The sequence below is a fragment of the Equus asinus genome, chromosome 9 (assembly GCF_041296235.1).
Source record: "Equus asinus isolate D_3611 breed Donkey chromosome 9, EquAss-T2T_v2, whole genome shotgun sequence".
Taxonomy (NCBI): domain Eukaryota; kingdom Metazoa; phylum Chordata; class Mammalia; order Perissodactyla; family Equidae; genus Equus; species Equus asinus.
The window spans coordinates 94,651,439-94,794,897 of NC_091798.1; the positions used below are offsets into that span (position 1 = coordinate 94,651,439).

The following is a 143,459-nucleotide window of genomic DNA, read 5'->3' on the forward strand; positions in this document are numbered from 1 at the left end:
ATTGATTCCCTCCTTCTGCTCCTTTCTTACCACTGTAATGGACAGTCAGAATGGTGAACAGACGGGGAAACTGAAGAGACGTGTTGGGTCAGGGATGGGCAATAAACACCCTGGTACACGCACAGCTGTCAATATTGTGATCTCAATCACTTTGTCATCAGATGACTCACACGGCTGAATGAACCAAAAGTTTGGGACATATCGAGTTTAGAATCCACCATTCCTGACTGATCGTAAAGAGACTGGACAACCAGGCATTGTGTCACATGCCTTAAAGACCCCTTCCTCCCCTTGAACGTTTCTATGTAAATTCAATATTAATAGGTGCATAATACCCTCGGAGGTATTCATGTGACTTTCACACCCAGAAGCTGAAATGGCCCAAAAAGGCTAATACATCACCCCTACTTGCAAAATTCACTCCAAAGTCAGCATCTGCAGTCAGTTTTCAGGTTTTGGGGTGTAGCACCCTCTTCCACTCTTTTTGGATATTATGCTTTCAGTTTTTAGACCTTGCTTCAACCTTTCGCTGTTGTAGGCAAAACAGTGATGGGATTTCAGAAGACAGTTCCTGAGAAAATAAACTAGGGAGCTGTTAAAAAGGCCCACCCTGGGCTCACCAAGACCAGTTAAATCTGGCTCTCCACGGCCCAGCCCAGCGGGAGGGTTCTAACGCGCAGCCGGGCTGAGAACGCTGGTCTAGGCCTCAAACCAGACGTGGGGACGCGCTGGGTGGTCTAAGGACGGCATCGGCTTTAAGACAGGGCGGGAGAAGGACGAACTTGGGGCAGTGAGGAGCGAAGGGGTGAGGTTTCAGGAAGAACCGATGCTTCCTGCGAGGTCACGCTGTTCCGTTCCCAAAGAAGAGTTACAAAGCTGAATTTCACCCCGGGTGGGATCGGCCTTAGAAACAGACGACTCTCAAATGAAGTCAAACAAGATGGAGAGAATGGGCCGGAGAGGGGGTCCTTGCCAGGGCCAGAGAGACCTTCAGGAATGATAACAGAGGGAACTGGCAGGTGGAGCAGGACTCGGGTCTGGAAGGCAATGGGGCGGCGACGGCGGTGTCCCAAGGAGTCTAGCTCTCAGAGGCGGCCGTGCGGCAGCCTTCAGGAGGCACTGCTCCGCCCGGGAGCATCTGATGGTATAATTTGGGAAGCCTTCTTGGCTTTGTTGCCTCCAAGCCTGAGCCCCCGCCTTCCAAAGGGATTGTGGTCCCTCAGCATCTCTTAATAAACTGCTGTTGTGCTTAAGCCAACAGGGGAAGTCTGGGTTTACAGGGAAAAACTCTGAATTCTTATTGAATATTCTTGTTTAATATTCATTCAACCCAACAGGATAGAAGATATGATTCCTACTTAATGGAAAAGAAAGTGAGAATCAGAGAAGAAGTTTGCCCAAGGCCAGACAGCCAAAAGAGCAGGGAAGTCCAATTCCCCTGTGAATGACCCTAAGCCACGCCCTTTCCCCAGTGCAGACCCCGGAAAGGGGCCGCCGCGCTGCCTGGGGGAAGTTTGAAAATCTTCCTCTTGGCGTTCTGCTTCCCGGTTCAGCTGAGGGAAATGACCTGGGGCTCAAGGTTGCCTAACACTTGCTAATTAACATCTGCCTTTTATTGAAGTTATTCAAAGGATGTGGGGTCTGACTGGACGCTTCTGTGTTTTTGTTTTTGTACTTTATAATTTCCCAATAAAAAGTCTTTCTGAAAAATTCCTTCCTTTTCAGAGTTGAACAAGTAGGAGAAAGGATTTTTCTACCCCTCAGCCGGGATCAGACGTCACTGGTGTTCCGCCTGGGAACCCAGTTTTAGAAGAGCTGGGGCAGGCAGTGAATGTCCAGGAAGGAAGAAACCAGGGGTCTCTGCTGGCTCCTCAGTCACCGCCCAGCCATGACCCCCAGGAACGATGCATTTAGAGCCCAAACCACTGCAGCCGGAAGAACTCCATCCAGTAAACCAACGCTGGTTCTCCGTGGAAAGCCCCTGAATTTAAAAGCTCGAAGGGACCTTAGAAATCTCATTTTGCACACGAGAAAACTAGTTCAGACAGGACTTTCCTGCAGTCATGTGATTACTGGCCGGTCAGGGTCATTGTTTTGGGTTAAGTACAGCAGGAACCACAGAAGCACTTTATAATCAGAAAAAAGAAAGCTTAAGAAAAAAGAGCATACGTTCTTCTTGTGTTTTACAATTTCGCTGGGGAGACGTATAACGCACTGAGAGCTGAGAGACCGTGCGGACTGCAAAAGCACTGCAGAAATTCCGGGGCCGGGAGTCACGATGGGCGGGCGGGGCGGTCAGAACAGGACCCAGGGGAAGTGGATGGGCTCAAGCAATCCTGGGAGCCTGGCTGGGGAGAGGGGGAGGAGGGGGAGGAGGGGGAGGAGGGGGAGAAGGCGGCACCCCTCTCCCGTACCCCATCCAGCTCTAAAACCGTGAGTCCTGGGGCAAAAATGGGAAAACCCATGAAGGGAGCTCTGACGGGTGACCCCTCCTCTGGGTGCCCCGGGCTCCTCCGCAGGGAGCAGGAGAGAAGCGCTGGGGCCCACCCGCCTTCACTTTCCTGTTCACATGAAAAGTATTCTCGGTCAGTCGTCCAGGGTTTGGTTGGTTTTGCCTTTTGGAGCCTGCACTAAGGGCCCTGCCTTCTGGGCTTTTTCTGTGAAATTTTATTCCACAGACGTTTACTGAGTGCCTAATATGTGCCAGGCATCCTTCCAATGAGCGAAGCTGACATCCTCACCCTCGGAAGAACTTACCTTCCCATGCGGGAAGGAGAAAATAAAGAACAAATCTGATACATAAGCGAATTGTGTGTTAGAAGGTGATTTAAAAACAGATCAGGCTAAGGAGGATCAAAGTGTGGTGGGTTCTAATTTTAAATAGGGTGGCCTGGGTCCAGTGACCACACAACGGGAATCCCTCAGGCAGGAGTTAGGCAGCCCTTTGTGGGGACCCTTTGTGTTCACAGATTTGCATGGAGCTGGAGACCCTTCAAGAGGGTGCCTGTCTTTCAATTCTAGAATAGGCTGTGTGGTGGAGCATCACTTATTCATATTTAATAGAGCATTATAGCTGCCGTCCCAGCTCCCATTGCTGGCCACTGGAGAGCTGGGAAAGGGTCCGTGATCTCTGAAAACAGGGTGGAAAGTGGGGGAGGGGGCAGATCATAAACCACAAGAAGTTCTGTGCTCAGTGGACACAGGCGTCCTGAGGATGGCTTCTGTTACCGAACCAGGTTCATTTTTGCCCACCGCCCAGAAAGCCAAACACTGAGACGATGATATTGCAGCAGAGAGACGGTTTAATTGCAAGGCAGCCAAGTGAGGAAGCGAGAACATGAGTCTCAAACTCACTTCCTCGAAAACGGGGACTCAGGGATATTTATAGGCTAGGGGGGCGAGGTGGTCTGAAATGTGGAGAGAGGTGACTGGAGGTGAGGAGAGGTGAGGTCAGTGATGATCTGCACAAGCGTAGTCAGACTTCATGCCTCTTCATAGGACCCATGTTCACAAAATGGCGGCGTTAACATGATCTGAGGGTGGAGTTTTTAGCCTCTTGATGTCAAAAGGTCACCTATTGGACATCTGTGCAGGCCTGGTTGGTGAGTTGGTGGTCTCAACTGGACTGAAGTGGACAAAGGGGTTCTAATTCCTGAAGAACAGCTCACACACCCATTACCGTGGTGACCTGGGTTCCACGGAGATGCTATCTACAGGAGCCTAGTGGGGGTCAGATAGCATATTGCCTAAGCAGCAGTTAACAATGGGTGGGTTAAACAGCTAAAAGCTATAATCAGTAATTGCAAGAAGGAAAAAAACTTTAGTTCCTAGATACGTAATCATCAATGGCTAACTTTGCCCATTTCACTTCTGAGAAAGCTAATGTGAGGTGGGTCCAGCTTTAGGGCGGGAAACAGCTGTAGATGGAATGAAGTCAAGAAACATTTTCTAATAATCCTGAATTAGATTATTCAATTGGGTTAATAATAATAACGATAATTCAAATTGCTGGTGTTTATTGAGTGCTTGCTATGTTTTGACGCAAAATAACCAATAACCATTCTATAGAGATAAATGAGTTTTACTCGAGCCAAACTGAGGATTATAACCCCAGAAGGCCCTTTCCAGAAGGGAAGAACGCATGCCTGAGAAGCATGGGTTTCAGTACGGCCTTATATCTTCTTAGAACAAAGAACATACACGCCCAAGATACATATTCATCAAAGTTTCGAAGAGGTATTCGGTTACAAAATGGGAGGTCAACATGACCCTAATGTGGAGAAAGAGACTAATACTAGGGGGCCTTACCAATAGGGTGCAGGAGGGGAAGTCTGCATTCTTATCTTAAGACAGCACATTCTTCACTTTCATGGTTAAAGCCGGTGTACAGTGTGTGTTTGATAGGCCACAAGTCAGGCTTCTTTAGTTGAAGCCGAGTCAGTTTTGAACCTGAATAGTTACCCCATAGAAGTTGATACGTGAAAATCTGTTGTCATACGCGACCGGCATTATGCACAGGTTCCACGTGTGACCTCTTAGTCTGGCTTTTCTTCAACCGGAATGTCTTGCAAGCTCCGGGAGAGAGAGAGAGACAGCTTGTTTCATTCACTGCTGTGCCTGAAACAAGGCCTGGCTCGTGGCCGGTGGTGAATGAATGAATGGTCGCTCGGCGCTCCTGCTGTGGGCCTCACAGGGAGAGGCTGAGGTGGAGTTAGGCCCTTCGTTTCTTCAGAGTACAGCAAACGTACTAACCTATCCTTTCTTCTCATGTTAACCGCTCTGCCTATGAGCCCGGGCTTCATCCGAGTAATGTCTCTTCTCTGTACTGTGTTTACCACCTTCCCCCTTTGATGGATGAGTGCATGGAGGAAGAAAAGGGATGAGGGGAAAAGAAAGCCTTATCTTGCCATTCGTCCATTATCGCATTTAGTTCTTACAACAACCCATTTTACAGAAGAGGAAACTGAGACCTAGAAAGGATAAGCAGCTGCCAAGGCCTTAAGGCAAGTTAAGCCAAGGAGCCTTGGGCTCCAGAGCTGGGCTCTCACCCATTACACCAGCTGGGGGCGAAGAACCCACATCCCTCTTTTGCAGGGTCCTGGCTATCCTGCCTACCCCACCTCTAGGGGGTGGGCAGTGCTTAAGGCAGATTCCTTGCTGCGTAGGGAGATATTTAAAAGGTGCCAAATCCTTTAAGGATGAATTCAAAGCAAGAGACCATATTATTCTATTTCTTGGAAGGAATAGTGAACTGGATTGAGTTAACTCTACTTACAGTTGGCTCAGTGCCTGAGGAGAATTGCACTGTGAAGATAATTTAGGGGGCTGGCCCCATGGCTGAGTGGTTAAGTTCGCATGCTTCCACTCCAGTGGCCTGGGGTGTGCTGGTTCAGATCCTGGGCACAGACCTACATACTGCTCATCAAGCCATGCTGTGGTGGCATCCCATATGGAAGAACTAGAATGACCTACAGCTAGGTTATACAACTATGTGCTGGGGCTTTGGGGAGAAAAAAAAGAAGATTGGCAACAGATGTTAGCTCAGGGCCAATCTTCCTCACCAAAAAGCATTAAGAAAAAAAGATAATTTGGGAGCAGGGTTTAGCTTACCTGTTTGGCCTGTTCACTTGCTCTGAGGTTGTCAGGGAATAGGGCCTTATTAGTGCTGGTTCGTGCTCAGTGCCAGCCAAGTCTTGAGTGGGGAGCAGCAGGAAGGATAAAAATTGCAGCAGAAGCCTGCTACCCCATCTGGCTGCACTGAGGGCTGGCAGTCTCCGAGGGGAATAATAGAAATGATACTACCTAAGAGCTTTGTTTTAATTGCATACATAATGCAAATTTACATGTAAACACATGAATTCACATAAATATGGATGAATGTAAATTCACTTGCCATCTTTTCAAGTAACGCCAAGACCTTTGCTTGGGTTGTGGATTGGCTGACGGGAGTTCAGTGTCATCTTTCTGGGATGTCACACCCACAGTGAATCGTCGACCGTTTCCAGTTTTAGTTTCTTTCAAGTGAATCAACAACTTCAAGACAATTTTCAAGCAAGCTGAGTGCAAGATGCTTCTAGATTTCCCAGATATTTCTCCTTAGTCTTTTAGAATTGTCTTTGTCACACCTAATTTGATAGCAAGGATTTTGTGTGTGTGAGATTCACCTTTATGTGTCTTTTTGAAGATTCAAATTCGTTTTTGTAGAAACATTTCTTTTTTTCTACTCACAAGCTTTGAGTTTACCTCTGAGTTAATTATGTAATTATAATAAAAGCTCCTGGGATAAACAGATATGGGAACAGACATATCCTCGGCAGGCTGATCCTTGACAAGTTGGCGCTGAAGACGCCATGATGGTCTGGGAGGAAGCAGAGCTGGGAGGCGGCGGTAACTGCGACAGAGCAAGTAGGCGACTGAGGGAAGAGCCGTGTGCAGAGAGAGGCAGGGTCTCCGGGGAGCCTCTGATCCCGGAGGAGGAGGAGTGGCGGATGGCTTGAGCCATCTTACCTCCTGAGAGAATCCCAGTTCTCAGTTGGGCTCCGATACACATGGGTTCTTTCAGGAACTTCCTTTTTTTCTGGGGTATGGAGTGGGTCTCTCTTCCTTAAAGCCCAAAGGCTGGAAACAGAATAAGGACCCTTGTTGAATACTGTGTGTGGGTCCCCAGAGGTCTGGGGTGTCCAGGGCAGGGGGCCAACCCGGAAGGTCTCCAGTCTGCCCTGCTCTTTGGGCTGTTACTTCCTTCCCTTAGGCGTCTTCTGGGTTTCCTTAGGTCCCTTCTCCTCACTCTCAGAAAGTCTATTTCGTCCTGAAGCATCAATATTTCTAGACTTTGCTCTGGCTTCTCTTTCTTGCCACTTGCCTCTCATTTTTCATCACTTTTTAGTGCTCTGTCTGTTTCTCTCCCACTTAATTCTCCTGGGCTCCTGGGTCTTGACATTCTCCACGGCTGGCTTTTATAACCTTCTGAGGTCCTGCTCACCAAGGGATGCAGTGCTGTCTGCAGAAAGAGCTGGGTGCCTTGCGCCTTCTGTAACCTTCAAGGTTTGAATCGTCCCCGAGTGCTGGTTTCCATATCTGGGGGTATTTCCAGGTTTGCAGCTGTTGTGGAGAATAGGGAGTGCCAGATGTCAGTGTAATATCAATTGACTCATAATGTATTATTATTATTATTTATTTTTGGCAACAAAATCTTGCCTTTGGAGTCCTTTGCATATTTTAAAATTAGTTTGCATTCCATGAGCTCAAAATAGTTGAGCTGTGGGGGGCAAATGAACCAAGATGTTTGTTGTGCTAAATTTAGGGAAAAAGTCAACCTGAATTAAAAATTGACCTCGTAAGGAACAGAATGAATATTGTTGGATAATTAAGAACTGATGATAGTGCTGATTTGAACACTATCTAGAAAACACCTGGACACAGTATAAACATCAAAATAGGCTAATTCAGAAGGAGAATTTTAACCTTTCCAAATACTAGGTAAGCAAATATCCTATCAGGAAATCTCTTATAGTCCATTTTCGAGAGGGATTGAAAAAGCTATCCTTTGTCTAGTTTCTGGATTCCTGTGGGTCTTTTACATCTGACATAAAGGTGGAACTGAGGATCACAGGTTGGCCTAATAGCAGGAGAAAATACCGTGGCCCAACCTCTCTAAAACACCGCTTTCTCCGTTTGGTTTTAGTGAGAAAGTGTGGAGCACACTGGTTCAGGGCACAGTTTTCTATCTGCCTTTTCCCTTCTCCACTTTAAAAAAGTAGAAAAACAGACCTCTCACCCATTCTGGATCTTACTGTGGAACATTGTCACCCTGAAGTGTAAAGGACTTCTGGGCACCAAACAAATAAACAATTCGGGAAGGCATCCCTTCTGAGAGTCACATGAGAGCAAACCAAAGGAAGCGTTGGGAGGAAATAGCAAAGATGTGGCACTCTCTTTCATTCAGAAGAAAAGGTCATGGTGAGTTTCCACACCTCTATCCTTGCCTCCATCCAACCACGCCTCCACCTGGGCCTCCACCCATGCCTCCATCCATACCTCCACCCATCCATCTGTGCCTCCATCCATCCATCCATACCTCCATCCATCCATCCATCCATCCATCCATGTAGCTGAGAATTATAATTTAGATATAATATTTGCCATGGGGTAGGTAATAAAATGTTTATTTGAAGTGATAAAAATAAAAGACAGAGCCATGTCTGAATGAAGTCTGATTTTGCTATTTAATTTTCAAAGAGGAAAGCTTTGCCAACAGTGTAACGTGGTAGATATTTTCTATAGATTGTATGAGCTAAGCTTGTAATTTCAAAGTTTTAAAAAAAATATTTAAAGTATTAAACAACTTAAAATATGGCAGAAATTCCACTCTTTGCATTTATTTAAATTAATAATAAAAAAATTTTAGATGTCAGCTTAAAAATGTGTGAATGGGTATAGAGTTTTCCAAAATTATTTTACCCTGAGGATATCAGAGTCCAAGAATAGAGTACAGTTGCTGTAAAGAATGGTCAAGGGGGGAAAATGATACTTTATTTAGAGAAGATGAAGCAAGATGGGAAATGTGGAGGGCGAATGGGAGGGGTTGTTCTCACGCAATTCAGTACAAGTGAATAAATGCCACAGTCACTCGCTTATGTAGGACGAGGTGCTGTGGGCACACGGAGGTGAGTGGATGCTGATGACATTGCCATGTCCTTAAACCAGGTTAGTTTTTATTAAAAAACAAACCTGTGCCATACATCCCTTAGGGAGGAAGTAGTTGCCCCAGTGGGATAAACACAGGGGATCGTAACTCCAAAAGTGTTGTGAGTCTTGGGAGAGGACCATCTTCCTGGTGGAGAGGGTCAGACCAACAATGGACAGTCCTGCCTCTGACTTTTAAAATACAATCTGACGTGTGGGAGAATGGTCATGGCAACGGTGTGCATGTGGTCACAAACGAGACTGACTCAAATGTCCTCCTCAGGAGAATGGATATACAAATCCTGTATATTTAAGTGTCAACGCAAAATAGCCAATAACCATCCTACAGATAGGAGAAATAAGGTGAGTTTACCTGAGCCAGAGTGAGGATTATAAGCCGGGCAGGCCCTAGAAGCATGGGTTTCAGTACAGCCATATCTTTTTAGAACAAAGAATATACATTAAACACACCCAGGATACGTTTTCATCAAAGTTTCAAAGAGGTATTCAGTTGCAAATTTGCAGGTCAACGTGACCCTGCTGTCAGGAAAGGGGCTAATCCAGGCGTGACCAACAGTACCGTAGGAGGGGAAGTCTGCATTCTTATCCAGAGAGACTGCATTCTTCACTTTCATGGTTAAGCAGATGTACAGTGTACGTTTGATAGGCCATAAGTCAGGCTTTCTAATTCAAGCTGAATCAGTTTTGAACCCGAATAGTTACCCCATATACCTCAATGTGTGAAAAATCTCTTGTCATAAGTGACGGGGTTCAGGGCAGGCCGCCCCAAGATGCACCACTCTGGTATGTGAATTATTTCAAGCTGAAAACAATAAAGGCTCAGACTCAGGAAGAACATTCGACCTTTCCCCTAACTGCCTAAAAGAAATTTAAAATAAAGGCCTGTCCCCAGGACAGGCCATCAGCATAGATAACTGGGTATCTGGTAGACTGAGAGGATCCTGGCTAAGCCCACTCTTATCAAAGGTCTATTTACCAAACATCTGCTTTTCTACTTCCATGTGAGCTGCCTTCCTCCTCTTTGAAGCCCCAAGTCACTACCCCAAACGTCCTCCTTGTCTGTAGCTGAAGATACTTAAACAGGCAGCCTCGGCCATTTGGCTGAGTTACTCACTTTCTCCTGGGTTCCTCCATGTACACATGCTATTAAACTTTGTTTGATTTTCTCCTGCTAAGCTGCCTTTTGAATTGTTTAACCAGCCGTAAGAACCTTAAGGAAAAGGCGGTGGGATGCTCCCACTTCCGACATAAGCAGCAGAATACTTTACAACAATGAGCCTAAGAGCCACAAACTACGACTACACACAATGTGGTCGAATGTCACAAACATCAGGGTGAGTAACAAAAATGGCATAAAAGAGTATGCACTGTACAATTCTACTTTCTCTACAAGTTCAGAAATAGGCGAACGAATCGTCCTGGTTAGAAGTCAGGGTCATGGTCACACCTGAGGGGCAGGGGCAGGAGGAACCTGAGGGGGTCCTTCTCAGGTTCCGTCTCTGGATCCGGCTGTGTGTAAAGATGACTATTTCTGATGTGTGCGTTTTTAGGTATATGTGTTACACTTCAAAAAAAAATATTAAAAATAAAAAAGCAAATGAAAAACAGCAGGAATCTGGTGTTAAATTAGTCCTGGGTTGAGTGGACAGCCCTGCAGTTCTGGATAATTGGACCCTGTCGACGAAAATAATCCATAACCAATCTATAAATGAAAATTTGGGTGAGTTTATTCTGAGCTTAAATCTTAGGATTATAACCCGGGAGAGTCTTCCTACAAAGGAAGAGAGCACTCCAAAGAAGTGGGGGTACACAGCGTGGTTATATACCCTCAAAGAGGGTGTTTCGCATATGATTGAAATGTCCCTCCCACGATAGTCACAAGATTGCCCTGTCGGCACAGCGCTTGATGGACACAGCAGGTAGTGGGTCTGCTATCTTCGTGGGCGTAGCAGGAGGCAAGTCTATTGTCTCAAGCTGGGCGGCCACAGGTGAGCGCAGCAATCAGTTTCTAGCCTAAGGAAAGATACTTAATCCTTAAGGAGACGTCAACGTTGGGAGGGGGAGGGAAGTTGCACCTTCATCTTAAGGGCCTTTTGCTCTTGCCATAGGGAATCTCTAAAGCAGATATACAATGCATGCTCAACGGCCTTGGTCAGGCCCTTTTGGAAAGACAAGGTCAGGCCGAATTAGGTTTATACCAAATGGCTTCCTCATATATTCCAATATATCCTATTACTTGCCATTTTTATTTGTCAACCCGAAGTAGAAATAGGAAGAAAGATGCTCACATAGGGGAGAGCCATTCTGCACAGAGTTTAAGATTTCGGGGTACATGTTCAGAGTGCTGCCGTTACTGTGTCCACCCCATCGATTGCAAGCCACAGTCCTCCCCGCCTCCTCTCCATGCCAGCACCAGGGCCTTCAGAGGGCCGGCTCTTCCTCAGCCTGTGAGTTGCACACGATGGGAGCCCACCTGAAGGGGTCAGAGGTGTGGCCCTACTCCACTTCAACGCACGCGCTTCCTCAGGTGTCCGCAGCACAGGCATCCATTCCATCACCTCCAGTCAGACCCAGATCAGCCAGGGGACAGCTGGAGAGCCAGCTTCACCGCCTGAGCGGCCTGTCTGGAAACCGCTCCCGGGAACCTAATGGAGGACTCAGGAGTGTCAGCTTCTAGATGCCCGGGCGGGGGGGGGGGATTCTACAAGTTGTAGAGGAGACTTTTCGTATGATTGGCGGAGCGAAGAGAGGCCGCTGCCTGCGCTTTGAGTCTCACAGGCAGGTCACAACGAGGCCTGTGACAGGCACACAGGCCGGCCGTGAATCCCCTGTGAAAACTGGGCTGACACCACTAAGACCTGCTGATGAGGATCAAGGCTGCCCCAGGGAGGAACCCAAGGCGTCCTGCCCTACATGCCCATCTATACCAACCTCCGGGAAGCATAGGATGCCTGACCTGATCCGATCTGATTCTTATCTAAAGATATAGGACCACCCAATAACCAGACCCCACCTGCACTGATACCATTTTAATGATTTTTACATAATCTTTCCTTTGTCTTGCAAAGAGATAACTCACATATCTATGCTTTAAATTTAGCCCTACCCTCAACCCATGTTTGCAGCTCTTCACTGTCCCTGTGTCCTGTCTCTATGCTGGTAGCTCTTCACTGCCCGTGGGTCCTGTCGCCATGCTACTGTTCTCTGAATAAAGGAGTGTTACTACCAGACCTTGAGAGCCCAGGAAACCTTTCTTTCGTCTTCTCGGCTCGCAGAGCTCATGTCACTGCGCTGCTTCCCAGTATTTTGAAAACATTAGAAATTGCCTTCTAGTTTTTCCAGAGATGATGTGGGCAGGTCCCCAGTGGATGCCACTCCATCACATCAAAGCCAGCAGCTCGGATGGCACATGTCCCCGTGCAGGCTGCCTGTGGGCGGGTCCACCGCCCGGAGAAAACAAAGGGGCTCAACGTGACAGTCCCCACATTCTGCGGACTTAAAAGGGAAATCCTTTGGATTCTGCCTGGGCTCCTGGGGCTCAGCCCTGGCCTGGCCCTGAGGCTGTAGGAGGAAGTGAAAACATGGAAAGGCCTGCATGTGGCTGCCACTGGTTCTTCGAGTGAGCGGGGACCCTTGCAGTCCTGCCAGGACTCTGCAGCCTGAGCTGCTCTGTCCCTTCGCCTCCCCTGTTGCCCTTGCCCACTCATGCCACAGAAGCCCAGCCCAGCCGTTCCTTTCCCCTCCTCCCTCCCACCTGCTTCCACTCCTCATTGTGCATTTCGGCAGGGTGCTTCCTCAACCTCACAGTCACTCAAAGGGGCGCCCCCAAATTGCTGCCCCTTTAAAAGAGTTGCTATTCCTCCCCCATTCCATTCTCTCAGGCTCCTCTCTTGCTTTCTTAGATTTTCGTCTTCATTTTCCTCCCCATTTCTACAAAGGCAGGATATGGAGGAGGCCAGCAGAGGGCAAAGAGCCCTGGAGCTGAATCTGGGGACAGAGGAGCACTTGGGTTTTGCCACTGAGATGTGTGACTTTGGGCAAACCACTCAGACTCTTCATGAGCATCAGTTGTCTCACCTGTAGACGGGGTGAGGTCTCCCACGCCAGGAGCCTGCGTGCTGTGCTGGTGTTGGTGTCAATGGGAGCGCCAAGAATAAGACTCTGCCCTGGCTCTTGCAAACCTACTGGATGACGACGTCATTATGCTCCCTCTGAGCACACACACACACATACTCACACACACCCTAGAGGCTGGATCAGAATGTTTCTTAGCCCTGACTCACTGTAGTGGCTCCTTGCTGTCAGATGTAACTCACACCTCATTTTATTTTTCAAAATTTGATGAAATGAAGACATTAACTCAAGGCTGACTTTCTTTTGCTGCCATAAATGTCCATGTAATTGCTGGATGCTCTTAGTGGTGAAAATGGACTGTTGTCCCTACCTTAAGGCACACAGAGGACATGACAGCCAGATCCAGAGATGGAATAGACAAAGCAAGTCAGAGATTTATAGAGCTGAGCCTGGCAGAACTGGAGGTGGAATTGCATTAGGGGAGAGCAGTGGATTGAATTTGAATTTTCGCAGAATCCGCTTAACCTGCCTCCTACTTGGTTCCTTGTAGCTGCCACTAACTTCTGTGCTCAAAGGGACAGTCTTCTGGTTAACGAGACCCAGACTCCTCCTGTATTTGCACCCAGACCCTGGTATGATGGGAGCATGTTTTGATTACTCTCAAACATCAAGGGCTAATTAGGATAAATATTTCTCACTTTCTGAACAATTTACATGGAGCTGGGGTTTTCTTTGGGCGTGTGGGACGAATGTCAATGGGGATATGTGTATGAATAGTCAAAACCCAAGCCAAAGAGAATCACGAGTTTATTCTGGACTCAAGACTGCAATGTGACTTTCTTGCTTATTCAAATGATTTTGCAACTGTTTAGGGCTGTGTGTTTACAAAGCACTTTCCAATGTGCTGTTTCGTCCTCACAGTAGACTCTGGCGATAGAGAAGACAGGGATTAGACCTCCATTCCCAGCTGAGGAAACCAAGAGTAAGGCGTTTCCGCACGGTTACGAGGCTGGTGCGTCGTGCAGCTAGAGCCTAAGCCCTTTCAAACCAACTTAATTCCGTAAAGATCTTACTACCTGCAGTGCTGTGTATAAGACTGGAGCTAGGCTCAAAGGAAATTTCGTACGTTTTCTTTCTGTTCACCCAGTTTTATGAGCAGCCTTAAAGACGCCTGCAAGGTGGCAACTCAGCTTCTTTTGCTCACTGCCTGGGAGTTTAGCTGCGGTCATCAGCCTGCCTACCTTCCCCACCGAATCCCGAGAAGCTTCAGTTTGCCCAGCTCTAACATGGGGACAGTAATTATACCTGCCTCACAGGCTCTTTGTCAAGACTGAATAAGGAGATACATATAGCAAAGATTTAGCATACTGCCTCTATAAACATTAGCAGTTACTCCTTACTAATCTTTGGGGCTTTTTTTTTTTTCCACTGTTCTTGTAAATCATTTCCCACTGTTTTGAAAATTCATTGGCTTAACTCTTTTTTTAAAGCTTTATTGAGGTCAAATTTGCATATAATAAAATGCACCCACCCACAGTATATCAGAGGGTTAGTTGTTCCAGGTCCTTACCGACACACGATATTTTCAGTCTTCTTTATTTGAGCCCTTCTAGAGGGTTATTGTATCTCATTGTAGTTTTATTTGCATTTCCCTGATGATCAGTGGTGTTGAGCATCTTTTCATGTGCTCATTTGCCATTCATATGTCTTCTTTTGTGAAGTGACTACTCAGATCTGCCCATTTTAACTGATTGTCTTTTCATTGTTGAGTTGTCGTAGTTATTTATAAATTCTGCTTCTTCACCAGGTATGTGTATCATGAATGTTTTCTCCCAGTCTGTGACTTGTCTTTCTACTTTCTTACGGTATTTCCCAAAGAACATACAGTTTTAACTTTGATGAAGTCCAGTTTAATACATTTTTCTCTTATGCTTTGTTTTTTGTGTCCTATCTAAGAAGTCTTTGCTTACTCAAGGTTGCAAAGACTTACTCCTGTGTTTTATAGGTTTAGCTCTTAAATTTACATCTATGATCCGTTTTGAGTTAATTTTTGTGTATCACGTGAGGTTAGAGTCAAGGTTCATTTTTTGTCTAGAGACATCCAATTTTTTCAGCACCATTTGTTAAAAAGATTACCCTTTTCCCATCAAATTGCCACAGTACCTTTTTAAAAAAATCTGTGTGCCATCGATGTGAGGCCTCTGTCTGGACTCTCACTGATCCATATGCCTGTGGTTCCGGTGACGGCCTTGATCACTGAGGCTTTATAGTGAGTCTGGAAATAAGGCAGTGCGAATCCTCCAGCTGAGTTATTTTTCAAAATCGTTTTGACTCACCTAGATTTTTTGTATTCCTAAATAAATTACAGAATCAGCTTGTCAATTTCTAGTAAAAAAAAAAAAAGCCCCAAGAAACTCCTGCTGGGAGTTTGATAGGAATTGCATTGAATGTATATATCAATTTCGGGAGAATCCACGTCTTAACCATGTAGAGTCTTGCAGTATTGAGTGTGGCATATCATTCCGTTTATTTAGGACTTTAATTTCTCCTAGCAATGTTTTCTAGGTTTCAGTGTAGAGGCACTTTACATATGTTGTCAAATTTATCCCAACATATTGCATGTTTTTAGATGCTCTTTTAAATTGAATTTTAAAAGGTTCATTATCCAATTCTTCATTGTAATATATATAAGCACTGATGTGTTTTTGTACCTTATATTGTGTAGCCTTACTAAATTCACTTATTATTAGTTTGCAGATTTCTTAGGATTTTCTATGTATACAACTATGTTTTCTACAAAAGAAGACAGATTTACTCCTTCCTTTCCAATCTATTTGCCTTTGATTTATTTTTATTCCGTGTATTAGTAGCTCCTTTTATTATCGAGTATTATCCTACTGTATGGATGTACCCCCATTTTTTCATCCATTTACCTGTGGGTGGACATTTGGGTTGTTTTCAGTTTCGAGGTGTTACGTGTAAAGCTACGATGAACGTTGTTCACAGTTCTTTGTGTGCAGAAGCGCCTCAGCTTCTCTTTGGGAAACGCCGAGGAGCAGAGCGGCTGGCTCACGCCGCAGGTGCACGTTTCCCTTGGCGAGAAAGCGTCCAACAGTTTTCCGAGCAGTGGTGCCGTTTTACATTCCCACCGCAGAAACTCGAGGGATCCCTCCACTGGTGCGTGTCTCCTGCGTGGCAGGCAAGGAGACTCAGCTCTCATCTTCTCACTGTAATGGTCATTTTCCTCGTTTTAACGCATTCCATCTTCTACATGGCGGTCCACGTGCAGCCCCACGGTCCCCTCTCAGGGGCTTGAACACAGGGAACGGCTTCCTGCCTGACGACCTCCGTGCAAGTTGCTGCCTCCACCTTGGAGGCTCTGCCTTTGGCTCCTCATGTGCTGTGTCTTCCTCGTTCAGGTCCCAGGCTGTAGATCAGACCCCTAGAGACCTTTCCCGACAGCCTTGTCGATGAGCCCACCATCCTGCACTTCCTTCTCTACAGGTTCTTTTCTTCGTCACGCTACTTGTAATTATATTATTTGTTTATTATTACTTGTTTATGTACTTGGTTGTGTTTGTTTCTCCAGCTAACTGGTAATTTCTCTGATAGAAATCTTATCTACCCCATGGTTATAAGTGACTAGGTTAGCACGTAGCAGCTGCATGGTTAATGATTGTTGACTGAATGCTCGAGCTTCTGCCTCTGGATGAACCTCAGAGTCCTTACCCCATCCACAGCCCCCTGGTCCACAGGTGATTGACAGGCTTTGTGCCACCTGACCCTGTCACCCTCACAATGCACATTCCCACATTGAAGGCTCTGAAAGGCCTTGCAGAAAAAAGAAAAAATCTGTTTAACTCAGTATTTCTCCAAAGTATTTGATCATTGAACCCTTTCGTTGTGACTTATGCTTTACCTCTTACAAAGCAGTGTTCTGCAGGACCCTTATTTGAGAAGTGCTAGCTAAATTCATAGCTAGATCCCGACTCAGTTAAGTGAATGAACTGACCACACGGAATAATGGCCGTCACAACTGACTAAAAAGACACCCTCAAAAGATAGCTCCAGAAAACACCACGAAATCTGCCATAATGTCTGAGGCTTACCAGTGTTAATTGGGGAGATAGTTTTTTTTGTTTTTTTCTTTTGGGAAAGATTCGCGCTGAGCTAACATCTGTTGCCAATCCTCCTCTCTCTCTCTTTGTTTTTTTCCTCCTCAAAGCCACAGACCGTAGTTGTATTTTCTAGATGTAAGTCCTTCTAGTTCTTCTACGTGGGATGCTGCCACAGCATGGCTACTGACAGACGAGTGTTGTGATTCTGCACTCGGGAACCGAACCCAGGCCGCTGAAGTGGAGCATGCTGAACTTTTAACCACTAGGCCATCGGGGCTGGCTCAAGGGGAGATAGTTTAAAGACGGAATTCTCTCACTATTCCCACTCCAAGAAGCTGTTTTCCTTTCTAGTAATTAGTGGCATATAGTTTTATCAAGAAAAATTGGAACTGCACATATCGCAAATAGGGCTCAGTAGTGGTTAATGTTGGGATGCACACCTGACATTTGGACATGACCTAAAGAAAATGATTACACTTTCAACTTTAAAAATAATTCAGGTAACGTGTACAATAGACCGTCTCACAGCATTTGTCTCTGGTTCTATTCCTGAGTTAATAGTTACGACGTCTATGCCTTCGTTGTTGACAATTATAATAACCAGGGGGGTGGAGGTGAAACCCTGTCCTTGCTGTTCTTACTGTTTTTATCTTCCTTCTCCATTTCTTTCCTTCCCTTCCTCCGCCTCCCCCTCCTCTTCCTCTTTCAGAAGGATGGAGTGAAGAATATGGTGAAGATTGGGGTTATCTGTCCTACGCTCTTGATCAATAAAAACAAGTCCTTGCACATTGCTGCAGTTCAGCTGTTCTATATTTTGATGTCTCCCTCAAAACGGACTCATCAGATCAGCTGATCTAACGTCTTCCCTTGATTGGAACAAGATTTTTCAATACAAGCGAAAGTTGATACACAAGAGCTAAATAGGATTATAACAAGAAATTGTGAGATTCCCTTTAACTCTTGTGTGCTTTAAACATCTTCAGAATTTTCTGGGTCCATCAATGTGTGGTGCACGTAGGACTGCTGAGGTTGGCTGCTTCTCCTGGTGGGAGCACAGCTCTCTTTAGGCCTTCGAGCGTAGTTACGGGATCTACTGAAAAGCCCGTGTCTGCTCTATTCTGCTGCCTTATCTCAGGGTTCGTCTTCCTCGATTGCCTTTTTCTCTTGAATGTGGGTCATATTTTCTTGTTTCTTTGTATGTGAGGTAATTTTTTATTGTATCCTTGACGTTATGAGCAATATGTTATAGATATTCTTGATTTTGTCATGTTCCTCCAAAGAATATCGATTTTTTTTTAAAGCAGAAGACCCAAAGTCTGAAACAGCAGTTCGGCGGTTCAGCCTCCGCTGGGCTGCGTGGAGCTTGCCCTGCGTGTGAACAGCTCGGGATCAGCCAGAAGCCTGAGTAGAGCTTATAAGCAGATCTGGGGGCTCCTTTTCCCTGACTCTGTTCTTTTTGGAATTTCTCCCCTCCTTTTCCAGCTCCTGTGACGGCCCTGAACTCAGCCCCCAGGATCTTCAAGCAATAAGAGTATGGCTTTCTATGACCTACAGAGTGTGGCCTGGGTCAGCCCTCAGGCTAAAAGAGGTAAAACAAAAGGAAAACAGGACCCTCACCCAGTGCCATGCCCAGCTTCTAGATTTCACACCCTCTCAGTATCTGCCTGCTTTTACTTGCCCTTCAGTGCTTGCAGGGTTTTTAGTTTTCTGTCTAGCTTGTAGTTGTTATGTGCAGGAGGGCTCCTCAGACATTGCTGGAAGTGGAACCTGTCCTGGTGGGAGATGTCTGGTTCCTACAGCAATCCAGAGAGGAGCTGAGAAAAGACCCCATCATAGGCTCTCTTACAGATCACATGATAACTCGGCATAACTCATGTGTACGTGTCTCTAGGATGGCTTTCCCTGTTATCTTTTAAAGACTGCCTTACGTTTAAACAACTTGTCCCTTGCCAGGACTCTTTGCCTGCTTGCGGAAGAATGCCCACAGAAGCCTCCCGCAGGCCAGGCTGGGCAGGGAAGGCCAGCCTTCCAGAGCTGCGGTCCTTTAGAAATGCATCCCAGAGGCAAACGCAGACCCCGGGAGCTGCCTGTCCTACGTGCTGGGCTGGGCTTTCAGTGCCTTCTCCTCAGGAAGCTGCCCCTCTGGGCACGTTTTCGCTGCCTGGTAATTGGTTCACCCTGCGGGCAGAAGCAGCCAGCCTCACTCTAAGAGGCAGGAATTTCAAGCAGCTCTCCTGTTGAAGGAATGTTACTAGCCACCCCAGACAGCAGACTAGGGGAGGAGAGGACAAAGCTAACAGAGTAACAAGTCACTCTCTGGGAGCACATGCCCTTCTCAGAACCATGTGTGCAACGTCATGACTGGTTCTTACGTCCATTATCATCACACTGGACAGAACACACTCGTTACTGGCATCTTTCCACCCGCATTGAACAAGGAGGCACTTCCTTCTCTCAACCTTCTCTGCTTCCGCTGCGAGAGTATTACTGGCTTTTTCCGAACGTCAGGCTTCAGCAAGTACACTGAGGGATACCATCCTCATTCACGACGTGTAGCCCCCAAACCTTCCACCTTGACCACAAAGGAAAGGCCAATCGTGATTTATTCTTTGAAGCACACGGCCACTCAGAGGACACTGAGCACAACGAGGGCTCTGTTGGAAAAGAAGACGGGAGAAGGATTGTTGAGCACAGTCAACATCAACTTCACCCGGACAGCCTTCATTAAACTACTTAGGTATTAACATGTTTTAAAGTATTTGTTAACAACGAACATCATTAATTTCACAACCCACTTGTTCTCAAACCTGGCTGCATGTAGCGATCATCTGGGGACCTTTGGAAATGCTGGTGCCGGGGTCCCTTCTGCAGAGATGCTGGTTGAGTTGGTCTGGACCACAGCCTGGGCAGTGGGATTTTTAAAAGCTTGCAGGTGATTCTAAAAACTGGAAAATTTGAGAACCATTGTCATAGTCCGTCCTAGTTGTGCACATTCCACGTAGAAGGAGACCTAAAATTGTGGTTGCCATTAAAGCCAGTGTCAGCACTTCCAGACCGCCGATAACTGGTGTGTTTATTCTGCTGTACCTGCTATGGTCTACCACGTTCACAAACGAGGTTAAGACTCAGTTTTAGTGTTCAGAATAATCATTTGAGCCCGCCTCACCCCTCCCCAACCTAACCAGCGCTAATTCAGAGAACACCCGACATCCCTCTCTAGACCGCCCCTCATTCTGACCTTGGAACTGTCCAAAAATACCCCTGGAGCCTACTCAGCCCAAAGGGCCAGGCTTGCTTCTAAACATCTCATGGAGAAAGAACTGTGGAACTTGTTCACTCCTCCAGCAGGCCTCATCTTTCCCTGCCCTTGCCTCTGTTACTGCCATGACAGGGGTGCCTTTCTGGAAGCAATCAGCAATAGCTTTTCAGCTATTATAAAAACAATAAAGTTACACTTCACCAGGCACCCACTACGTCTACTTACTCACTCTTTCAAATCCCTAACTGAGAGAAAATATGAAAGTTTTTGTTTGTTTGTTTTTGTGGGGTCTTTTGGTTTTGTTTTTTTAGCTGGTTAGATGGAACTTGAGCCAGAAAAGCTTCCTTTTAAAAGTAGCTACTGACTTCTTTCCCTGCCTGGGTCTTAAGTGTCCCCTCTCAACGATCAAACAAGAGGTGAGTAGCCACCTGACATCTTGGGAGGTAAATGGCATTTATGGTCTTAAAAAAAATGTTTACTGCTCATCTCACTGGCCCTTGTTATGCAGAGGTGATCCATAAAGAGTTAAAAATTTGTAGGGATGGAGGTGAAGATGACTTCTGGGAAGAGAGAGATAAGATCTCTTCTATTTTCAAGTTCAATGTGGATCTGATTGAAGTACACCAGCGGGAAGAGACATGGAGGACTCTCTCAGGATAATCCCCAAGGAGGGGTGAGGGCCTGGCTGGTGACCTGGGCTGCAAACCAGGCCTGGATGTCCCTGCGCAGAGAGCTGGTCCAGTGCAGCATGTGGCCAACGCTTGAGTGCACCCCCAACTCTCCAGGCATAAGGGGCTCAACCAAAATGCTTGTCTTGGGAGCCCCAGCAGAGGGCCCCACCTGGCCCACGTCCAACCCTGAAAGCCCCAGGGAGACGGGCAACCCAGGCCCCAAAGCAGCCCGCCAGAGAACCGTCTAGATCAGCAGCCACTAACCACACACGGCTTTGAGCTCTTGAAATGTGGCTGGTCTGAATAGAGATATGCACTGCAGGTGCAAAATGCACACTGGATTTTGAAGACATATTAAAAAAAGATTATAAAATATCTCAGCAATTTTTACATTGATTACATGTCAAAATGATAATATTTTGCATGTATTAGGTTAAATATATATTATTGAAATTAATTTCATCTTAATGTGGCTACTAAGAAACAATTAAATGACACATGTGGCCCATACTTGTGGCTTGCATTGTATTCCCATGTCCGGCACTGGCCTAGATGTCCCATCCTCGCTGCTGGGCCGTTTGGAAGCAGGTGTTCCCAGCTAGGACGCTTCAGTGTTCAAGTAACAGGAAACTCAACTCAAAGTGGTGTAAAGAATAAAGAAATGTGTCATCTCACAGAGCAACCAGTTCACGGCTGGGAGGCAGGGGTGTTGATACACTGGCTGGGTGGTGGCCTGAGGATCTGGTGCTTCTCCCTTCCCACTCTGCTCTCAAGGTGAATGGATGTACACCTCTGGAAGCCCCAGAGTCACATGCAGACATCTTCAGCATCCAAGGAAACACAAGGGGGCTTTTATTAAAGTGAGGAAATCCTTCCCAGAAGTCTCCCCGTCGGCCCCGATCCCATGTCTAATTGGCCAGAACTGGGTCACGTAGCCCATGCTCACCACTCATTGGCTGCGTAACCGGACACTGGATGGCTGGAGCGATCTGGAGGGACACATCTGTTGGGGAGAGAAGAACCAGGACCATGCAGGGAGGCATGGCTATTTTGCACCAAACAACCCCTGAGGTTCTTGGATGGTCCACGGAGAGCGCATGGGTCTTGAAGGCACCACGACACGCCGATATTGCAGCTGAGCTGACTTCGTTTGAAACACAGAAGAGATGGTATTATATTTGTATCCCCAGGTGACTTAATAAATAAATAAGCTTAATAAATACACAAGCAACTTTACACACATAGACAAACAAAGCAAATAAAATCCCAGAGCTCGATGTGGAGAAGCGGAGTGAGCCCCGCGTCCTCCGCAGGGGACCTGGCGCAGCAGCACCTTGCTGTGGTGCCCGTGAAGCTCAGTGAGCCCGTGGAGGCTTCGGCTGGTTGACTTTTCCCACGAAGGTCCAGAGATTTTGAGTGGAGATAGCAGAGCAATCACAGGAATATTTCTCCCTGCTCTACTGCAAAGACAGAAATGGTGATGCAAAAGGGACATAAAACATTAAAAAATCCATGTCATACTAAAGGGTTTAGCCCCCAACTCCAATCTGTGTGGAGGGTTTCTACATGTCACCAAGCAATTCTCTGGACAGCAGCTGGGTGTCCTACAATTCAACTCAGTTCTGACACTGTTTACCTGGAGATGGCGTCACATCCCACAGGGCAAGGGCTCAGTCCTACAAGACTGCGCTCTGTCTGTCCTTTTCAGGCACCAAGTGCAAGTCCAGGTTGTCACCTGTGCTTCTGACCAAACTGCCATAGATCAGAGGTGCCCACCACCCCTCTTCGGGGTTGGCTAATTTGCTAGAGCAGCTCACAGAACTCAGGAAACCAGTGTACTCACCAGATTACTAGTTTACTGTAACAGGGTTTAACTCTGGAATAGCCGGATGGGAGAGCTACAGGACAAGGTCTGGGCAAAGGGCCCTCCCCAGGCGCCCCTCTCCCGGGAGCTCTCTGAAGCCAGGCCGTCAGGGTTTTTACGGAGGCTCCATTACCTAGGCATGATTAACTAAAGCCTTTACCATTGGCTATTGATTCAACCTCCAGCCCCTCTCCCCTCCTGGGGGTGACAATCAGGTCCAGTCCTTAGGTGCCATCCAAAAGTCATCTCATTAACATAACAAAAGAACCTTGTGCTCTCCTCACTTAAGAGATTCCAAGAGTTTTAGGAGCTCTGTCAGAAACAGTGAATGAAGCCGAAAATATATGTATTTCTTGTTATAAATCACAGTATCACACATACTCATAAATTAAAGAAAAAGTCTCCTTTTAAAGTTAAAAATAGCAAAGGTTCGGAAAGGTAGAGTCACGGGATGTGGAAGATGGGCTCTGTCAAGTTCCTTTGGAAATGGGGGCCGAGCGATCTCCATGCATGGCGGCAGACCAGCTTCCCTGAGTGACATGGGTGCTGGGACAGTAGCTCCAGCCAGAGAAGTGGGACTGAAATAGCTCTACCTGACCACCCAGCGACGGCTAGATGTGTTCCACTTGCCTGGAGAGGCACCGACTAGAACTGGAGTCTGTCTGACTTCAGTCACGACAGCACAGTGCTCACCCTTTCCGGTCCAAGGACTTGCAGCTGCTCAGTTCCTGGGGAGCTCCAGGATTCATGTCACCTCAAGGTCACCTGAGGGATCTGGTTTTTAACTAGGCCTGGGGTCTCCAGATTTATTTGTTTGCTTGTTTGTCTATTTGATGGTTTGTTTACTAATTATTCACACAAGCTGTGTTAGTTCGTTATAAAACACATACAAAAGACATTTTAAAAGGATGGAAAAAAATGTAATAAACCTTTTTTAAAATAAACATTTTAAGGTTCCTGCAAATTATGATGGCCCCATTCTATCATGAACTGATATCAGCTATCAGCTGAGGTTTGCGTTGATGACCCAGAGTACAAATCTATACTTCAAAAAGCTTGATAGTGTTTAGTATTTCCGGCAGCTTCTTTGCAGATGTGATTAGACTATCGTTTTTACTTTGTGATATGGCTGAAGGAGTAGGGAAATGTCAGTACTGCCATTTTCTTGTTCTTTGCTTGAGCTTGCACTATTAATATTCTATTCAGTTTGTAATTTTCTTGGCAGGGATCTTTTTAAGCCAAGTGTCCAAATTGTCAGCTGGCAACATACAAGCTGTATTATGCCACAAGACACTGAAAGCCAGTGAAGGAATGAGGGTCAACCGTTTCCCGGTGTGAAATTCCCAGTTTTCCCTCAGGTTCCCGCCAGCTCTGTTTGTGACCTGTGACTATCCTACGTATGGACTAAGTGAGGGCACCAGTGTCATGAGGTATATTAAATGTTGATAAATCTAAATAGCTTTGGAAGTTCTGCCCATCCTTCTTTAGAGACCAATGAGTTGCATTTTTCATTTGCCAACTCAAGTCAATCGTTGTTGGAGATCCTGCAAGAAGATGAGCAGTCGTTTAATGGGGTGTCTACTCTACCCTTAACTGTGGCGGCCGCCTGTTAACACACACCATTTCCCTATGCCATCTCACGTGTCTTGCCCTGTAGCCGACAGAGGCTAAGAGAATTCAATTTAAATCTCAGCAGAGGGCGCCCCTTCCTTCTGGGAACATGACAGCCCTTAGCAACAAGAGGCTATCTTAAGACCTGGACCTCTGAGAAGGGGTCATGAGAGCAGTTTCTGTGTCTATAAGGGCTGAATGAGGCTCACTCATTATCCAACCTAATGTCTTCATTTCCTGGGGGAACTTCTGAGAAGTCCGTGGTTAGCTGACCACTACTACAGCACGTGTACTCAGGCCTCGCACCCTCGGCCCAGTACCCTCTAAAATTCCTTGCAGCCCCCCGATGTGCACTTGGCCACTCATAGTCAGGCTGGTCCTTTTCTATTTAATGTAATTACCGATACATTTGAGTTCAAATCTGTCATCTTATTTCATGATTTCGACGTGTCCTACCTCTTGCATGATTCTTTTTCTTTTGTTTCCTGACTTCTTCTGGATTGACTAAGATTTGCTTATCATTATTTTTTCCCCTTTACTATTTTGGAAGATTTACACTAATTATCTCTTCTTCTAGTGGTTAGCTTAAAAACTATGTTTTTGCTATTTATTATTTTATTTTTAACCTTACATTGTTAACATATCCAGATCTAATATAAATGCTAATCTTTATCATTGGCCTACACAATTCGGAAAGATAAGAACACTTTAACCCATTCAGCCACATTCTAACTCATTTGCTGTAGTTGTCAAAATTTTAAATTCTATCTAATTTTTAAGTTCCACAAGACATTGTTTTTTTGCTCTTCATTTTTCCTGCATTTCAGACTTTCTATTTGGATCATTTTAGTTCATCCTGAAACACATCTTTTAGAATTTCCCAAGCTCTCTCATTTTAAAAAAGTCTTTATTCATTTTCATTATTGATACATATATATATATAATATATTTATTTTTAATATATGGCATAGACGCAGTTCAGTTTCCTTGGCTTCCTATGGTTTTACTATGATGTGTGTGGGCGTGCTATATGGATATACTGCATAGAATCTATTAGGCTTCTTGAATCAATGGGTTGATGTCTTTCATTTGTTCTGAATAATCTCAGCTGTTATATCTTAAAACATTGCCTTTGGTTCTCTCCTCTTCAAACACAGAGTCTCCGTCTCTCTTCTTCACACCAAGTGAAGAAGCAAGGTGGTTTTTTGGTCTGTGGCTAATAATGCCAACAGACACTATCTCCAGTGCCCATGGGCCTATTCAAATTATCTATTGTCTCTCCTGGTTCTTGCTCTATGTGTTTGTTTCCCTGTATGACTGGCAATTTTTGACGGTGTGTTGGACATTGTATTTTAAAAATTATCTCTAAAGAATAATTTGAGGTTTAGCATGAGAGTGTCTTCTTCCAGAGAAGATTTTCTTTTGCCTCTGCCAGACACCTGAGGGGCTCCTGTCTGGATCCATCTCAAACCAAGTAAAGGCTGGAGGTTCCCCGGAGCACCTGGACGACACAGAATTAGAAGGACATCCTTTCCAGGCATTGATCTACTCATCAGTCACCTTCCGTGAAGCTGCAAGTCTTTAGGGTCCCAGTTAAAGTGGGGGGTCCATTAGAATCCTCACCTCTGTTGGGTTGTAGGTCTTGCCTGTTACCTCCCATCCAGCCCCAGGCATTTGTCAAGAGAACAGCCCAGTTTTGCAGCTGTTTCTTTAGGATTGGCAAATGGCCTTGGGGCAAAATCAAATTTGAATATCAGTCTTTTTCTCTGGGTCTCCTCTTCTATATTTTGTCTTTGAAACTCCTCATGACCTTGTTAACATTTTGGTGCTTTTAAGAAGGTATTTTTAATATTTTATCCAGTTCTTTAGGTTTCCTTGGCGGGAAAGTTGGTGCAAATTTCCTAGTCATCACTTACTGGGAGTAGACATTACAATTTGTGTATTCATCAGAGGAAAGGAAGTTTTTCATAGTCTTCTATTTCTACTTCATGTTTATGAATTTCTTAGTCTCTGTAAAGCACTTTACATATGACAAGGATGGACTATATCCTACAGAACCAAACTTATTATGTAGCACTTATCAAATCCTTTCAAAGGACCCAATCTGATATGACATGCAATAGTTCATAAGATAATTTTAAGTCATGACTACTTTTGACCTTTGGGATTCAGTATGATAAACTTGTGCCCCACCAACTCATAAAAATATAATGGCAGATCCAGTGATCCATAGATAACATGCATACATAACATCACATCCTACTAGGGGCACTTGCTCTTCCCACTGAATGAAAGCCTCTCCCCTTCTCTTGCGTTTTTCAATGTTTTCTCCACGCTTACCTTCTCAATGAGGCTTTCCCTAAACACACTATTTGAAACTGCAAACTCCCCCTCCTTCCCATGCTTCTTAATCTCCTCCTGTCCTTCTCTTTTCTCCATCATCCTCCACCATCTTACATGCTATATATTATATATCTTGGCTCTATTTATTACTGCCTCTCTGGTCTTGACAAATCTGCTTACCCCCTCAACTCCTTGGTTCCTCTAGATATAAAATAGGACTAAGAAAAGCATCCCACCCTTCTTCATATGGATATTTCATAGATGAGGTGTAGTGATAGATCAGAAAGTGATTCTAAAAAACTGTTTTTTAAAAAATGAACCAATGAAAATTATGATATCTAAAAAAACTTACGGATTGAGCTTGACAAGAGAATAGAGGGAACAGGAGAAAAAAATCAGTGAACTTCAAAATAGTTCAATAGAAATGACCCAATATGAAGAACAGAGAAGAGAGATTGAAAAAAATGAGCAGACCCTCAGGGAACTGTGGACAATATCCAAAGGTCTAATATATGTGCAATTGGAGTTGCTGAAGGAGAAGAGAGAAAAATGGGGCAGTAAAGAATATTTGAAAAAAAGAATAGATGAAAATTTTACAAATTTGGAGAAAGGGATAAATATACACATTTAGGAAGCAGAGTAAACTTCACACAGAACAGATTTAAACACACACACACACACATGCACACCTAGGCATGTCAGAGTCAAACTGCTAACAACCAAAGTTAAGGAGAAAAATCTTGAAAGAACCCAAAGGTTGTGCCACAGATTTGTTCCACACCAAGTAAAATACTGCAGCCAAAATTTGCTGAACTTCAAGTTCTGGGGGGAAATTTTCACTGGAGAAGAAATCACAGCTTTTCACCACGTGGCACATCCCGTGTCAAGGAGCTCACGGACGGCGAGTGTCAGGTAAGATGGCCCCGGTGGCTGGAGAGGAGATTAGCGGCTCCCCATTTCCATTTTGGTTGGGCAAGAGTCTGGAGGAGGCAGGATGCTCTGGCCTCTCTGGAAGACAGAAAGATTTTGACACAAATAACCCTAGAATCAGGGAAAGAGAGAAGTGAGATGCTCATGGTAAACTTGAGAACAGCCGGAGCAGAGAGCGGAGCGCTGCTTGAAGCCAGGGGAATTTCTGAAGTGGAATTAGAGGAAAGGAATTGGGGGGATGGGGAAGACCCAGAAGATGCTGGTTGTTTGACAGCATTTGTTTCCCGGGCATGATTTTCTTCCTTTCTCTCCCGGTTCAGCCAGCGTCTTCTCAGGGCAGGCAGGTCTCCTGAGCGAGTGCTTTGAAAAGCAAGAAGACGATTCTTCCCTTCCCTCTCACAAATACCCCGTGCTGGAGGGAGCTGTAGAAAAAGCAGCTTTCCAGAGCAGAGTTGTGGCCTCCTTTTGGCAAATGTGGCCTCTGTAGTTCACGGAGGCTGCTTTTAATGATTGGAAACAAATAAGAACCCTCCCCACTCAGCCCCACATATAAACCCAAAGTTTGCGGCTTGTTGTAATTATATTTTCCACACTAGACTGGAAATAAGGTTCTGGTGTTTTTGTTTGTGAGGTAAGCCCCTTTTCCTCTTTTTGTTCCCCTTCCCTGCCCACCCACCCCAGCCCTCCCCACCTTTGTGCTTCAGGATCAGTGGCCTGAGGGATGGAGCAGAGGCACGGTCCAAGAAGCGGCTGGAGGCTGGAGGCGAGGGCCGCACCACGTCGTAGGCCAGGGCTGCACACCGGGAAGGGACGGTGCCACCCCAGCAGCATCGCAGCAAGTCTCCCGGCCGTCTGCAGCTCTTCCTGTAACCAGAGGCCTTTTCCTGTGTTTGAACTCGCCACCAATGGCTGTCCTACCAAAGGTAAACAGTGGCAGTCTAAGCAAACTAGTCTTTCCAAAAGAAAGCTTTTAACTTTTCTTTTGGAGGAGGCAGGAGAGGGTTGTTTGAGGACTGGGTGGAGGAGGAGTGGGAGGAGGTGAGACCAGAGGAAACCCAAGTGACCCTGGCCCTGCCCTGCCTGGTTTTTCTTTCTTTTCTTTTCTTCTCTTTGTTCTTTCCCCTCCCTCATTATTTTTGGCTGGCCCCTCTGTGCAGGCCGCCTTCTCGGCACTGACAGCTGCTTCGAACGCCGGTCACTCAGCTCATCTGCCCAGCTGAGCGCCTCTGCTCACATCACTCTGAGGCCTCTGGTTTGTCGGCTTCAAAGCACCTCACAAGTGGGGCCTTGCCTCCCTCAGGGTGCGTGTTAAAGGAAGGCAAAGCCTGGCGAGACTCGTGACACCTCTGGAATTCAGGCTGTATCTCATTTCGCAGAAGAAATCAGGACAAAGAGGAGCCTACTGTCTACCCCAGGGCCGTGTGAGCAGGAAGTGGAAGGACAGGGGCCAGGTCTGCCCGTGTGTCGTCTGAAGAGGGTCTCCCTCATCCTTGCATTTAAAACTGTTTTTCTCAAGGAGTCAGCCTCCTCAAAGGTGCCTCGGCGATGGTGACAGTTGAGAGGGCAAAGGGAAGGGAAGGGGAAAGAGGATGTCCCGTGGATGGAACTCCACCCCCCAGATGGGGCCTCTTCTTTTCCGTCTCATTTGTTCACCTGTTCATCCAACAACGTGTGTTGAGTAACTTGCAAGGTGACCTCCAGACACTGGCGAGACCACCACAAACAGGCGAAGTCGGGGTTCCCCTGAAAATTATGTTCTGTGCTCCGTATTAGTTCCCAAGTAAGACTATTTTTTGGTAAAAGGGTTCTGGTAACACCTTTTCATTTTTAAAAAAATAAAATCTTTCCAATACCTAGCTTTTGAAGCATTAACTGGTACTCCTCAAGCACACACACCAAGTGGAGACTTTGCCACTACACAAAGCCACTTGGCTGCTGATCTTCCAACGCCTGGTCATTGAAAATCTGTCAAGAAAAGACACCCACCAAGAGAACTTTTCCGGACAGCATCACCTCCACTCGCTGACAAAGGTGGGAAAGAAACAAACCGATGGTATAGATGGCGAGCTGAACTCTTACAGTGTTACAACCACACCGGGGGCACCAGCACATTCTCCTTGTGGGTGTCCTGTAGAGGCTGGGACAGGTGTGTGAACACTCTAAAGCTGACCCTCTTGCTTGGCGGAGGGTGGGGGTGGGTGGAGCAGTTAGCAGCCTTGCTGAGTTTCAGAGTCGAACTTTGCCACCTACAAGTATTCCCACCTGGGATTTTTGGTTTGGAAAGTTAAAGCCAAAAGTCATAATTTAGCAGCTTCCCCAGTGCTACGTGCATTAATTATCTTTTGGGGTATAACAAATTACCCCAAAACTTAGTGGCTTAAAAAAATGGTATTTATTATTTCCCAGTTTCTGTAGGTCAACAGGTCAGGAACAGCTTAGCTGAGGGGTTTGGCTCAGGCTCTCTCATGAGGTTGCCTCTGAGGGGACCATGAACCAGCCACCACAGATCAAGGCTCAGTGCTGTTTGCCCAGGATTGTGTTAGTCCTGGGTCTGGTATAACCTAAGAATGGATGTGAGAGCCATGAAAAAAAAAATGATATGGAACTATTAGCCAACTTTGCCAAGGACGAGAGACTCTAATCACATTTAATTTAATGTATTAAAATAAAAGTTGTTTCTTGTCCCTTGTGCTACAGACACACATGATGTTAGGATGCACGGAGAGAGCCTGTAAGCAGAAGAGAAGAGCTTTATGCCACTCTGGAGGAAGACCATGAAGAGATGAGCTCTACTGAATTACACAAGTGAACCTGGAGGAGAATGCCCACTCACCTCTGGTCTGATCATAAATCTGCAGTTGCTTTTTAATATAACTTTTGACATCCCTCACCTCAAAAATGCCCACCTGCTTATATCAGATATTTGGAGCTCAGAATGTATTTTCCTGTAGAAACAACAAGTTCCTAAGTCATTATGTCCACAGGCCTGTCCTTAAGACCCACGATATGCTGTAACTAAATGATACCACCACCAATCCACCAAGTCTAGCTTATTTGCCTTAGCAAACTGTCAGCCTGGGTTCTCAGGTGATGCCTGGAGTACATTCCCCAGTGCTAGGAGTTCAAATGCTGAGTCCTGCTCCATCCCTTATCTACCCCTGAGCCAGCTTTGAGGATGTTGCCAGCCTTTCAGTAACAGCCCTGGGAGTGTGCTGGAGGAAGGGGAACTCTGTAGGGTGAATGTTAAGAGATTTAGGCATGGGGATGCACCTTAGGACAGTGACAGCAAGACAAGCAGGCCAGGAGGGTGGAGTGGAGCAAAGGCAGGTAAGTCCTCACCTTTGGAGGCTCTGGAAGGTGGAGATGGGGGTAGGGACATGGTGGAAGGTGTTGCCATTCAAAAGTAAGAATCTCATAAGCCAGCTGTTTGTGTGCCAGGCACTGTGTTCATTCTCCAACAGACCTTTGTCATACAACATATCAGTGCAGCTCTCGAACCTTATCATCCCATGGCCTCTGCAGCACTGACACGTCCACCTGCACCTCCCCAGAGCCCCACTGGCATGACCAAATTTAGACCAGACTTGACAGCTCTTCGTTGCTTCTACGCTGGCCCCTCCACAATCCATTCTTGGTGCACTGACCAAAATAGGCTTTCTGACAACTCCAGTCTGATCGTGTCCCTCCCTGTGTAAAGTCTTGAATGATTTCCCGTCCGTCTTAGGATCAAGTTCAGAATCCCAACTCAGACCCGCCAGGCTGCCCCTTGTTTGGGCTGCCGCCTGCCCATCTTTGCCCGGCGCCTGCCTGCGCCTTCTTCAGGACTCATTTTCTTAGGAAGACCTTCCCTGACCTTGTGTGCAGATTTGGTACCTGACTGCAAGCTCTCCTAACTCCCAGATTTCCTCTTCAGAGCACTGGCCGAAGCTGTTATTGTTTAGACCTTCGGGTTTGGCTTGGTCAATGTGTCTCCTTGCCCAGGCAGAAAAATCCAGAGCACATTAACCACGCCCAGCATAGGGTCTCCCGTCTGTAAGACACGGTCACATGGTCATGAAATGCTGGCAGGACGAGCCTCTGGGCCATACGTGGTTAGCTCTTACGTTATAACACGTGTTGTTCTCCACTTTTAGGGAGCATTCATTGAGTTCTGATTATGTGACAGCCAGTGTTTGTTTAAACGGCAGGGCAGGTTAGCTTCATGGTTAAAAATGAGGGATCTGAGCCCAAATTCCCTGGGTTTGGAATCTTACTAGTCACATGGTATTGGGGAAGTACTATGATTTCTCTGTGCCTCAGTTTCCCCATCTATATCAAAAGAGGAGGAGGTAAAGGATAGTCATAGCAATGACTTCACAGGGCCACTGTGCCGGTTTAGTGGGTCATGACACTAGAGTGTCAAGAAGAGGGCCTGCGCCTGATGAGTATTTCAGAGATGTCACTCTTCTCCTTCACTCCTAATCCTATGAAAAATAGTGTTATGGTCTTATCCCCACCTGTCAAATGAGGAAACTAGATGCACGAAACAGACTTTCTTTAATATGTTGTTTAAATAAATACTTCGTATCTTTTTATACTTAAAAAACTGAAAAGGAAGAAAGAAATGAATGTTCTCATGTTTTGAGAGTGGGGACTTGGGGGACAATGGGGCTTGGCAAGATGACGGGAATAAATCAAAGAAACAGAGAAAGTTTCAGAGTTCCAGGCCCAGGACTCGGCCATCGATTCCGCACGGCAGCATGATGACACTGAGCCTGTCCGTGAGAAGCCCAGAGGTGGGAGGAGAGGCCCGATTTCCACAGACTCTGGAAGGGAGAGGAGAGCCGATGGGGCACGACTCAGAGCGGGGGGCCCAGCAACTCCGGGTTGTGGCAGGAAGCGGGACCCATGGATCCCAAGCTGTTCCGAAGCTCCTCCGGAACTCTCCAAGGGCATCGCCGACTCCTCAGACGACATCCATTTGAATTAAACAGATCTGTGCCAGACGTCCCATGTGCGAGAATGCTGGTGCCAAAAGAAACCGAACACAAGGCTTGTGAGTTGCTGGAGTGGACAGTCTTGTTGGAGAGAGGTGAGTCCTGCATCAGACTTTTAAAAAGACATCTGGCGGGGACACGAATATACCTGGCAGCCCATGCAAAACGCCCCAGAACTAGAAACAACCCCAATGCCCATCTTCAGTAACGCAGATCTCCACGTGGAGGTCGGGTCCCAGCAAGGAGGGGCAAGGCGCCACCACCACGCTCGACAATAGGGGTGGACCTCACAAATACAACGCTGCCGAGGCAAAGAAACCCCAAACAAGAAGTACAACCTGATGCCGTTTGTTGTGTAAACTCCGTGTCTATGTCAGGTGTCACACAATGTGTGGGAGGGGAGGTGCTAGCTGGAGGGCCACAGCGGGTCTTCTGTTGTGTTTCTGTTACTCAGCTGTGTTCATTTTGCCAAAGTTCACTGAGGAGTACACTTATATTTTTGTGCACTGTTCAGAACATGTGTGATATTTCAATCCACCCCTCCCTTGCCCACCCCTCACAATCAGGGGTCAAGTTAGTCCTGGGGTGAACAGATAGCCCTGGAGTTCTGGATAATCAGAAGCTGGAGAAGTGTCCATCAGGAGGCTTCAGAAGGCCAGGTTGAGTGGAGCTCATATTTCTGTGGTGCTGGTTCTGAGTTTTGGGTCACTCCTTTGGTCTCACCGAAGTTTACACCTTGGTTGTTCTCCTTGTCCCTGAACCAGCCCAGGGTCTTGCAGCCCTCTCTCTCTGCTCAAATGATCCTCATAATATCCAATGCGGGGCTCACCTGCGGGGTCAGAGGCATGCCCTGCTCCACTTCCACGCACGCGCTTCCTCAGGTGTCCGCAGCGCAAACGTCCATTCCCTCACCTCCAGTCAGACCCGAATCAGCCAGGGGACAGGTGGAGAGCCAGCTCCACCGCCTGAGCAGCCTGACGGGAAACCGCTCCCAGGAACCTAATGGAGGACTCAGGAGTGTCGGCTTCTAGACGCCCGGGGTGGGGGGGATTCTACAAGTCGTAGAGGAGACTTTTCCTATGATTGGCAGAGCGGGGAGAGGCCGCTGCCTGCGCTATGAGTCTCACAGGCAGGTCACAACGAGGCCTGTGACAGGCCAGGCCGTGAATCCCCTGTGAAAACTGGGCTGACACCGCTAAGACCCGCGCTGCTCCACAGCAATTTGAAAACATTAGAAATTGCCTTCTAGTTTTTCCAGAGGTGATGTGGGCAGGTCCCCACCGGATGCCACTCCATCACATCAAAGCCGGCAGCTCGGATGGCACATGTCCCCGTGCAGGCTGCCTGTGGGCGGGTCCACCGCCCGGAGAAAACAAAGGGGCTCAACGTGACAGTCCCCACATTCTGCGGACTTAAAAGGGAAATCCTTTGGATTCTGCCTGGGCTCCTGGGGCTCAGACCTGGCCTGGCCCTGAGGCTGTAGGAGGAAGTGAAAACATGGAAAGGCCAGCATGTGGCTGCCACTGGTTCTTCGGGTGAGCAGGGACCCTTGCAGTCCTGCCAGGACTCTGCAGCCTGAGCTGCTCTGTCCCTTCGCCTCCCCTGTTGCCCTTGCCCACTCATGCCACAGAAGCCCAGCCCAGCCGTTCCTTTCCCCTCCTCCCTCCCACCTGCTTCCACTCCTCATTGTGCATTTCGGCAGGGTGCTTCCTCAACCTCACAGTCACTCAAAGGGGCGCCCCCAAATTGCTGCCCCTTTAAAAGAGTTGCTATTCCTCCCCCATTCCATTCTCTCAGGCTCCTCTCTTGCTTTCTTAGATTTTCGTCTTCATTTTCCTCCCCATTTCTACAAAGGCAGGATATGGAGGAGGCCAGCAGAGGGCAAAGAGCCCTGGAGCTGAATCTGGAGACAGAGGAGCACTTGGGTTTTGCCACTGAGATGTGTGACTTTGGGCAAACCACTCAGACTCTTCATGAGCATCAGTTGTCTCACCTGTAGACAGGGTGAGGTCTCCCACGCCAGGAGCCTGCGTGCTGTGCTGGTGTTGGTGTCAATGGGAGCGCCAAGAATAAGACTCTGCCCTGGCTCTTGCAAACCTACTGGATGACGACGTCTTTACGCTCCCTCTGAGCACACACGCACATATTCAGATAGATGGTAGATAGACAGATGATAGATAACACTGAGGGAAGAAAACTGTTTGGGATTAAAGAAGCACCTTACAGACCACAGGACCCAGTGGCAGTCCTACAGAGAACTGAGTCAGAACCACTCTTGCCCCGAATTCTCTTTAATTGCTCCTTGTGATCAGGTGTAACTCTCCACCCTATTTTTCACTATTGAGTGAAATAAGGAAGTACCTTAAGGCTGGTTTCTCTTTTGCTGCCACAAAGGTCCACATAACTGTTGGTTCCTGTTCGTGGTGAAAATGGTCTTAACCAGATGAATGAAGGACACAAGACACACAGCACAAGCCAGAGAATTTGAAACCAAGTTTATTCCGAAGTGCAACTGACCCGAATGGAGTGCACGCCTGCCCATGAGCTCCCAGCCCCCTAACCCGGTAAAGGAGATGGCCCTATTTTCTCTCTCCTTCTGCTCAGCCTCCCCATCCCTTTTCAGAAACTGTGGCTCGCTTATCTAAGACCTATGCTGCTTCACAGTATTTTGAAAACAACTTAGAAATCGCCTTCCAGTTTTTCCAGAGGTGACTAAATCCAAGAAGGATTAGGAATGTGCAGGGAGAAGACAACAAAAACAACAGTTCTCAGACAGCTATGTCCAGCAGCAGTGTGACAAGTCGCTTTTTTTTCATTTTCATCCCTCAGCAAAGATGGAAGCTGGACACGGTCCATTGCGTAAAGCTCAGTGACCAGGACGTGAGTCTGCTGTTGGATCCTGGGAGAACCAAGGCTCTAGACTCAGGCTGGGGACTGGCAGCTACATTCGGGTCAGAGAGCCTGGCAGAGCCTGAGGTCCCGGCCGGCTGCGCCAACGGCTCCCAGGCTGCAGGTCTGCCTCAGTTAGCACAGCAGACACACTTTCCTTTGCTCAGAATCGACGTGACATGATTTGTTCCCTTTTGGCTGCGTCAGTTCTGCAAACCAGATACCGGAGGCCGCAAGCTCAGGAGAGCCTTTCTGAGCACTATTTGTTTGGACAGGACAGGCCAGTAAGCCTTTTTCTCTCCTTAGAGCTCCCAGGCCAGAGAGCATATTTGAAGAATTCTCTTTTCAAAGATTTTTTTTTTTTTTTTGCCCCTTCCAACATTTTGTTTAAGAGAAAATGAGATGTCTATCTTCTGTTTCCTTATTTTTTTTCAGGAAAGCAAAGGGTTGTTGACTTCCTCCCTCTCCCCTCCCTTCCTTCCTTCTTCCCGAAGGTACTCATCTGAGAAAAAGAGAACGAAGTATTGTTCCTGTTCTCTTTCTTAAGTCATTTGAAACACTGTCCCTGCGAGTTCTTTAAGTTCCCTGCAATCTGTACCCAAGAGAAAGAGGGAGAGAGAGGGAGAGACAGAGAGAGCAGGGGACCAGGTAAAGCACTGGGCTGCTGCAGCCACTCAGACTCAGGAGCTGGTAAGTTACCACGCAATCGTTTCTACTTCCATTTCAGTGTCCCCGGGATGGATACGGTCGTGGGCATCTTCAACAGAAAAGACTTAACTGGGCGTACTCCTTAACCAAAGGGTACGACTGATGGATGGCCCACAATTTAAGCTTATACATTTTTTTCTTCTTAAAGAGAATACCGAGGCTTTGCAGAGCCGAGGCTGGCATAACTGGAAATAGAATTATGTTGGGGCTAAGGAGGACATTGTGTTAAATCTGAATTTTGGCACAGATGACGTGGCCAAGTTAGCCAGGAGCCACTGGAGTGTGTGATGTGTCTCGCCGGAGAGCTCTCTCCTCCTCAGTGCTGTGTCCTGGGAACCTTCGCAGGGTGTCTGCTGAGAACTGCGGTTTGCTCCGGGGTTTTTGTTACGCGCTGCCTAGATTGAGGTGCCCTTCTCTTGTTCTTTTCTTTCCATTCAGCACCCCCAAAAGAGTGATGTTAATTGATGACTGTTATTCTGCATCACTGAGGTAGGAGGAGAAAAAGAAGGGACTCTCGTTTGAATCGCTCTGTGTGGGGGTGCTTAGGTGTTCAGGTTCCACATGTGGGTTGAATGTAAATTTATTATCCACTGTCGGTGGAAGATGTCATCTGACACACAAAAGAAGGCAAAGATTTTGGGGCATATAGCCTTGGTTTTGGAAAACAACATTTGACTAGAAGGGGACAATTGAGGCTGATCGCTTGTGTCAGTAGGAGTGAAAAACTTAGTTATAAGTGCAACCGAAAAATCTTCACATGGTGCTGGGTTTCCAAGCACCAAATAGAACACAGCCAACTACTTGAGCTTGCACACATCATGACTAGTTTTTAAAAGTCTGCCTTGCTTCAGATTTGTCAAAAAGGATAATGTTACCAGGAACTCGTCACGGCAAGCCACGAGGGAGCAAAGATAACATTGTCAAAAATAGGCCAGCAAAGTCGCCCGGAAAGACTGTGTATATTTACTAATATTAATAGTTTAATTCAGAGATGCATGGAATAGGTGATAGACATCAATGATACAGTTTTTTTAATATTCTTTTGTATGAAAGTTACTGACTGAAGTCACCTGGGATGTGAAGAGTGTGATAAAAATAGCTAGGCTCTCATTTACAAATTAATTTGGCCAGACTATGTATTAACCACAATCAAGTAATTACTCTTTATTCAAAACTGAGCCGTCATCTTAATAAGAGTGAGAAAGTATGATAGAACTGGACTATTACATAGGTTTTGTTCCATTAGTTAGACTTCTTTTTTCTTCTCCTTTTTTCAAGAGACCTTCCTTAGGAGCAGTGTAAAATGAGCAACGTAAAAGAGGTGTTAAGAGTGTTTGCTTGCTTGAGGATGCAAAATTATTCTAACAACAGCTGACAGTGGTTCCCACCTCCCCACCACCTCCCCTTGCACCCCATTCCATAGATCTTAGTCAAAAGGTAGCTGGGCTGACCAACTTGGGCATTCGCATCTTTTATCAGCAATTGTGACCCCAGCAGAAAACTTAGGGCTGAGATTTGACTCACTTCTTTCAGTTTCATTTTTCCTTGAAAATGTTTTTAATTTTGTGCCCGATTAACACATCATAGAACGCTCTCTAGTTTTGGTTATTGGTAAAAGCATCAGATGCAGCACAATATGAACAGACGACAGAAGAGTCACACTGAGGAAGGACGAGTGAGGCGAAGGTGGGTGCGCTCATAGCACCAACGCCCCCATTTCTAGCGAGCGTGCTCACCACAGCCCGAGATTCGGGGCCTGGAGACATGCTTTCCTTGAGAAGAAAAAAATATATATTCAATATTTCCACTGAGGTTTTTAAGTCATGGCCATGAGAATATTTGCTGGATACTGGGGAAAAAAATGTCAGCTACCTAAAGACAAAGCCACTGACGAGGTTAGTCCAGTTGCTGCCCATCTGTCTTCGCTCAACTCCAAGGAGTGAGTTGGCATTTGTGGAAACTTCCAGGGCGTGATTTTTCTTTGGGGTCATCAGAGATTCTTTCGTGATATCATCAGGGGAACTCCAGCTTGGAATGATCCAGAATTTGACACACAGATGTCACGAATTAATTTGTACGGAAACTGTACGTATAATGAAATTACAAATTTGTTGTGTAAACGTTAAATTCTGTGGGGCTATGTCCTGGAGGTCCATGTGCCGGGACGGGAATCAAGTTCGGGCAGGCAGAGCGGCAAAAGCACAGGCTTTGTTGTAATACAAATTTGGGTTGAATTTCAGCTTTGTTACTCCTAATTCCACAGACCAGGAGATTAACTTTTCTAAGCCTCAGTTTCCCCAGATGTAAAATTGCATCAATATCATGGAGTTGTTGTGCGGATTAAAGGTTATTTATGAAAAGCCATTAACGTAATGTGTGGCAAGTAGTAGGAGCCAAAAATGTCAGTTGTAATTTTTTTGAGTCCTGTATTAATACGTAAGGGTAATGTGTTTTTTGAATGTAGAGAACAGAATACATCTCCCATAACTTGTGCCAGTAGTCTTGATCAGTACCATGCCAAAGGTTTATCAGAACAAAATTATTCCTCATAGCTTTAGAGTTGGGCACACGTTGAGTGAAGATGTCCTGAACCCCAAATTCTTGCAAAATAAAGGAAGGTAGAGTCTGATGTTTCAATGTTCATCGCTGCTGATGGCAGACACACCAGATTCAGCCTCATTGCAGTGCCAGCGGTGTCCAGTGGAGCCCGATGCCGGGGAAAGTTTGCCTGGGGACAGCAGGTCAAACTTGGATGAAGGAGGAAAGAGACTGCAGTCACAATGCACACGCTCCCTTCCCCCTCACCCACTTCCCCCAGCTCTCAGCTCTGTGCTTTGGTGACCTTTTCCCTGGCCATGGAGGGCTGGGGACACTTTTTTTGGAGACCATTGTGGCAGTTCCATGACTCAGCCAGACAGAAAAGAACTTGAAGTGACATGTTCTCCCCTCACCGAGGGCTGAGTGCACTCAGGGATCCCTCGCCTCAAACAGTTTAGTAGCGAGCCACTCACCCTCACACGGAGAATGGGAACACCATTACTACCCCGTGTGTGGGGGAGTGTGTGTGTGGGTGTGTGTGTGGCTGATCTTATGGCTAGTTTTCTCTCATCCTAAACTTTGAAACCTACATACTGGTTAGTTTGTCAAGTAATAATGACAGTTTAATTTAGGTCTTTGGTAAACTTCCCTCTCCACATTCCAAAAGCAAAACACAACTGCAACAACAACCAAAAATCTGCTCCCAGTAACCCAAAGCTTTGAGGTTCTTTTGTTAGAACGAGAGGCTCTGACACAGTAGAGACTCGTCTGGACAACTTCACCTTCGGAGAGCAAACTGAAGCGGAGTTGTTCTACACGAATGTGTGACAGCTGTCCTCTAACGTGGCTTAGTGCGGGAGAACAAGACCAGACGGGGAGTCACAGCACTTCTGTTCTGCGCCGGTCCAACCTCCGCCACCCTCTTTGTGTGACTTGATAGGTTTCTTTACTTGCTTGGACCTCAGTTTTCTCGTCTGTAAAGAATGGGCTTGGACGAAATCAATGATCCTCAAGGTGGTCTGTGTGTGTCTTGCAATTCACCTGAGGGCTGGCTTACACTGTCCGGCCTGCCCACTGCACCAGATAATCGGTGAGATTCTGATGCTGACAGCGTGTGACTCTCTCAAACGGATGGCCAGTATCCTGCTCTGTCTTCTTTAGGATTGCATTGACATTAAATATAAATGCATGTTCTACCAACCATGCTTTTAAGTGGAATTCTCACTCAGCATTGGATGTTCTTTCTAGAAATTAGTTTTGAATATTTCAATTGTTCTTCTAGAAGCTATTAGTGTTATGGAGAAAGGCATATGCTAGCCAGGCAAGCAAGCCGAGGTGTCTGATCAATGTTCTATAACCGTATATAAATCATAGAAAGATAGATAACTTAGATCTATAAATATTATAATTCTGTATAAATAGTACTTTCTGATTTCCGCATTTCTAACTTATTTGTGTCTTATAGTAAGCACACATTCTTTCTTTACTCGAGGAGAACACAGATACTAAATTTTTCTGTTCCTTTTTAAAAAATATTGGTAGATTTAACCTCATGAGGATTTTTGGGTTTGTTTTGGTTTGACTTTTTTACAACGTGTGCTGTGCTGAGCCTATTTTAGAAGTTAGAGCCTTGTCCTAAGTTAATGGTGGCACAGAAAGGCAGAAGATTGATCACAGTGTTTGAAAATCCAGCACTCACAAGATGTGTTAAATCTGCCTTCATTAAAGGAAAGATGTGTAACTTGTAGAAAAAGTTGCTCTGATTTTCCCGATTTAGTTTCTACCTACATCATTCCATTCTTCTCTCATCTGTTTATATGGCTGATGAAGCCGAGCAGCAATGGACATAGGTTCCCAGCCAACAGGAGCAGAGAAACGACCATTTTGACGTGCACTCCCAGAAACAGCTAGTCTAATGAAGCCTGTTCTTTCAGACTATTCGAATACCAAACACATTTAGATAAAGCAATGACAGATAGATAAAGGAATATGTCCTCCTCAGAAGTTACGTGTCATATACAAGCTCACTAGAGAGTAAGCCCCACGAGGACGGGGACTTTGTTTTGTTCACTGCTATATGCCCAGGGCGTAGAATAGCACGTGGCATATAAAAGGTGTGCAATAACTATGTGTTAGACAGATGACAATAAGTAAGTGGGCTGTAGAGTTAAATATGTTATCTTTATATATTGCCAAATGCTGAAGTTATAAGTAAAAAAGTTAGTCAAAATTTTGGGGGACGATGCCAAACTGCCAGCTTAACATATTTGCTACCCTATCCCCCTGAATTTACTGGAATTACGCGCTTGTTCCACTGGTATGTGCTTGGGGCTGCTACCTGTATATCAACCTGTCATCTTGGCAGGGACCCCACCCACTTGCTCGTGGGCGATAAACGTTTATCAAATATACAGAAAAGACTGTTGGTTGCATTTTATTTTCCATTTGTTTTCTGGGCAGATGATAGGTTAGCAAATTGTTTTTGGCGAGAGAGAGAACGGTCATTTGTTTTTCCCTGAGTAAAAGAGCTGTGAGCCAGGATTCAGCCTTGTAGGAAACGCTGCGTGCTCTCTGGTTTTTTATGGGCAGGGCTGTAAATCCAAGTTAAAGAGATGCCACTCGGGCTGAGTTTACACAAACACCACTGGTGAATTCAGGGGGGAAATGTGTTATCCCTGTGGAGCACAATACACTTTCCTTTACAGAATGAGGCGACGGAGACAGCCAAAATGAACAAATACTAGATCAAGGCAGTTTTGCACTTATTTGACCAATTTAAAGTGGTAAATATAAATGTAAATATAATAACAAGTTGGGATTAGATGACGCTTACTAACAACATTGGGGTCCAAGGTTTCTGTTATTTGTGGTAGAAACTGAAAAAGCTCTCTCTGTTCACGTTGATAAAGTCCCTCTTTTTCGTGCCGAGTGCCAGGGCACGCAGAGGCAATTTTGACCCATTCTCCTGTTTTCTTTTGATATTTTAGAGACCCACTTTGACCCCATTCCATAGTGGCCATTGATATTAAATTGGAGAATGAGATAACACAAGAGCACTGCCATCACCAATGGTAACACTTACGGAGGAGTCATTACCATGGTTGGGACTGGCTAAGAACTTTAAATGCATTATTTCACTTAACCATCCCATTCTAAGAAGTGGGTGCTTTATTCCCCCCATTTTAAAATAAAGAAAGGCAAACACCTTGTTTAACAGGTAAACTAGAGAAAGTAAGTGATTTGCTCAAGGTTGTTAAATTGATGTTGCTTGTTTTTAGGTTTCTCATTAAGGAGGAAGAATCATCTGTAGTTAACCATTTTTAAAAAATTAAGTAACCCTTAAGGCACTGTTCCCAAATGCAGTCCAAGAACCAAGAGCACGGCATCACTGGGAGCTGTTAGAAATGCAGCTGTTAGAAATGCAGGAGCCGCCGACCTCCTGAGTCAGAATCAGCCTTGTCACAAGATCTGCACGTGGTTCAGGTGCACGTTCAGTGTGAGCAGTGCTGCCTTAAGGTTTTGACCTGTTGGCTACAGATGGATGTCAGAGTGTAGGTCCCTGATCCAAGGAGTTACAAAGCCGTTTATTAACTCTGACTTTGTCCGAGACAACACAACTCCCTCTGAGGCAGTGGTGTGATGGACAAGTCTCAATTCTACTCATCTCTGAGCATCATTAGGCATGAATTTGGTGGTCTCAGCCAGCAAGTTAGCTCCATCCCAAGGGATCCTGGTGATGTCTGAGAGGCAAGGTCCGGGTACCGTTTTTCAAGTGTGTGCTGAGCAACAACCATCAGACTCCCCGGGTCCCACGAATCTGGGGAGGGGCAGAGGCTCTGCCCATCACACAAGATTCAGGCCCCGGTAAGGAAGTCGGTGGGAAGAAGGGCGTGACAAGTATTTTGGGAACACCACCCCAAAAAGATATTCAGCTTTTTCAGCAGCTTGAGAAACTATGTAAAAACAACAGCGCGGGAGAGCGCCGCAGAGTCCTCCGGGGGAGAAGAGGGACTGGACTGGCTTGTCCTCCGAAGCCTGGAGCGCTGCCGGCCTGCGTCTCCCGCGGGGAGAGGGGAGGGCCCGGGTCCCCAGCATCGCATCGCCGCCTCCCGCACAGGAGCCTGCGCGGGGACGCGCTGTTCTCTCTTGGAACAGAAATCGACAGGGGGCTATTGTTGGACGGGCGGGGAAAGGAAGCCGGACCGGAAGAGAGCGAGGGACGACCGGAAGAGAGCGAGGGAGGACCGGAAGCGCCTCTTGTCGGCTCCAGCCGGGCCCAGCCGGGCCTCGGTGGACGGAGTGGGGCTTCTGAGCCTACGCGCGGCTGCTTTCGGGGGAGGGCGAGCAGCGGGGGCCTGGCGTGGTCCCTGTGCCGGGCAGCGGCCCGCGCGATCCTCGCAGTTTCCTGCCCGCGCCGTGGGCTGCCTGCCCTCGGCCCGCCCAGGGACCTTCTCAGTAGCAGAAGGTGCGAAGAGCGGCCTTCCAGCATCCCCCTGAGACCTGTGCTTGCTGAACGCGTTTAAGGTGCTGAGGACGGGGTTTGTGAAGACAGGGAGCCTGCACCGCCGGGCCCTGGAGCAGGCGGGAGCGGGGAAGGTCCGCGCGGTGTTGGTGTCCAGAGCTTGCCGGCCTCTGCAGGGACTGGGCACCCGGCCCTTCCCAGCGTCGTCTCTGGACGCTCAGGACGTCCGCGCCTCGCCCAGCACGCAGCCCCTCCGGCCCGCGGTCCCCCGTCCCTGCCTCGGGGTCCCCAGGGGTCTCCGGGCCGCAGCCTGGGCCCCGGTCTGACCCCGGAGCTGGAGGAGGAGTGGAGGGCCCAACCGATGCCACTTCGCTCTGTAGAGGACAGTCCCCTGTGATGTGCCTCCCCCACCTCTGAGTGCCGACAGCCCCCTCTCCCCTGTGGCCTGCCTTGGCTCCCTGCGCCCCTCTGAGCTGCCTAGGACAGGATTTCGGCGTCACATGTCTAATGTGTGAAGCTGGGGAGGACGTCGGACCGAGAGCAAATACCACCCCAGAAGGATGACAACATAAAGTGCCTGATTTGTTTGCTGTTCAACTAATATGAGATTATTGGCAGGGGGTGTTGGTTTACTTAGTGAAGTGCTCTCTCGTACGTGGCACATGTGCCTTTCACACGTGTGTAGAAATACACAGACACAGCCTATCCAAATTCATTGGCTCTTCTGGAAGGAAATCGTGGTTAGCACCAAATTGTTTATTTGACTCAAGAATGTAGTATCTGATCTGTACTTCCAGACAGGTTTGCTGTCCTAATTACATTGTTCTTACAGACGTTAGACAGAGTTTGAATTTTGTTAGCTAGTGGCAGTGGAGTAGAAGGTGAGAGAAGATCCAGGTGTTGTTGCACGCAGTTCATAAAGTGCTTCATTCATTGCATGTTGCTTTGAGAATGTAAGTAACCAGGAGAGAGGGCTGAGCTTGGAGTCAGCGTAGAGGTTTGAGTGTGCTTACTGACACATGAATCGATGCTCATTAGCAAACCCAGTGCACGTGGCAATTGAGTAGTGATAAAGATAGCATTGCATATCAGAACAGAAAGTTGGATTATGTAGTGAATGATGTTGGGATAACTAGGTAGCTATTTGGGAAAAAAATAAACATATCCCTACTTTATTTCTTAAGTTAAAATAAATTCCATATAGATCAAAAATCTTAAATGTTAAAAATGGAAACATAAAAATACTAGAACAAATGGGAGATTTACTTTTTTAAATCTCAGTGTAGGGATAGTCTTTCTAGTTTTACCCAGAAGCCTTAACATTCATTATACATTCATTACATTAAAATAAAAGCTTCTATCAGGCCAAAACTCAATAAACAAGATCAAAAGACAGACAAAAAACTGAGAGAAATGTAAGTAGTGTGGATCACAAAAAAGTATCAGAAAATGGGCAAATGACATGAAACCCATTTCTCATAAAATGAAATATAGTTGGTTCTTAAACGTGGAAAAAGATACTGATCCTACTTCATAATAAAAAATGCAAATTGGAACTCTTAGATAGCATTTTTTACTTACATGATGAAACAAAAGAGGAAACATTTGTTAGCATATTTGTTTCTGGGGATCTGGAGAGTACTGTTATACACTGCTGTGTAGTAGTGAATTAATAAAACTTTAGAGAGTGTTTTGTGAATGTCTATCAAAATGTAAAATTGACTCCTCTTGGAATTTATCCTACAAATATACTTATAAGATGCTAAAAGATATACCTACAATGCAATATATTTGCCACAGCACTATTTGAAACAGGGAAAAAAAACCAGAGTAGAAATAGCATAATTGTCCATCAATAAGGGATAGGTTAAATCAAGTACAGTAAGTCTATACAATGGAATATTAGGCAGCCCTGAGAAAGAAGTGAAGGAATAGACTAGAATCCAGGAATGGACTGGAGGTAGACGCTTAACCGATTTTGACAAAGGTTCTCAGGTAATGCAATGAGGGAAGGAAAGTCCTTGAAACAAATGGCATTGGAACAATTGAATATCTATATGCAAAAGGAAAAATGAACTTAGGCTCTTACTTCACACCATGCATGTAAATTTACTTGGAGTACACATAGACTTAAATGTGAGAGTTAGAATTATAAAATTTCTAACATAGGAGGACATGTAGGAGAAACATAGGAGAAAATTTTTGTAATCTTGGGTTAGTCAGCAGTCTCTTAGTTATGACGCAAAAGGCAGAAGCAATAAGAGGAAAAATTGATAAATTGAACTTCATCAGAATTAAAAACTTCCACTCTTCAAGAAAGGACACTGTTATAAAAATGGAAAGACAAGCCACAAATGAGAAAATATTTGCAAAACAGACTTGATAAAAGAATTATTTCCAGAATATATAAAGAACTCTTAACAACTCAATAATAAGACAAACTACCCAATTAAAAACTGGGCAAAAATTTTATAGATACTTAATCAAAGAAGATAGACAAATGGCAAATAAGCACATGAAAGGATACACAATATCAACAGATTAGGAAAAGGCAAACTAAAACCATGATGAGCTACCACTACACAACCGTTAAAACTACTAAAGTCAAAAAGACTGAAAATACCAATTGTTGGCGAGGATTTGGAGACACTGGCTGTAGCACATGGCTGGTGGGAATGTGGAAGGGTACTGCCACTTTGGAAAACAGGATGGCAGTTTCTTAGATAGTTAAATATATACTTACCGTGCAACCTGGTAACTCTACTTCTGACTTCTAAAAATGACATCAGATGCCCACATAAAGACTATACACAAATGTTCACGGCAGCGTTATTCCTAATAGCCCCAAACTGGAAATGATCAAAGGTTCATCAGTTGGTGAGTAAATAAACAGAAGATGGGGTGTGTGTGTATACACAATGGAATACTACTCAGCAATGAAAAGGAACTAGTGCTGTATGCAACAGTGTGAGTGAATCTCAGAAACACCACGCTGAGTGAAAGAAGCCAGATGAAATATTATTTAAGGATCCAGCTACACAGTAAATATTGGATGATTTCATTTATGTGAAATTTTGAAAAGCGCGAAGCTATAGAGACAGCAAGTAGATTAGCAGTTGCCTGCAGCTGGAGGCGGAAGCTTGGAGTGACCGCAAATGAGCATAATGGACCTTTTTTGGGGGTGGTGAAATTATTCCAAAATTGGCTTTTGGAATTGCACAACTGTATAAATTTTCTGAAACCCATCACACTGACACTTAAAAATGCATGAATTTTATATTAGGTAAGGTGCATCTCAATAAAGCTGGTAAAAACGGGGGGAAAAAAATGAGGCAGTTCTGTATGTTCTGATAATGGAGCAATCTCCAACCTGCATTGTTAAGTAAAACCAGCAAGGTTCTGCCAGTGTCTAGAATGTTATCATTTTTGTATAAAACACACACACACACACACGCGGAGTGCATATTTTTGATATGCATCAAATGCCTCTACAAGATACAATAGACCTTCTAATAGAATTTGCCTTCGGCAGGTGAGTGGGGTGGCTGGCGTGGGGGAAAGTGGTGTAAGGGAAAAATTTCACTGTCTATCCTTCTGTACTCAATCAGAAATAATAAGAGGAGCGAGGGAGAGGGAGAGAGAGAGAGAGGAGGTTCGAATCCCACACCAGTTCTGTGATCGTGGGCAACCGTCTGAACCGCTGTTTCCTCACATGTGAAATGAAGGGCTTGGACCAGTTGATCTCTAAGGATGCTTCTGAGTTTAAGTTCTGTGTTCTGAGAATTTCTTTAAGGATGATCATATCACACCTATCTATATTCCTCTTGTCATTTCCCTGCCAGCATGTCACCAATTGCCACATATAAAGCCACAACCAAAAGCTTTGTCCTTTCTCACTCAGTTGCCTGTCAGATTATTGGGTCCCCGTCCTTTTGGAAACATGTAAAATATGGGTATCGACCGGAGTGAGGAGGCCGCCCAGGAAGCCAGTGTATGTGTGGGGTGAGTGCAAAATGGTACTGAGGCCAGGTTACAACTATGTCCTAGGGGCAGCAGCTAGAGGTCAGGTCCAGCCCTGTTGCTTGCCAGTGGTGTGACCACAGGAGGTCTTCACTTGAGTGACAGGTATAAAGTAGCACCACCCCCTTGTGGTTTCTTGTGACCATAAGAGTGATATTTCATGTAAGTGCTTAGCACAGTGCCAACCTCATAGTCAATTTCAATAAAAGTTAGCCCTTTTCATTATTAATCTGAACTCGCCCTGTTCATGGGACCTGGAGCTTTCCTGAGGGGGGAGAAAGAGGTATCGGAGTTATCAAGCTGTGTGCTCAGCACCATGAACTGAGGGAGCTGGGGGATGGGGTTTGTGTTTTCAATCCAACATCCCAAAGGGAGAGACTGGAGTAATTGCTGCTGCTCTCAAGCCAGTCTTATTGAGGGAAGCCTCTTCCAAGGTTCCATCCCCTGGAGTCAGTTATATCCTGAAAATGTGATGAATGCAGGCTGTGAAATTGCAAGATTGTGACATTATGCGGGGGGTTGAGTTAGTTAAGCTAAACAGCAAGTTTCAGTTTGCCTGATAAATGTGCCTTAAATTACACCTGGATCAAAATATCATTAAATATTAACATCAGGGCCACTGTATAACCTCCTCTCCATGGTAGTCATTCAATAAATTGAGTTGCAGCTTCAAACCAAACGCAACCCAACCCAACCCCAAATCTTCCATCACCGTGATGTGCACCGGCCCATTTCCCCAACTTCAGTCTCAGTGCAGCGCAGTGAGGGGCATGTCTGAGCGGGGGCAGCCCGTGGGTCCCTGTGACAGCTTATAAAGAACTGACTTCCCATGTGTGTATGTAAGGCGAGAGGGAACCCCTTGTGCACTCACTCCCTGCCTTGTGCATTACCAGATCACATTCTAGAAGAAGAATGTTCTGCTTACTAATTCTCTCCTGTGTGTCTGGTCTCCTAACTACACTGGAGCCATATTTGTCAGGGACTGTGTTTTTAACCATTTTTGTACTCCTTAGGACTAGAGCCCTCTAAATTCTTGCTGGCCTCATGTTAATTCTCTCGGAGATCCTTTGAAAAAGCTATTATCCTCACTTCAGAGCTGAGGAAACTGAGGCTCAGAGAAGGAAACTATTCGTCTAAAATTACAAAGCTTTGTGGATCTCAGGGTCTGTGGAGTCATTTCAAGGGGTTGGGGAGTCCGTACTGAGATGTCATGTGCCTAATATTTGCAAACTGACTAAGTCATGTTTTGAAACTATATGTACCTCTGCTTTTCAAATCTGGTTATACTGTGGGCATTAAAAATATATAAATTAATTTAAAGATGTTACTGAATTCAAAACAGCTTTTGGTTATTTTGTATTTTTCCTAACCCACTGAAGATTTGCAAAATGGGTTTAGTTTTTCAGTTTACAAAGGGCGTCCTCATGCTGAGAAGCCTGGACACACTGCAGGAGAGCAAAGCTGGGTTCCGCTGATCAATTGTGGAGAGCTGCTTGGAATAGTCTGGGTCTTCCGGTGGCAATGAGCTGTTCCATTCTTGAACTGCTGCCTGTAGTCTGTGTATTTGATAGACGTCTAGAAAGTGTCTGGAAGCGTCCATCATTACTGTTTAATGTCTTCCTTCATCTAACAACTATCTCCAAAAAAGCTCCTGGTTCCTTCCTTTATCCATGTGACCTTGGGCAATTGCTTAACCTGTTTGTGTCCTAGTTTCCTCATTGGCAAAGTGAGGGAAAGACTAGCCCTGCCTCATAGGAGGTTGTGATGGTCACGTGAGTCAGTGCAGGTGGTGTCTTTGACACACTCCTGTCACATAGGAAGCACTCAGCACAGGCTGTGGTGTTAGGCACCACATGCCACTGCTTTTTTTTTGAGGAAGATCAGCCCTGAACTAACATCTGCCACCAATCCTGCTCTTTTTGCTGAGGAAGAGTGGCCCTGAGCTAACATCCATGCCCATCTTCCTCCACTCTATATGTGGGACACCTACCACAGCACAGACTGCCAAGCAGTGCCATGTCTGCACCTGGGACCCAAACCGGCGAACCCCAGGCCGTCGAAGCGGAACACGCGAACCCAACCACTGTGCCACCAGGCCGGCCCCCACATGCCACTGCTTTTGACACACATTTGGAACTTGATAGACATTTTTGTAGTGAATTAATGAATAAAGGGAAATGTGAAATAGGAGGTGACATGGCATAACCATTAATTCACTGGAAACTTCCGGAAGGCTCAACTGGATCCTATTCACTTTAGCGTCCATAGCACCAGCACAGAGCCTCTCCCACATGGGACAGCCAAGGAGCAGCAGCCGCTGGGACTGTTCCTGGCTGGTCTTGGGAAAAGCAGCCGAGGGCAAGTCGAGATACACAATTCCTCCCCTCCGATTCCTTAGTCACAGGCAGGCAGGGGGACAGCAGCTTTGTGCAGATGCTGCATTTGAGCGGACTTGCTTTAGTGAGCTCAGGCTCCAGAGAGGATGATGTTTCTCCATCTTCTGGTCCAGCAGTCTATCGGCTTTCTGTGTTAGATGCGTGAAGACTTGTGTCTAAGCGATCAGGTGGCAGGAGTTTGGGCATGGACCTGAAGTGAAGCAGAGGCTTGATTCCTCATTGAGAAGTGTAAGAGGAAACAAGACCAGCAGACCATCCAGGGAGAGGAGAGAAGCAACGCTTTCTTGCCACAAACCAAAATGCTGAGGACCACAGTTAGGAGAGGGTCAGAGGAAGTCAGACTGAACTTTCGTAGCAGGCTCAGCTTTTATCCAGCTTCAAATTTCACTTCCAGATCATCCCATGCAGAGTTATTTAGCTTAAAACGTACCCAACCTTTGAGCCTAAAAGAAACAGTCTTTCATTTTTTTAGTGTTTGCAAAGTGAGGGGTTGAAGGTAGGAGAAAAGAACCTGTTTCTGGACTTGGAAGGATGAGCTGCCCTGAGTTTCAGTGTTGGCTGACAGCACTGTTTTTTTAACCAAGGTCTCAAGCAGACGGGCCAATGCAGAGATAATCAGCTTCTCAGGATCGGCTGCTTTTTCCAAGACCAGCCAGTAACAGTCCAAGCGGCTGCTGCTGCTTGGCTGTCCCATGTGGGCGAGGCTCTGTGCTGGTGCTATGGACGCTAAAGTGAATACGATCCAGTTGAGCCTTCCGGAAGTTTCCAGTGAATTAATGGTTATACCATGTCACCTCCATCCATTGGCCCTCTTTCTGCCCACTGGGGTCACATGAAACAAACTCAGTCCTTCTAATGTCAGCTCTTTGAAGCATTTAGACACAATCTCTCAAGGCCACAGGTCTCCCTTACACCTCCTCCAGAACAGGCCAGGTCCTCCCGCCGTCTCAGTAGGTTCTGGTTTCATCTCCTCACCAGCAGGCTTCTGCTTCCTCTCTGGTCTGTCCCCATCCGTCAGGTTGGACCCAGAATGTCCCCTCTCTGCCCATCCCAGTTGTTTGGCTGGTGCACATTAGAGCTGGGCTATCAGAGGCCCCTTTCCAGGATTCTCCCTCTGAAGGTGCAGATGAAGGGGCCTGAGTGACAACAAAGAGCTGGCGGTGAGAATTCTCGATTTGCCTTGTTGTTTTCCTTGCTCCCAGCCCTAATGTCCAGTCTTCCTCCTTCCTCTTTACAACTTCACAACCAGGAGGATATCTTCTTACCAGTGCTGTTAGGAAGCCCAAATACTAGTAGAGTTACTATTATTAAATGCTTTTTTTTTTTTTTGGTATCAGCTGCTTATATTTTTTATTTTATTGAAATCACATAATAGCCCCATGAAGTGGGTTATTACTTTTTTTATCACCATTTTCCATATGAGGAAGCTGAGGCTCAGAGATTAAGTAACTTGTCACAGTCGGTAAGTGAGAGGCCTAGACTTCAAACTCTGGGCTGCCTACCTTCCCAGCTCCCGCTCCCGCTCACGCATCACTCGGCTTCCACGTGCTGTCGCTCCCCTGAACGTTCCTAGTGCTCTTCCGGCCATGCTGGGGCCCATGACTGCTCGTTTCTCTTTCTCTTAGCCTCCTCCCCCTTCCCCCAAGGAATCACGCTCAACCTGAAAACGAGAAAGGGGCCTCTGAGCTGCCAAAAGTATGTGCCAGACCCTGGAGGGGGTCACACAGCATGAATTCTGACGTGTTCTAAGCCCCTTCCCTGGGGCAGTGGTCAGGTCTAAAGCGCCCCTGCTAATATCTCCTAGGCAGATGGGTTGACCATCAGGGGATGTATAGGGGTTCCTTCTAACCAATCCTCACCCCTTATAGCTTCCTCCTCTTTCTTCAAATAATTCTATTCACTCCTCAAACCATCCAATTAAAATCAGTGTCTGTTGAGAGCTCCACAGCATCTCAGACCTGGTCCTGCCCCTTTGGACCTCCAAGTCCACAGGTTAGGGCAAAATGTAGACAGCAAGTGCCATCTCAGGGAGAGGAAGGGGGTCTCAGGGTGGGCTTCTCCTTGGCGCCTTCCATCCTCACTGGGGTTCCTTTGAGAGCTCTCTATTGTATCATCTTCAGCAGCCATCCCACTCAGTTCAGGAGTTCTCTACTGGGGGCAGTCCAGTCGCCCATGGAGGTATTTGGAAACAGGGAGGGTGCCTTCTGGTTATCAGAATGACTAGGGGGCACTATTAGCATCTAGTGGTTGGGGGTGGGCAGAGATATTAAAGTTCTGCAATGAACGCACACAAAATAGCAGTAGCGCCCACTACTCTTGAGAAGGATGGGGCCATGACTGTCTTCTCACCATTGTCCCTCCAAGCCCAGCACAGTACCTGTCCCTCCATAGATGCTTAATACAAATCTTTTGAATGAACGCTTCTCTTTGTCGCCTTTCCCATTTCTCTGCAAGTCTCTTCTCCCACTGGAGGTTCTGAAAGAGAGCTGTCCTGCTCGCTTCTAATTTCTGGAAGTGACTTCCAAGGTGGAGGCCTTAAACAGCACTGTCTCATCTATGTTCTCCTCCTATTTCCTTCCCCTCCTCTCAAAATTTTCAACCATTTGGAGACTCACAGCCCTAATGAATGCCATTTAAATTGATCGATTATGATTTACTCTTTGAATAAAGCTCAAAGACATGGCCTTGTAGAATAATCTCAGGTAGGAATTTTTTTTCCTGCAAAGTGGATTTATACATCCTAAGAAGGGATTAGCTTGATGGCCTAGTGGAATGAGTTGTTAAGTGATTAAGTGATTTGGCCAAACCAGCAGCAGTGGCCCTGCTGGGTTCCCCTCCGAGGCCCATGGAGCTCCAGCCTGGATCCAGTGGAGGAGGGGCAAGGCGTCTTAGGGAGCCAGTGAGGAAAAAGCTAAAAGCTCGAGGTCTGACCATCTTCATCATTCTCGCTGCAATGTCAGGAAAGCTGGCACTAAGTAGGTCAAGGACTCCACCTCCCTCCAGGACAGATGACCTGTTAAAGGACAGTCCGAACTGGATCCTCAGGAGACGTCTGTGCCCTGACCCCAGCTCCATGAGAGCAGCATTAGGCTGGAGGGCGGAGAGTTCTCTGTGGTTGGAAATTTTCAAAGTTTATTGGTTCTACTTTCTGGCTGATTTCCTTGATAAGACCCTTGGCTCCTTTCTCTTTTGTAAATTGGAGAGAGAAGATTCTCTTCCCTTCATGGGAATTCCCAACTCTGCTCTGCTCAGGGGCTCTCTCACTTTTTTAACGGGTATTAGGAAACATTTTAAGTCTTGAAGTTCATTTTCCTTCTTCTGGTACTGAAAACAACTCTCTGAAGAGTAGCATCGCTCAGGGCTGGTAAGGAAGGGCCAGGGAGGAACGCAGAGCGGAGAGCTTGGTGGGGGAGGAAGAACCAGCACGCACAGCCCCCGCTGTGGGCTGGGCAGTTGCCTACGCGGCCTCTCCTTCTAATCGTTCTCCAGATCCATGAAGTAGTGTATCCATCAGGCCGGACTAGGTTTGGCTTTAATAATGAACAACCTCCAAATTGCCAAGGATTGAAAAATTAAACAAGAAAGAAAGAAAACAAGGGTTTGTGTCTCCCCTCCAGTGCATATCCATTACATGGATCAACTGTACCTTTGACCTAGGTCATCTCGACTTTGGGCCCCAGGCTGACCCAACAGCTATTATCGGAAATGTCTCAGGTTGCTATGGCAAAGGGAAAGAAAATTATGTGGAATCATGGATGACTGCTCAAAGATTCCACAAGGAAATGACACATGTCACTTGTACTCCCCTTCTGTTGACCAAAGCAAGTCTCATGGCCGTGCCTCCATATAAAGGGAACAGGGACATGCAATCTACCTGTGTCCCCAGGAGGGCTAGAAATATTGATGAACACTGTGATTACAGCTGAGAAAACAGGCTGAGGACAGTCAGCAGGTGGGGAGCCAGGATGCAACGCCAGGCCCTCTGACTCCCTCTCCTGAGCTCCTTGCACTCCTATCGCGGCTGCGTTCTACAAGCAGGCTACACGCTCGCATCCTTTCTCCAAAGGCCACGCTGGCTAAAGTGTCTCAGGGCTCAAGGCGGTCTGCCCTCGTCCCCGGGGGTGGGCGGGTGACAGCCAGAACAAGGGTACCACACTCAGCCTTTATTTTATTTTACTCTTCTCTGTTCTCTTTAAAGGTCTTCAACACATTCAGTGTAAAATCATTATGTACTAGAAATTTCATCTTTCCAGGTTTTCTTTTTAATCGTAGTCTCAAGTGCCATAGGTCTCCTTGCTTATTGCTTATATTTACTAAACATTGACAGAAGGGCCACTCTTTCTTTGCTTGGAAAGGCTGCTGCCTGGTGGACATTCAAGGTCCAGGGGAAAGGATGCCCCAGATTCCCTCCATTAATTCCAAGATGGTCTCACCAAAAAAAAAAAAAAAAAAAAATCCTTGCTCAAAGGAAAACTAAAGTAGCAAGACTGATTCTCCTAGCCCTTAGAAAACCAATTCCAATGCCTCATCTCCCTGGAGCCCAGAGGAAATGCTGTGTTATGTCAGTTCTTCTCAGACTTGTGCAGTCCAAGTACCCCTAATGGGAGAGAAAAATCTGGAAAGGAAATCTTAAGTGGTCTGCCACAGGTGGAATTTCAGACTTTAACCTGTCCTGATTTTTTGCATTCTGTCCCATAATATATCCATATTTATTTTCATTTAAAATGTTTTAAATTACTCACTACTACATAAAATTGGTAGTCCAGGAAGATACACTGACTCAGTCCATGGTGTTCTCCCCACCCAGGAACTTGACCTCAAGCTTTCCCCATCCATCAGCAACAAATGCTTATCACCTGAAGTGCGTCCCAGAGGGACAGAGATAAGAGTTACCCTCAGGTTCCCCCTGGCAGCTGGAGTACCCCAGAAAGCAGGAGAGGATAAAGGCGAGGACTGGAGGGGGGAGGAGAGAGAAGAGGACTGCGAAGTGGTGTGAGAGACAAGGAGGGGCCAGGATAGCCAAGGGAGCCAGTCACACATGTGGCCTGAAAAGCACACAGACAGAACGCAGAACTTCTGCAATTTACGGACGAAGACAGCTGGGAAAGAACTACATTTTTAATTATTATTTTATTGAAGTCATAATAGTTTATAACATTGTGACATTTCAGTGGTACATTATTATTTGTCAGTCATCATATAAATGTGCCCCTTTACCCCTTGTGCCCACCCCTCAACCCCCTTCCCCACTGGTAACTGCTAATCTGAAGAACTATATTTTTTATTGGTCACATTTTCCTTATCTGTTAAAAAAGACAAAGTCCTTTGTCTGAAGCAGAGCTAGTTATTGCCTTAGGTAAATTGTTTATCTGTGCTGCCTTTCCAGCCATAAAGCGTGGACACATGCACTGCCCGGCCTAACAGAGTGGAAAGTTTGCAAAACTCTTTGAAGGCAGACAGTACAATTTAAGTATTATGCATGACTAAATAAAATGCCTGTTTAGGAAGGGAACTCTCCATTAGCACTGTCTGCGCCTTAACTAGTAGTCAACACCTGGTAGAGCTGGTTGTCAACAATTTTATGACATAAGGGACCCAGGCATGGATCACTTAAAGTGGAAAATAAAAGAACAAAGAAACGAGCCCAGCAGCAACAAATGGCATGCACCGTTAAGGCATTGGCTTGGTTCAGAGAGAGGTTCCTGAGCTAAAGGAGGCCTCATTTACTGGAATGGAAAAATAGAGGGCCAGGAAATTGCTCAGAGGGCCCCTCTCTTTTCCTGTGCACATGGAGATGCACTATGTGTTGGCTACTGTTTTGGACCAGAATCTCTGTTTTAGAAATAGCATGAGTTGTGTCCTTGGGAAGGGAGAGGGTTGTGTGGTATGTTTGTGTGTGGTGGGGTGTGGGGTGCGGGGATGTTGGCAGGAGCCACGTAGGTGCTCTCTGAAACCAAACTGCTTCCTCGGGCCCCCCAGACGCTTACCAGGACCGAGCCAGGAGATTGGGCAGCTGCTCTGGGCTTAGGGAGTGCCCGGGTCTCCAGTCACAACCCTGAAGTGTGTCGGCTGACAACATGGGCCAGCTCTGCACAATCACGCGGGTGGCTGCTCAAGCCCGCCTGTTTCGTAGCTGCACAGGCTGAGCCTTAGTCTTTCATCCAATGAACACTTGTCGAGCAACAAGCTCCTGGCAGACACTGTTTTAGGCACTGGGGATAAGTCAGGGAACAGAAGACAAACACCCTGTGCTCATGGGGCTGGCCTTCTGGTAGAGGGAGATGGACAGTGAATACCATAAATCAGCTGTATATTATGTAAGAAGGTGTGAGGACACACAAAGCAGGGAAGGAGAGAGAATGGGGGCACTGGGGCAGCGTTAGGGTGGCCACACTTAAAAGGGGACAGTGAACGAAAACTTGAAGGCAGCAAAAGAGAGGCCATGTTGGTGTCTGAGGAAGAGCTACCCAGGTGGGAAGAGCAGCAGGTGCAAAGACCCTGAGGTGGGAGAAGGCCTGGGCAAGCAGAGGCCAGGGGGGCTGGAGCGGAGGAAGCAAGGGAGAGCATGTGGGTGTGAGAGCAGAGGGTAACTAATCCTGGGGAGCCTGTGGGCCCTAGGGTGTGCTTGGCTTTTACTCTGGAATAGAAGATGACTAGAGAGTTTTAGGCCACAGAATTTGCTGGTCCTTCCACTGGGGTCTCAGGTGGTCTGTCCGGAGCACGTTGGTGAGCTGGGAAGGAATGGTCATGAGGGGGCTCCCTCTCACTCAAGAGCAGTGAGGAAGAAGAGGCAGGATTCTCGATGGTACCCACCTCGCCTTCTTCCTGTGAACTGATGGCCCGCGGTGTGCCAGGCAGTGTGCAAGGACACACAGTGGCAGTGAACCGAGGGGCTCGCGGCCCTCCTGCAGCAGACAGTCTGCGGAGTCAGACCTTCAGTGAATAATCACACACAGAATGTAAAATGACCGCTCTGATGTGCGCTGAGCGCCGAAACTGGTGTGTCTGCCCTGGGCAGGCGGTCAGGAGGAAGGGACGCTTGAGCTGGGAGCTGAATAAATATGTGTCAACCAGACAGGGGAATTGGAGGGCGACAGTGATCCTGGCAATGGGAAGGGCGTGTTCCGAGGCGATGTTCAGAGGTTCTGAAGGAGAGGCCATGGTGTGGATGAGGAACTGAGAGGAGGCCAACATGAGTAAAACGCAGACCGCTGGGGGAGCACGGGCGAGAGGCAGCCGGAGGAAGGACAGGGGTCGGACTATGTGGGGCTTGCAGGCCATGCTTAGATTTTGAACTTCATCCTGAAGTTAGCGGGAGGCTACTGGAGGCCTTCACATGGGCGAATGACATGGTCGTGCATGCTTGTTGAGAAGCCCACTACGGCTGCTTCATGGAGAAGGGACCACAGGAGCGGAGAAGGAGTGACGCGGCCGAGCGCTTAGGGAACAAATGCAGCAGCTCAGGTGAGAGGGGGCGGGGGGTGGACCAGGGAGCTGGTGGTGGAGATCACAAGGAGGATAAATGTAGAGGTCTGAGCGCTCTTTAGAAAGGGTTTGGATTGACAGTGAGGGTTGATGGAGAGGTAGAGTTCAAAAGTAATTCCTAGGGCTTTGTTTAAAATGCTCGTACAAGTGGATGTTAACTCTCCTACTTGCAGAACTCATCTGCTTAGATTAGACCAAGCCACAGGGGAAGTTTGAAAATTTATTTTTCTGCAAATCTTTAAAAATAAGGTTTACTGTAGGATGGTTTAGCTAGTGTCCAGCCTTACCGAGAAGAGAGGCGTGGGATAGATGCCCTCCCAGCGCTCTCCAGCTCCCCGGCCAGGCTGTATAATTGAGGAATCCTGCATTGAAAGCACCATGTCTAAACCGGCATTGTCCAATAGAAATATAATATAATACAGGCCACAGATGTGATTTTATATTTTCTAGTAGCTATGGTAAAAAACTAAAAAAGAAGCAGGTGAAATTAATTTGAATTAATCTATTTTACTTAACCCAATAAATAAAAATATTATTTAAATGTCATAAACAGAATAATTGTTAATAAAGTATTCTAAGGGTTTTTTGAAACTAAATTTTTGAAATCTATAGTGCTTTTCACACGTACACCATGTCTCAGTTCAGACTGGCCCAATTTCATGTGCTCAAGAGCTGCAAGTGGCTGGTGAATACTGACCTGGAGAGCAGGGCTCTAAACGCCCAGAGCAGCCGCACAGGTCTGAGTCCACGTCTGAAGCACTGGACGTATAGGTCCCTCTGTGGCAGTTTAAAAGATAAGCAGTATCTTAAATACAGCCTCTTAAACTTCAAAATTGAGCTCTTTGTCATTAATTAGCTGTGTGGATTCCGGGAAGTCGGTTCTCTCCTCCGTGCCTCAGCTTACAAAAAGGAAGTGTGCTGGGGCTGGAAGTGTGGACAGCCTCTGCAGTCTGAGCAGCCACCGAGTCCAGGTTAAGGAAGCTCAGATAGTTTTCTCTTCTCTTTATCTTCCTTATCAGAACGAGATCTTTCCTTCCAACCTTCTAGACTTTTCTATGAAATCTGAAAGGTGGAAAATTGGCTAGTTCAACAGTAAACTGACAAAATTCCAGCCATGGTTTTCATTCCAAGGCAAAAACGTTGGATTTTCTAGGGAATTTTGAACACTGACTGGATATTTAATGATTAAGGCATATATTACACTATTACATATAGTATTGTTGCTATGTTTTAAGAAAAAATCCTTGTGGTTAAGAGAGACATCCAGAAATTATAGATGAAATAATATGCTGTCGTGGGCCTACTTGGAAGTCTTCCTAACTGGGAGGAAAGGGAGTGGGTGGGTACAGATGAAGTAAGATTGGTCATAATCAAAACTTGGGGTGAGACATGAGGATTCATTGTATCATTCTCTCTACTTTCATAGTTTGAACTTTTCTAGAATAAAAAGTTTCTTAAAAGGTAGATTTCCAAACTTTCTTAGGTTCTACAACAGGCAGGTTTTTCAAACGTTCCCCTTAAATCCCGGGTATGCTTCGTGGTACAGATGAAAAAGCCACCTGCGCATGGAGAGCACATGATTCTCGTTTGATGCTGCCATGGAACAAAGCCCTGGGCGCAAAGTTCCATCGTAATTTGAATCTCTGGTGACTTGAGAGGTGACGCGGCTTTGCCCTCTTGCGCTACTCCTTGGTTCAGATTTAGGATCAGTATTTACCAGAAGAAGACTGTGCCCTCTGCGGCAGGGAGAACCCCACACTCTGCACGAGCCCCCCCAGGGGCCGAGGGAGCATGGTGACGGGTCATACAGACGAAGCACCTTGCAAACCAGAACGGTGCAGGCGCTCGGCCCATACACACAGAAGCTCCTCCTTCCTCTCAGCACAGAGGCTACAGGTGACAAAGACAGGCGGGAGCAGAGGAAGGGACTCAGAGGGGATGTGATCTCAAAAGCTAGGGACCTACCAGGGGGCCATATGAGCATAGGTTGCCTGTCGCCCTGGGTTGCCCAGGCATTCTCTAAACTTCTGGTGTAATGCCCTCCCTAAATGCAGCACGAGATTTCTGGCCACCTCCTGTCCACCTGCCCTTTCAAACATCATGACGGGGGACGAGGAGGCTGGGGGCAAGTTCCTGCCCAAGGCACTGTGAGGAGCTGAATAGTAAACTGAGGACACAGGGCCACTGTGCAGGCCCGATTCCTTCAGGCGCCCTTGCCTGACAAGCTCAGATCTTCGAGCTTCCACACCTCTGGGTGCCTGACCTCTCACCAAAAATTGCAGAGCATGTGCTCATTTCCGCTCCCAAAGGAAGATAGTGCTAATGTCTACAGCAGACAGTGTCTCCAAAGAAAGAGAACAGGACTCAGTCTGAGAATGTTTTCCTTTTGCATTTCCAACAGCCAGAGGAATACTGAGTTTAGGGCACCAACATATGGCACCAATGTTAATTTTAAGGAAAATCTGGCACACTCAACATGCTAACCATGCTACTTTCTACACACGTGACACGTGGCAATACCGTGCCAGATTTTCTTAAATGTCAGGCATTTTAAGAAATGGGTTCTCCAGGGGCTGGCCCCGTGGCCGAGTGGTTAAGTTCGCGCGCTCCGCTGCAGGCGGCCCAGTGTTTTGTCGGTTCGAATCCTGGGCGCGGACATGGCACTGCTCGTCAGACCACGCTGAGGCAGCGTCCCACATGCCACAACTAGAGGAACCCACAACGAAGAATACACAACTATGTACCGGGGGACTTTGGGGAGAAAAAGGAAAAAATAAAATCTTTAAAAAAAAAAAAGAAATGGGTTCTCCAAATTTAAAATTGCACACACACAAAATAAATGGAAATGCTGCTGAGATGTTTCTAAATAAAATAAAATTTGACCCCCGGGGGAAAGCGAGGCAACAGCTGACCAGAGGCTATGGTGAACCTTTGGTTGACCATGAAACATCAGCAGAACACTGTTTTAGCTTCTAGGCAGGATACTGTAATCCCATAGTGCATTAATTAAAGGAGAATCTGCAAAGAATATCCAATTCTTTGGGGTGGAAGGAGCCGTGACAGTTTTCCTTGAGGATTCCTCCTGTGTGTTGATAGAACTTACCTATGCTACCTAAGTCACATGAGCAGGTGAGAATTATCCAGTGGGTACAATGCCCCCATGTCTCGGCATACCCCAGCATTCAGCCGTCCTCCAGGTCAGAACAGGCTGGTAGCAAACACGTTGAGCCTGGAGCCCTAGACTTGTTCTTACTAAGTTTCCCTTGACCGCTTCAGTTTATCAAGTTCATCCCAAGTTCAGACCTGACTCACTCAACTCCACTGGCTCACTGTCATCCACAGGCTCTTTGGGGGGGGGGGGGGCTCTTTTCTAGGTCATCACAGATAAAGTGCTCATTTCAAGATTGCTCTGTCTCTGCTTATGAGTCTGAGTCCAGATTTCCAGTGATTTGCAAAACCCTGAGACACGGAGCGATCGAATGGGATACTTCCTGCTGGATTGATAAAACAGTGCAGGAGGAGGAAGAAATTGGGAATGACACAAAGCCTTACACGGCCCAGAGTCAAGGTCATCCAGTGGGCAGGTAACATATGAACTGAGTTTCTAGACGCCTGGGCTCTAGGAGTACAACTCTCAGATCCTCGCTGTTCCTCGGTCAGATGGAGACATGAATAAAACCCGAACAAGATGATGCCTGAGCTCCTCCCCAACGCTTGAAGCGTTCTACAATGAATTCTCTTCGTCTCGTGGGTTTTGGGTGGGGACTAAATGTAATAATGGGTATGAAAGTTTTTCAAAAAGTTGAGAATTATCTCAGTGTAAGTTACAACAAAATCAAAAAATAATTCTCTCAGTATTAAATTTTACAATGGTAATGAATTTGTATTATTTAAAGGTCATCAAAAATAAGTTGTGTAGAGTTGCTCACCTTAATCTAATTCTGGTGCCAATTCATTTTGTCTTTTAATTCATCTTGATGAATAGCCAGTTTATCTCAACTGCTTTCACGACTTTCTTCTGCTAACACGACACTGTGTGGGCTTTATGTGATGCCTGCCATTTGCCAGCAGCCTAGATGGCACTCAGATGGCTGAGTCACTTGTCAATTTTAGGGCGTCCACATATGGTGCTCATTCCTTCCTTGAATATCCCACACATTCTTTCTTCACGTGAGGTTCAGGAGACTTGAATTGGTCCGGGGCTCCTTTCCTCTAGAATAAAAACATACCAAGCAACATTCTTAAAGTGTGGTTGCTTGATTCTCCTTAAGAAGTTCTCAGGCAGGAGCATTCTCCACTGATGTTGAATTTCCAATTAATCCCTACAGAATAGCTGTTTACTCTGAAAACCCAAAGGTTTTAGAAATTATAGACAATTCCCTAAACGCTAGATTGAATTTGCTCATATTTTGTTATTATTAAATGGATCCAAGTGAGTTACCTCTCACCGGGTGAGATGCTCAGTCGAAAGGTGTTCTGTCATTTATTCACTCTATTATTTACTCATTCAAATTCGTTCTATCTTAAGTTACTCTCACTGTTTCTTCAATCAGCACAAATGAAGATGAAAACTTGAAGGGAGCATTTCCCAAGTGCCCCATTAAATGATGTTATCAAATGTGCCCTTCTTACAAGAAAGCCAGAGAAGGTTAATAATCTGACAGAACAAGCCTGTTGCTGGTAAGAGATTGGGGGGTGGGGGAGAGAGAAAGATTGAGATCGACCCAAACCAAGCCATTCCCAACCACTCAAAGTCAAAAGCTCCAAGAAACAGAAAATAGACCATGGGAAAGCCCTTAGAAGAACTCTTCTGCTAACCATTCCAAGGAAATATTCTTTGCCTGGAAACTTCTAGATTCAGTCTTGTAGTATTCATACTCGGAGCAGGCCTGTCAGGACCCTAACTGGCTCTTCCTCACCACCTCATCAATTTATCACACAATTCTTGTTCAGTTTAGATCCAGCTATCTCTGCATGCTTTTACACTGATTTGGAAAATGTCCTTCATGTTTGGTTCCGGTCTCTGCTCATGAACTGTCATTTGCATCAGTTGTCGAAAGTGGGTGATTTCTCCCCTTTGTGACTTTGTGTTGGGTGAGCCCCAGGCCTTGTGTGCCCCATTTCAGACCCTGTTGCAAAAGCAGAGTTTGTGAGGCTGCTTCCATCTTCTCCCTAAATATATGTATGTATTTCTTTCTCCCTTAGTACAAATTCCCAGCGTTGAAATCTTGCTTATATTGGTATATGTTGTTTTCATAAATTTTGAGTGGGAAATTCAGTCCAGTCCCTGTCCCCAGCGTCACTCTTTCCAGCCATCTAAACTGTCTCAGAGATGCAGGTTTACAGAGATTACACACACCGTGCACACATCCACGACTTGAACATGCCAGACGGGATCCTGGATGTTCTGTAAAACGTTGCCATTACCGGTGATTCCATGAGAGTTGGGTGTCTGGGGTTAGGTGAAACCAGCCAAAACAGGCTTTTAACATTTGTCTCTAGAGCGGTTTTTGGGCGTTGCCTTTGATGGGTTTTGCCCAACTTTCCACTCTAAGCAGTCACTTTTGTGATTGATTTGTAGAAGCTCTTAGATATCCGACGATACTATTTCTTTGTCATATGTTGCAAATATTTTTCCAGTTTGCCATTTCCTTTTGAATTTTTTGTGATTTTTGACATACAGGAATTTTTTTTTCCTTTATGTAATCAAGCTGTTCAACTTTTCTAAATTCTAACTTTTAGCCAAGGGTGTTGAAAGGTCACAGGTTTAAGGCAAAGGCACAGGAAAGCCCTCTCACCCACGGGCTGGAGCCTCGGGCTTTCAGTGAGGTGGGTGCCTTGTTCTCTCCCACATTGTCAAAACCTGGGCAGGGGCGGCTCTGGGAGGAAGGGCTGGCTTCACGCTCATCCGGAGGAGAAAGAGCCCGCTCTGAAACTAGAGGAAGAGAAGCAGGAGGAGTCTCTCGGGAGGAAGGCGGCGTGGGGAGGGATGGTGATGACACTTGTGTATGTGTTTATGAGAGTCATTATGTGACTAGAAATTGGATGACTATTCCGTAACCTTTTCCTGAGCTTTGGGCTGATTTCAGGGGAGTTTTGGGGGCCAATTCCTTCCCAGACTTGGGCGATCCGAATGATTCAGTGGACGGGAGCCCCTGGGCGCAGGGTACCCCTTTCAGTGGGCAGTGATGTGGTGAGGAGGTGGAAGGGCATGCCTCACCACAACTACAGCCAGTCCCTGACACATACCACCACTGCACATCTGCAGGGCGTTTCACTCCCTGCAAGGAGCTTTCACACCCTCCACCTTGTTGGATTCTCATAGCAACAATGTGAAGCAAGCAGGGTACACCAGGGTTTCCTATGCTCCTTTTGGCAGAGAAAAAGTACACAGAAATTCAACTTTAACTGACTTTCAAAACTCACTTAGCAGTTGAGTTATGAAGCAAGGTGAGCGCACAGTCCAGTAGAAAGGGCCTAACAGAAGCTGCACAGGCAAAGGAGTTGGGCACATCCAGGATGAAATGCCAGCTCAGCCACTTATGTGCTCTTTGACCTCAGCCAAGTAACTTCCCTTCTGAGCTTCTATTTCTCATCTATAAAATGGAATAATGGTGCCTGTCTTGTAGCTTTGATGCAGGGACTAAACCATATAATGATCCATTTTCTTTGATTCTTTGATCTTGGTGCTGTTGTGTGTTTTTGAGAGCCACCTTGAAACTTCCATGGAAGGAGTGCTATATAAAGACACTCTGAAGAAATGGGAGAGCATGCAGGGCCCCTGCACAGGGCCTGGCACAAAGCGGATACTGCAAGACCAAGTCCTCTTCCAACATGCCAGCCTACAAACTCCCGGAAGCTGAGATGCACTTGGAGCCTTTCCTCTGAAGGGTCCTCGTGTGGTTTATCATCCCACTCACCCAAAAGCCCTTTCCCATCATGACATTGGAGTGTTGCTGGCATGGAGGAAGAAGGTTCATTAAAAACTCAATTATTTGCCGATAGGCCGTGGTACAAGACGGCTGGATAAGTGTTTGCAATAGCTCACGTGTGAATGTAAGAGATCTTGAAAGAGGGTTATTGAAATAAAACAGTCCATCAACAGGCTCGAGAGAGAGCTTAGCATCATGGCTAACAGCAGGAGTTAGCAAATCACACCCCAAGGCCAAATCCAGCCCACCACCTGTTTTTGTAAATAAAGTTTTATTGGAACACAGCCACTCCCATTTGTTTACATGATGAGTATGGCTGTTTTCATCACAGCAGCAGGGTGAGTAGTTGTAACAGGGACTGTGGGGCTCACAAAACCAAAATATTTACTCTCTGGCCCTTTACAGTCAAAGTTTGCCATCTCCTGGCTAAGAACAGCTGCTTCTAGGCTATGTGATCTTAGACCAATCATTTAGACTCATTGTGCCTCAAATTCCTTATCTATAAAATAGGAAGACAAATAATAGAGATTGAACTAGACAATCCATGTAATGGCCTTGCACATGGTGAGTCCTCAGTTAACGCCAGCTGTTGTATTACCGCTCATCCCATTGATTACAGAAAACCAGTGGGGGACAGATTACAGTGGGGTAAAACACTCATTCTGACCCAGAAACAAAACTCTGATTGTCCACCCCAGTTTCTAAGGTCCTCCCTGCAGGTACCAACAGCAGCTGAAACAGTCACTCTTTGCTGCCACGATCATGTTTTCTTAAGATCTGCCATTTCAATGCCATTACTCAGCCTCCAGGATGTTAAAAGCAAGCTCTACCTTCCCTCCACCCCTGACACAGACATTTGGATCAGTGTCATTGGACATTCTCCAGTAGTCTGTGTGCCCTATCTGGGAGAGGAGGAATTGAAGGAGGAGTTTGGTTGGAATTAAATGTCGAGAGTACCAGCTGCCTCTTTCTAAAAATATGAGCTAGATATTCCAAAAGGTGTGAACCATCAATCAAAGTACATGGGAAGATTTTACATTTAGTTGCTTATTGTTAGAAAATAAATAAATATATATATATATATATATATATATTTTTTAAAGAAGACCAACTTTGACAATGGCATTGAAAGCCATTAAGGAAGCTGAAAAAACAGCAGCCCCACTTTGCCTCCTAAATATAGCGGGAAATGCTTTCTCAATGTAAAGAAGAAGTCTTATCCTATAGCCCAATCAGCATATGGAGGTGATTTCCAAGAGAGAAGTGAAAAAAAAAAAAATCCCACAGCTCAACCTTTCAGAAGTATCATAGTCATGTAGCGAGAAAACCTTCTTGTACTCTCTTCCTCATTGTCAAGATTTGCACGTTAAAAGAGCCAAGAACCGCCATCCCTATGGAGAGCAAAATCTCCAGTCCAGCTTCTTACCAGATGGCTGGGCAGGTTCTTTGGGTGGGGTGGAGACCTGGGAGGAGGGAAAGGGGTGGGGAGAGTTCTCCGGTCTGAGACTCATATGCACACAAATGGTGCATTGCTGGTACCTCACCAGCCCCCAGTACAGCATGACTTGTCCAGGATGCTTCCCTTTGTGCATTACCTGGACCCCAAAATGGCCATTGCCATAGGCTGTCCTTCATCAGCTCAGCCTTGGCATGCAGGAGAGTCTCCTCCTCCCCCCGACACTCCATCACTAGTAGCCTGGGTGGGTGGTGGAAAGGCAGGGATGACTGCAAATCACAAGGCTTTTTCCATCAGGATCCCTCTGCTACCACCCCATGTCCACTCCCCCTTCCATTCTTGTATAGACTCTGCCATTTATGGAGCACCTCCCTAAAGTAGTTCTTAACGTTGTGGGTGGTCATAAGAATCACTTACAGAGCTCTTAAAATACACCAGCACCTGGGCCCCACCCCCAGAGATCCTGATGTAATTTAGGTCTGAGAAGGGGTGTAGGCATTGCCTTTTTTTAGGCATGGGGCGTACTGTATATTTAAAATGTGCCAAATGATTCTAATGTGCCAACCTACTATGTGCCAGGCAGTCTTCTAGGTGGGTACAACAGTGACTAGTATAGGCAAGCCACCTTGTCTCCTGGAGCTTGCAGTCTAGGGGGGCAAGACCGAGGACCTGTAAATGAATGGCCAAGATATTTTCTGATAGTGCTACCAGGAAATAAAACTCGGGGCTGTGAAGGAACGAGCTGGAGCATGAAGAGGTTTGTAATTTCAGGTCACCCAACTGCAGGTAGAGTGGTCAGGGCAGCATCGTGTGGGGTCCTACTTTGCTTCTTTGCTTGGAAGCTCTGTTAGCACACAGGGCTAGCGACAGGGCTGTGGACAGACGTCTGCTCCTTGGTTAGGACAGTTGGCGTCACTGTGAGCCCAGTTTCTAGGCTGAGGGACAGTGGGAGACATGGATGCGACAGCCGCTTCAGAGCGCACGCCTTATCCTCATGGGCTACTTCCAGAATGTGCCCGACCTCTTTCCCTTTCACCTTCTGTTAGTGGGCCACCCCATTCTGAAGCGATGTCCTGTCATCAGCACCATTTACTGAACCCAGGTTGCTGATCTGTAATAATGAGAATACTAAAAGCAGATTGGACACACTTCCCATGTGTAGGCACTCTGCAAGATAGGCTAGCTCCCGCGACCCCCCGCTAAGGCAGGCGTTGTCAGCCACGTTTCACATGCGTGGAAACCAAGGCGGTGAATGGCGAAGAGACTCAGCATGTGGCTCACCTCTTCAGACCCTTTAGACTCCCGCCACCTCGGAGAATCTGTGGTCCTGTGATCTCCAGCTCGTTTCCTCAACCAGGGGGCAGGCTCCCTGAGGAAAGGCATTGCATCATACACGTCTTTGCAGGAGAGTCCCTTCTCTCCCACTCCCCACGGGCTTTGCTTGCGGTGGCCCATAAATACACCAGAGATCAATCTGTGGGGGCAGCCTGGCCTCGTTGCTCGGGGAAGCTTCCGGGTCTGCAGGCCGCAGCGTTGCTGCGCGTAAGCTCAGACTCCATCCATCCCCTCGGGGCTGCCCGGTGGAGTCCTCCCCATGCAACACTGAGACGCCTCAGAGGACCCAAAACAGCTAAGACATTTGTAAATGGGTCCTGTGGACATTCACCCCAAGGTCTGGCCCATGGAAAATCCAAAAGAAACTACTATTTTATGCTCCCTTTGCTTTTTGTTTTGCTAATTTTTAAAACTGAGATTAAAACACCAAATAACAAAGTCACTGCAATTCCTAGACTAGGGATCATTATTCATAAGGAAGACTTGTGCTGATATCTTAAGGCATTAGGAGAACTGTATCTTTGAAGAGAATCTCCTTTATTTTTCAGCTTTATTGAGGTATAATTGACAAACAAAATTGTGAGACATTTAAAGTGTACCACGAGATGATTTGATACATATACATTGTGAAAGGATTCCCTCATCTAGTTAATTAACACATCCACCACCCCACATATTTACACTTTTTTTTTTGATGAGAACATTTAAGTTCTACTCTCTTAGCAAATTTCAGTTATACAATACAGGGTTAGCATTACCGTCACCATGTTCTACATTAGATCCTCAGACCTTATTTATCTTAGAGCTGAAAGGTTGTACCTTTTACCAATGTCTCCCCATTTCCCTCACTCCCAACCCATGGTAACCACCATTCTACTCTGTTCTCTGAGTTCAGCTTTTTTAGATTCCACATGTAAGAGAGATCATAGAACGTTTGTCTTTTGCTGTCTGACTTATTTCACTTAGCGTAATGCCCTCTATTTTTTTTTAAACAAAATTTCCATTCTTTTTTTTTTTTTTTAAAGATTTTATTTTTTCCTTTTTCTCTCCAAAGCCCCCCGGTACATAGTTGTATATTCTTTGTTGTGGGTCCTTCTAGTTGTGGCATGTGGGACGCTGCCTCAGCATGGTTTGATGAGCAGTGCCATGTCCGCGCCCAGGATTCGAACCAACGAAACACTGGGCCGCCTGCAGCGGAGCACGTGAACTTAACCACTCAGCCACGGGGGCAGCGCCCCTCTATTTTTTTTTTTTTTGAGGAAGATTAGCCCTCAGCTAACTACAGCCAGTCCTCCTCTTTTTTTTTTTTTTTCCGCTGAGGAAGCCTGGCCCTGAGCTAACATCCATGCCCATCTTCCTCTACTTTATATGTGGGACGCCTACCACAGCATGGCGTGCCAGGTGGTGCCATGTCCGCACCCAGGATCCGAACTGGTGAACCCTGGGCCACCAAGAAGTGGAACGTGTGCAGATAACCACTCCACCACTGGGCCAGCCCCAAGCGTAACGCCCTCAAATCCATCCATGTTGTCACAAATGGCAGGATTTTCTTCTTTTTTAAGGCTGAATAATATTCCATTGTGTATATACTGCATTTCCTTTATCCGGTCACCCGCTGACCGAGACTTAGCATGTTTCCATCCCTTGGCTATTGTGAATAATGCTGCAATGAAAATGGGAGCAAAGATATCTCTTTGAGATAATAGTTTCAATTCCTTTGAATATGGACCCAGAAGTGGGATTTCTGGATCCTGTGGTAGTTCTATTTTTAATTTCTTGAGGAACCTCCATTCTGTTTTTCACAGTATCTGCACCCCTATTTTATTATTACACGCACACACAAAGAATGTAGCAACACTTGTGAATGTGTGTGCATGTGTGTGTGTGTTTGAGGCAGGGAGGAAGAAAGCAAGGATGTGAATGAATTGATAGCTCACTGAAGACAAATTAATGTAAAAAACTGAAAAGTTACAACACTTTCATTCCGAATTTGGACACCTCCTCCCTGTGCCGATGTCCTTTTTGATCTTCACAGTTGAAGTGACAAGGGAAGAACACAACACTGTCTAGGATATAAGTCTGTGATTATTTCAGTTTCTAGAAGAGTAATGAAACCCTCAGAGGTTTAATCAACCATGGCGTGTTCCCCCTTTCCTCTCCTTTCTTCCTTTGCATCTGACAGAGGAGCGCTGTCATTCAAGGGGCCTTGCGCTGGGTCTGCCCGCTGCAGCCACCTGGCCCCAGCTCAGGGCAGGAGCCTGAGAGCAGATTTGTGGTCCCATGCCCAAGCCGAGCCTTTTAAGTGGCATTTGTGGTCCTTCTGAGACAGGGAGAAATGGTGCCAAAGAGTCCTAATCTCACATCCTCTGGATGCCGAAAACGTAGATTTAAGGGGCTGAGGTTGATCTCCAGTCCCAAGAAATGCTCCATCAACCTTTGAATCCAACTAATGCTCACAGCGATAAAGAACCCACAGTGACACTGCTTGCTGCTGCAAATTCTCCACGTGGCAAGTTCACTCATACTGATTCTGAACTGGCAGCCAATGCTAACATTAACTTACAGGATGGAAATACAACCTAAATGCACATCTGTTCTTAAAGCCACAGACAAATCTGTTTTAAAAAGCAGATGTAGCAAAGCACAGTAAGAGAATCCCAACCAGACAACGACCCTACTGGGCATCTTCTTGGCCATCAGTACCACACAAAGTGCAGTGGGAGTCAGAGTGTGTACATCCCAGGCTGAAGGGGCCCAGGCAGGCACTGGCTGGGAAAACAACATGTAACCATGAAATCATCAGAGTGTAATGCAGTGAAAACCCTGCTTTTCCCAGCACGCTGCGGGATGACACTATAGGATTTGAAAGGAAGGACAGACACTGGCCTTGAGAGTAGGGAGGAAAGGCTTCTGGAAGAAGCTGAACTCAACATCAGCCTGGAAGAATGGGAGGGATAAATGGAAAGAGTATTCCTGGGTGGCTGAGCAGTCTAAACCTAGGCAAAACAGTCAGAATGAGATTGCACCATGCAGAGAAGATGGTTGCCTGGGGTTGAGAGGATTTAAGAGAGAGGAAATTGAATCGGACTTTGAAAGTCAGGGAGAGAGTTTACATTCGATTTGCACTGTGTATCAGGTGGGGGTTGTGTTTAGCTACAAGCCACAGAACTCTGAACACATCTTCTTAACCAAGTGAAGGATTCATTTTCTCAAAAACAAGAAGAGCAGCGCCAGGCAGGTACGGGAGTTTCACACCGATGCCCCGCCCCTCCCCTCTACCACACTTTGCGGGAAGCATTGCCGTTAACCCTGTTGCTTCACGGTTTCAGTGTGACTGTTCCACCTCCAGTCTCATATCCATATTCCAGGCAGAAAGAAGAAAGACACGAGAGGATACAGGAGGTGGTTTCTGCATTTCTCAGAAATCCCTCGCAGCCTCCTGCTTCCATCTCACTGGCCAGAACCGTGGCACAAGGCGACCCCTAACTGAAAGGACGTCTGGGAAGGCTAGTGTTCTTGCTAGGCACATTGTCGCCACAAGCAAAACCAGGAGTCTGTTGCTTAAGGAAGAAGTGAGAACGGCTATTGGAGCAGCAAGGAGCAAGCTCTACACCCTACCGCTGTAGGTTTCTGAACAGAGAGTTGTCTTAGAAACAGTGATGACTTTTTAGAAGATGGACTTGGCATTGGAGGTCAAGGGATTTGGAAAGGAGGAGAAAAATGGTCTGGAAGAGCGATGGAAAGTGTCCAAAGTAATCTAGGAGTGAAGTGGTAGGCCGCTGGACCAGAGTCCTAGACCTGGAAATGGAAAGAAGGAGAGAAGCTAACGGTCATCTCCAAGGAGGAGTGAGCAAGATTTTGTCACAACCAGCCAACAATGAATGGTCAGGGTGCAAGATGTTGGCTAACGACTTCTTGGTCCTTTAATTTTTTTTCTATGCTTAAAGTTAACATTTGGGATGGATGGGAGAGAATTTATTAGCAAGGAGAAATTGATAAAGAAAACTCCCAGAATCAGACACGTTGAGGGAATAACAAATCCTGAGGAACTACTACATTTTTTTCTGTTTTTAAAGACTGGCATCAGAGCTAACATCTGTTGCCAATCTTTTCTTTTTCTTCTTCTTCTTTTTCTCCTCCTCCTCCCCCTCCCCCTTCCTCTCCCCCTCTTCCTTCTTCTTCTCCTCCCCAAAGCCCCCAGTACATAGCTGTATACTCTAGTTGTGAGTGCCTCTGGCTCTGCTATGTGGGACGCCGCCTCAGTGTGGCCTGATGAGCGGTGCCCAGGATCCGAACCAGCGAAACCCTGGGCCGCCAAAGCAGAGCACTCGAACTTAACCACTCAGCCGTGGGGCCAGCTCCATGCTATTACATTTTAAGGTAATAAGCACCTGCGGTGTAGAAAAGGGATGAGTTAGGTTCAAAGTTAGGATTCTAAAAGGAATGTGCTCTTTCTTGGGAATGGGAACCCTGCCTTCCAGGGCCAATCTCTAAACACCACACATAGCGGACCGTTAGAATAGCCTGTAGGACACATTTGCGCTTAACAAGCAAGTTGAACCAGATCTGAAAACTAATTATAGCCCTTTTGATGACTAATCCTAAACCAAAAAAGCATTCTCCTATTTGTTAGAAGGGGAGCAGAAAGGGAAGAGTATAAGGAAAGAATTCCACAGATTTTTTTGGTAGTTTTATCTACTAGCTATTGTTTAAAAACAGAATAAAATCGTTTTAAGACTGGAAAATTATTGCAACTTGAAAATTTATCACTTAAAAATGTTAGTAAGTACCAGCCATTGTCCAAGGCAGTGAAGACGCAGGAAAGTTCCGGAATTGGTCCTGACCTCCAGGGGGTCAGCATTGTGGGCAGCAGATCTCTGCAACGCTCCAGGAGGAAGCAGCCTCAGGGTGCGGGTGCAGACTCTGGGAGCTGAGAGGAAGGAGGGACTCACTCTATCCGAGGGCTGGGGCACGCTCTGTGCTTTGACAGTTTATGACTCTGCGGCGGCATAAACAGGAATGAACGTTTATTTTAGCCTGAAAGGAGCTTTGAAGCAACTTAACTACCTTTGGGCCCTGGGGGAGAACCTGACATTGCTCAAAACCCAAGAGTCTCCTCCTTAGCACCCCAGAGTTCCTTCTCAGCATTTGGAAGGAGCCAAGGAGAAACTCAGGGATGGGTAGAGGGGAGAAGCGGCATCAGTCATATTTGCAGTGGGCAATTCCGTAATGACTGTGAATCTTCAAATCAGATTCATCTTTATCCTTACTTTCAAGGTCGGATGTAGTTTATTTTTGACTTATATACACCTGACTTTCTTAATGCAGTTAGTCAAAGGTCAGCCCCACTTGGCAAGTTCCCAAAGTCTTCCTTTGTTGTACAGAACACACTGACAAAGACGGCTGAGGCGCTGGTTGGGGAAGCAGGAAGTGCAGGAATCGATATCATCAAATTCTTATAACTCAGCTCCCCTCTTTATATATGTATGCATATTACCAGGTGATGCCCCGGATGTGAGTTGATTAGAAGGTGAAATCTGGTCACCTTGGCTGTTGGTGAATATTTCCCAAATATTCAACACTAAAAGTGTTAATTCAAATTATCGCTTTTGCTTGCAAGGGCCATATTTTCTGGCAATATCTACCAATTCTGAGGTCCACCAGACCAAATATGCTGCCATTCTCAGAGATGGACAAACTGAAGCTTTCTGACACGCAGATGTAGATTTGCTCAGCTAGGAGTGAGGATATCAAGTTTTCTTGAACGATGAACATAAAACCCAAAATTGACATGTATTCTAAGGACATTTCCCCCAAAGAAAGTTGCAGAAAAATTCTAACATTCCAGTTGGAGCTCCATCCACACGAGGCACATTAGCTCTGAGGGTTGGGAAGGAGAACTGCTAAGTCATATCTCCAATTCGTTTCCTTCCTTTAAATGGGTCACGCGGACAGAGATAACCCCAACACGCGAGCAGCTGTTCTAGTGCTCAAGAAAGGACATTCATTCCTGCTTTCCAGAAACTAGTCCTAGGCATTAGCACTTTCCTAAACAAAACCCCAGTCCATTTAACCTGTGCAAGGTAGGAGCTCGATTGTTGCTGTTTTCATAAGGGCTCTTGAAAACAACCACCAATATATATATATATATTATATACATATATATAAACAATATATATGCATGCTCATTATGAACAATTTGAACAATGGAAAACTAAACTTGACTTTATGTTATGTCTTGGTGCTATTTAGGAACTTTTAAAAAATATGTGAGTTCTGTTGACTATTTCACACGTGAACAGGTCTCATCACCAATCAATATTTCCCGACCACCCAGGGGCCTCAGCCCATGTGAGAGACTGACAGGTTACTTTTTACAACAAAATCGGAGGAATTTGGGTGTATAAATTAGATGGGGGCCAGAAGGGTATCCAGAAGGGCCTGGGGTCTGGCTCCCAGACATCTGGTCACCAGTTCTTCACTCTACCACTAACCCAGGGAGCGACAAGGCAGACCGTTCACTTCTTTGAGAACGCATGGCTCTCTTGGCCAGATAGGTACGTTTCTGCCAATCACCGCCCTGCCACCCCGCAGGGCTGGATCATTGCTTGAAGAACTCAGCATGTACAACCACATATATTAAGACAATTATGTTGAGTCATTAGAACATTTAATTCTAAGATGCAAAAAGTCTCCTTTTGTTATCACAAATTCAGAAGGAACCAGGAGATCCAATCAAGTCCCACTTCGGAGGAGCCTGCTAACAAGATCCCTTTGTATGGACAGAGAGCGGGCAGAGTCAGTCCACCTCTGTCCCAGCCTGCCTTCCTCCCGCAACCCCCACCCTTTGTTTCTTATTCTTAGACTCTTCCGCAACCCTCCCCTCTGCCCTGCTTCCCTCTCTTGAGAGCACAGCCCCAGGATAGACCATGCAAGTCAAGCGCCACTCTCTCACATCAAAAGGGAAGCCAGTGTCCCCAAGAGTAAAAGGGAACATTTTCCAATGAAACACCGGAAGTCTTCAAGGAGCAAAGAATGTGAGAGTATATTCTTTCCTGAGTTCCAGGATGGAGAGGAATCCGTGTTGTGCAGTGGAGACGAACAGCTCTGCCCTGGGCATGCTGACTCATCATGACTCTCCTGATAGCATTTACTGGAATGACCTTCGATTCGAATGAGAACCACAAAATACCAGTAATTTTATCTGGGGAATATTTATATTTTGGTGCAGTAGGTGAATTCCCAATTAAAGGGCATTATTAGAAGCATTTTTTCCCCCAAACTAAATGTAGTTTCATCTTGGATGGGCCTTGCATTTCTCATTGGTCTTCATGCTTCAAAAAGGAGACTTTGTTTTTGTTTTTAAAATCCATTCATTCCCCATTTCCTCGTAACTAACTCTCATGGATGATACCTGTTAGAGACACATCCCAAGTCCCAGAGTCCCCTAACACAGATCAACCCAATATTTTCCTCCTCAAACGATTTGCTTTATAGTCTATTGAGTTTGGTGTTTGAGTTTATGTGGAAGAAAGCCAGGAGCTTAGAACATTTTCTGACCACAGTAATGAGCATGCACCATTATTCTAAGGCCTCTCCTTCCCCACCCCCACATTAGTACAAAGGGTGGACTGCCACTGACTTCCCAAACTTTTCCTTTGGGTGGGAGCGTGCAGGGTGACCACCCACGCTTGGTTTCCGGCTCACATTCTCTGTTCAGAGCTCTTTCTTTCTACCTCCTACTGCCCGCTGGACTTTCTGTGCATCTGTTTTCTGACTGGGTTGCACAACCTGGTGGCACTCTAAGGATGGATCCCTGGCACCAGTGTAGCCAGGATTTAGGGCTTACCTGGAACGTGAGGGTCAGTTCAGAGAACGGTGGACAGTGAGGTGCCCTTGGACAGTGAGGGGGGTAAGCAACAGCACACACACGTGTGTATATCGAGTTCTTCCCATAACCACCCGAGTGTTTATGAGTGTGCTCATGATCTGATTAGGGACGTACGCAAAAGTCACCTGCAGTCTAAATAATGTCAGATAAAATTACACTTTTTTTTTTTTGAGGAAGATTAGCCCTGAGCTAACATCCACTGCCAATCCTCCTCTTTTTCCTGAGGAAGACTGGCCCTGAGCTAACATCTGCCACCAATCCTCCTCTTTTTGTTGAGGAAGACTGGCCCTGAGCTAACATCCGTGCCCATCTTCCTCTACTTCATATGTGGGACGCTGCCACAGCATGGCTTGCCAAGCGGCATGTAGGTCCACACCCAGGATCCAAACTGGCAACCCCCCGGCCTCCAAAGCTGAACATGTGAACTTAACTGCTGCACCACTGGGCCAGCCCGTAAAATTACACATTTTAAAGTTCTGTGTGGAGACTTTAAAAACAAGAAGGATTCATCCCTTCTCTCACCCCACAGCAGTTCACTGAGGATCCACCTCGGGCCAAACACCATGCTGGGGAGTAGAAATGCAGCCGTGAGTGGACAGACCCAGTCCTTGCCCCTGCAGTCTAGCAGAAATTGCGAGAGCTTGTTTTGACCCAGCACTGTCCCAGGGTCTGAGACTTTGGGTTTCACAAACAGGTCCTCTTGTCTCTAGGAAGGTGACCTCTGATATTAGACTGGGGCAATTCTCTGGCTGCCCATAGTTCACGAGACACCCAATCCCTGGGTCCCCACTCACCAACGCCATGTTGTTAACGTAGGTCGGAAGATATCTCCACAGCAGGAAGAGGGCCATAGAGGAGGGATGGGGGAGTATTCTTAAACTAGAAGCTTCATCACACTGAATGAATGAACTCATCCTGGCCTTACCTATTGGCCTCTTTGAGTGTGGTCCCCATTCACCACCGCAACAAGACCAACTCAGGGTAAATGGGTAGTCTTGGTTTTGAACTTGCAAAGCAGGGCTGCAGATGCCAGTCAATGGTGACCAAGATCTTCAGCTTGGAGAACAGATGATGTCAGTCGGCATCAATCCATTGGTCACCACCCCAGCCCTCCTCTCCTGTCCGGTCTTTCTTAACCCTCAGGGGTACCACATTGTCTAGTGTTTAACAGACTTTCACACACACACTCTATTTTAAGTCACCAACAACCCTACGGGGATATCCCAACCCCCATTTCACGGATGAGAAAAATCAAACCCCCAAATTAACTTGCTCAATTTCCCACAGCTGCTAACAAAGCCAGCATTCAAACCCAGATCCTCAGGCTCCAGACCAAAGATCTTTCCACTATCCCCTAGCTGTGTACTTCTACAATTTCAGTTCTTCTTTCTTTCTGCTTATTGTTTCAGCATGTCCTGGTGGGCAACGATCTTACAACCTCCTGGTTTTCTGGGAGCTGCCGCAGCTTGCTGACCAGGGGAGGGCCTGCAGCTCCCCGCCCCCTGCCCTGCCTTGGCTGAGTAGATTTTCGCTGCCTCCAAGCCTCTCTCACCTCCTGCATAGGAATCTCGTATCTGTTACGGATGCCTGTGGACCTATTTTAGAAACAGAGAGGAGCTCATGGGTGGCACACAGTGAGGTTTTCCAGGAGTCTATTAATATTTTCGCAGAGGCTGCTCAGAGTTTTAAGTTGGCTCATTTCAAGACAAATGATCTCCCAAGGAAGACATCTTTTCCCTGCTCCTCCATTCCACACGCCCGTCCCTGGGATGGATTTATTTTCCGCGTGTTTTTCTTTTACCCCCTGGGGCCTCTTCTTAGCACCCTGTGCTCAAAAGACAGGGATATTAATAACTAGCAGCAGCTACAGCTGATTTCTCTCTCGAGAAGGGCGAGAGGAAGTAGATCCGAGCTCTCCTTGACCTCTGTAGAGAAAGGCAGTGCTCCTTCAGATCTTTACGCAGGAGACCGCTGTTTCAAAGATCTGGAAAAATGTCCATGGATGGATCACAATGCTGTTTTAAACTTCCTGAGTTACTGATTTTATTCCAGAGCAAGCAGACTACTATTTTAGGGATACAGTGTATATATGCAGAAGTCAGAAACTGGGGGAAAATTTGTATCATATTAAAAGAGGGAGGAAATTAAAATGTACATATGTAAGTGCATTTGGGGTACATAATTCTGCCATTTATGTTAAAAAACACATTGCCTCTGTTCAGTAATGTTTCTTTGCTTTACTAGGTCAGTAGAGACAAAATAAAACTGCAAACACTGAAAAGAAATATATTTTTGAAATTAGCATTATATTAGAAATGCCACTCCTAATATGCTAAAATGAGTCAACTAGGAGACTATGTCACAACTGAAAACAAAAGTATCGAGCAAAGGCAATAAGAATGCGTATAAACCAAAACACCTTCCGATTCAAAATTAGTGATAACTCCTTTCCACATAAGTCTAAGATACAGCACATAGTATAAAGGCACCAGATGTCATTAGCTGTGCATTTTCAAATATTTTCTTAACAATAAAATACACAAAAAACTCAGTAAGTTCTGGCCCATGCTCTGACACATCTCTTTTTCACTCATTCTCCAGTCAAGCTCTTTAACGTGAAGTAGGAGTCACTGAGTCTTAACCAGATCAGAATAAAGCAGACAGAACCAGTTTTGTCTGGACGGGCTCAGCTGTGGTTTGCCCTTGTCACTTAGAGCCTGGAAGAGTTCTCTCCAGTCGGAGCAGCCCTTTTGCTCCAAAAGGGGTATAAAACCAACTGTGGTCAAAATGAAATTCCAGAGAAAGGAGCTGCCATTTGTTTTTCCTCTATTTTGATAGGACACCTTAGCCTTGTCTGAAAGCCAATTATCTTTACAGATGTAACAAATTCTTGGAGCAGGGCCACACCTTCTATAACTCCATGTGAATTTAGGGCTCAGGACCTGCTGAATTGCAAGCCAAGACATGATCCAGTACACGTGAAAGACCATCCTTCAGCCTCTACCCTCTCCATCCGCATCCTGGTCCTTCCTCAGCGGCAGCACCACCGCCCTCATTTTCGTACTCTTCCCACACACCTCCCAGGCTCACAAAGCTGCACATTTCATTGTCCCCCTGCTCTCATCACCTCCTACACGGGTCTGCTCCTCGAGGCAGCAGCGGCAGACTAGCCTTTCAGTAGGAATTTTAGGAAGAAGGGAAAGGATGGGACACAGCTGGGCCCCCCTTTCACCAGAGGACACGCGACCTCCCCCTCCCTCTTAATTCCTAAGCCCCAACCCCATGGATGCCCAGAAAATCTGAGAACTGAGTTAAGTATTAAAGTGGCTTCTCCTGTGTAGCTTTCACTGTCCCCATCCTCCAGCAGCAAAGGCCCCCAGACAGGAAGAGGCAGTGGAAATCACTGGTTCTCTCAGAGAAGAAACGACTCTAAAAGACACATTTAAGCCACGTTAGCAGATGCAGTTCCATCTCGGGCTGCAAAGTCGCAGCAGAGTGCGTCCCAGTTCTGGCTCCTGCACTGTGTAGCTGTGGGACTTGAGCTTGTCATTTCATCTCTCTGGGCCTTCGTACCCTCATCGTAAGTGGGGACAATGGCCGATGAGTGGTCAGGTTTCTTCTCAATCTAGTGCACTCCCACGCTCCTGTCCCCACTGCTATGGGTCTGTGGCTGAGGATTTACACTGGAGCCCTAGGGTCCGGCTCCAGGAGGCCACTGCTTTCCACATGAGTAACTGGGTTTGCAAGGGGAAACGACATATTCTGAACAGTCCTAGGATAAAGGAGCGTCAGTATTAAACAAGCATTGCTCTTCATACATTAGTACTGACATCTAGCCAAAGCCCTTAAGGGAAGAAGGGATTTTTTTCTTTAAACAACCAATTTCCTTCTCTTCAAAGGAGAATCGCCAAGGATGCAGAAGGAAATGAAGAGGATCAAAGATGAGGATGTGCATTTCGGTTTGGGCGTGAAGAGGGCCGCCTCCTTCCCCCACTGCCTGCAGCCCGTGGTTTCCCGGGAGAAAGCTCCCCCAAGACACCTCTTCCCCGAAGCTCTCCGGGGGCCCTTCCCCCAGTTTCGGTATGAACCTCCTCCGGGAGACCTAGACGGGTTTCCGGGGGTCTTTGAAGGAGGAGGGTCTCGGAAACGGAAGAGCATGCCCACCAAGATGCCCTCCAACCAGCCCGCGGACGCCTTGGCCCCCGCGCTGCCCCCCGAGGAGAGCAAGGCCCGCGGCGCCCAGGGCCTCCCGCTGCTGTTCGCGCAGCCCCCGCGGCCCGCGCGGGACTCGCAGATGATCGACCTGTGCAACGTGGGCTTCCAGCTCTGCCGCGCTCTGGAGCCCCTGGGGGGCCGGCCCGTGAAGCAGGAGCCCTTGAAGCCGAGCGCCGTGTGGCCCCAGCCCGCCGCGCCCCCGTTCCTGCCCGCGCCCTACCCCTGCTACCCCAAGGTGCCCCCGGGGCTGCTGCTGCCCTTCTTCCTGCCCTCCGCTGCCCCCTTCCCCTTCGGCCGGCACGCCTTCCTGCCCAAGCCGCCCCCCGCGCCGCTGCTGCCCCGCAAGGCCGAGCCCCCGGGGCCCGAGGAGGCCCGGCAGAAGGTGGAGAGGGTGGACGTGAACGTGCAGGTGGACGACAGCTACTACGTGGCCGTGGGCGGGGCGCAGAAGCGCTGGCAGTGCCCCACCTGCGACAAGTCCTACACGTCCAAGTACAACCTGGTGACGCACATCCTGGGCCACAGCGGCATCAAGCCGCACGCGTGCACGCGCTGCGGGAAGCTCTTCAAGCAGCTCAGCCACCTGCACACGCACATGCTCACGCACCAGGGCACGCGGCCCCACAAGTGCCAGGTGTGCCACAAGGCCTTCACGCAGACCAGCCACCTGAAGCGCCACATGATGCAGCACAGCGAGGTGAAGCCGCACAACTGCCGCGTGTGCGGCCGCGGCTTCGCCTACCCCAGCGAGCTCAAGGCCCACGAGGCCAAGCACGCCAGCGGGCGGGACAACATCTGCGTGGAGTGCGGCCTCGACTTCCCCACGCTGGCCCAGCTCAAGCGGCACCTCACCACGCACCGCGGGCCCGTGCAGTACAGCTGCTCCGAGTGCGACAAGACCTTCCAGTACCCGAGCCAGCTGCAGAACCACATGATGAAGCACAAGGACATCCGGCCCTACATCTGCTCCGAGTGCGGCATGGAGTTCGTGCAGCCGCACCACCTCAAGCAGCACTCGCTCACGCACAAGGTACGGCGCCCCCTGCTCCGGGCGGACGGGAACGGGGCGGGGCCCGGGACTGGGCCGGCGCCCGCACTGCTCCCCGCCTCTGACCCGGCTGGGGGATCCCCTTACCCGAGCCCTGATGTCCTTCCTCCCCCGGAAGCGGGGAGCGTGGGGAGTCCTTTCCCGTCCTGCCGTCCGGAGTCCAAGGCGGGCCTAGACCTGAGGGATGCGGACAGGTTGCAGCGGAGGGCCAGCAAGGATGAAGGAAGCAGCTGGTCCTTGTGCTGTGGCTTCTTCGCCTCCTAGGATCCCTAAAATTCCGTTTCCGGAAACTTCATCCAGGGCACTAGCACGAACGTGTCATCAGGCCCTGCGTACCCAAGACCAGCTCTGTGTCTGGGATATACTAATCAGAGCCTTCTAGAAAAATCTAGAGGATTCCCTTGTCTTTTGCTGCTGAAGCAGTGGCTGACTTTTAGGTTGTTTGCTCCCTTTTTCACCTGTGAGACCTGCTTCATGTGCAGGTGGCTCTGGGGGAGCAGAGGCTGCCCGGGTGGGTCCAGGGGGTCTGTGCTTCCCTGGGGGAGCCCCTGCCTCACTGGGCGCAGTGCCCCATAGTTTGTATTGTAGGAGGCACGAGAGAGCATCTTTCTCTGGTATGTTTGATCTTCCCTGCCCTCAAGTCTTCAAGGAGAGACACAGGCCCAGGGTCTAAGTTCAGCCACAGCCCTGGAATCATTCAGAATGAACTAAAACAAGGCCCCGGTGGTGTCCGTGCAGTCATACCCAGCCGCGCTGACTTGGATCAGCTTTGAGCTTCTGAAGGCGAGGTTCACGCCACTGACCTCTACCTCACACCCTTGACTTCAGGTGGTTTTCTTTTCTCTCTCTCTCTCTTTTTTTGTTTCTTTTTCTTTTTTCTCAATTTTTTTTTTCTTTTGAGGAAGACTGGCCCTAAGCTAACAGCCATGCCCATCTTCCTCTATTTTATGTGGGACGCCTGCCACAGCATGGCCTGACAAACGGTGTGTAGGTCCGCATCCAGTATTCGAACCAGTGAACCCTGGGCCGCCAAAGCAGAATGTGCAAACTTAACCACTGGGCCACCAGGCTGGCCCCTCAGGTGGTTTTCTTGTTGGGAGAAACTTCCGGCAAGCCAGAATTTCTAAACACTCTTTAATTCTGAAAGGTCAGTGGAGGACTTGGTCCAGCCAAGGTAACATTTCTGCTCTGTCATAGTGGGTTTCATCTGATAGGTTAGGACAAAACATGGGGCGTCTTCTGGCAGCAGAGACGAAAGGTGTAGCTGCCTTGTGGGCTCGCACAAACAGCTCCTGCCCCACTGAAGGCGCCGTAGAGACCGTCCAGGGAGGAGGCAGCTGCCTGGTGCAGGAGCCATCCACGAGGAACCCAGTCTGAGGTTCAGCCACAAAGGGGAGCGTTGTCTGGTTTCAGGGAGTCCTACATGTGTGGAATCAAAGGAGCCTATAAAAATTCTGTAAGATAGTAGATAATGAAGTCAAAATGGGAAAGACAGCTGGTATCTGAAATGCCTCAATTGAATTAGGAAACAAGATGCATTTAGTCAAACAGAGAGGGGCAGGATTTACGAACACCTGCTGTGTGCCAGGAGCTTGACTCCTCACTGAATCCTCTTCAGCATCTCTAGGGCTGCCTAGGCTATCCTGACTCCAGATTTGCAGGTAAAGACACTGAGGCATGGGGGCGTCACCCAGAATCTCTGACTCTAGCGCCTGAGCTCAAACCCTGTTGTCAAGACTTCCCCTTCCGCACCCCCTTCCTGCCCTCACCCCAGCAACCCTGCAGGCTCCCTCTCCCTGACCTCACTGACCCTATTAGAGACGTAGCAGCTTCCTTGGTTCCCCAAAGCTGTGTCCAGGCTCCCATGCACTTGGGTTCTAGGACAGCCCACATGTGAATTTTGCCTTGGATGCAGAATTCTCTTTAGAGAATTCCCTAAACAGTGAAAGGAGATTCTTCTCGTTGGTCCCAGCACAACTGAATCATAGCCAAGTATAGGGACAGTCTTGAGAAGAAAGACACTAAAGTAAATTTTAAAACCCATCAAGAAAATTGTTTTCATAATTTTAGACTCACTGTTTGAATACACAGCACATTTTAAAGACTCATCTTCTTAGGAGGACATTACGATTTAGATCTCTTCCTTAGCATAAATCCGTGCTCGTCTGCAATCACCCAGCCTAGAGAGTATTCCAGCTGGGGAGGGTCCCCAGGTCCTCCTGACCTGTGCCCACTTCATCTTCAGGTGAGGGAGCCCTCCCCAGGAGGGGCCACCCGACTTGTCTGAGGTGATGCAGCCAGTAAATGGCTGGGAGGGACCTGAACTCACCCTTTGGTGCCGTGGGCTCGCCCAGACCGAGGAGTGGTGCTTTCTCACCATGTCCCAAATTAAAGAAGTGGAAAGGTAGGCAGAGAGAGTCAGCCTGGACCCCCTTCCGCCTTAGGTCATCGCTGTGGACACCAGGCAACAGAAGGTACTTATATGGGGTTTTTAAGGTACAATTGTTAGCTTAGCTGCTGTTCTAAACTTGTAATAACCTTGGTTTTAATGCCATAGTTCTCTAAGTTTTCCTTCCAAAAAGTCATTCTGGGTCAAGATCTCTGGCACAGGCCTTGGCGGGGAAGCATGGGGAGTGAGGGTTGGCAATGCTCTGCTCCTCCTGCGAGTCCTGGACGGGCTGTCAGGTGAGGCCTCGAGGCTTGAGGACTCAAAACACTCCCCACAAATAGCAGGAAACTAGAAAATCTCCTTCTGTCCTGTTTTCTAATTCAGAGAGCTCTCTTGTGCCAAATTTCTCTGTGGGACAGAAGCCGGCCTCGAGGAGGCTCCACGGCCCGTCACAGAGGTCACCGTGGCCGGTCGGAGCCCGGTGGGCGGGGCCATCTCAAGAGGTGATTGTCAAGTTGCGATTTACTGAAGTGTGGATAAGAGTTGTTCTTCTGGGATTTCCAAGTCCATTAATGAGAACTGAAGAGAACGTTGGTTTTCATATGGGAAATGGTGATATCAGTTTAGGAGGTTTTATTTTTTCATCATCATGAAAGCCGAGTTACAGGCTCATTTTGCATATCATTCCGCAGTGCTCTTACCAAAATCCTATTAATGCCCAGAAATGTCACTGTAGAATTCACCCCACCAGCAGCAGGGACAACGAAAGCAATGGCTTTCTTTTCCTCTAAAGGTCTGGCTAGTTAGTGGTTTTCAGAAGGAGAAACAGATTGTCTAATCAACACTTTTCAAGAAAATTGCAATTTAACAAGGCTAGAGCCACACCATTTGGAACTCAACATCTATCCCCAAGCTCTCCGTGGACCTATGTGGCGAGAAACACGGAGACTGCACTCCTGCTGAGAGCGTGTTACTTGTTAACCATGGCTTTTTGAATCTTGCCTCCTTCCAGGGCGTGAAGGAGCACAAATGCGGGATCTGCGGGCGGGAATTCACCCTGCTGGCCAACATGAAGAGACATGTGCTAATCCACACCAACATCCGGGCCTACCAGTGTCACCTGTGTTACAAGAGTTTTGTGCAGAAGCAGACCCTCAAGGCACACATGATCGTCCACTCTGACGTGAAGCCTTTCAAATGCAAGGTGGGCGAGGGGCCCCGGGAGGAGTCCTGAAAGAGAGGACTCACGGGGTGGTGCAAATGCCGCATGGGGCAGGGTCTCTGGGGAGCCTTCGACTGTGTTTCACCAGTGGGACCACTGAGGCTCAGAGTGGGTTCACGGCCAACCCCAGGCCCATCTGCTGCTCTGTCCTTCTTTCCACCACACCCATGCACACCAGTGCTCACACAGGCCCTCGGCTCAGCCCTGAGCAGCTGCCCTGTTTGTCTCACTGTGGAATCAGAGCCCAGGGGGTGAGGTAGCCGGTGGTGGGAAGTATGAGCGGGGAGGCCCATTTGGGGATCAAGGCCGCTGAAGGATGAAGGTGATGTGGGGAGCCCCCGCTCTAGAAGGGAGCCATGGGGCATCTCCTCTTCCCCTCACAAGCCAATGAGGAGAACACAGAGAGCAGTCAGAGAAGCTTCCAGCATTGTGCCTTGCCCTTTCCTCTGCTCCCAGCTGCCCTCCAGACGCTTGGGCTGAGCAGTGTAATTCGAGGGCAGGCTTCCCAGAGATGATGAAAGAGATTCCGAGACTAGCCCCTCAGAGAACCTCAGACATGCTTGCTTGGGCCGAGGAAGAACTGAGCACACAGAACTGAGTGCTTCTCTTTATTCCTGAGTACCATGGGGCACAAGGTTTGGGCTCTTATTTCGTCCCCAGGAATCACGTTGGAGCTGGAGATTTGTAAAGCTCAAGGCGCTGACTGGTTTTACCCAGAAATGCTCTGGCTCCCCACGGTGGCCCCCTCCTGACCCCTCCCCGCCTTGTTTCCCTTCTCTTCTCCACTTCTAAAACGAGAAGGAATCTGGCTCAGGATTGGGTGATTTAATTCAAGGAATGTACCGGCAAGTGTCATCCCGGTCATGGTCACGAAGAGAGGGCTGAGGGGAAGATGAGGGAAACCACGTCGCTCGATTCTGCTTGGAATGGAAGGTCTCCCTCTCTCTGGTGCTGCCTGTCCCGTGGGGTCCAAATGATCGGCTCCATCCGCCCCATCTCTATAGGACGGTCCCTGTGCCCCGGGGCCGTTCCTGCTTTAACCCTCTGCTGCATGTCCCCACTTGGAGGAACCCCCTGCGAAGCTGACTTCTTTCCTGTGTTGGCCACTCCTGGACGGGGTGAGAGGGGTCAGGAGCCAGAGCTTCCCTCGACCTGTGCGGGCCCCTCCGGAGGCGGGGGAGGGAGCCCCCTCCCTCCAGCCCTTTTCCTGCCGCCCACTTGTGTTTCCCCTCCTTTCCTTCAAGTTCCCAGTGGTTCGAAAGTCACTGTATGTCCATCTTGAGTCTTCCGAGCTGAAGCAGGGAGGAAGCTGCTTGCAGGACCGGCTACATAATTCACGGGGCCTGGTGCAAAAGGAAAATGCGGGGCCCCTCGTTCAAACGTTATTAAGAATTTCAAGACTGTGAGAGGAGAGCATTACAACAAGTTCAAGACCCTCTGAGTCTGGGGCCCTGGGGGACAGCACAGATGGCACCCCTGGAAAGCCAGCCCTGGCTGCGTGAGCCCCTGGGCCCCCCGGCCCACCTCTTCTCTCTCTTTAGGCACGTCTTTGATTTCCTTCCTGCTTCACTGAACCCTGGAACCCTTCCCTTTAACCGAGCTGCTCCCTCCTGCCAGGGGTTTGCTGTTTCCCATAATGGAGGTGTGCACGAGGGCCCTTTACCATCTTCATTCCTCGTGTTGAGTTTACTCTTGGCGTTGAGCACGAACTGTATTTTTTGCCTTGTCAACACTGGAGGCAGAGCGCATAAGGTTGTTAGAATACGAAGGGAGCCATTGGCAGAGTTCACAGTCCCCCCAAAATGCACGCCTGTCCGATCCACCCAACTCGACCTCTCCCTCGTCAGTTCAGGTCCAGCAGTCGTGGTGAAATCAGGCAGAAAACGTCCCTGAGATGGAGGGATGTGTCAGGGGGCAGAGCCAACACAAGAAGGGGCTTGCAGGCTGGGTGTGATTTGGGGGCACAGAGGCAGTTCTGCTTCTCCACCCTCCAAGGCCTCAGGGGACCTGGAGGGTTTCTTGGACCAGGTGGTATCTGAGGATTTTGAGGGCTCCCTCTAGTCCCAGCGTGCAAACACTGCACAAAGCACTGCGGCCTGGGCCCGCCGATGCGGTGAACCAGCCCAGCGTGAAGTCTCAGGACTCCCTCTCTTCCACCATCCTGCTGATAGGGTGCCATCCATGCTCCAGAGGGTGTCTGACGGTCACCATCACGGTTCAGAAACTCTCGGTGACTTCTCCCTGAGGGTGGATTGGGCTCTGGATGTGTGGTCCACACCAACGGAACCCTGACGAGAGGGGCTTATAGCATGGAATGCCAGCTTAGAAATGATGCTTAGTTTACACTCTCCCGTGGGAGACGAGCCTGGCACAGGAACTGCAATGGTCACCTGCAAGGCTGCTTCCTCCTGATGGGAGGTGCTCCTAGGAGACCACACTACAGGTCAGGGGGCTGCCCAGGAGAGTGTATCTGTCATTAGAATAGAAAGAATTGGCTGTTGAAGAGGATTTGTGTCAAACTGAGGTGGCCCTTCTCCATTCTTAGACATTTCTGAAACAAGAACAGGTGTCAGCCATCTCCATCAGGAGCTCTCTGTCTCCTGGAAAGTGCCAAAAGCATACCAGCAGGTTCTTCCTCAACTTGTCCCATCTCCCTGCAAAATGTCATCCTACGTGGTGTCGTCTTTGTACCATCACCCTTCTTCATTACAAAGAATTTCAGAGCTCATCTGAGTTTACAGATTATGTGATGGGGCTCTGGGTTTTTGTAAACCCGCTCCAGATTGCACGGTGAGATGGGCCATCTCGAGATGGTGTCCTGTGCACCTTGCTTCCCATCCCTGTTGTGCTGGATCCTTGGGAAGCTGGCCCTGGGCAGAGGTTGTTGGGGGTTTGGGAGTCGGGAGAGGAATGGAGGACCATTGCTCATCGCTGTGCAGTTCGTAGCCCTGAGACAAGAGGCGGCTGGCTGCACGGCGATGCTGGGGAGCAGGACCGGACAGCTAAACCCGAGCTTCACCGTGGTAACAGGGGAGAGTCATTCTCTTCATGTGATTGATGTGGCTGGAAAAAAGAGAGAGGCCTCGCTGCAGCCATCCTCCAAGGATTAGCTCTGTCTCCTTTACCCAAAAACTTGTGAAAAGGGGGGATTCTTTCAGTAACAGATTCTAATTTCTTGGGATTCTCCACTGAAAATCCTTCCTAACATACATTGCTCCCTGTGGTGACGTGAGCTGGTTCTCTGGGCTCTGTGCTTGGCAGAGACAGCTGTCCACAGCGGGCAGAAACGTTCGCTCACTGTGGGATCAAGCTTTAACAATAGGATGGAAAATTAGAGGGGAGGAAAGGTTTCCATTCTATGTTTCTGTTTTTTTATTCTTATAAAAAAATTCCTCCCCTTCTGGGCTCTTTGCTGTTGGCTCGCCTTTGGGCTCTTTGCTCCTTGGAGCCAGCTGGAGTTTCTCCAGAGCCCTGTGCCTGTAGGCTTAAGCCGGGTTTCAGAAGTGTGCTTCCCAGATTCTGCGTAAGCACACGGGGGTTGACTTGGATGATATCCTTGTAGTGACCACACTCCATAAAAGCAAAGAACCAGCTGCCGTCTTTGGGAAACCTGTCCAGGAAAAGCAGCCATCCAGAATTTCCGGGACAAACTCTCCTTTGAGATGGGTGAAGCCGGGAGCTGCCTAAGTTATGAATCACCAGGTCATCTGCAGCCTGGTCTGAGCAGAGGGCCGAGGGCCAAGGGGAGAGCTGACAGAAGAGGATGAGGTCTCCCTGAAAAGGGTCCCCACCTTGGCCAAACTGGCTCCATTTTCCCCTCCAGCTCCTGGATGCTCCATCAGGGGAGAAACCAGGTGGGGACTTTTAGGGGCCCAGTGCTTGGGATCTTGGCTCTTGGGCTGGCAGGCATTGAGGGGGTTAAGGCAGTGACCAGATAGCAGCCTCTTGGCAGCAAAGCCTCCTCAGCAGAAGGAAGGATATAGCTGTATGAGCGGCCTCTTAACAATGCCTCACATGTCCCCAGGGGCCCGCCTGCAAATAGATTTCATCTTGCTTTCTCTTGTACTTTTCAAAGCTTCCTGTTTTCTCACGGTCCTTTTGGACAGTTTACAGTCTCTCTCTCCCTTGCTCCCTCCCTCTCTCTCCCTTTGAGGAAAGGAACACCCTTCTTATTAAAAGAGAGAGAGAGAAGAATGGAAGGGAAGGGCGGCTGAGCGAAGGCCATTCTCCTCGGCTGGGCTGCAGCTCTTTGACCTTTTCCCTCTGAATAGGCAAGTGCAGGCTTCCGGGTGCATCTCAGTCCTCAGGCTCAGAGCTGGCCCGTTGGCATGAAGTAGCGTGCCTCTTCGTGGCTTCGTGGGCCTCTGGCCCCAGCCCAGCCGCTGCCCACTGCCATCACCCTGTCAGCACACAGTGACTTCTCCAGGACTCTGGCTGTCAGCATGGTCGCTGGGGCTCACGGGAAGTTGCCTGGGGCAGCTCTAAGCCGTGGACCAGGGATGGAAGCAGGGCCAGGAGGACAGAATTAGGAGCTCCTGTGGAATGAGGGAACCGGGCATCTACCAGCTGTTTAAAGGGCTGACTGATGATCAGGGAGCCAGATAACGGGCTCTTGCAAAGCCTGCAATTGGGGGCGAATCTTCCCTTTCCATGCACACTCCCAGTGCTGCATCAGGCACGCCTGTCTCCATTTCTAGTGCGCCTCAAGGAGCCTGGCAGGTATTTATTTACCCAAAGGATTCCTCACTTGGTCCATCCTTTAATATCATCTCCAAATAATTTGGTTTAAAAAAGACAGCACCCTCACCTTCAAAGATCTTTCTATTTCTGGAATGTAAAGTAGTCGACTATGGACATGAGAATGACAGTAAAAAGAGTTAGTATTTCTTGAGCTCTTACTATTTGCCAAGCCATTCACCTGAATTATCTCATCTGATCCTTACAACAACCTTCATAGGAGACTATGATTATCATCGATGTTTTACTGAAGAGAAAAGGAAGCAAGCTCTCCATCCCTCCGGGGTCTCACCGTCACCCTCTGCTCTGCCATCTCCAAGCCTAATAATCCTTGCAGCCCATTTTTAAAGGACAGCTCAAAGCATTTCTTCCAATTTTCTATAACATTTTGAGGTCCACCTTCCTCTTAAAAGTAGGTAGGGACGTGGGTGTGGATGGAAAGCTGAGATTTCATGTCAGAGGCACACTAATCCTGTAATCGCATGCATCGAGCATCTGAGAGTTCACGGTGGGGCCTGGGGTGGGGCTGGTTGAGATGAGCACCTGCAAGATAACGCCTGAGTCCTCACCACTCCAGCAGCTTCCTGGACCAGCACCCGTCCCTATTTTAATCTCCACAGACCTTGGCAGGAGATGATCCAGCAAATCTTGACTTGAGCAAACTCCTAGCCTCACATCTCATGATTAAAGGGGGCCTTTTAGATGGCTGCTCTTCCCAAGAGAAGCTAGAGTTTCGTGCTCCCTCCCAACCCTCTTCTTCCGTCCAGTTCAACTCCCTTTCTCTACCACAGTGATTCTGCTTGGAGCTCACATTTCAAATCCCCCAGGGCGCCATCTGCAATTGATCCAGTCCTCTTTCTCCGGCCTCTCTTCCCTAACAGTGACCGAGAGGCCCCCCTCCCAATCTCACAGACACAAAATATCTCTACACACTTGTGTATTGTCTGTGAGGACAATCTTCTGAGGAAGATGAAGAGGCCACGTGTTCTGGATAAGGACCAAAGGATTTTGTGGAACGTCAGAGGCTGCAAAGAAGATGCTAAGTGCACCTCCCACTGAGACGTGAATAATGTCCAAGTCCTTTAGGTCCTGAGTTAATTGTCTCTATCCTTCTGCCACTGAGGAGTTGAGTTTGCAAATGAGCGTGTATAGGTTTAATGGGGGAAATGAAGAGAGTTGGTGATGGCAACTCTTTTAGATACTCTTTTAGATTTTTCATGGGGTAGTGATATTTTCCTGACTTGTTTGTTTATTCTCCCAACCCAAATACCTAGATAGTCATCAAGTGTTACAACGTGTGTAACCCTGTGTTTGATGCTGAGGTTGGCCACAAAGAAAAAGAAGGAGGTCCTTGCATTTCCGAAGACTGCCTGGGACACCTTGCAGTGTCCCAAACATTTTTTGGAGTTGACACACCTTTACTCAGGGCTTGGAAAGCTCTCCACTGGCCACCAGTAGGCTACCACAAACCACGAAGGATAGCTCTAGTATATAAAAATTAAATTTTATCCACAGCACAAAAATCAGTCTCCTTTCGCAATCACACATCAGATAATATAGCTGACCAGTCATGTCCCACAGAGGACCTTCCCTGAGGCCATAGGCCTTGACTTCCGGGAACAATATCGTTTTAATGTCCTAATGTCCCCACGTACCTCTAAAATGTCCCTGGAAGCTCAGTACTGAATGATTTGATCCAGAAAAACACTAGAGGAGAAAAGCAGACACTGGGCTGTGATAAGGATAGTAAAAGATTGCTTTTGTAAGGCCGAGGAAGAATCTGGAGGATCCCCAGCAGCCGCCATCATGACGTGTGCAGCCCGCTGTGTGTCTTGGGTGGGATGGGGTGGCGGCAGCCTGGGCAGGTGAATCTCGGGACCTGCTCTAACCCCAGAGTCGCAGCAGCAACAAGCAGCTGTCGTGGCCACAGCAGTGCTCGTTACCTGCCTCTAGTTTATGGTTGATTGAAGCGTCTGAAAATAGTCAATGAAGGGACTTTCTTCTTGTGTCAAAACAAAAGCAAAGGGTGCTGTCCGCACACTTCAAGGCCAGGCTAAAATTCCATCTGCTTCATGGAATCCTTCAGACCAGCCAGCATCTGACACCCCAGCAATCACAGATAATAACCAAGAGTGGAATCTTCCCAGGCCCTTCCTGGGAGCCAAGAGAAGAAGGCACCCATTTCTTCCTTCCATTCTCTCTGTCGGGCCCAGAGGACCATGAGACCCACCTGGGCTTGGATGAGTGCAGTAGCCTCACTGAGCTTCCAGCCTCCAACCTCTCCTCTTACTTGTCCTCTACTTAACTGCCCATAGCTTTGCTGCTTTCAGATCTGCTGCTGCAATGTGCCCACCCCTTCACTCACTCAGCAAATGCTCCCTGAGGACCCACTGGGTGTGGAGCTGGGTACCAGGCAGGGATTACGACAGACAGGCAGGCAGAGCCTTCAGAGATGTTGCCGGCTACTGAGCGAGAACACGTCTCAAACAAATACTGACTGAAGAGCTCATCATACTCAGCAATTCTCACAGCAGAGAATCAGGGACCGTCCCACACACGAGAGTGACAGACCTGGCCTGAAATGACCGCGGCTGGAAATACCTAGTGTAGGGTCTCGAGCTTCAAAGCTCTTTTCCTTGGCTGAGATGGAGAACTGGACAAACTGAGCCAAGAGGCAGGGCTCTGCCAGAACTCCCCCACGCCTGTGGAACCGGGCGCAGGTCGCTAGAGCTCAGTGGACTGTCTCTGTTGAGACTAAAAAGAAAGCAAGCAGCCGTCCCACACGGGGGCTTTCTCCTGAAATTAGACCAACTCCCTCAGCCTTTCCCCTCTTGGGTCACCTTTTCCAAATGAATGTGGTGTGTGGGTGCTCTGAGCACTCAGTGTGGGACACCAGTGTGCCAAATCCATTCTCGCTGGTAGGGAAGTAAAGAGGGAAAAAGCAGTTAAAACCCCCAAATATGAATCATTTAGAAATACAGAACCAACCATTCATGATCCATGCGTGCATTATCCGTGAGAAGACTGCAAACCCAGGCTGGCTTCCTCTTACAGCCCAGCCTTCTTTCAGGCTCATCTCCCAAGGTCACCGTGTGTTAGGTCCACCCATTCCTCCAAGGCCAGCTCAACTCCCACCTCCACAGCCACCTGCAGAAGATGTGGCTTTCACGAATAAAGGTGCAACCAAGCATCGCCGACACTGGCCCTGAAAACATCTCTCAGTGAGAAAGGAAGACTGGCGTCAGCTTCAGAGGATGCCGTGCCCCATGTCTCTCTCCCTCCATGTCGCAGGCCTCACGACGTGGGCCTCTGAGGTAGGGCAGGAAGGAGAAGGTTCCTCCCCTACACTCTGATCCAAGCACAGGCACAAAATCCTTCTCTGCGCTCCTCCCAGCACAGCCAAGGTTGGGCTGGGCTTCCCGCCGCCCGCTCAGCTAAGGTGTGGGGACAAGTGAGTGCCCAGGGCAGCTGTTTCTGCTCTGTGCCGTCTGCATCTGCACACATTGCCTTTGAAAAGGCCGTTCTACTCTTCCGAAAGATGTTGGAGAACCGCTGTTGTGGTCTGTCGTGTATTTGCACTTTGGTGGAAATAGAAATGAAAAGAAATGAGAAAAACATGTTTCCTTTTCGTATACCTAAGCTAGTATTTTCAGTACTTTAAATCTCTACCCAGAGAAAAGACACTCCTTCCTTTACATGTCTCTTTGCTCCTTTTACCTTTGAAATCCATCCTAATAATTAGCAAAGTGGAAAATTAGAAAAGCATTGCCTGGCATAGTCTGACAGCAGAGTTACACTGGGGGGACACAGTATAGTGTGGTGGCGGACTGTGTGGTGTCGATAACCTGAGTTTGTCATCCTAGCTCCACCACCCACTCGCTGTGCCCTGGCCAAGTGCCTTAAACGCTCAGTTTGTCCATCTGTAGAATGGGGGTGATGACAACACTCATCGCATAGGACTGGTATGGGAATTAAATAAGATGTTCCATGGCAGACGTAGGACAGCACCTTCCATAGTGGAAATGCTCCGTAAATATTAAACAAGCATTGTATCCTTATTATTAAAGCGAAGCACACTTTGAACAGTTGCTTTTCAGATCAGCTTCTGTTCTTTTCCAAAGGTTGCATCAAAAGAAGCTTTTCTTAAAACCTCGCAATTTTTACCTTGAGTTTAAAATCCCTGAATGACAGGATCCACGCCTGCTCCCCCTCTGAGCCTGGGCACAGGCCAGCCCCTCCCTGGCTTCCATGGGGACACGTTCCTCAGAAGCAGCTTGAAATGCCAAGATCCAGACAAAGCAGAAGCAATGTAGGTGGCAGCTCTTCTGTCCTCACGCAGCAGGATGGGGTCCACCTGGGCGGGTTCCCCACCCGCCAGTAACCTGTGCTCTCCTTCTCCCATCTCCGGCAGCTGTGTGGGAAGGAATTCAACCGCATGCACAACCTGATGGGCCACATGCACCTGCACTCCGACAGCAAACCCTTCAAGTGCCTTTACTGCCCGAGCAAGTTCACCCTGAAGGGGAACCTGACGCGCCACATGAAGGTCAAGCACGGGGTCATGGAGCGGGGCCTCCATTCTCAAGGTAATCCCTCTTCCAGGAAGCCCCCCAGGCCGCCGAGGCCAGTGGACAACAAGTGGGAGCTGAACTTGTTTTTAGGGGCTTAACTTTGGAGAGTCATTCTTATTATTGAAAAAGGGAGCATAATTTTCAAGACCCCAGCAGAGTAGCAGGTGCAGGCTGACAATGTTACCATAACAAATATGAGGCTGACACCTGAAGATAGTAAGAAGGTGAGTTACAGAGAGTGACTTGGAACATGCTAGCGATGCCAGCTGGTACCATCATTAACTCTTTGTTCCAGACGGGGCATGCTAGCGACGCCAGCTGGTACCATCGTTAGCTCTTTGTTCCAGACGGGGCATCGGGGGCCTTGCCTCCTTACCTCTTCACAGCATCTCCAGGCTGGAGGAACTGCTGTTAGCCTAGGTTACAGCCGGGAAGCCGCTGGGGGTGCCTTCGGGATATGATTTGTCTAAAGTTGCTCAACTGAAAAGTGGCAGAGTCAGGATCTGAACACAGACCTGCCTGACTCTAAAGCCAGTATAGTATCCACTTCATCCCCCTGCTAGTAAAGGGCGTGTGACTGTCCTTTCCTTTCTGAACAACAGATCTGCAGGCGCCACTGTCAGCAAGCAAGTCTGTAGCAGCCTAGTCTCCTCTTCCCGTTCACCACCAGACACGCCCGAGGACCATTTTCCTGCTGGGTAGGGCTGATGGGCCCGTGTGCAGAGCACAGGCTTCCATCTCCCCCTCTGAGTCCTAACTGAAGTGATGAAAGCTTCTTGTCGCCTTTCTCTTCTCTTAGCAATGAGAGTTTCTGTTCCCGATCCACTGAATTCAGCAGGTTGCTCCTTAGGCACCTGAGCAAGCCGCCCCTCAACAAATAGGCCATCAGTGCACTCTGTCCGACGCAGCGCCACGCGCCGGGTCAATTCGAGGGCAGTGAGTCCAAAAGCTCCTGTTCTCTCATCATGAGTACGATCAAAGCACAGGGCTAGGCATTTTAGAGGCGTTGTTGTTCACCCCCCAATTCTACACAGTAGACTGGATTAGTCTCATTTATTTAAGAGGGGCCCGAGGCCCAGAGGTGTTACACAGACTGCTCAAGCTCGGACAACAGGGCTGAAGGGAGAACGGGCATTCTAACTCAAGACTTTCCAAATCAAGTGCTCACTCCGCTAGGGGAAACGGGCTTTGTTTCCGCTTGCTGCTTCTCCCACCCTTTACGAACGTGGTGGCGAGACAGGCAGACACGTTCCTAAACAGGACGCACATGCGCAGACACAGCGTGGAGCAGCATGATCGGGTTCCTCACAACACCCGCTGAGTTTGTGGTGACTCCTGGGTGACAGAGAATGGCGGTCATCATAAAACAAGGCCTGGAAGTGGTGTCAAAGCCCTGGAAAATTTCTGTTTAAAAAACAAAAGAATTGTTTTTTCTTGACAGCATTTTCTCCCTGAATTATTCTTTTGTGTCTTGAGTTATCTGAGCCGCTTCCCAAGCCAGGCTTGGATTTTTCTGGAATAGATGAAGTTTGCTCCGTCACTGGGGCTGGAGACTTAGAAGGCAATGAGGAGACAGTCCTCCATCGGAAAGCCTAACCCGGTCACCACAACTCTGTCGTTCTTCTAGAAAAATAAAGAACATTACAATTTATCGGAGAGGTGCTTTGAAAGCTTTTAACACACTTTCAGCAATTCTAATGTTTTCACCTGCAAAGGATGTTAGCATTTTTTCACTCTAGTTTTTGAAGTGGCTCAAAAATCATGACCCAGGTTAAAAAGATCCATCCTGAGCCCCTGACAAGGTCAAAGCTCCAGGTGGCTTCAGCAATGCAGGCGGAGCTGGACAGCAGCTTCCTGCGTGTGGCTCCACCCCAGGAGCCCGGTTCTGCTGCAGCGCCCTGGGCTCTGGCTGCGCCCCGACCCCTCCCTCCTCCTTCTCCTCTTCGGTCACCCCCACCTGTTCCTCAGGGCCTGACCGCACGCCCACCACGGGCAGAGGCCTTCAAGATCATGTCAGGTAGAAAGCTACCGTGTGTCTGCTGGCTGCCCAAAGGCCTGTCCCCACAGGGCCCTCAAACTGAAACTAAAACTGAGACCCTCTCGCATCTCTGTGCCCGACAACCGGGACTCCTGTGGTGGGACAGACACACACAGGGGCGTCGGAGCCTCTCAGAGGACCTCTGTGCCCTCCCCACTCCACCTCTGCCTAGGGAGCCTGGTTATGGGGTGACCTCCTTGGCGTCAAATGAAATCTTGGGGTTTTTCTCAAGATGAAAATACCTTTATTATTGTTTTATTCTTTATTATGGTAAAGTATATGCTATTGAAGATAATAAAAGAAGAAATACACTGGAAGTGGAAAGAAAAATGTCAAGACCACCTCACTCTTGAGATTTTGACATACGTCCCCCTAGACATTTTTCGATAGAGACAGGTAGGGAGATAGGGAGATAGATAGCTAAAACTAGGCCTACACTATGAATAGATATGTTTTTTATTTAAGATGTAGAGAGAATACCCTTTCGTGATCATTAGTGTCTCTGCATCTTTTACACGTATTTCCTTGTGTGGCTCTACTATTGTTGATTTAACCAAACCTCTGTCGTTAAATAGATACACTGTTTTCACAGTTCCAGTATAAAAATGTGGGGCTGAGCATCCTCACACTGCACTTTGGGCACCTACCTGCCTGTTTTCCCGTTCAAGTTCTCAGTGGTGTAAGTGCTGAGTCAGACACAGGCTGACTTTGAGCTTTGGCCCACAATACCAAACCCACCGTGAAGGGGCAGTGCTGATGTGACCCCACCTGTGACAAGGTCCATCTCCCCACAGCCTTTCGGGAATGTATCTGTGTTTAAAAGGTGACTCACACTGTGCCACCCGGCCCCGGGGACCCCTTTTCACGGCTTCTTTGTCCCCCTGCAGGTTTCGGCAGGGGCCGGATGGTGCTCACGCAGACGGCGGGGATGCTGAGGGCTCTGGAGCAGGAGGAGCCCTTCGACCTGTCCCAGAAGCGCGGGGCCAAGGCGCCGGCGTTCCAGTCGGACGGGGAGAGCGCCAGAGGCAGCTCCTGCCACGAGGAGGAGGACGAGGACCCCTGCTTCGAGGGGGAGCAGGGCAGCCCGGGCCTGGCCCCCCGCAGCCGGCGGCGCTGCGCATCCCAGGAGCCCTCCCAGGCGGAGCCGGACCCCGGGGCGCGGGAGGAGGCCCTCGGGGAGCAGGAGGCCAAGCCCATGGGGACTCCTCCGGGGATGGGCAGGGGCAGCCTCGTGGCGGAGGGTCCTAGCCGCGGGGCTCTGCTCAGCGCCCGGCGGGGCTCCTCCTTCTCTGATTACTTGGACTTTAAGCACAGAGATGAGAATCTAAAAGAATTACTGGAGAGGAAAATGGAAAAACCAGCCGTGCTTTTAGGCATCTAAGGACAGTTTTAAAACTCCATTTGGAAAATGACAACCAGGCTGTGCAAATGTAGCCTTCTGCCTGAGCTGCCATTTGCTGGAGCCCTGTGAAGGGCACTGATCTTCCCAAATGGCTCCGACTAACCGAGCAGCGACTGTCTTCAGAGATGCAGATGCCTCTCAGGTCCTTCCTTGGGCCCTGGATGTTTACCCCACACGTGCAGGGGTGTCTTTAGCACTGTTCTGAGGATTTCCAGCGTAATACACTGTATATAACCTTCTAGATCTGGAATTGCAAGCTGATGCAGAGGGTGCTGAGAAAGCCTGTTTTCCTTTGACTCATATGCCATACATGGTCAATTCCTTTCTCATGGCAAAAACATGGTGCTTGACATGTTACCTTATTAATGACTATCTAGTTGAATGTGCGAAAGTTATAATATTTTTCCAGATAGATGAAAATATTAGTAGTTGTATGGATAACAATCGCCTTTATTAAATGGTCAAAAATACCAGAAATGACACAGGAGGGGGAGTTATTGAGAAGGATGCTCTCATGTAGTTGCTAGAGATACAGGATGAAATTGCGGGAGACTATGAATGATTTTGACTAAGGAAACTCCAGCAACATTTAGGTTCCCACCTGAGGCTGCCTTGTCCTGCTCCGGCCGCTTGGCCGCCTTCGTCAGCTGCGGCACAGGGAGGGGATTTTCAGACGGCCGCCCGATGGTGCTGCGGCTGCAGGCCAGCAACCTCCCTCCTGGACACCTTGCCCTGAAGCCCCCCGGCCCCCGGGGAAGCAGCTGCAGGAAGCGTGTCCCCAAGAGTGGGGGTGGGGAAGGAGCGCTCCCTGAAATCTAAGCTGGGACTTCCTTTGGGTATGGGAGTAACCACCAGCCAGTCACTAGGAGGGGGACGGGGCCCTGTTCTCAACGCTGCCTGCACGTTAGAATCATCTCGGGGAACCTTTTACAAATACCAGTGCCGGGCCTCAGCCCTGAGATGCCAATTTCATTGGTCTGCAGGGGAGCCCCAGCGCTGGCATTTTCCAGAGTGCCCCCGAAGATTCTTACACGCAGCCAGGGTGCGAACAACAGACTGAGCTAAGACAGAGGCTCCAGGACCCCTCCGGAGACTCCGTCCATATTTCTGTTTCTGGCTTCAGACTCATTAAGACAAAGAGCAGGAGACCTCAAAGCATGCTGCTGACCTGGGCCCTCGGACCTGTCTTGTGAAGCCTCACGAGACGACACACACACGCATGCACGCTTGTGCACGCACACACACACATTGTGTAGACACACACCTGCTGGACTAGAAGATGATGCCTGTGGTGTGGATGGTCCCTGAATGTGTAACAATACACCACCTGCCTGCAGTTCCTAGCGATGTCTTCCTGGGTGCTTGCGGCCGGATTCCAGGGTGAGGATGACCGACGTGGGTGGGGGAGCCCAGCGGGCCGGCTTCCTAGTAAAGCGGTGTTGACAGAGTGACCACACGCAGTCACCTCTGGTTCTGTGCTTGTGTTTACGTAAAACCTGCCCTTCAGTTGGTGGTTTCAATTCTTGCCTCTTCATTGTCTGCCTTCCTCTCCTCCCGGAGTGCCCGATGGGTTTCTTTGGAAGACCTGGCCTGTCTCTGACTGTTGGACGCTGGCTTTCTCTCTGGGTCAACGCGCTTCCTCCCTCAGCTCACTGCACTGTCCTCATGCCCCCGTGCACTTGGTCGGTCCTGACACACGTCTCCTGCCACCTGGCCTGAAGTGCCCTCTTTCAGCCTCAGCACCACCACAAAGCACAAGGCTGCGTGCGTTTCCTGCAGCCACGCCGTCCTGAGGTCAGGGCAAGCAGAGCAGATGCGGAAGGCAATACTGCGGGTTCCTGCAGTTACAAGCACAACTCTGAGCCAAGACCCTGCTCCAAGTCCTCAGAAGGACAACTTGCCTGCCTTCCCCTCACTGTTCTTAATTCATTCTTAATAAAGCTCCTCAGTGCCTCTGATGAAACGGCCCAGGCAGCTGGCAGAGTGGCCTGCGAGGCCGCCAGCTCGTGGGGTCCCGTTACATAGTCATTCCTGCAGGAGCCATGTGTTCGGGACCCACTACAAGGCTGCAGGCTTCCAGTTTGTTCTGGGTGTGCCTCGCTGGAATAGGAACCAGGACATCTAGAATAGCAGGCCCTAGTCTTTTCCAGCCCAGACAAATCACGTGACGCTGTTTGAGGAACAAGTTAACGTTGAGATGGAGAGAGTATGGTCTAGAAAGGTGGTTTTCCAATTGTGTGTTGAGAGGCCAGAGGGCCCTTGTAGGCCCCTCCAGAGCAGCCGGGGAAGAAGGAGAGACCCCCAGCCCTCATGTCCACTCCACTCCAAGCAGCCCACACTTCGTCTGTGTTGTATGTTAGCCTTCCACGTAAGATTTCACTTGGAGGGAGGATAAAAGGTCGAGGAAAAGTGATAAAAAGCTGTTACGGAGCGGTTCGAAACTCTGTTTTTAGTTCTTGACTCTGGGTATGAGAGACTTAATTAGATCTAACGTGATGGTTGACATACACCGACCTTCTGAGGGCCGAGGCTAACACCTTGGTTTCGTATGTGACCAACATCCTGGTTTGCCTGGGACAACTGTGGCTTATACTTGTTGTCCCAGGGTAATTATCAATAGTGTCACTTTAACTCTCAAAAGTGTCCCAGTTTGGGTGATAAGTTGTATGGCACGCTCTGCGTGCGTGCAGAGCTAAGGGGAGGGTTGGCCAACCTTGCCTGTGAGCTAACGAGCAGGATGCAAGGCTGGAGGAGGCCCATGGGGCCATCCTCGGAGAGCGAGGGATGAAGCCATCCAAGGCTGCCCACACTCCAAGGGCCAGGACAGCATGACATTCATCGCAGTGTGACACTCTGAAAATAGGCCACTGCCAAAGGCTTTCCAGGCCTTGGAGCACTGTCACTTTGAACCAGCCAACTGACTGGCCAGGTGGCATATTTTTCTTTTATCCTTTTTATTCAGGCCTATGGTTATCCCTGCTTGTTGCCTTTCAACTCATTCTCTCTTTTTAAAAGTTTGACCCCCCCCCGGGCCAGGAGACTGAGGCTGGCCTTTCAGGACCCAGCAAAGGTAGTGGTGTGTTTGCATATGCAGGGTTGCATGAGGAAGCCCAATGTGCATACTGTATTTATTAAGCCCTGAGAGCATTTAATAAAATATTAACATCATTGGAATTAGGATCTTGGTCTGCTTTGCTGGAACAAAATGTAACAGAGCTAACATTTAAAATCCTCGCATATTTGGACAACGTGACACCAAATGTTGATTTTGTACAGAATTCTGGCTTGCTATTTAAAAACTAAAACTCCAAGTGTGTAGCAACCCAAGTTGTGAATATTGCTTTCTGCTTCTGTGAAAAACCTGTTTACCTGAAAAGAGCATGTAACCTATATTTTGTTAATTTAAGCAAATAAAGACACTTTGAAAAAGCTGAGTTAATTATTTGCAAACACCTGGCATTTTGCGAGGCAGCTGCCCTTGTCATGTCTCACTCTGCCCTCCCGCCCTCTGCGGGTGGTTCCCGTCAGCTGGGCCTCGGCCGCAGAGAGACACAGGTGTTGGAGTGGCCCTCCCTCAAGGCTTCAGAAAGGATTGGTGACCTCAGCCCACCTCCAGGCAGGTGACAGCTTCCTCATCCTCTTCTTTCCTGTTCAGAAAAATTCATTCTGGGAGGGCATCCCGGGGAAGTGGGAGGTTAGAGGCAGGACTGCCTTTCTCTGCATCAACTTCTTCGTGGAATAAAGTTCCACCAAGAGGCAGTGTGCTCCATGGGCAAGAGCACAGAGCCTGGAGCCAGAGTCCTGGATTCAAAGTCCAGCTCTCCCAAATCCAATCTTTGGGATCTGAAACCAGTTTGTGAACCTCTCTGTGCCTCAGTTTCCTCATCTGTAAAATGGGACCAGGAGTAGTACCTCCCTCACCAGATTGGTTTGTGGGTTAAATGAGTTAATATATGCAAGACGCCTATGCGCCTGGCTCACAGTTGATGCTGTGTACGAATTAGCCGTTATTATCATCAACAAAGTGGCCAGAAAACTGAACACTCAGCTCTCTATCCTCAACAGAGAACTCACAAAACTGTCCATGTGGGAAATTGTCCATTTCTGTGGGGGCTTCTTTTTAAACATGATACACTGCTACATGCCAAGCTCTGTGCCAGGCGATGTACACACTTGATCCCAGTCAAGCCTCACACAGCCCTGAGAAGCAAATCTCATCTCTGTTCACTGACAAGGAAGTGGAGTTCAGGAGAGTGAACTAACTTGCTCCAGTGACCTGGCTGGCAAGTTCCTCCCGTGCCTTCAAAGCGTATAGGCTGTAGCGGGTTGGGTTCTCTGGAAGGAGGTGCTGAGACAGATTCAGGTGTGAGGTGTTTATTAGGGATTAGTGCCAGCGAAGAGAAGGGGGATGAAGGAAGATTGGTGCAGAACTGTGATGCAGGCCTGACCACGCCTCACCCAACGTGACGGGCAGCTGAGGGGGCAAGGTTTGCCCATCAGAGTTGTGCCACACTGGGCAGAGATGTCCATGGGAGTGTGGCCAAGGAGAGAAAACAACTCGGCAGAACGCCGCAGGAGAGGGAGTGGTGCAAGGTGTGGCTGACGTGGAAGGCCACTGAGCATGGGTGGAACAAGAGATTCACACTTTCTAAAGCTCGTTCTGACTTGAGTGTGGAGGAGGGGTTGGAAGGAACCCAGGATGATGCTGGGAGACCATTAAGAGGCAGTTTCAATAGTCTGTGAGAGATGATATTGGCCTGGATTAAGGAGGCAGCAAACAAGTTAGAAATGGATGGGTCACATTCTGTTTTGGAGGTCCAACCAACTTGTTCTACCGAAGGCAAATTTTAATAATAAGATAAATGCATATTTTTCTAAGTACAAAATAAATGAGGAGCCATGAAGTCCACCTCCTCACATAATGACAGAAGGGATAAATTAGATTTTTACAGCTATCATAAAACTCCTGCTCCTTACTCGGCTGGCAAGAGAGCATATTGACCAAGTAATGTATGTGGAATTAAGTCCATCTGGCTTCTCTCAGTTTTGTTCTGAGTGATACTTGGTGAAGAAGTAAGTAGTCGAGACTGAAAAGACAATGAACCTTCTCAGACACAGATCCTGGGAAGAAATGGCATACTGAAGACAAGTGAGCGCAGAGTTAGAAATCAGAAAACCAATGGAAGGAGGCCAGGACTTCGAGACCATAAGGTGAGGCTGCAAAGAGTCCTTTTCATCTCCGTAGACCCTGAGGACGTCTCCATCCAGCCGGGAAAATAATCCATGTTCATGATAATGACGTCGCATGCTCAAAGAGCAGTTAATCGTCTCTGCCACACTTATTCACTACGTGCACTCCAACTACATTTTCATTTTAAGCTATTCGGTTCACAAAGGGGGACAGTCCAGTAATCTGGAAAATTTTATTCAGGGCACATGTCATTTTGCAACAGTGCAGAAGAAACGACATGCTGTCACATGTTGAGTCCTCAAGTGAATTGGCCTATGGCCCCCTAGACAGCTCCTCAAGAAGAAATAAAAACAAAAACGTGTGGAAGGAGTTCGCCCCCGCCCTTTGGAGCTCACAGCTCTTAGCAGGCCTACGGAGGACAGCAGGAACACCGCTCTCAGTTTTTCAAATCTCCTTTCTCCAAACCTCCAAAGCCTTAAAGCTGAAAACTGTCCTGCCTGTGAAACCCCAGGTGTGGGCACAGCCCAGGTCCCTGAAGCATTGTGGCTTTTCATTTCTTTACGCCGCAGAGCTGAGCCAAGAGTAACTTCCAGTCCCGTTACGAATCTGCTCTGCAAGTGGAGGAAGAGCACGCTCATGTGACAGCTGGGGAGTGACCCTTATGGGATCTCTGGGGACCCAGTATCAGTGGCGCTCACTGTTTCCTCTTCTCTGGATGCAACAATATATTAAGAGAGGAAAAAAAAGGAGGTTGGCTCTTTTCATGATTTTCCTTTTTAATTTTTGTTGAAAATGGAACTGTGTTCTCTTGATCCTTCAAACAAATGGAGGGGAAGTGGAAGCCCAAAAGTTTCTCTTAGGTTCCCCAGAGAGGGTGGCTGTGTTTGTAGTGTGATGTGGGAAAAGTCCTGGTGTATCTGCTGCATTGTCACGTCGCACCAGAGTGATTTGCAGTAGGAAGCGCGGGATGAATACGATTTCTAAGTCAGAGAAAGTGATGGAGCCACAGTCTTTGAACCAAAGATCTCAATTTGCCCTTCATCTCTAAGACGTGCTTCCCCCGACCTCCGCCCTCGTCTTTATTAGATGATGAAAGAAACCAAGAACACTCTCTGAACTTGACCCAAACAACAAGTCCAGCCAGAAATCCTTGCTGTTCAGAATGCATGTGGGCAGGGAGGGTGAGCTCAAGGACAAGGCAGAGATGAGAGGCAACGTGCAGGGGCCGTTAAAATTCTGGATCACAACTGAACAGTCATCTTAAGCTGACATTTGAAATAGGCACTGCGAGCTTTTCCCAGGGCAGATCTTAATAAGCAAATGATCTTTGGAGGGAAAATCGAGAGAGACATTAAGAGACATCGCAAAGGATTATGAATTACTTCTTTCAGTTTAGCAATTCATCATACTAAGCACGCTGGCAAATAGTTTAGTTTCTTCTAGAAAGTAGTAATAATGAAACTGGTCTCTAACCTGTGTCAGATGAGGGGATGAATGAGGTAAACCTATTAATCATTCTGGGTTTGCAGAGACGATAGCGGTGTTGTTTGTCACTGTTGAAGGACGGCTTCCTGCCCCACCTTCGGCAAGTCTAGAGAAGAAAACAGCTCACGCAGAGGGCAGGTTATGCGAGTCAGAATAACTTTGAAAGTCCTCAGCTCGAGTTTCGCAGACTCTGTCCGTACAACATCAAGTCAGTCGCCGCTTCTCACTCTTTAAAAACCAATTGAAAATAAAAGAAATATGAAATCCCCAGCAACAGCAAAGTCTTTACAGGAAGAAAAAGCAAACATCAAAGGAGGGTTATGCAGGGTCTTAGAAACAGTTAATGCCAGTGTCCACCTCCCAGGGGACATTCAATAAACGTTCGTTGAGTGGCATGGTGCTTCTCTGTGAGCTAGCTCTGCCGACGGCTCTAATCCCCTAGAAGTCACTCGAAGCCCCGACCTGAAGACACAGGTGACTTTGTGGATTTCAAAGGGCTTGTCTTTCCAAAGCTCTGTGCCCTCCCCGCTGTTAATCCACTTACCCTCCTGTGGAGACGCCTTTGATCTCAGGTTCCTCTGATCGCATGCTTCACCTTATTCAGACTGCTCGATCCCCAGCAAAGGGCTTGGCCACCACTGCACCATCTCCAGCAAGTTTTTACACAGACCTGAGACTGGCTGCGGCCACTCTCCCCTCTTTTCCTGGTGATACTGTGAGAGGGCATAAGATTGATACACTAACTTACCAGGAAGATCCTTCAAGGGGACCCGTACAAAATGCTGCTCTTCAAAAATATGCATCTTCCCATTAAGGTGCATTAAGACCCTGCGAAGAAGGAGGGGGTGTCCAGAACAGTGGTGTGAGGATTCCAGTGAACTCTCACCCCCAGAGAGACATCTACTAAACTGGTAAAAATCGGCAAAGACAATCATTCGAAATCTCCAGAGACTGACCAAAGGGCTTACAACAATTTAAGAAATAGTTATTCAACAAAATCTATATAAACTCCTTAGGAACAGTGGAAGGTGTGGTTGTATCCATCCCACCTACCCAGATCCACGTTGGGGAAGATCATTCCAGTGGGCACGACAGCCAAGTGGCAGCTCCGTGCAGATGACCTCTTCTGGGTGGGCAGCCAGGCAGCGGAACCAGTTCCTCCACCCTAAACCCCTGCTCAGTAAAGAGGAGCTGAGTGAGTGGGCAGCTGGTGAACGCAGCCCCGGCTTCCCCCACAGCCCTGTGTGGTGGAAGAGCTAGTCCACTGGGTTTGGAAACCAAGTGGCAGCTCCCATCTCCCGCAGTTCCTGGTGTAGCAAAGCTATTCCGGGCCAGCTGAGCCCACCAGCTGAGCAGCGGGTGAACACGGGCAGATCGCATTTCCCCTGACTCTGCGCTAAGGAAGATCTGTTCTGGGGGAGAGGCTGGTGGTGATATTTGTACACATTGTGAATGTAATTGGCACGTTCACAGGTTTTGCAATATATTCTTTTTTTATTGTGGTAAAATATACGTAACATAAAATGACCATTTTAATCATTTTTAAGTATGCAATTCAGCAGCATTAAGTGCATTCAGAATGTTGTATAACCATCACCACTATCCATTTCCACAGATTTTTCACTGTCCCAAATAGAAACTCTGCACCCACTAGACACCAGCTCCCTGCCCTCCTCTTCCCCAGCCCCCGGTAACCTACGTTGTACTCTCTGTCCCCGTGAGTTTGACTGCCCTGGATAACTTCATGGAAGTGGAATCGTGCTGTTTGTGTGTCTGGCTTACTGTACTCAGCATAATGTTTTCAAAGTTCTTCCGTGCTGTAAGGTGTATCAGTGCTCCCTTCCTTTTCACGACTGAGTGATACTCCATCGTATGTCTACGCCACATTTTGTTTATCCACTCATCTGTCTTGTAATGAACAGTTACTTGGGTTGTTTCCACCTTTTGGCTATTGTGAATAATGCTGCTGTGAACATGGCTGTAGAAATATCTGTTTGAGTCCCTGTTTTCAATTCTTTTGGGTGTATACCTAAAAGTGGAATTGCTAGGTCTTATGGTGATATTAGGTTTAACTTTTGGAGGAACTGCCAAACTGTTTTCCACATTTTGCATTCCCATCAGCAATGCACTGAGGTTCCAATTTCTCCATATCCTCACCAACGCTTTCAATTTCCCATTTCTTGGACAATAGCCATCCTCATGCGTGTGAAGTGTTATCTCATTGTGATTGTAATTTTCAAGATAAAACATTTAAATTTCTTTACTGTTAATGCTGAGATCCATATTTAGTTTTATAATCCCCCTGTTTTTTTTCTCATGAATATCAAAAGAGAAAATAAAAGATGGACCAGAGCTTTTTCCTTGTGAATGGAAACTGGATGCCCCGGGGATCTGCGTGGGTTTATTCCTGCCGTCTTGCTGGTGTTTTGTGCCTCCTACCCTTCAAAGGACAAGGACTCTGCTTGATTTTAAATGGAAGTCTTTACTCCAATTGTTTTATTCTGTTTACGCTGTCCGTTTTCTTCTCTTGGCCTCTGATCTTACTCTTTCCTGGGACTTGTCTGTGAACGGTAGGCGAGCCCTGTGTCTTCCGTGTGGGTGGGTGGGCGATGGCAACACGCGTGCTCATGCAGGTGGCAAAGCGTATGTCCGACCAGGATTCACGCCGCCAGGAACTGTCTATCTCTTTGTCCAAGGTTGCAAACGGTAAACTGTAAAAACTTCCAAACAAACAAACAAAAACCCACTAAACCTCTATGAGACGTTTGTTGGTTTGTCTGTAGATAAAAAGCCAATGTGGTTGACTTAGTCCTGACACAAGTTGATTTGTGATCAGAGCCTGGACTGACCTTCTAAAACTGTGGAGTACTGTTCATTCCTCAAAACCTCAATGCTTACTCTCAAAGTTAAAAATTTGTCTGTGGTATTTGCCAGCCATTATTTTCCTCTTTGCAATAAAAACGAGGAATCCACAACTTCATCTACTGATTCAAGGACTGTTTGTTGAGCACGTGCTCTGAGACAGGCCCTGTGCTGGGAGCGCTGGAGACACAGACATGGTCACTGTCCCAGATGACCTTAAGGTCGTTAATATGACTCCCTAATAAGCAACAACACATCAGTTACATAGGAAGTTCCCAAACTGTAAGCAGAATAATTCAGTTCCTGCTGAGGCCGTGATTCTAGACTCCTACTCATGTAAATTAGCTATGGACGATATTAACAGCTATTCAAACAACACCCAAATGCTTTCAGTGGTACTAGCCGAGGTTGCCAACCCAGATGCCTCCCCCAAATTTTAAGTGTCTCCCTGGCACTGGAAGTTCCTCTTCCGGGCTTTACCAGGTAACCTCGCAGAAGGTCTTGAGTGCTGCGTATTCTAAGAACCCTGCAACACGGGTCGTGCCCTCCAGTGGTTTCTTTCTATTATCTAAGCAGCGAAGGGTAACATTTCTCTCATAAGGCACATGGTTTAAGAAGGATTCTGGAGAGTCAAGTCTTACGTTTATACTGGACTGAAAATGTTCGAAGCCCTCACCCGTTTGGGTTTGCTCACTGGGAAGCTGGGAAATGTCCAAGAACTTACATTTGTCGGAAGAGACGGGAGGATTCATCTGAGACCCACCCCTCAATCCCCTCCCCTGGCAAACGTGTCGAGTCAACACTAGAATGCGGGTTTCTCAGTAGCAGCCTCCTCCTGGGTTTCTCCTTTACTTTCCCACGACTACCCCACTCATGACACTTCAGACACCAGATGTGGGGATTTTCCTACAATTCTCTTGACACCAGGTGGATGTCCTACAATTCAACTCAATGCTGACACTGTCTACTGGAGTCAGCATCAGATCCCACAGGTTAGGGGCTCAGGTCCACAAGACTGCCCCCACCCCCACTTCAGATGCCAATCACCAGTAGTAGCCCTGAGTAATATCTGCTGCCAATCCTCCTCTTTTTGCTGAGGAAGATTGACCCTGAACTAACGTTCGTGCCCATCTTCCTCTATTTTGTATATGGGAGATGCCTGTCACAGCACGGCTTGATGAGCGGTGCGTATGTCCACACCCAGGATCCGGACCAGCGAACCCCAGCCCATTGAAGCAGAGCATGCAAACTTAACCGCTATGCCAGCAGGCCAGCCCCAAGACCAGCATTTTTATAAAATGAAATAGAATAGAAAATATTCAAGAGGGTTATGCCTAATAAGGCTAAAGGCTTCTGGCAATACTTTTTTTTAGATGTATATAGATGGATGGATGGTTGGATGGATTGTAAGGTAAATATTTTTCTTATTGTTGGTTACGGTCAAAATAGTTTGAAAACCACTGAAATACTAGATGTATGGAAATACATGTGTGCATTGTATCAAAACAAACGAAAACACTCACTCCAGATTAAAGAATTACATGGAGATAATGAAACCCAGGTCATTCAGCCAGAGTCTTCTGTTCATAATGGTGTAATTTTACTTTATCACAAAATGTGTGTGTGTGTGAGCGAGAGAGAGAGAGACAGAGAGGGAGGAGGGAGCGGAAGGAGACCACCAGAGTGTGACGGTGCCCTCAGTGACCTTCGGGCAGTGTCTCCCCTGGAACTGGAGCTCTATCAGGGAGGGAGAAGAGCCAGCTGACTGGATTCACCTCTTCTAGGTCCCAACTGTGGGACTTGACTTCCAGCTCCTGGAGAGTAAGGACCAAGTGTCCTATCATTTCTTTTAGCCCCTCACAGCGTCTTACCATGCTAGGTGCTTGAGAACTTCCCTCTGGCCTGGAAGTCTGTGCAGGACACGGTGGGGGACTTGTGGAGACCGTTCTCTTTGAATGTCTTTCTGTGGCTCACCATAAGGTGTTGAGGCATTTTCTGTGAGCTCACACGAAGTGCCCCTGTGTGACGCGTGCAGGGGGGTCTCCAGGCAGTTCCCAGCAGGGGGAGGTCCCAGCACGTGGGTGGGAGCCCCGAGGGGGCGGCGCATGAAGCCTGAGGAGCAGGTGTCTCCTCCAGCAGAGCTAGCCCAGGAGCGGGAAGGCTGGCGTCAGCAGGGCCAGTTCCGGGCCTTTGCTCCGTGCTTCCCTGCCCTGGGGCACAGCAGGATCACACACCCAGGCGCCCTGAAGCATGTTTGGAGACATCACGATCATCTAAATGTCCCTCAACAGGAGATTGCGTAAATAATGACACCTTCCTCCACGCAGCAGAGTACTGTATAGCTGTGGAAAAGAATAAGGAAGCCATTTGTATACTACTGATATGGGATGATCAGTAGGGCCAAAAATTTAAATTGCTATAGTTTAAATAAAGAGTTAACTGTGACCAGAGAGTCGTCCCAGCTCCAGAAGCTCTCCCAGGGTCAGCAGAGTTCTCGTGGCTCAACTGCTCCCTTGCCCAAACCATTCCTCCCCTTCTGCTCTGTGGGTGGTTGTGTGGGTTATTGATTGCTGTGTAACGGATCAGCCCAAACTTAGCAGCTTACAACAACGATAAGCCTTACTATCCTGTAGGTCAGCAATTCAGCAACGGCAGATCCGGTTTGTTCCAGCTTGTGGTCTCTCTCGAGGTTGCGGTCAAGCTGTCGGCTGGTCTGTCTCCTCCACACCAGGCCAGACTGCAGTGTGGGTGTGTTAGGTCAAGGTGACCGGCTGCGCCGGCTGTGCCCAAGGCAGTGGGAACACGGTGAGGTTTGGGGCTGCACGGCCGTATTGGAACAAGACCATCCCTGTTCTACAGGCCTCCTAAGAGAATTCTGGTACCCACACCCGTGTCCCCTCTGGCTGTGGCTACAGTCTGTTTTCTTGTGTTGTGTCTACCCCAGTCGTAGAGAATATATGCTCGTCATTATTTACTCAATGTCCCCGTTAGATTGGACAGCGATGAATGCTTTCTCTCCCTTTTCCTTGATAAAACTAAAGAATCTCATTCCTACTGTATCTTTCCCCTTCACTACTGTTTTCCTATTTGCATGGATAAAAATGGAAATATAGGCTTGAAGTCTGAACTGTATTCCCCTGCAAGGATCGTAGATGTTAAATTATTGGGGTCCAGCGGTATCTCTGTGTGTCTTGTCTTCTACCACCATCACGGCTTTCCTAAAATATCTTTCCCACAGTTCTTCTCTGCATCTTTCACGCCTTGAATCATCGGTGGAATAAACAAATTCGGTTGTGAGAGGGAACCGTGCCAGGAGGTGGTCTGAGGTCTCTCCATAGCCATCAGCGCCCATCTCCACCAACCTTAGAGCTGCCGCCCATATAAACATGTAGCCTAACTAAATCCAGCTTCTGTTGAGCCCCTGGCCTCTTCTCCCAACAGCACTGTCTTCCCGGAGGCTGTCCCGCATAGGTGTTCAGGAGCAGCTACAGCTTTGGGTACACTGTCCCACAAACCAACACTTTGATTTTTCAGCTTCTACTCACAAAGGGGAGCTGCTGACTGGCATCCTAGGAGAAAGCCTCTTGATTTTTACTTTGCTGCCACGTTAAGAGAACAAAGGATGTTTCTTTCTTTGAAAACAGTGGTTCTTGTTCCGTCTGCCCGGCGCCTTTAAACAGGCAGCCCTACCCAGGCCCCAGGGAGTCAGTTGTACACCAGAGAGAACTCCGGTCTCCCAGCCCCACTCAGGGCTGAATGGCCTTCCCTTTTCCTGCCTTTTCTCCTCTCTTCTTGTGTTGTTCTTGAATCCCTGGACCATGGACTTGGCTTCCCCCCTTTTACTCTTAGACGGATGCTGTTTCAGCCTCGGCTTCCTGCACATCCAAGTACCCAGACAACCGCTTCGCCCAGTAAGTGCCAGAGCCTGGGAGCCATCCGTGGCTGTTTGCTGGGCCATTGTCAGATCTTGTGACTTCATTAAAGACGGTAGAAAGGAAAGGAAAACTGAGTCATGGGCAAGTTTCAAATTTCCAGATTAGCATGTCTCTGAAACTGAAAGGGCATCCCGATGACGGAGTCCAACGTAAACTCCTGATTGAGCTCTCTGCTCATCTTGAGATGAGCTTGGCAGTTGTGGTTTCTCAAATCACCAAGTTCTCTAACAAAGTCCAAGCCTTTCTGGGGTTGCTGACACCTGCGAACAACATTTGCTATGTGCTATGCGTGTGTCCTGCTTCCGTTTCAAATACGGTCCCTGCAGGTCAGCAGGTTTTAAACAATGGTCTCCCCATTCTACTGTCCTTCTGATTTGTTAGGCTGGGGTGACGTCCAGGATGACATGAGAAAACTCATTTACAGAAAAACTTACCAAGGAATCTTGTTCTTTTCTATTAGCACGTAGCTCCCTTAATCTCATCCTGCCAACTGCTGTCACCCCCTCCTGAGACTTTTGTCTTTGAATCAGTGATTCTAGGAGGGTTGCTCTTACTCCTCCAATATCCATGTGCTCAATGATTTTCCAGGTGGAAGGTGTGTTTTGTGGAGCTTCTCGTAGTGAGAGATAAGGAGAGGACTGTAGCTAACCTGTCCTGGTCAATTTGGAACTGAGGTATCTTTTTGGAGATGTTTGAAAAGCAGAGCCTGCCTTGAGTCAACTACCACATGGGAACAAATGGTAAAATTAGAAGAAACTTACATATCTCTGATTCTAGATAGGAAATTGAAGAACTAGGCATCACACTTATTTTTTTTCTGTCTTTAGAGGAAGATGTTTATGAGAAATGAGCCAGCTGGCTACATGGCTGCCATAAGCTCCTGGCAAAAGCCAAGGGCTACTTACGAAGGCTTGGAAGAACACATTTAATAGGATAAGGATAAATGATATTCTCTAAATGATGGAGAGGGAGAAAAAGTTTAAGAAAAACTGTAACATCAAATATTGTGAAGGTTACCAGGTATGAAAGAAAGACAGAACAGAGTATGAGAAGGTCCATAACCAGCGCCCACATGGAAGGAGTTATTGTTGTTGTTGAGCAAGCAATTGATAATTTTCAGGAGAAAATGATGGGAAAGATTCAGGAACAACATTTATGATTCCCAATGTCTATATAATAAGCCCAAACTACAATTATTAAAGTAATTCAATATTTTAATACCAAGTAAACGCGTGTGTTTGTTGACACTCCTTTCTGAAAGATTTGGGACCACAAGGTAAGTAGTATCTGAGTGGTCTTGTTAAATTTTGCACAGAGGTTCCTAGTATTCCTGAGACTTCCACTGTTCAGACACCTGTGGGAAAGCTCATCTGCCAGAAACAGAGCATCTCATAAATTCCTAACCCCCTGCTAACAATGTCTTTCTTCAGAAGAAGATGGATCCATAAAGGCAATGCTGACCAGTGCTTAATTCTGAGGACATAAAGGTAATCCTATTGGTAAAGTTGGAGCGAGGGGAACCTTGGGAGACAGTAGCTAGTGGACATTGGTTTTTCTTCAGCATTCCGTCATATAGTCACCCCATTATGGGTAATTGCACCCCAATCCCTTCTGGAGTGATTCTCTCCCCTCCGTTGCATGCAGTTTTGTTGGGCCTGTAAATCCAGGTTTCTTGCCTTCCCTAGCTGAAGGATGGGGGTCAGACTTAGGCAGGCCACTCGGACACACTGCCTCTCCTAGGACTCTTAATCTTACATAGATTGACATGGGGACAGGATAATTCCTGCCCAGTGAGCCCTGGAGCCAGCCTGGCTCTCTCTGCTCAGAGCCTGGAGCCAACTCCTCTCATCAGTCTGTGAGCTTCCTGATAACCCTCCCAGCAAATTCCATTTTTGTTTAATTTAGCCACAGTCTGTTTCTGCTGCTACTAACCTAATAACTGTGTGGAACACGACATCTCTACATTCTTTGTTGACCACAACACTCCATATCATCCCGCGACAGCCCAGAGGAAAACAGAGGGCATAAATGAGGCAGCCATCTGATATTTCCAAAACTCAGAGAATAGATGGTTTTGCTGATACAGCTAGATCCTATAAAGGGGGAAGCGGCGTAAGACTCTACCAGAAAATGTATCAGAAAATGTGATTTTTAGAAATGATCTCAGTGTGAAGGAAAAGAGAGAGGAATGGGAGGAGGCAAATGAGTGGCTAAAGGGTCACTTCAGTGAAATCATATTGTAAAACACCGCACACACACACGCCCACACACACATGCCCACACAAGATCAGAGCACAGGCCATTACTAAGGGGAAAAACAAATATTGGTGTAAAAGAGTAAAAATCGTAGCTGAAAGGCTGAATCCAAGAAAAAAAAAATGAATCAAAGCTCATAGGAAAACCTAGAGGCATCAAAATGGGCTTTTCTTGCGTGTGACCAGAGCAAAAATGGCCAGGCCGTGCACTGAGGCTGACACTCTAAGGCTGATGGGTGACAGGATAGAAATAGAACTTCTTCACAACCCTTATTTTATTTCCATCTTCTCCATGAAAATGAAAGATCTTCAAACCTGAAGGTGTGGAATAAATATGGCTAAGAGGTCACTGAAGTCCAAGATAGGAGCCGAGACAGTAAGAGAAGAGCAAGGCTCTGTAACAGACTTCACTCTTCAGACCTGGATGAATTCTACCCCAAGGTGCTGAGAGCGCTAACTGCAGTAATTGTACAATTACTCTCGGTGATTTCCGGAAAATCGAAGAAAAATGGAAAGCTGCCTGAAAATTGGAAATGGACAGATGAATTTACTATAATACTGCGTTTTTGAGTCTACAAATAGTTTAATGTGAAGGCTGGTTATTTGGACATAACAAGACTTGGATCACATCTGTGGGCTGTGCAGTGACGATCACAGCTGACACAGGTGAAGCGCCCCAGCCGTCCGTCAGCATAAGATGGAAAGCTGGACTGGCTGAGAGTCCTAACACGTGGGTTTCTAACTGGTTGAAAGCTGCTGTCCAATAAATGTCGAATGATGATCAGTAGCTGTCTGCAGGGCAGCATCGTGGGCTATGCTAGAGGATTCTATTCTTACCCATCCTACAAAGTATTTTTTCAACAATTTATACAAAAACACAGAAGCCACTTTGTGGTTGCCTGAGAGCTAGGAGGAATGCTAAATATACTGGATATAAGAACGAGTCTAAAGGTGATCTCTGTGGGTCATTTAGGTAGAGAAATGTTTAGATAATTTGGAGAGATGTTTATTAAGCTTCTGGAAAGATATGCATCAAGGTATTCATGATTAACTCAGTGGACGGCATAATAAAATTTTTAATGTTCTTTTTGTTTATATTTTATGACTTTTTTGGTAATGAACAAGCATTCCTTTCATAATAAGAAAAAATAATAAAGAGACTTTTTAAAAAGAAAAAATTCCATTGGCTGGAACAATACAAAAACAAACCAGATGAGTTAACAAGAAAAACTAAAGTCCTGTGCCAAGGTAAAAAAATTTTTACATAAGCATAAAATGGAGGAAAGCTGGGTCTGAGAACAGTTTATTTGAAAAATATTTGGAAGCCTCAGGCTCAAAGTCAATATGGGTAGATGAATGCAACACAAGCAGTATTAACAGGATATAAAAGTCTGGGAGAAGGGAAGTGATGGTTCCAATGAATTATGGTGGGATCCCATAGGAGCACTGTCTCTAGTTCTGTACTCCAGATACTAAGCAGGGCATTGATGACCTAGAGAGAGGTCAGAAGAGGGTCATCTGAACAGAGACAGATTTGAAGACCATGTCACCTGAGAACATGGGAGCTAGGTTCATTGTTCTAGGTCAGGGAGGGCTTAAGAGATGACACCTGTCCTGGCCAGAGCTCAGTCAGTAGTGGGCCAGGACAGAGTAGAATCCACAGACCAGATAAATCGACCACAGAGTGGCTATGATTGGGGAAGTTTCTAGCATCTAGAAGTCCAGGAAGGTGGATGGAGAACAAGAATGTCTTGTGATGACAATAGGCAGAGGTCCAGAAGAGCAAGTGGCATCAGCAGCATCTGAGAGCAGAGAGGGGGACCCAGCCATATTCTGGTACTGAGATGGAGCTGTCCAGTTCCTGAGGACTTGGGCTACCAGGCAGGCAACAAAGGAAGCCACTCAATAATGGGGGTCAGGAGAAGGATTCAGTTAGCACCAACTTGCGGTTCTCTGAATGTGGGTCTCAGACCAGCAGCACCAGCGTCAACTAGGCATCAGTCAGAAGCGCAGATTCTCAGGCTCGCTCCAGGCCTCCTGCATTAGAAACGCCCAGCAATCTATGTTTGGACAGGCCCTCTGCGACTCTAGTGCGTGCTCAAGTTTAGTGAGTAGGCACGTGGTCTTGAGAGCCAGAACGCCTGGGTTTAAGGCCCAGCTCTGTGGGTAACCAGCTGTGTGATCTCCATTTCCTCGTCTGTAAAATGGGGATAAAAATAGTTCCTACCTCATAGGGTGGTTTCCAGGACTAAATCACACATAACACATTTGCAAAGTGCTTAGAATGGTGACTCTGCACACAGGCGTCAGCTGACATCGCTCCTGAGTCGTTAGAACTAGGGTGTTCAGGTGAAGTAGAACCACCTGGCATACTGTTGATGGGCAAGCACGGGGGTTGGAAGTCAAGGCTGCTTTCACCTGGGTCCCTGGCTGCCCGCAATGAGTGAAGGGTGAGTGGTTCCAGCTGTGGAAACGGGGATGCAGGGAGCCAGGTGAGTGAGGGTGACAATTGGTCTACCAATTGCCACCCGCTTCCATGTCGCCCCAAAAAAGCAAAACCAAGTCTACAGGGTGAAACATAGAGTGGTTTTGATTTAAGATAAAGAAGAACTTGGCGATGGAAGGAGCCACCTCCCAAAGAAGCAGCTCTCTCCCACTGTTCGCATGGAGTCTGAGATGAGGTCGTCATCTGCAAGGGGTATCGGGAAACAGATATCTAAATCGGGAGGGAGGTCAGTTTCAGTGATTCCTTCTGCCTTTTAGAATCTAAGAGTCCAGATCTCTGGGCATTTAGACAAGCTGCAGGCCTGCCTCCTCCTCTTATTTCTGTTAGCATGAACGCTCTCTCCCACTACTGCCTCCTTCTTTTCTTTTAATACTTTTTGTTGTTGTTGTTGAGGAAAATTGGCCCTGAGCTAACACCTGTTGCCAATCTTCCTCTTTTTGCTTGAGGAAGATTGTCACTGAGCTAACATCTGTGCCAGTCTTCCTCTATTTTGTATGTGGGATGCCTTCACAGCCTGGCTTGATGAGCAGTGTGTAGGTCTGGGCCCAGGATCTGAACCTGCAAATGCTGGGCTGCTGAAGTGGAGCGTGCAAACTTGACCACTATGCCACCAGATCAGCTCGTTCACTCTTTTTTTTTTTTGGCTCATGTTTATTTCAGCTTTGGAATCCAGATGTGACCAGATTCTGAGTCTGGAATGAATTAAGATGTAACAGGATGAATTATTGTTATATTAATTGTGGCCTTTTCATTTGTTTTTTCTCACACACACACACACAGAAGAAGAGAGAGAGGGATGGGGAGCTGCAGACACTGGCAGACAACCCCAAAGAAGGCATTATTTTCAAAGGGCTGGGGATCACCCTACACGGAGAAAGCCTTTGGGGTTTTGAAGATAAAGGAGGAGAGTGTTTCTTACCAGGGTCGCTGGTTTTCAGGATACCAGGAGAGAGGTAGGCTAGGTTCTCATGGGGCAGGGTCCAACCTGCAAGAGCTGGGAGAGGCCTGCAGAGGCCAGATGCCAGATGACTCAGCTGGCCCTCATAGCAGAGCAGGGCCTTATGTCCAGACCACTAGTAAAGGCAGGGATGTGCTGAACCAGTCTAGAGCGGCCTCACCCACCAACAGGGGCCAGCCAGCTGCCAGAGCAGTGTGCAGCAAAAGGCACAGTGAAGTGCAGGGGGACCAATATGAACTGATAACCAGATGCCTTTTCTGTCCCCTACACACACACACACCTTTGGAGACATCTATAAAGAGCTGCTGTCCAGGTGCAAGCCAAAGGAAAGAGAGAACATGAGAAATGGCAGATACTGGGCTGATATTGGGCTGATGTTGACCCTCCCAGGTGGGATGTTGGGGCCGGAATTTGTTTTACGAAAACAAAGATGGGTGTCGTTTCTTGAAGCTGAAGTGATCTGATATAACTGATATATGCTATAAATCAATAAATTTTTATTGAGTACCTATGAAGTGACTGACACAGAAGCCTACAGGCTTTCACATATTTTGAAAAAGTAAACGCAAGTGAGCACCTCTGAAGAAGGTGATCCGTCCGGGTTGCAGTCTCACAGTCAATAATTAGCAGAACCAGGGCGTGAAGCTTTTCCACGATATCATGCTCCTTTAGTCAGTGTCATGTCCTTTAAAAAATGTTAGCCTTTGTGATGTTAGGAAAAAGCTAAGAATCTACCATAACTGATAGAAAAAGGGAAAAAATTCTTATTTCTAGGAGAATCGGAACAAGTTTTTACTGGCTAGATTTATTAAAACAAGATCAATTATCTGAAGTCATAATCAATGGGTTAAAAGTTATAAGGTTGCTGCATAAATAAAAGTTCAGTTTCCTTTGACAAAAATTTGAGTCAATAAGATTTCCTACAACAACAAGCAAACAGGTGTCACAATCTCAAGATAAGGTAATATGACCACAAGCAATGCCAGTTAGCATCTCACAGAAAGTTTCTTGCAAACGAACCAGCCAGGACAGAATTCTATGATGACAAGATGCAGAATAAGAATGTATTTGTAGACCTTTGCATTTTTGTTCCAGGTATGAGGGCTTCCTGCATTGTTTCTTGTAAGGCAGGTCTAGTGACAATGAACTCCCTCAGCTTCTGTTTGTCCGGGAAAGATTTTATTTCTACATCATATCTGAAGGATATTTTCACTGGATAGAGTATTCTTGGCTAATAGTTTTTGTCTTTCAGGATTTTGAAAATATCGTTCTACTCTCTCCTAGCCTGTAAGGTTTCTGCTGAGGAATCTGCCAAAAAGCCTGATAGGGTTCCTTTGTAGGTTATTTTCTTCTCTCTTGCTGCCCTTAGTGTTTTTTCTTTGTCATTGACTTCTGACAGTTTTAATATCATATACCTTAGAGAAGGTCTTTTCACACTGAGGTGATTAGGAGTTCTGTTAGCTTCACGTACTTGTAAGTCCAGTTACTTCCCCAGGTTTAGGAAATTCTCAGCTATTATTTCTTTGAACAAGCTCTCGCTCTTTTCTCCCTCTCTTCTCCCTCTGGGATACCTATAATATTTACGTTACTTTTCCTAATTCAGTCAAATATTTCTTGAAGAATTTCTTCATTTTTTAAAAATCTTAGTTCTCTCTCCTCCTCCTCCACCTGAAGCACTTCTAGGTTTCTATCTTCAAGCTCACTAATTCTCTCCTCCATAAGGTCTGCTCTATTTTTAATGCCTTCTACATTATTTTTTTTTTAATCTCATTAATTGTGTTCTTCATCTCCAGAATTTGTTTGGTTCTTTTAAAGAGCTTCAGTCTCTTTGGTGAAGTACTCCTTCTGTTCATTAATTTTATTCCTGAGCTCATTGGACTGTCTTTCTGAGTTTTCTTGTATCTCACTGAGTTTCTCTATGATGACTGTTTTGAATCCGCTGTCAGTTACATTGTGATCTTCTGTGACTTCCGGTTTAGTTTCTGGAGAGTTGCTGTTTCCCTTCTGTTCCCCCATGTTCCTGTAGTTCTTCATGGCGCTTGATGAGTTCATCCTCCATCAGCATTTGTGGTAGTAAGCACCTTTCTCATTTGGGTGAGGCTTTGATTGCTTTGGCTCTGAGATGTTTCTGGTTGTATTTAAGACCCTGCACTTTCCACCCTCCACTGCCTCTGCCAGAAGTGTCATCAGTACCTTCCTTGTGCCACTTGTGCCTCTGGATTGCTGGTGCCTTGCTGCTTATATGTCACTGTGGTCTCTGCAGTGGTCACCAGGTCACCAGGCTGATAGCATTTCTGCTGCTTCTGGGGTCACCTGGGTCTGATGTTGCTCCACTGGCTCTCTGTGGGCTCAGATGCTGCTGCCCTGTGCACCACCTGTGCTGCCGTTCCTGGGGTGTCTGGGGGTGCTGGTTGCACTGCTGCCAGGGGTGCTGGGTTCATGGGTGTTGCTGTCACTGGTGGGGGCCCAGGGACCTGGGGACTTGTATGCAACCCCCACTGCTCGTGGAGCTGGCATCAGGGGAGCGTCACTGGTTCTGCTGTGGTTGCTGATGCTTCTGGTTGCAGGTTCCACCTGTTACTGCGGGGAGGGGGTGGGCAGGGGCTATTTTTTATGTTCTCACCCCATCTGCTCATAGTTGAGTGGGTCAGACCACTGCTGCTGCCACAGCTCCACTGCATGTTGTGCAGGTGGGGCCACTGCTGCTCCAAAGGTGTTTGCACATGGGCCAGGCCGCCATCACCTCCACTCACAGTCGTGCTGGCTGCTGCGTGAGGATCTGTGTCCTAGAGTGCTGCTGTGCCCTGGATCACTGCCACTGGAAGAGGGGAGGTGGCTATTCCCCTAGTTCCACTGCTTCCTGGGGCTCCAGTCCACCCACCTCCAGATGTGTAGCTGCTCAGATCTCTTCGGCATCCTGTAACACTGTGCAGGGAATTCTCTTTTGATCAATGCATGTCCATTTGGTTGTGACTTAGAAGGAAGAGATAAAGGAAACAACTCACTCTGACATGATGCTGACGTCACCCAGAATAAGAATATATTTGATCTGTCACCATATATATGTGCCCCCTTATCCCTTTCACCCTACCCTCCCTTCTCCTCTGGTAACCACTAATGCTCTTGAAATTTATACAGTATTTCAAGCCAATAGGACCTCAATAAAAAAAAAAACAGAATTTAGCTACAATGTAGTGACATGACTATCATATAATAAATGGCGATGATATTAATATCAAAAAAGAATACATTTGACAATTTTAAACAAAACTTTACTCTGTTTTATTTTCTCACAGTCTTCAAAATACCTGATTTGAACATATTCTCTTATCCGCATTTTTATGAAAGATTCATTCTCAAAGCCTTATGCCCATACATCAAACTTTCTCATTTCTTCAAGGTTCCTGCTATTAAAACCTTGTGACCTTTGGTTTCACTTTAATTTCTGAATTTAAAAACTTGGTGTCTTTCAGGGGCTGGCCCCATGGCCAAGTGGTTAAGTTTGCACACTCCACTTTGGCAGGCCAGGGTTCGCTGGTTTGGATCCTGGGTGCAGACCTACACACTGCTCATCTAGCCGTGCTGTGGTGGCGTCCCACATAGAAGAAACAGAAGGACTTACAACTAGGATGTACAGCTGTGTACTGGGACTTTGGGGAGGAAAAAAAGAGGAAGATTGGCAACAGATGTTAGCTCATGGCCAATCTTCCTCATCAAAAAAAGCATACCTTTAAAAAAAAAAAAAAAAGAAACGCCCTGGTGATTCAGGTTTAAAAAAAAAAGAAAAAAAACTTGCAGGCTTTGAATTTTCAGTTCTACAGTGGCCCTGGAGATCTCCTGTCTATACTGTTAGAAAATATATACAGGACATTAAAATTGTCTACTATATACCATCTTTTCAAAATGTGCATAGATCTAGCAGTTCTAAGAAAATCATTGGACAGACACAAAGATATAAGTACAAAGAAGTATTTTTTAATAGCTAAAGATGAAAACAATTTAAATATTTAATGATAGAGGATTGACTAAGCAAATCTAGGTATATCCAAATAAATGGAGTATTATGAAGACACCTAGTAATGAAGATGTAAATGTTCATTGACATAAAAAGATATTCAGATTATATTGTGAAGCTTAAAAAGTTGGTTACTGAGCAGCTTGCACAGCATGGAGAAAAGTCTAGAAGTCCAAATGTTTACAGAGGTTATAGGTCTTCCCAGTAGGATTAAAGGTCTCTTCAATAAATTTATTCTCCCTGTTTTCTTATCTGTATTTTTGAATGTGGCTACAATAAACATCTTCCTTGTGTAACAAATAAATAAATGAACTCTACTTAAAAGAAAAAGTAGCACTTTTACTTCCCAGGATAGAGAAACACTCCCTCAGCCTCATGTCTTTTCCAGCTTCTGCCCCATCTTCTGTTCCCAATTACAGCAAATTGTTTCCTGCTGTCTCGGCATCACTACCTCCCTTTTCTCTTGAGTCCTCCCCACACACCATGGAAACACCACTGTCAAAGTCACCACCCACCTCCGTGTTGCGCCCTCCTCTGGCCTCCTCCTCCTCTCCCTCCCATTCGACAGAGCCCATCATAACCGCCTTCTTGACGCTTCCTCCCTTGGCACCCACCCGGATACCTCTCTCTTCCCCCGTCACCTGCAGCTCCTTCTCTTCTCCCTGCTGAAGCTCTCTCATCTCCTCGACCCCTTGATGTTGGCACGCTCCGAGCTCAGTCCTGGGGCCCCCTCCATTCTGGATGTCTGCCCTCCATCTCTGGATGCTTCCATTGAATCTTATGGTTTTAAGTATCCCCTATTTACCTACAGTACCCAAATTAGTATTGCCTCTGAATTCCAGGCCTCTATAGTCAACTGCTTTGTCTACATTTCCACTTGAATGTCTAAGATATATCTCAAACTAATATATCCAAAAACTCTCGATTTCCTTCCACCTCCTCCAACCTATTAATCCTCTACTCTCCTATCCATTGGCAAATCTTGAAAGCTCTACCTTCAAAACACACCATGAATCTGATGAACTCTCTCAAATGCCCCCAGGGGCAGCGTGTCCCAGTGTCCCTGGCCTCCTTGCCACTCCTCGAAAGAGCCATGTCCAATCTGGACTCCTGCCTTCACACTTGCTGTTTCCTCTGTCTAGAATGTTCTTTTTCCAGATAGCCCATGGCTTACCCTCCTCCTTTCTTTTGGTCTCTGCTCAAACGTCCTTTATCGGAGAGGCCTTCCTGGCCACCCTATTTAAAACATCTCACTCCATCTCCTTTGTCTGGTCTTACCATGCTCAGTCTACCCACAGCCCTTACTGCCGTCGAATGTACCCTGTGTTTGTTTGCTTGTTGTCCGTCTCGCCCTACTAGGTCATAAGCCCACGAGTGTGGGAAATTTTGTTCTGTTCACTGCTGTGCTGCCAGCCCTAAGAGCAACACCTGCAACAGGATAAGTTCTCAGTGAATATTTGTGGAAAGAATGGCTTGCCTTGTCTAAGACTGTCTTCTTTGTAAAAAGGAACTCTTCTTACATTCTATTAGTTCTTAAAAATCTTTCGTGTGGTGGCATGTGGTGATGTTCAAGTGAGGCAGAGCAAGGACAAGGAGCTGTAGCCCCTTCTTCTGGGAGTGTCAGTCAACTGCAGAGATGCTGGTGACAAGAGGAGCAAGGAGCACAGGAAACTGGCTTAGAAATGTCCCAGGACTTCCAGTTGACACTGGGGCCTCTTAGCCTAGAGATCAATCACCGATGCTTCCCATTGAACAGTTTGGCTTAAAATGGAAGGAAGGAAAAAATACTTTTGAGCAGCTGCTAGCCCTGGGCCACTTAAGGAAGATGAACTTGATCCCATGAAAACCCCAGACAAGAGAAGCCAAGTGTGTCGGAGGTACCAATGGCTCTTGCTTCCCTACTCCCACTTTGGGACAGCCACACCTGTGCAACCACGTGCCTCGATTCTGGTTCCCTCTGCAGGACTTGTTCTCTGGGCTCCTATGAAATAGCTGGGTTAGACCTCACACTAGAAAGCATCCTTCACCTGCCTTCCTTCAGAACTCAGCTTTGACTGACATGGCACCAAGCATCTCGGGGGACTGGGCCTGTCTCTTTTAGTAATGAGTGTCTGGAAATTATTTAAAGGGTTCCACAAAGCTGCAAAATGCCTCATAGCCTTTATGGCGCCCGGAGGTCTTTCTGTCATCACTTCAATAATGTCAGCAAGTAAAGTACAGAGCAGAGTCCAGCGATGGGACCTTGAAGGCAGACTGCCTTTGATCTGTCAGAGCCTGCGATGCTGTGAGCCTGGGGCCAGGGGCGGGGCGCACACTGCCGGCTCGGCCTCCGTCTGCCAACGAATGTGAGCACACTGCCTCCTGTCTGCAGCTCTGATAGGTTTTTGTTTACGGAAGGCGACATTGTCTTTTGGTCCGAATCCTGGACGTGTTCATGGATTGCTTTATTTGAAATCTTTTTGGACAGAGATGAGTCTCCTCCATTCTGAGAACACTGCCGGGGCAGTGATTTTTTGATGTTATTCTGTGAGAAAGTTGTTCCTATCTTCCTTCGGAGTTTATATAACGCTGACTGTGCTGATGTGGTTGATCCCAAAGAGAGTGCGTGTGTACCCGTTCTTCGTCATTAAATGCACACACATGGATTTATATACAGAACACCTATGATGAGCGTCGCACTGAGCTGGACTTGAGGATCTCCAGCTGAGAGGAAGAGGTCCTCTGACTGCATCCAGCAAGCCACATCACCACGGTGTGGGGTCAGAAGGCAGAATCTGCGGGATTCCTTGTGGGATATTTGAGTTGCATTGTGCTGTATGTTTTAACAGTGATGCCAGGTCAAGAATTCAGGAGGCCAAATCTCAAGGAGAAGCTGCAACGTTCAGAAATAAAACGGACACAGCCTTGTCTACAGCAACTCTCACTTTGCACGTAATAGGGCATTAACACCTAATTCCACCCATCTTCTAGAATGTTTCTTGAGCACTCATTGATGTGTGTGAGGAACTTGGTAATGATGAGGATCAAGGCTGCCCCAGGGAGAGAAACCCAGGGCGTCCTGCCCCACGTACCCATCTCCATCATCCTCCAGGAAGCACAGGACATCCTGACCCGATCCGACCTAATTCTTATCTAAAGTTATAGGACCACCCAATACCCAGACCCCAGCTGCACTGAGACTGTTTTAATGATTTTTTTCACGATCTTTCCTTTGTCTTGTAAAGAAATAACTCACATATCCATGCCTTATAAATTTAGTCCTACCCTCAATACATTGCAGCCCTTCACTGCCCATGGGTCCTGTCCCCATGCTGACAGCCCTTCACTGCCCATGGGTCCTGTCTCCATGCCTGCAGCCCTTCACTGCCCATGGGTCCTGTCCCCATGCTGCAGCCCTTCACTGCCCATGGGTCCTGTCCCCATGCTGACAGCCCTTCACTGCCCACGGTCCTGTCCCCATGCTGACAGCTCTTCACTGCCCATGGGTCCTGTCCCCATGCTGACAGCCCTTCACTGCCCATGGGTCCTGTCCCCATGCTGCAGCTCTTCACTGCCCATGGGTCCTGTCCCCATGCTATTCCATGCTATTCTCTGAATAAAAGAGCACTACTGCCAGAACTTGGGAGTCCAAGAAATCTTTCTTTCGACTCCTTGTCTCGCCGACGCCGCATCAGTAACAGTGGTCGTCACTGAGTGGTAAAGTTAGAGGGGGTTTTAATAACTTTCTGTTTGCTTTTGTGGTTTCCAAACTTCTTACAATGCATATGTATTTCCTTTGAAATTAGAGGAAAACATTACTCGTTAAATTTAAATACTCAATACCAGCAACCGTGTAATGAGTCAGGCCCTCATTTGTTATTGTGAGAGTGCACATTGGTAGACGCTGTCTGGAAAGCATTCAGCTTTTTAAGCAAACCCTTCAATACATGCATCTGTGCTGGTCTCGATCCCTTTGCCCTCAGGTTACTCCTCTGCCAGCCCTGTCTGCTCTGCTTCGCAGGGGCTGATCTCTGTGCTTCGTGTGTTTCCGGGGACCGGAGGAGAGGCAGGTCCTCTTTCTCCCTTGGGGTGTGCCTCTGAAAACTACCACTGGGGATCCAACTCCTACCCAGCAGGCCTGTCGTGGTCCTGGATTCCATGGGGTGCTCAAGGGGTGTAGTGCCCTTACCCCTCAAGTCTGTACTACCTCACTTCCCCTGATGACCCCATAGCCGTCAGAACCCATGCAATCAGTTTTCCACATGAATTCTATATTGTTACAACAACTCATGAGTGTTTTTTGTTTTCCTGATTGGACTCCAACTGATACTCCATCCCACCCACCACTGACTTGTAGTGGTCCATCACAGAGAAACAGAGAAACATCGCAGAGAAACCACGGGAGAAGACGACATCAAAGATTATAGGAAAGAATGTTCATGGCAGCATTCTCATCTGGAACAAATTAAAAACAACATAAATGTCCAACGGGAAGTGTTGTGGGTTAAATGCGTCCCCCAAGAAGATATGTTCAAGTCCCAACCCCCAGTGCCTGTGAATGTGACCATATTTGGAAATAGGGTCTTTACAGATGTAATCAAGTCAAGATGAGGTCATAGTCCACTAGAGTGGGCCCTAATCCAATGGCTGGTGTCTTTATAAGAAGAGGGAAATAAGGACACAGACACACAGGGAGGAAGCCATGTGACAGTGGAGACTGCGATTGGGGTGACACAGCTGCAAGCCATGGAACACCAAGGACTTCTGGCCACTGCTGGAGACTGTGGGAGGCAGGAGGGCTCTTCCTTTGTCTTCAGTGGGGGCATGGCCAGCTGACACAGGGATTTTGGACTTCTGCCTTCAGAACAGTGGGAGAAGACATTGTGTCATTTTAAGCCACCTGGTTGTGGTAATTTGTTTAGGTAGCCCAGGAAACTAAGAGAGTGAGCCAATGCTTGGTAAAGCTGTTAGTAGATCTGCAATTACCCAAGGTCACTGACACATACATAATCTATCAAACAATCACCTGAGACTTCATGAGAGATCCCGCTTAAAATGCCTGTTCCTGGAGCCTAGATATTCTGCAGCTATTCCAATGCAATACGTCTGGCTTAGAAACCAATATGCTCTAGAAACCTTAGCCATCCTCAGATGGCAGGCTGTCAGCCACCCCTGGTTGGAGTCTATCACAACTGGACCTTAATCCTGAGATAGACTTTTTTGGGGGGTTGGGATGAGGAAGATTGGCCGTAAGCCAACATCTGTTGCCAATTTTCCTCTTTTTGCTTGAGGAAGATTGTTGCTGAGGTAACATCTGTGCCAATCTTACTCTATTTTGCATGTGGGATGCCACCACAGCATGGCTTGATGAGCAGCGTGTAGGTTCACACCTGGGATCCGAACCCATGAACTTCAGGCTGCCAAAGCGGAGCATGTGAACTTAACCACTACACCACTGGGCTGGCCCCACCGAGATATAACTTTAATGATTTGAGAGACAGAGAGAGAGAAACAGAGAGGGAGGCCCCGTTTCTTGGTTCCACCCTCAAGCAGTCTCAGACTTCAGTGGAGCTTAATCTGCAGCTAATTCAGCTGTCCATCTTACTTAGGAGAAATTGGAAGACGGCCCTGAAGGTGAAGAGGTGTTTGCCAGCCTCCTGACAGGCTGAGAGAAGGCTCTTCCGATCCCAAAGTACAGAAGTCAACCCTAGCTAACTTAAACATAAGTAAGTAAGTAAATAAATAAATAAGAAGTCCCCGGAATTGCTGAACAACCAGCCTGAGGGAGGGTGGACCAGGCAGACCCAGCCATTAGCCTTGGTGACAGTTCCGGGCCAGTGCCCTCACTCAGCAGCATGGGCTCCTCCCATCTGAGCCTCTCCGTTCCAACTTCCAAATTGCTCAGAGATAAATCTGATTGCTCTGTTTGGGGCAGGGGTCCCCTGGAGCAGTCAGCTGTGGCCAAGAAAGAATAGGGTCCTGTGATTCAGACACGGCAGTCGGGGGCCCATGCATGCGTTTAGGGGCCAGTTCTCCGAGGGTGACAACTGCCCAAGGGGCTGCTACTGTCCTGACTCCCTTCCGCAACCCCTCCTCAGTCCCTCTCTCGGAGCAGATCTTAAACCTCCTCCCAGGATAGACCAGTTCTGTCTTCCCTGCCCAGGCCACATTCACTCCAGACCAACCCATTTCTGAAACACCTCTGGAGTCCTCTTTCCACACAGGTCCCACCCACGTGAAATCTGGATTCTTGTTCATCGTGCACACTTGGGCGCTTCTGTGAAATCCCCTCCCTGGAGGGGATTCCTCCAGGATCAATGAGATGACACTGCTCTTTGGATAAATGACACTGGGAAATCAGGACGTGTGAGTCTTGGCAGGGTTATTTTTCTGGCGGCCACGATGGGTCAAGCTGAGTCATCCATGCTAGTTTCCCTCGTGACAGCTTTCACACACTGGAGAGCACGCTGGCTGGCTGGGGGCAGAGGCTTTGGCCAACTGCTAAGCAGGGCTTTTCCCAGTGGAAAGGCGGGGTGGCCAGTGCAGGGAGCAAAAAGTTACTCCAGGCACAACGGGACCGCACCCTAAATGGGGTGAGTTGCCTGTTTTGAAAATGACTTTTGTCTATCCCCAGTCAACTCTCCTCCCCACAGCCTCCCCGTCAAGGCTGAGCAGATCACACTGTTACAAATCTGAGCAGTCTCCCTGGGCACCTTCATCCTTCGTTCTTTCTCCACAGACACTACCCTACTACACATCATCAGACATTCGCTAGAACAACACAGTTAGCTCTTAGAGTCATCGTGAGGTGTCACAAAACTCAGATATGTTGCCTTCCGAATTGAACCCAAAAAACCACATAGTGGAGGTGCTGAGCTTACCCTGACTGCGTGCGATCGGGGCCAGTTACATAACGTCTTTGTGACCGTTTTCTCACCAGCAAGACGGCATAATAATCGTCCCTCCCTCAGGGGATGGTTGAGATGATTAAATAAGCATAAAAACTAGAGCAGTTCCTGGCATGCAGTTAGTACTCGATAAATGTTAGCCTTGTAGCCGTTTCCTGACAGCCTCGGTCGAGTTTGGCACACCTAGTCTCCATGAAGGCATCCTGCCCTATAAATCTCAGTTTACACGTCTTTTCTCACCCCTAAATGAGGGCACCAGCTGGGAGCCCCTTCACACCCACATCTCTAGTACCCAAGAGCCAATGATGTGGGCCATGCCTGAACGCTGGCTGGAGAAATAGGTGTGTCCTTAGGACAGGGATGGATAAAGAGAACAGTGACCAAGAGGTTCTTTGGTCTGTGAGAAGAGTGAATGCTTTGATTGGAGGATTTGCCCGCAGATCACAAAGTACGAGTGGAGAGGACTAGTTAGGAGTTCTCTGTGACCTTGGGCCGCTTGTTCAACCACGCTCACCCTCAGTTTCTTCATCCGTAACATACAGATAAGACCTCAGCTTTGTGTGAGAAATGAGTGTGACAACCAGACTAAAGCGCTCGCACAAGTAATAACTACACAAGAAAAAAATAGCTGTAAAACGAAGAGTTTCCTTAGCAAAGCTATGAGCAGCTCACTGTCAGAAGCCGGCAGCCCACCAACTGATGCCTCCGGCTCTGAGTCCGCTACGCAGGGGCTCCAGACAGGGACCTGGTGTCCTGCACAGATGCACCTCGAGGAGAGAGGGGACACGCCAGCCAACGCGAGTCTACTTGACTCTCTTGAGTCTTGTTTAAAATGGACAATTTATAAATTTTCTCTGAGAGCTCCACTGAGCTGGAACAAGTCCTGGTGACATAAAGGGGCGTTTCTGGACCTGCAAAGGTCAATACCTGCCCCATCTGGCCCAGGTGTGTCCACAGGGACACCAGCTCCTGTCCTGCTGCCTCGTGAACAGCAGGAGATGGCGATGGGGCGACAGTCAGACACGATGGAGCAGACATGAACACAGCGACGGTCCATGGAAGGGCAAGTCGCACTGAAATGCTCTTTATTTGGGGAATACTCTTTTGGAAGTCATACTGATAATTCTGGCTCATACGTTAATATAAAATATATTTTTAATGGTTTAAAAGGTATATTATTAGGTTTTAAAAAATGAGGTGCAGAAGACTATATATTATCCTGAAATTCATGGAAAAATGTTTAAATGCGTAAACTATCTTAGAAAGATTTGTGATAAACTGATGGCCTTGGTGGCCTGTGGTGAAGTTGCTGGGTGGTGGGAGGAGAGGGCAGGAGACAGATTTTCCATTGTGGGCCCTTTGGAATTTTTAAATTTTGAGCCATGTGAATATATTTGCTTGTTCAAAAATCACATTTTAAAAATATTGAGAAACTAAATGAAAGAGTCCATTTCTGCCACATTTAGCCATTTCCTGAAGTCTATTACATGCCTATGGTTAATTCACATTCATGGCCTGACACAGTTGGTTCCGGAATTTCATTGTGGCCGTTCCGTGCCTAAGGGTGTTTGTTTTCTAATTCTCTTCTAAGCCTCCTTCACTTGGTTATCGATTTCCATTCACTCTTTTTTTAATCTCAATAAAACTTTGGAGGGGGAATTTTTTGGCTTTGAAAGGCAGCATGATGCTTCCAACGATGGCCCCATAGTGTTTTCTGGGTGGAGGATGTGGGAAGGGAGGCCAAAGGCAGAAGGAAAGGGGAGCAGTGTTTTAAAGCATGTTTTCCACTCCCGTTCCTCATGGGGACATTCCGATGTCCACTCCCGTTCCTCATGAGAACAGTCTGATGTCCACTCCCGTTCCTCATGAGAACAGTCTGATGTCCACTCCCGTTCCTCATGGGAACATTCTCATGTCCACTCCCGTTCCTCATGGGAACAGTCTGATGTCCACTCCCGTTCCTCATGGGAACAGTCTGATGTCCACTCCCGTTCCTCATGGGAACAGTCTGATGTCCACTCCTGTTCCTCATGAGAACATTCTGATGTCCACTCCCGTTCCTCATGAGGACATTCTCATGTCCACTCCCGTTCCTCATGAGAACAGTCTGATGTCCACTCCCGTTCCTCATGGGAACATTCTCATATCCACTCCCGTTCCTCATGGGAACAGTCTGATGTCCACTCCCGTTCCTCATGAGGACATTCTGATGTCCACTCCCGTTCCTCATGAGAACAGTCTGATGTCCACTCCCGTTCCTCATGAGAACAGTCTGATGTCCACTCCCGTTCCTCATGGGAACAGTCTGATGTCCACTCCCGTTCCTCATGGGAACAGTCTGATGTCCACTCCCGTTCCTCATGAGAACAGTCTGATGTCCACTCCTGTTCCTCATGAGGACATTCTCATGTCCACTCCCGTTCCTCATGAGAACAGTCTGATGTCCACTCCCGTTCCTCATGGGAACATTCTCATGTCCACTCCCGTTCCTCATGGGAACATTCTCATGTCCACTCCCGTTCCTCATGGGAACAGTCTGATGTCCACTCCCGTTCCTCATGGGAACAGTCTGATGTCCACTCCCGTTCCTCATGGGAACAGTCTGATGTCCACTCCCGTTCCTCATGAGGACATTCTGATGTCCACTCCCGTTCCTCATGAGGACATTCTGATGTCCACTCCCGTTCCTCATGAGGACATTCTGATGTCCACTCCCGTTCCTCATGGGAACATTCTCATGTCCACTCCCGTTCCTCATGGGAACAGTCTGATGTCCACTCCCGTTCCTCATGGGAACATTCCGATGTCCACTCCCGTTCCTCATGGGAACAGTCTGATGTCCACTCCCGTTCCTCATGGGAACAGTCTGATGTCCACTCCCGTTCCTCATGGGAACAGTCTGATGTCCACTCCCGTTCCTCATGGGAACAGTCTGATGTCCACTCCCGTTCCTCATGAGGACATTCCGATGTCCACTCCCGTTCCTCATGAGGACATTCTCATGTCCACTCCCGTTCCTCATGAGAACATTCTCATGTCCACTCCCGTTCCTCATGGGAACATTCTCATGTCCACTCCCGTTCCTCATGGGAACAGTCTGATGTCCACTCCCGTTCCTCATGGGAACAGTCTGATGTCCACTCCCGTTCCTCATGAGGACATTCTGATGTCCACTCCCGTTCCTCATGGGAACATTCTCATGTCCACTCCCGTTCCTCATGAGGACATTCTGATGTCCACTCACGTTCCTCATGAGGACATTCTGATGTCCACTCCCGTTCCTCATGGGAACATTCTCATGTCCCCTCCCGTTCCTCATGAGGACATTCTGATGTCCACTCACGTTCCTCATGAGGACATTCTGATGTCCACTCCCGTTCCTCATGGGAACATTCTCATGTCCACTCCCGTTCCTCATGGGAACAGTCTGATGTCCACTCCCGTTCCTCATGGGAACATTCCGATGTCCACTCCCGTTCCTCATGGGAACAGTCTGATGTCCACTCCCGTTCCTCATGAGAACATTCCGATGTCCACTCCCGTTCCTCATGAGAACATTCCGATGTCCACTCCCGTTCCTCATGAGGACATTCTGATGTCCACTCACGTTCCTCATGAGGACATTCTGATGTCCACTCCCGTTCCTCATGGGAACATTCTCATGTCCACTCCCGTTCCTCATGGGAACATTCTCATGTCCACTCCCGTTCCTCATGAGGACATTCTGATGTCCACTCCCGTTCCTCATGAGGACATTCTGATGTCCACTCCCGTTCCTCATGAGAACAGTCTGATGTCCACTCCCGTTCCTCATGAGGACATTCTGATGTCCACTCCCGTTCCTCATGGGAACAGTCTGATGTCCACTCCCGTTCCTCATGGGAACAGTCGGATGTCCACTCCCGTTCCTCATGGGAACAGTCTGATGTCCACTCCCGTTCCTCATGGGAACAGTCTGATGTCCACTCCCGTTCCTCATGAGGACATTCCGATGTCCACTCCCGTTCCTCATGAGGACATTCTCATGTCCACTCCCGTTCCTCATGAGAACATTCTCATGTCCACTCCCGTTCCTCATGGGAACATTCTCATGTCCACTCCCGTTCCTCATGGGAACAGTCTGATGTCCACTCCCGTTCCTCATGGGAACATTCCGATGTCCACTCCTGTTCCTCATGGGAACAGTCTGATGTCCACTCCCGTTCCTCATGAGAACATTCCGATGTCCACTCCCGTTCCTCATGAGGACATTCTGATGTCCACTCCCGTTCCTCATGAGAACATTCTGATGTCCACTCCCGTTCCTCATGGGAACAGTCCGATGTCCACTCCCGTTCCTCATGAGGACATTCTGATGTCCACTCCCGTTCCTCATGAGGACATTCTGATGTCCACTCCCGTTCCTCATGAGAACATTCTGATGTCCACTCCCGTTCCTCATGGGAACATTCTCATGTCCACTCCCGTTCCTCATGGGAACAGTCTGATGTCCACTCCCGTTCCTCATGGGAACATTCCGATGTCCACTCCCGTTCCTCATGGGAACAGTCCGATGTCCACTCCCGTTCCTCATGAGAACATTCCGATGTCCACTCCCGTTCCTCATGAGGACATTCTGATGTCCACTCCCGTTCCTCATGGGAACAGTCTGATGTCCACTCCCGTTCCTCATGAGAACATTCTGATGTCCACTCCCGTTCCTCATGGGAACATTCTCATGTCCACTCCCGTTCCTCATGAGGACATTCTCATGTCCACTCCCGTTCCTCATGGGAACATTCTCATGTCCACTCCCGTTCCTCATGGGAACATTCTCATGTCCACTCCCGTTCCTCATGGGAACAGTCTGATGTCCACTCCCGTTCCTCATGGGAACAGTCTGATGTCCACTCCCGTTCCTCATGAGGACATTCTGATGTCCACTCCCGTTCCTCATGGGAACATTCTCATGTCCACTCCCGTTCCTCATGGGAACATTCCGATGTCCACTCCCGTTCCTCATGAGGACATTCTGATGTCCACTCCCGTTCCTCATGGGAACATTCTCATGTCCACTCCCGTTCCTCATGGGAACATTCCGATGTCCACTCCCGTTCCTCATGAGGACATTCTGATGTCCACTCCCGTTCCTCATGGGAACAGTCTCATGTCCACTCCCGTTCCTCATGGGAACATTCCGATGTCCACTCCCGTTCCTCATGGGAACAGTCTGATGTCCACTCCCGTTCCTCATGGGAACAGTCTCATGTCCACTCCCGTTCCTCATGAGGACATCCTGATGTCTGGTTGGAGTTTTCTTGTTGGCCTCCCCCTAGATCTCCAGTCACCTAAGTGAAATGAGTGAATAGCCCAGATGTTAGCAGATCCTCGGGAAGACTGCCGCCACTCCCCTCCCCCCTCCAGGGTCCTCCCCACAGCACACACTCACACTCGCACTCAGTGCCTCGGGTCTGTAATCGAGGCTGTCAGATGTGACCGTGCATTGGAGTCCCTGCAGAGCTTGTTAAAGACCAGATTTTTGGGCTCCACTTCCCGTGTTTTCTGATCCAGAAGTCTAGGGTAGGGCCCAAGGCTTGCATTTCTTTCTTTTTCTTTTTTTTTTTTTAAATTTTATTTTTCCTTTTTCTCCCAAAGCCCCCCAGTACATAGTTGTGTATCCTCAGCCGTGGGTCTCCCCAATTGTGGCATGTGGGACACCACCTCATAGTGGCTTGACGAGCGGTGCCACGTCCGCGCACAGGATCCGAACCCGCGAAACCCTGGGCGGCAGAAGCAGAGTGCACGAACTCAACCACTTGGCCACAGGGCTGGCCCCAAGGCTTGCATTTCTGATAAGTTCCCAGGGTGCTGCTAAAGATGCTGGTCTGGAAACCACCCTCTGAGGTTGCCGTATTTGTATCTTTCCCCTTCTAAAGCCTGGTCTTGGCCACGGTTGTGTAGGATCCACATTGATCCATTCTAGTGGAGCGGGAAGAGCTCAGGCTGTCAGGCGGGGGAGGCAGTAAAGCAACTTCACAGAGCCTGATTTTGATGCTGAGCAAGAATCTTCACTTCTCTCAGCCTCAACTTCCTCATCTATAAAATGAGACCACTAAGGCCTACCGTATATAACTAAGCAACATAAAGTATGTCCTGGGCCTGGATCATGTCGGATATTCAGTGAATGTCAGTCTCCCTCACTCACTCCCTTTCCTGCTGTGTAACAGGCTGATTGCCACTCAAAGTGGTAGCCCCTCCAGGAATGGCCGGGATGGCAACAGCAACTGCTTACATAGATACGACTCTTTACATTTACGAGGTAAGTTAATATACATTATCTTCTGAAGGAAGTCTGAGAATCTACATTTTTAACAAATGTCAAAGATAATTTTCAGATGCACCAAAGTTTGAAAGCAACCAATATCTCATTTAAGCCTTACAGCAACCTGAAAGATGGCATTATTGATCAGATTTTATGGATGAGAAACTGGGGCTCAAATAGGTGAAGTGGCTTGCCACCGTGACACAACCCCGACCCCTGCCTTGTGAACTCAGTTCTTTGATACAAAGATAAAAATCTTCACAGGTGGCATTTTAGGCACCAGAGACTGGAAAGTGGGGCAGATATTTTTGCCTAGAAAAACTATCCTTGGCACCACCTGATGCCTGAAGTGTGATTTGCAGGGGCGTTTGGGAGGCTGACCGGCCAGTCCATGTGGGATGCTGTCCGAGTGCATGGCTCCTGTACTAGTAAGGTGAGGAAGGAAGCACCTGATCCAGGTGTCCTGCGGCCTTTCAACTCTGAATGGCTGACCAAGTGCCAGTTGGCCTCTTGGAATGGAATGTTTGGTGACCCTGCTGACAGACAAGCTTCCTCTTTTTCTACTCCTCCTGCAATAGCTTGAGTCTTAGTAAGGGGAGGATGCAGTTGCTCCTAAATGTGATTCTGAAAAAATCTCAGCCCAGGAAAGAACAAAACTTGGCTTGGACCTTTCCAACTGGGTATGGCCATCAGCCAACACACCATAAGTTGGGCTATTTATACTGCAGAAGGAAATAATTTACTTGTAAACCACCTCCTTTCAGCTTCTGCCTACTCCAAAATGTCCCAGAAACCAAAAGCTGGAGTTGACATTCACGAAACAAAATATTTAATGGACATCCATATGGCTTCCTATAACAAAAGTGAAGCTCCGCGCACTTACATACAGCAGAGTCTGCTGTTGAAGTGGCCATTTTTAATGGGGACTGACCCTCCCATCTCAGCCCCTCATTTGCTTCTTGGAAACTCTTGTGCTCATGTATAAGGAATGCCCCTCCGCCTACCATGGAGAGTTTTTTGTACTTATTCATTTTGAATAAAGGATGCTTGAGAGAGAAACATAACTATGGACAAGGGCACTGAAACCAGCCAAGAGAGAAATTAATCCATGAGTTGGTACAGAGTTTGACAACTGGGAATGGGTTTCTTGTACCTAAGGGCATTCTGACTTCCATGGTTGTGGCAGCAAAGTCATGTAAGCCAAAAATTTCCCCATGAGCTTTGGGAGGGAAACCCCACTTTCTCATCAAAGAAATGTAGTTATCTTCTTCTGCTTCCAATCAGAAGCAGAACATGACTTTTGTTGATGTTGATATCTCAAGAATTCACAAAAGCCCCACTGGGAATATGACACCTGTAACTCAGCAGTTAGAAGTCGTGCTTATGGGAAAGAGCTCACATAGAGTTACTTACACTAGACCGTGAAATACTTCAGGTTCAAACCCGCTTTTCACCCTCCCGTTACAGGTGGCATCAGTCTGGATTGAAGTGGGTAGTAACGGACTCCCGGAGGAGCATGTAACTGTAAATAGACCATCTTTACATTGTAGATACGGCTCATACGTGGTGTTGACAGACCTTGACGACAACAAATCAGAAACATTAAAACCAATTTCTGCAGTCTAGCTAAAGACCCAGAACAAGAGTGTATGAGCCTGGTGAGAAGATGAACACAAAGGTGCCTCTTGGGAAAACTCTTTTTTGTTTTGTTTTTTTCAAGAAAGCAGTTGTCTTTATTAAACACAAAGCCACCACGGGAAGCCGAGGATCAGAGATAAGAAGATAACACAACAAAGCCAAAATTGCTGTGGGTGTAAAATCTTCACGGCACATACAAAACAGGGACGCACAGTGAAGGTAGTCAAATTTAATGCATAAGAAAAAAGTTAAGAAAAGCTTCTAGAATGCATGGGCAATTGTTTTTAAGAATCTTTTTAAAATTTTATTTTATTTACTTTATTGCAGTAACACTGGTTTATACCACTGTATAAATTTCAGGTGTACATCGTTAGGTAAAATTCTTAAGATGAAAAAGTACAAATCACAAGCCATTATTCTCTTTCGACACTATTAATTTCTCCAGCGGGGAATGGAAGTTTTCAAGAGGGGTACCAACCAGTTCAGTCATTTGATATCCAAAGTAGACTTTGTCTCCTGGACGTGGACAAGCCCACTCATCTGAAGCCATGTCTCTGCAGGTGTGCTTTTTCTGGAATTCTCAGTCAGGGAATCCAAGACAAGAGGTGAGTCAGAGCCCCTCTCCATCAGTTTCAGTACCATTTTACTTAGTGCTAGACCTGTACTGATTTGCACTAAAAACTCTGGACTTAGACTCCAGACCCAAGAAACCTGATGCATGCCATGATGAGGAAGACAAAGGCGGGAAGACGAGGTGCTGTGACAATGCGAACAGTTTATGTGCAATCCAGAAGTATGAGCAATAGATTCAATTATTCACTCATTCGTCCATTCAATAAGTGTTTATTGAGCCCCTGGTCAGGGGGCACCACACAACCCAGGGCACATCATTCACAGATGTTTCCATACTTGGTGTAAAGCTCTGGGAGCACAAGGAACAATCCCTGCCTTCAAAGGGCTCACAGAGCAGTGGGAGAGAGGCAGAAGTGGTCCGGCAATTACACTACAGAGTGGAAAGACCTAAGATGGCATAGTTAGCACCAGCGAACATGGGAGCTTACAGGTGGGCTCAGGGATCCCAGCCTTGGGGATCTAGGTCAGCTACCTAGAAAAGGCTGCACCTGAGAAGACTGAAGCCACAGGCAGGATGCAGCCAGGCTAAGAAGGGGAGAGAAAACAGTCCAGGGTGAAGACGCAGCCCATGTAAACGTGAAGGGATGAGGGAGAGAAGGTAGGATGTCCAGAGGAAGCCATTTTGGACCAGCTGAGCAGAGAGAGGAAAGAATAAAGTTGCCCAGAAGAGAGGAGAGAATGTAGCTAGTGCCCAAAGCTGCCTTGGGCCTCACCCTCCCCATGTCAGCGTGTGGGTCTTTCTCCTGTGTTAGCAGGTGACCGTGTTCTTGCTTACAATCAAGAGAATTCTAACCATAACGGGGGCTCTTGACGGTCAGTAGACTGAAATACAAGTAGGCCTTTTTATTTTTGTTTTTCAGCGTGCAGCTAATAAGCATGTGATTTGCAAAGAGCTGTTCAATTAAATGTTGCCATTTTGATAGTTTGGGTTCTAACAGCTCCCCGGGAATGGAGGTGGAAGCCGCCAGGTTTGCCGCCGCTGTCTGTTGAACACTCCCTCTGCTCCGCCCCGGCAGGGTCTGCCCGCTTGGAGAAATGCTGGCTCTGGCGTCCTCCTTCTAGTCTTGAAGCTCTGCAGGTGGGCATCCACCTAGGGGATAACTAGGGGAAATATTGGTTGCTCAGTTTTCAAAGCCAGATTTTAACCTAATGATCAACATATTCTAGTGGAAAAAGTGCTATAAAAATAGTTTAAAAAATAAATAACAAAACAAGTGTTATGTCTTCCTAGATATCGACTCTTTTATCTGCTTAATTCCTATACTTAAAAAAAAAAAAACCTAGTTCAACGATAATAACTGCTTAACAACAACAATAACGAAAATAACTTCACCCTATTTTGGAGAATTCATTCTTTTCTCTCTACTTTACCACTTCCTATTCAATCATCGCCTATTAATTTTTTTCACACCACACTCAGAAACCGATAACACACAGTCACTGAACATAAACAGCTCCAGCCTACCTCTTTCTTACAGTTCTGTTCCGCATTTTTCTTCCCACTTCCCCTTAAGGAGGATTTTTCTCTCTTTCCTAAGTGGGCTCAAGCCCATAATCAGTCCTGCGAAAGCTTGTGCAGGGTCTTATTTTCTGCTGTTTTCTCATGCCAAATGCCTTTATGGTTCTAATCCCAACACAATGATCTCCAAAATTATGTGGCTATTTTTGAAAGAGAAAAAGAAATTCTGAGAAGCCTGGTTACAAGTCAGTAACAGGCTGTGCAAACAACTCTAACCATAAACCAAACACAGAAAGACTTCGCAGGGACCCTGCTGGGCAGAACTCACTGGTCTGTATTGTCTTAGCCGTGCCCTCTAATTACAGGTATCATCTGTGATTATTAAAAAAGCAGCAATGTGCTATTGGGGCCATTGTCTCTTGCCTGCTTACTACTCCCTTCTTACCAACCATTTTTAGTCCATCCCACCATTCCTTTGCCTCTATACTAAATGTGCCTGAGGGCTTCAAACTGAGTATCCAGCAATGGAATGTCCAGACTCCCTTCTTCATTGCCCTGGCACCCTGGGGGCCTGTCGCCGTCCCGCTGACGCCCTGCCCGTCCTCGAGTGAGCCGTTTCCCATGCTGTGTGAACCACACTCTCTCTCTACTTCTCTCTGGAAGTTTCAATTCTTAAAACTTGGTAATACTGAATCTCCTCTTAATTTCCCCCCAACAAATTGAATTCCTCTCTATGGGTCCACTTTTCTCTCAGAATTTTTTTCTTTTTACCTCGTCTCTTATTCTTTTTGCTACCCTCTTTATAAGATTCTTTCTAACCTCAAATCCATTTAGTGTCAGTGGTGTCCCTTTCTGCTGGTCTAAAAAGGGCAAGATATAGATTGCTACTCTTTCTCTGACTTTTTTTTTCATATCTTAAAAATATCTGAAGAAAATTTGTTCTGCTTGTTCAGCCCTTTTTAAAATATGTTTAAGCAATGGTTACCCCAGAGTGTGGGATTGGGGTGGTTTGGGAATAAAGATTGAGAGGGAAATGAGGCATCTTTACATTTTATTTTACCTTTTTTTGCTTAAGGTTTTCACAATAATAACTTACTACTTTTGTAAGAAAAGTATTTCTTTCATTCAAAAATAACTTTACATTGTTCAGAAGGGAAGAGGGTTCCTACCTAATGCTTTCTGAACTCCTCTGAGGTTATGATCATCCAGATTTTCATAACTAAATATTTTTCACTGGAAAGAAGAGAGAGCAGAGAGAGTGAGCGGCTGCGAACCTTGGAGAGAGAGTATTGGTCAGAGTCAGCCTCTCGACACTAGCATCCCCCCACTGAGCCTACGGCCACGTTCTGTGGGCACCACTCCTCGGAGGCTGCGCAGAGAGAGAGTTTAGATAGTTATGAAATAAAGCCAGGTAAGATATTCTGATGTCCCTTTAGGAACTTCTCATTCAAAAGGAAAAGGTGGTTCTTAATTTTTCCTCCGTATAATTTGATACACTTGGAAATTTCTCAAAATCAGCACACGTTGCTGTTGCAGTTAAGCTTGCGTGCACACACACACACGCACACACATCGACCCGAGGTTGACACAGTTCATAAACGCATTTCTTGCCTAACACCTGCGCTGAGGTGTGGCATTAGCCAGGGTCCCAGCACAGATCTAGAGGGGCCCCTGATGCAGTCCAAACAGGGCAGCCCTCCAGGCCGAGAGCAGAGCAGCCACAGGCAGAGAAACAACAGAGAGGGAAGAACGGGAGAGACTCAGCACAGGTGTGATGACTGAGTGATTTTAGTAGTTCTGTTTTCATAGAATCTCGCATTCAAGTATCAAAGCACGTATTTCAAAACTCAGTCACAGCCATTCTATATGCCACAAAAAACTCTGCCTGGTGGGTTTAAGATGCTCGGTGCTGGCATCCAGGTCTGCAGGCCTAGAGCCTGAGGGGGAACTGCCAGTCTCTGGAAATACTCTTTTCAAGGACAGTCTATTTCACGCCGACACGTGTGGTCATGGCGTTCCTCGAGCCCAGGACCTTTAGATCACCTGTCTCTCAGTTGCCTCTGACTCTCAGAACCTATTTGCGAATCTCCAGGTCCTTCCAAATTTAATTCCTCTGTCTAACTTTGCTCTCGGAGAGTACCGGATCCCCAGCAGCACATTCTGAAATAGCAACTTTTTCTGAAGTCCTATATACGGGAGATTCTAGCTATAGAATTAAACTTGTCCTCAGGGCTTTCCACACGTGAGTGTTTAAGTTCTGGCTTGTGTCTGAAGGTAGGAAGTCCTTATTTCTACTTTCTTACTTTGTTCAAAATACCTTCCCTCTTAAGGGAATTTTTCTGATAACTCCCCCATCTTATCGATCACCTTAAAATCTCGTCTGAAAACTCTGCTCCTGGCAAATACAGCCTTCCTTCTGTGAAAAGCTTTTCTTCTGGCGGAGCCACAAGCAAGAAACAGTCTCAGAGCCTGCCGACGCCAGCCCCTTCATCTGACTGGTGAGAAAAATTCTTCCCCTTTTTTCTTTCTTTTTTTTTTTCAATGAAAGTATTTTACCCTTTTTTCTTTTTCAATGACAGTGCTTAGATTATAGCTAATCTCTTCCTCGCCCATTTGTTCTCGGTGTCGTTTATCTTCCAACCAGAGTCTAAGATCTCCCACACCTCTAATGAGTTAAGAGAAAAACAAAAAGCCTGTGAGGTTTCTTTCTCCCAGAGGGTCTTTTATGTATTGCCCTCCCTGATGGTCGCTGGCTGAGGACACTGGGACTCCCTCTCCTGGAACAACGTCTGATTAGGGTTGCAGTGGGATGTGAGTCCTGCCGCGAGCGGTTGTGTCATCCCAGCCGTCTGGGACCTGGCACCAGCACACTCCTGCCACAGCCACACAGGCTCGGCCCCAGAACTTTTCCAGGTCCTGGTGGCCGAGTCTCCTGGGTGCCTGCTGTGCAGCAGGCACACTCATGAGCACCCCCCCTACACACACACCTGATCTTCACAACCCCCTGGAGTGGAACCACTGTTCCCATTCCAAAGGGGAAGAACAAAGACTTCCAGGTCAAGTGTCCCGAGGCAACTTAGCTAGTGAGGGCAGAGCTGGGATGTAAGCCTGAGCTTTCGAACTCCAGCTTTGCCCCGTCATTGCTGTCTGTGTCTTCCTGCCTGCGTGCTCGGCTCTGCCTCCTCTCTTTTACACTTGATGAACCCACTCAACCCCTCATCACCAGAAGAGAGACAAGAGAAGGATCCAGAAGAAAACCCCCCCGGTTCTTCCCCGGCCACCTGGAGTCAAGGTCCCCCACAGGCCTGTACTTTTTAAAATTATCCTCAGAAAGAATCAGTAGCATTAATTTTTAACCACTTCTTCCCTCCTGCTTTTCTGCCCTCTTGTTGATATTATTTAACGTGAGGTTTAGGCAGTGTTTCTCTAACAGTATCTGTCACACTGCGTTTCAGGGGTTTTCTCTCCTTTGTTCAATGCAGCTCATTTCTATCCATTCTCGAAACAATCTGTTCGAGACTGCCCCGATCTGAAGGCTTCTTGGTGGCTATTTTGCTGCAGTGGAATCCTCAGGGGCAGCTTTGGGGGCCCAGCCAGGGGACAGAGGAAAATGCATGTTCCCACGGACCAGTGATGGCTGAACTGAAGAAAGTCAGTCACACTAAAACACAATCCATAAAATAAACAGACTTCATCAAAATTAAAACCATTTGTGCTTCAAAAGACCCCACTAAGAAAATGAAAAAGCAGGTCACAGACTGGGAGAAAATATTTGCAAATCGTGTATTTAATAAAGGACTTGTGTCCAGAATCTATGAAGAACACTTATAACTCGGTAGGAAGGAGACAAATAACTCAATTAAAAAATGAGCAAAAGATTTAAATAGATATTTCAACAAAGAAGATATAGAAATATTTTAGAAGCATATGAAAATGTGCTTCATGTCATTACTCATCAAAGCAATGCAAATTAAAACAAATTACCTTTTTACACTCACTAGAATGGCTAAAATGGAGACAATAACAAGTGTTGAAGAGGATGAAAAGAAATGGGAACCTTCACACATTGCTGATGGGGACGTCAAATGGTACAGCCACTTTGGGAAATGGTTGGGTAGTTCCTTAACAAGTTAAACATCAACTCACCATACAACCCAGCAATTCTGAAGTAGCTGCGCAGGAGAAATAAACCCAGCAGCTACACAACGACTTTTAGCGAATCTTCATCCCAGTATTGGGCATAATAGTCAAACATCAAGCCAACTGAAAGAAAGGAGGTGTACAGAAGAATCCATACATACTCCATTTATATGAAATCTTTAGAGACAGAAATGAGACTAGTGCCTGAGGCTGAGGGTAGAGTGGAAATTCACTACAAGTGGGCATAAGGGAACTTTCTGGGGCAATAGAAAAGTTCTAAAACTGAGCGTGGTGATGGTTGCACAACAGCCAACTGGTTAAAAATAACAACGCTTGCAATGGGTAAATCTTATGGCACGTAAACTAGAGAATTGTTTTTTTTTTATTTCAACTTTGCTAAGTTTTCATCTTTAGCTTTATTGACTTTTGAACCCATGATCCCATCCTACTTGATCATGCATTTATTCACTTCTGGGAAAACTCTAGCATCATGTGGCAGAGAGGGTCCAAACACCCTGCATTGTCCTTTGGTGCCATTTGCCTGCTTGGCCGCTGAGGGACATAAACTACAAATAGACTTGAAAGTGTAGGTTGAGTTCCTTTAGTGGGCATACCAAATTGTGACAGTGTTGGTCAATGTCTTCAAAATCTAACACTAAATAAACAGACACGTTTGAAATGCTGACTGTTAAACCTGAAAGGTTGTTTTCACTTCGCTCAGTCAATTAACAGATTTAAAGACAAGTGGGAACAAGGCCACATATTTTATCAGGGTCAAATTTTTTCATCAAAATCTGGGTCCTCTGTTACTCGTCAGATCGGGCCTCCTCTTGCAAAGGGAGCATCAGCCTATCCTGGCTGCTTGTTGGTAGGTCAGGAACATTTGCCATGTGTCCTCGCCCGTCAAGCATCATGTGGCCTCTTCAGGGCTGTGCTATTTTAGTAAGGGGAATTATCCCACTCGGGAAAAGGGCCAGCGGCTGAAGAAACCAGACCTGAAGTGGCTGATGGACAGACGCCCCTGTTGGGGCTTTCAGTAGCTGGGGTGAAATTACACTTCCCTGTCAGGCTACCGACACAACTGTTATTCCGCACAGGTCAGCACTGGGCTCTGTGTGCACACCTGTGGCAGTGACCTGTCATTACCAAAAACCATTTAATGTGTGAAGGTAAGAAGTTGTATGCCCCTGTGCTTGGCAAACATTTGAAGCAACAACCAAATCACCATGAACAATGGTGAAAATTAGATTGTGGTGCATTCACTAACTCTCACTTAAATGCTGTGCCCGCACGGATTCCTGCAGCGCTCACACACTTGACTTCTCCCTGTCTCTATAGGCATTTGGAAATGGAAAGGCTTCTGATAACACATGTCTCAAGAAGTACTGCCAGCTAGTTGCCTGCAGACTCACGATAAAGTATTCACCTTGATAATTTGCTAGGAGTTGGGTATCAGTCTTCCCACTAGAAATCTTATCCATTCATTGCTTGATGATTGGTTGATATTTGGCGGACACAGAATGGACTCCTCCCTCAGGGGCAGACTCATCTGAACCAAGCTCACAGGAACTGATAAGCACAAACCAGGATGCCAATCTGTGAATTTACTGTGAATTGTCAAGTCATCCAGAAGACGAGAAGGCTTATATCAGCAACGTGGAGCATCCCCCCCCACCCTGAGCCGTGGCAAGTTCAAGCATAGCCAGAATCACCAGTGTGTCCATTCTGTTCATATCCAGTAAGAAATACAACTGTAAAGCTGATATAGTCTTAATCTTCCCCTCCTCCCACTTTCTCTCTCTCCTTCTCTCTCTCTCAACTTGTTCCGTGGGGAGCCAATGTACCCAAAGGTGAGGATGTTATCACGACATTGGCAATGAATCAATCCTAAGGAGCATCTCTCTACCGCGAGGTGAATGCCCTCTCACCACCAGAGGGACAGTGTGCCATGGAAATGGAAACACTTCAGGCTGTTGGACGGAGAGTACCACCCCCTGGGTGGAACTTGCATAGGTGTCACCACCGTCAGCCTGCCCCCCACTCTGCTCTGTCTTTGTTTCCATGGCGAGCAGGTCCAGTTCTGACTGGCCCGCTCAGCCAGACACAGTCATTTGTAAGGGGCCTGGAGTCATTCCATCTCCTTAAGGATATGTGGCTTATCTCTCCTGTGATGTACTGATTTTGGAGGCTGATCTATCGTGGGTGTGTTGAACGAGAGCAGTTCTTGGGATGGACTCCTCAAGCAGCTTTCTTCTGTCCCGACTATCTTCTTAAATCCGCTCTGGGCCAGTTCTTCTCCAGTCCCTGGAAGGAATGTGAAACAATCCCGCAGTTTCTGTTCACTCTCTGGGAATGAAAGTAACAAGTTATCATCTCACTCCTGTCAGAAAAATATCCAGCTTTATATAATGCTTGAAACTCTAGGTTTGGTTTAAAATTGAGTCTCCCATCCCTCCAGCTCGTGAGTTCAAGACAGAGGAGGGGCTTGCCTGGCTTCTCCGTGCGTTAGTCAGCTCAGGCTGCCATAACAGAATGCCAGAGACCTGGTGGTTCAAACAACACACATTTGTTTCTCACGGTTCTGTAGGCTGGGAAGTCCAAGATCAAGGTGCTGGCCAGCCCAGATCCTGGTGAGGACTGTCTTCCTGGCTTGCAGAAAATTGCTTCCTTGCTGTGTCCTCACAGGGTGGAGAGAGAGGTCTCTTTAGGGTCTCTTATAAGGGCACTAATCGTATTGGATCAGGACTCCACCCTTATGACCTCGTTTAACCTTAATTATTTCCTTAAAGCCCCATCTCAAATTCAGCTACATTGGGGGTTGGGGCCTCAATATGTCAATCTGGGGGGACACAGTTCAGTCCACAGCACTTACTTTTATCACTTGCGTTTCCTCCCCTTCCTCTCCTGT

The 143,459-nt window shown here is 47.4% G+C and overlaps 1 protein-coding gene and 3 long non-coding RNA genes across 5 annotated transcripts in view; 2 read left to right on the plus strand and 2 right to left on the minus strand.

Annotated features, from left to right (window-relative positions):
• LOC139046237 (uncharacterized) overlaps positions 1–2,243 on the plus strand; it is a 20,115-nt gene extending 17,872 nt beyond the window's left edge. The window contains exon 3 of the long non-coding RNA XR_011506065.1: positions 1–2,243. This exon is cut by the window's left edge and continues 1,992 nt beyond it. This is a non-coding gene — a long non-coding RNA (uncharacterized lncRNA).
• An 18,863-nt stretch (positions 2,244–21,106) lies between these two features.
• LOC139046238 (uncharacterized) lies at positions 21,107–28,488 on the minus strand. The gene is made up of 3 exons (XR_011506066.1): positions 28,268–28,488; positions 27,428–27,654; positions 21,107–22,288 (listed from the first exon to the last, which is right to left on the minus strand). It is a non-coding gene; the product is annotated as an uncharacterized lncRNA (long non-coding RNA).
• Positions 28,489–35,768: 7,280 nt separating this feature from the next.
• ZNF366 (zinc finger protein 366) lies at positions 35,769–99,720 on the plus strand. 2 transcript variants are annotated; one of them, XM_014851900.3, is made up of 5 exons: positions 35,769–36,131; positions 78,564–79,909; positions 83,329–83,520; positions 92,687–92,861; positions 95,772–99,720. In XM_014851900.3, exons 2-5 carry the CDS (start codon positions 78,578–78,580, stop codon positions 96,263–96,265), a joined length of 2,193 nt encoding a protein of 730 aa, XP_014707386.3. In that variant the 5' UTR covers positions 35,769–36,131; positions 78,564–78,577; the 3' UTR covers positions 96,266–99,720. The 2 variants fall into 2 exon arrangements, with proteins under 2 accessions (XP_014707386.3, XP_044633980.2); XM_044778045.2 differs by lacking the exon at positions 35,769–36,131 and adding an exon at positions 56,674–57,029.
• A 542-nt stretch (positions 99,721–100,262) lies between these two features.
• Positions 100,263–104,244, minus strand: LOC139046310 (uncharacterized). The gene is made up of 3 exons (XR_011506154.1): positions 104,016–104,244; positions 102,951–103,675; positions 100,263–102,802 (listed from the first exon to the last, which is right to left on the minus strand). It is a non-coding gene; the product is annotated as an uncharacterized lncRNA (long non-coding RNA).
• Positions 104,245–143,459: the final 39,215 nt, after the last annotated feature.

Excerpts from the sequence above, each read along its gene's own strand:
- ZNF366 (XM_044778045.2), top strand. The coding sequence starts at position 56,957 with ATGGAGAAGGGACCACAGGAGCGGAGAAGGAGTGACGCGGCCGAGCGC. Across the intron at positions 57,030-78,563 it reads GAACAAATGCAGCAGCTCAG|GAGAATCGCCAAGGATGCAG; the intron begins GTGAGAGGGGGC and ends TTCTCTTCAAAG. Across the intron at positions 92,862-95,771 it reads GCGGGGCCTCCATTCTCAAG|GTTTCGGCAGGGGCCGGATG; the intron begins GTAATCCCTCTT and ends GTCCCCCTGCAG.